Source organism: Neolamprologus brichardi, chromosome 13, assembly GCF_056152115.1.
Source record: "Neolamprologus brichardi isolate AB-2024 chromosome 13, ASM5615211v1, whole genome shotgun sequence".
NCBI classification, from domain to species: Eukaryota; Metazoa; Chordata; class Actinopteri; order Cichliformes; family Cichlidae; genus Neolamprologus; species Neolamprologus brichardi.
This window is the reverse complement of record NC_142116.1, coordinates 4,828,152-4,969,986: the sequence shown is the minus strand read 5'-3', so window position 1 is coordinate 4,969,986 and position 141,835 is coordinate 4,828,152. Positions and strand designations below refer to the sequence as shown.

General features: G+C 39.1%; 9 protein-coding genes across 18 annotated transcripts; 7 read left to right on the top strand and 2 right to left on the bottom strand.

The window, feature by feature from the left end:
• The first annotated feature begins 309 nt into the window (after positions 1-309).
• Positions 310-10,818, top strand: mcm8 (minichromosome maintenance 8 homologous recombination repair factor). Of its 6 annotated transcripts, XM_087850019.1 has the most exons (22): positions 312-451; positions 812-918; positions 961-1,077; positions 1,838-1,903; positions 2,030-2,112; positions 2,303-2,452; positions 2,579-2,676; positions 2,773-2,971; positions 3,111-3,196; positions 4,140-4,285; positions 4,486-4,566; positions 4,652-4,790; positions 4,973-5,003; positions 5,677-5,814; positions 6,314-6,374; positions 6,476-6,556; positions 6,870-7,065; positions 7,145-7,358; positions 7,440-7,649; positions 7,788-7,864; positions 9,301-9,490; positions 10,085-10,818. In XM_087850019.1, the coding sequence occupies exons 2-22, from the start codon at positions 819-821 to the stop codon at positions 10,175-10,177; spliced, it is 2,556 nt and encodes an 851-aa protein (XP_087706145.1). In that variant the 5' UTR covers positions 312-451; positions 812-818; the 3' UTR covers positions 10,178-10,818. The 6 variants fall into 6 exon arrangements, with proteins under 6 accessions (XP_087706143.1, XP_087706145.1, XP_087706144.1 ...); XM_087850018.1 differs by having other exon boundaries at positions 812-1,077; XM_087850017.1 differs by lacking the exon at positions 10,085-10,818 and having other exon boundaries at positions 310-330; positions 812-1,077; positions 9,301-10,077.
• Positions 10,819-11,179: 361 nt separating this feature from the next.
• On the top strand, positions 11,180-18,351 carry crls1 (cardiolipin synthase 1). Its single transcript, XM_006783516.3, has 7 exons — positions 11,180-11,756; positions 13,250-13,387; positions 13,792-13,921; positions 14,004-14,089; positions 14,717-14,785; positions 16,374-16,465; positions 17,291-18,351. Exons 1-7 carry the CDS (start codon positions 11,304-11,306, stop codon positions 17,385-17,387), a joined length of 1,065 nt encoding a protein of 354 aa, XP_006783579.2. The 5' UTR covers positions 11,180-11,303; the 3' UTR covers positions 17,388-18,351.
• Positions 18,352-32,179: 13,828 nt separating this feature from the next.
• On the top strand, positions 32,180-67,540 carry LOC102797119 (1-phosphatidylinositol 4,5-bisphosphate phosphodiesterase beta-1-like). Its single transcript, XM_087850013.1, has 32 exons — positions 32,180-32,685; positions 37,312-37,389; positions 39,492-39,560; positions 42,052-42,192; positions 42,290-42,369; positions 42,649-42,702; positions 43,331-43,406; positions 43,835-43,935; positions 45,617-45,780; positions 47,500-47,646; positions 48,741-48,898; positions 49,968-50,050; positions 50,147-50,231; positions 50,346-50,511; positions 51,781-51,836; positions 53,615-53,711; positions 55,224-55,308; positions 55,555-55,679; positions 56,352-56,506; positions 56,613-56,780; positions 56,859-56,958; positions 57,673-57,777; positions 61,163-61,275; positions 61,358-61,508; positions 61,670-61,723; positions 62,633-62,810; positions 63,075-63,207; positions 63,487-63,563; positions 65,900-65,989; positions 66,152-66,209; positions 66,383-66,469; positions 66,956-67,540. Exons 1-32 carry the CDS (start codon positions 32,587-32,589, stop codon positions 67,106-67,108), a joined length of 3,486 nt encoding a protein of 1,161 aa, XP_087706139.1. The 5' UTR covers positions 32,180-32,586; the 3' UTR covers positions 67,109-67,540.
• Positions 67,541-74,039: 6,499 nt separating this feature from the next.
• On the top strand, positions 74,040-87,785 carry napba (N-ethylmaleimide-sensitive factor attachment protein, beta a). Its single transcript, XM_087850012.1, has 10 exons — positions 74,040-74,292; positions 78,612-78,691; positions 79,131-79,247; positions 81,875-81,921; positions 82,040-82,117; positions 82,217-82,272; positions 84,782-84,866; positions 85,756-85,860; positions 86,012-86,080; positions 86,720-87,785. The coding sequence occupies exons 1-10, from the start codon at positions 74,195-74,197 to the stop codon at positions 86,870-86,872; spliced, it is 888 nt and encodes a 295-aa protein (XP_087706138.1). The 5' UTR covers positions 74,040-74,194; the 3' UTR covers positions 86,873-87,785.
• A 1,476-nt stretch (positions 87,786-89,261) lies between these two features.
• cdc5l (CDC5 cell division cycle 5-like (S. pombe)) lies at positions 89,262-97,844 on the top strand. Its single transcript, XM_087850007.1, has 19 exons — positions 89,262-89,484; positions 89,952-90,055; positions 90,216-90,377; positions 90,514-90,641; positions 90,888-90,987; positions 91,129-91,255; positions 91,360-91,451; positions 91,663-91,807; positions 91,928-92,119; positions 94,093-94,241; positions 94,615-94,786; positions 95,059-95,223; positions 95,313-95,393; positions 95,562-95,813; positions 95,904-96,011; positions 96,617-96,706; positions 96,805-96,936; positions 97,070-97,150; positions 97,409-97,844. The coding sequence occupies exons 1-19, from the start codon at positions 89,440-89,442 to the stop codon at positions 97,520-97,522; spliced, it is 2,439 nt and encodes an 812-aa protein (XP_087706133.1). The 5' UTR covers positions 89,262-89,439; the 3' UTR covers positions 97,523-97,844.
• A 7-nt stretch (positions 97,845-97,851) lies between these two features.
• On the bottom strand, positions 97,852-109,000 carry supt3h (SPT3 homolog, SAGA and STAGA complex component). 3 transcript variants are annotated; one of them, XM_087850008.1, is made up of 12 exons: positions 108,944-109,000; positions 107,455-107,558; positions 103,781-103,865; positions 103,428-103,514; positions 103,174-103,270; positions 102,031-102,161; positions 101,732-101,807; positions 101,256-101,368; positions 100,152-100,256; positions 99,917-100,048; positions 98,915-99,004; positions 97,852-97,981 (listed from the first exon to the last, which is right to left on the bottom strand). In XM_087850008.1, exons 2-12 carry the CDS (start codon positions 107,544-107,546, stop codon positions 97,940-97,942), a joined length of 1,050 nt encoding a protein of 349 aa, XP_087706134.1. In that variant the 5' UTR covers positions 107,547-107,558; positions 108,944-109,000; the 3' UTR covers positions 97,852-97,939. The 3 variants fall into 3 exon arrangements, with proteins under 3 accessions (XP_087706134.1, XP_087706136.1, XP_087706135.1); XM_087850010.1 differs by having other exon boundaries at positions 99,917-100,045; XM_087850009.1 differs by lacking the exon at positions 108,944-109,000 and adding an exon at positions 108,732-108,850.
• Positions 107,149-111,556, top strand: runx2a (RUNX family transcription factor 2a). Its single transcript, XM_087850011.1, has 6 exons — positions 107,149-107,403; positions 109,571-109,761; positions 109,889-110,048; positions 110,635-110,739; positions 110,826-110,900; positions 111,123-111,556. Exons 1-6 carry the CDS (start codon positions 107,262-107,264, stop codon positions 111,467-111,469), a joined length of 1,020 nt encoding a protein of 339 aa, XP_087706137.1. The 5' UTR covers positions 107,149-107,261; the 3' UTR covers positions 111,470-111,556.
• Positions 111,557-111,658: 102 nt separating this feature from the next.
• LOC102776733 (follistatin-related protein 1-like) lies at positions 111,659-119,613 on the bottom strand. 3 transcript variants are annotated; one of them, XM_087849678.1, is made up of 11 exons: positions 119,542-119,613; positions 119,221-119,295; positions 116,913-117,002; positions 116,639-116,768; positions 116,531-116,560; positions 116,317-116,438; positions 114,420-114,538; positions 114,157-114,269; positions 113,136-113,246; positions 112,935-113,035; positions 111,659-112,222 (listed from the first exon to the last, which is right to left on the bottom strand). In XM_087849678.1, the coding sequence occupies exons 1-11, from the start codon at positions 119,545-119,547 to the stop codon at positions 112,199-112,201; spliced, it is 921 nt and encodes a 306-aa protein (XP_087705804.1). In that variant the 5' UTR covers positions 119,548-119,613; the 3' UTR covers positions 111,659-112,198. The 3 variants fall into 3 exon arrangements, with proteins under 3 accessions (XP_087705804.1, XP_087705805.1, XP_087705806.1); XM_087849679.1 differs by having other exon boundaries at positions 119,221-119,327; positions 119,542-119,586; XM_087849680.1 differs by lacking the exon at positions 119,542-119,613 and adding an exon at positions 119,424-119,478.
• Positions 119,614-126,444: 6,831 nt separating this feature from the next.
• LOC102776349 (gap junction alpha-5 protein-like) lies at positions 126,445-139,537 on the top strand. The gene is made up of 7 exons (XM_006783513.2): positions 126,445-126,846; positions 132,124-132,251; positions 134,609-134,773; positions 136,471-136,767; positions 137,041-137,106; positions 137,201-137,349; positions 138,220-139,537. Exons 2-7 carry the CDS (start codon positions 132,183-132,185, stop codon positions 138,686-138,688), a joined length of 1,215 nt encoding a protein of 404 aa, XP_006783576.2. The 5' UTR covers positions 126,445-126,846; positions 132,124-132,182; the 3' UTR covers positions 138,689-139,537.
• The last annotated feature ends 2,298 nt before the right edge of the window (positions 139,538-141,835 follow it).

Sequence of the window (141,835 nt, the reverse complement as noted above, 5' to 3'; positions counted from 1 at the left end):
GGACCAGTGTTGTTATTTTGGTTTTCCTCTTGTATCCATCCCCAATATTTGAATCCGTGACACTTGGATACAGCAGCATTAACCAAAATAAAAACAGGAAGCTAAGCTGGAGGTATAAAATCCCCAAAGCTGAAGATGTTTGGGTCTTCAGTGGAAATGAGCTCTATGGAAAAGATGAGAAATGAAAAATATGGACATAGACCTCTGAATAAGAATAAGAATTCTGTAGTAGTTTCGCTATCCTCTGGGGGGCAGTAGAGCGCCTTAAAGGCACATCTGACAAAATAACATTAAAAGAAGAAGCTTCTTCGTGGAGGGAATTTTTGTTTGGTAACATCAGTCTTCCTGAATTTTGAGACACCGAAACAGTTTTGGTTTATGGAGTAATATATTGTGCACTTTCTTAAACTGTAAGATTATTTTACTCATTCTGTTCAAGAAAAGGCAGACGGTGTGTTTTTACCTGTTGTCACTTTTTGAACGTAACATGTAGGAAAAAGTCGATGATTGTAAGTTGGCTAATAAGGATAACGTTACTAACTGTTGGAGAGAAAGAAATTAGACATGAAACATTAGCCCGAAGCTTTGTAAGCTGAAATGTGTAGTTAGATCTGTGGGGATTTCACGGTTTTTAAAACGGAAGGGCAGTTAAGTTACCCAACAGTATTTTAAAATGTTAAAGTTGATCTTAAATCTGCAGTGTTGACTTTGAAAAGTAGAGCCAATCAACATTTGTTGTAGTGCATAATTTTAGTGTTTTGTGTTTCGTTAATACTGTCACTTGTTTTTTTTCCTCCTTTCATTGTCTTAGGGAAGTAATGAGTGGACAGGATTCCAGGAGAGGCTCTTCTAGAGGAGGCAGGGGAGGATGGAGAGGAGGTAGTGGAAGTGGTGGCGGCGGTGGATGGAGAGGAGGAGGTAGTGGAAGTGGTGGTGGCGGCGGTGGATGGAGAGGAGGAGGTAGTAGTGGTGGTGGTGGATGGAGAGGACGAGGTAGTGGTGGAGGATGGAGAGGTAGACCATGGAGAGGAGGTTGGAGAGGTGGAGCAGGAAACCATGCCTACAGAGCGCAGAGAGGTGAGTTTCTGACACAAACAGTGTTTTTTCTTTTGTAAGAAACCATTAGTAGAACTATATTTTTCTTTTTCTATTGAAAAAAGACGAGGTGAATACATGCATCGCATCAAATTTAAAATATTGTTGCTCACCTTTAAAATTATAAATAATTTAGCCCCTCATTATCTTGCAGATCTTCTTAGTCTATATGTCCCTGGGCGAGCCCTCAGGTCTTCAGCCCAGTTACTCCTGGCTCAGCCTAGATCTAGACTTAAATCTAGGGGTGACCGTGCTTTTGCCCTGGTTGCACCGAATCTGTGGAACAACCTTCCTATCGCTATCCGTGCGTCAGACTCCGTTTTATCTTTTAAATCCCGTTTAAAAACTCATTTATTCAACATAGCTTTTCCATCTAGTTAGCGTCCCTGTTTTATATTTGGTTCAATTTCTTATTTATGTACTTCATCTTTTAGCTATATCTGTTCTTGGTAACTTTGTTCTTATATTCCCTTTTATTGCTGTATAATTAGTGCCCTTAACCTGATGACATATGTGGTACTTTGTTAATAGTCTTTTATTTATTGTCTTAATTTTCCTGTGTTTATTGTAAAGCACTTTGGTGTACCACTGGTCTTTTAAACGTGCTATACAAATAAAGTTGTATTGTATTGTATTGTATATATTAGTGTTACTGCTTTGTCTAAAAAAACCCACACATTTGTGGTTGTACAATGAATGAACAGCTGCAACAAAATAACCAACTGCTCAACTGTCTCTTCAGTCCTTTGTCAGACTACTCTTGATGCATTGTGTCCATACAAAGGATGGACACTCTACTTCACAGATGGTATGTGTGTGTTAATGGGTCCCTGTCACACTGTTACAATGGAAACTTTAGAAAGACGTCACATTTAATAGTCAGGATAATCTGTCTTTGTCTGTGTCTGTAATCTCCATGTCTTTTTATGTCCAGGATTTATAGAGAGTGGACCTAATGTGGAGAAGATCAAAGTGTTTGAGAAATATTTCACTTCCAGGATTCATCTGTTTGACAAGGTTTGTCAGATGAGCTCAGTGCACAACACACTGGCTCTTTAAGTTATCATTTGTCACAGCAATGGCACTACTTTGTGGCATCCTACTAAGAGAATTAGTATGTTTTTGTTCCTTTAATTTCTCATCCATCTATATTATTTTCTTTGTCTGTTTCCATGTCACTTAAAGTGAACTTTGTTTTTGTGTACAGGATGAAATTGAGCGTCAGGGAAGTGTCCTGGTTGATTATGCTGACTTGATTGCAGACAAAACTGTGCGTCAGGCACTTCCTGACATAGTCACACAACTGAAACAACAACCAGAGGTGATGCTGAACTGTTTGGGATTGGCTATTCACCAGGTACACACACAAAAGACCCTACCACACATTTTATGCTAGCGGGATGTTACAGTCTTAATGATGTTCATATTATAACAAATGCTCAAATTTGTTACCCTGACTGAAAACTGTCTACACATCATTCAGGTGTTGACTCTGGATTTGGAGAAGCAAGCTGCTGAGCTGCAAGAGGAAGAGTTTCCTGTTGCTACACCAGTCATCAATATTCCCCATATTAGTGCGAGGTATTTCATTCGGTGAAGAATAATGAGTTGTTTTCTTGACAGCCACTTTGAATGACAATAAATACGGATGACTGCATTTGTGTAAATTACCTGCAGGCTCTATAACTATGAGCCACTGACTCCACTGCGAATGTTACGTGCCAGTGTGTTTGGCCGGCTAGTTTGTGTGAAGGGAACAGTGGTGAGAGTGAGCAGTATTAGACCGCTATGCACCAGGCTGGCCTTCAGGTGTCGGACCTGCTCGACCTCACTGTCTCTGGCTCTGCAGCACGGGAAATACACTACACCTACCAAAGTATGTACACGCACACTTATATGCTAACTTTTTTCTGCAACTGTATTCCTGTACTTAAAGGTTGTAAGTTATATTGCATACATGCATATGGCTTTCTGGTCAGCATTCACACATCTCTTGTTTGCGTTTTATCACCTAGTGCGGAAAGCCAGACTGTCGCAGTCATACCTTCATCCCCATCCGCAATTCTCCTCTTACACAGACTGTAGACTGGCAGATCATCAAGTGAGTATATCATCCATCCATCCATCCCTTCACTTCCACTTATCCTTTTCAGGGTCGCGGGGGGCGCTGGAGCCTAGGCTCTGGGATAGGCTGGGACAGGCTGGGATAGGCTCCAGCGCCTATCCCAGCTGTCATAGGGCGAAAGGCGGGGTACACCCTGGACAGGTCGCCAGTCTGTCGCAGGGCCAACACACAGGGACAGACAACCATTCGCACTCACATTCACTCACACATTCACACCTAGTGACAATTTGGATTATCCAATTAACCTATCCCCACAAGCTGCATGTCTTTGGACGGTGGGAGGAAGCCGGAACCCGGAGAGAACCAACGCAAACACGGGGAGAACATGCAAACTCCACACAGAAAGACCCCGGCCTGATGTTGGAATTGAACTCAGGACCTTCTTGCTGTGCGGCAACAGTGCTAACCACTGTGCCGCCGTACATATCATGTACAGTGGAAAACTACAGTAAGACATAGCAAACAAAAATGGTTGTTGCAGTTGTTATTTGAGAGCGGGAAAGGATGCCATGTACTGGTATCTAAATGTACATGTAAAAATGCATGAACCCTGTTTCATGAATTTTTGAGGTATATACAGCATGTCCGTAAACTACTCTGTTGCTGGTCTATATTATAATCACCCTAACCCCATGTCACTTACATTTAATTTTAAGTTGATTCATGAAGAATCTTTGTATGTAAGTTATCATTCATTTATTCATTTAAGGGACTTTACCTTTTGTTTTTTTGCTTGTATTATTTAGTGTGTACCATTTACTGTGCATATGTGTGTAGTTTTTATGTGTCACTCTGGACATTGTGCTTTATCAGCAGTTCACAGATACGAAGTATTGTCTTTAAAGGTCACATCTCGCGTAAATAACCTTTGTCATGACTCCCTGATCAATTGAATTTGAATGATTTTGTGCCACTTCAGGGTGCAGGAGTTGATAAGTGGAGAGCAGAGGGAGACTGGACGAATCCCACGGACAGTGGAGTGTCACCTGACCTCTGACCTCTGTGACAGCTGTGTGCCTGGAGACACTGTTACTGTGACAGGGATAGTGAGAGTTAGCAATGATGGTACAAAAACACACATTCTGATCATTGTGAAAAGTTAAGCCAAAGAAATACCGGTGCAGTCTCTAATTCTAAATATGTAGTGAATTATAAAAAATGTCTCAACTAAATCAAGCATTTACTCTAAGCCTTTGAAGTTGGAGTTTGCTGGAAGAAGTGCCCTCCTACTTAGACATCAAACATAGTTTGACTGTGCTTTTTAGGTCCAGGCAGTTCTAGAGGAAATAAGGATCAGTGTATGTTCCTCCTCTACATTGAAGCTACTTCTGTCAGCAATACAAAAGGTATTCTCTTTGAGACCTTCACATTTATATTAATAGGCTTTAGTCTTAAGTATTTAATGAACTGGAACTTTTTCTAAATATTTAGGCAAGCAGTCCAAGATGGGAGGTCAAGGTTCAAGCGGGGCAGTTGAAGATCGCTGTGGTGGGGAAGAGTTCAGTCTGAAGGAACTGTATGCTATTCAGGAGATCCAGTCACAGCCTGACTTGCTGCGACTTATAGTGCAGTAAGATGATTACTTACTGCATTAGTTATCTATGAAGTTAACTTGATTATTTATTTTATTTTTGTCAGGATTTAGAAATATAAAATTCTTCAGTCATCTAAAAATGTACTTTTTGATGATGATGGCATGCTACTACTGCACATCAACATATTTTAACTAATTGCGTCCACTTGTTTTTACAGCTCTTTGTGTCCTGTCATCTACGGCCATCTGGTGAGTTCCGCAAGACTGAGTACGCTAACAAGCTTTTCATTAGAAATTACTACTTCTTCCCCGTCAGGGCTCACATCAGCGGATCGTTTAACTCCATCTCATCCTATCACTAATATCATCCTCTGTCATCCCATCTGTTTGTCCTCTTTTGCTATATTCATGATCTATCTCCATGATCTTCCTCCTTTGCTCCTGCCTGGCAGCTCCATATTCGGTATCCATCCAGTGTATCTACTCTCTCTTCTCTGTCCAAAAGATCTCAACCAAAGTGTTTGACCTGAGATGTGTCACTGATATATTCATTTCTACTCCTGTCCATACTGATCACTCCCAATGAAAACCCAAACCCCTTTGGCTCTGCCTTTCTCTGTCATAGTCTCCAAACCATACATTATAGTTCAAAGTAGTTTTCACTACAACTTGTAAACCTTGCCTTTCACTCTTGCTGCTATCCTTCTGTCACAAATCAGCCTTACTCCATCCACTCCACCCTGCCTGCACTCTCTTCTTCACCTCTCTTGTACTCTGTCCATTGCTTCAGATAGTTGATCCGAGGTATTTAAACTCATCTGCTTTAACTACCTCTACTTTTATCAGTTTCACTGCTGCTAATGAGGTCTTACTTGCAATGCTAAAGTTTAGTCTAACATCTTGTGTCTTTATGTATCTGCAGCTGGTGAAAGCTGCCCTTGCTTTGGTTTTGTTTGGAGGCACACAGAAACAAACGGGCAAGAATAGCATTCCAGTGAGAGCAGACCCCCACATCCTAATAGTGGGAGACCCCGGACTGGGAAAGAGTCAGATGTTACAGGTAACTTAGAGCAGCGGTCTCCAACCTTTTTTGCGCCACGGACCAGTTTATGCCCGACAATATTTTCACAGACCAGCCTTTAATGTGACGCGGATAAATACAACAAAATAAAACTAGTACCGGTACCGAAAAAAAGATTTATTCATAACACACGTGAAAAGACCAAGGAAAACCGAGTTAACGATAAAAACGATAACAAAATAACGCTGAAAACCAATAAAAACCCTGAAAACCATACATTTCACACCTGAGCCTCAACTCTCGCGGCCCGGTACCAAACGACTCACGGACCGGTACCGTTCCGAGGCCCGGGGGTTGGGGACGGCTGACTTAGAGGACTTTGCGTAGAGAAATGAATACTAAAGTCATGTCAACAGCGCTATGTTGATGACTCATAAGCTGAGACTGTGTATTGTGCTGTGGATTTCCTTTTTGAAACTGTGATATGTTCTTCTTCAACCTAGTACTATGCTCTACGATTGTCTTTTACTCTGCATAGGCAGTGTGTAACGTGGCTCCCAGGGGTATCTATGTTTGTGGCAACAGTACCAGCACCACAGGTAACTTCTTAACTGATTTGTTATGCAGTAGTCAATAAGTATTTGGTTAAATATAGTCAAATTAGCAATGTGATCTTTACAGTTTTTCGGTTTTTCTTTAGGACTCACAGTAAGTTTATCTCGAGATGCAGGAACAGGGGATTATGCTCTGGAGGCCGGTGCTTTGGTTTTGGCAGACCAAGGTGGGAAATTTGTTTTTAAGCATATTTTAATGTGCTGTGAACATAAAACATTGCAACCTGTTCTAGTGGCTTTGAGGTAATTGCACTTTGGTCTCTAGCCACATTGCTTAAAAAAACATGTATAAAGTATTATTTATATATTTCTTTAACTTCACAGCATCTTCCACAAAGTATTCCTCCACTGCTTTGACTACTTTCACTTAGTTTGCCAGGCTCAAATTATCAGACAAGCCTTTCAGCCTGCAGGGGAATCTTTTTGCTTCACATGTGTCACAGTTAGTTGCTTGCGTTTGTTTTTTACTTGTTTATTTAGGTCTTTGCTGCATTGATGAGTTTGACAAGATGGGCAACCAGCAGCAGGCTCTGCTAGAAGCAATGGAGCAACAATCTGTGAGTCTGGCCAAGGCTGGTATAGTTTCCTCTCTGCCTGCTAGAACCTCAGTTGTGGCTGCTGCAAACCCAGTTGGAGGACATTACAACAGAGGCAAAACCGTCTCTGAAAATCTGAAGTAAGTTAAAGATGGAGGATACAGCAGATTGTATAGTATGTGACTTGTATTTACATTTGTGTACTCTTGTTCTGTATAGAATGGGATCAGCTCTCCTCTCTCGTTTTGATGTTGTCTTCCTGCTCCTGGACATCCCAGACGAGTCACATGACCGCCAGCTGTCGGAGCATGTCATGGCGAATAGGTCAGGGAGAGGCAGAACCAGCAGTGCCACAGTTACCAGAAATAACACTGAATTACAGACCTCAATCCTATTAGAGCCCTCTGACATGCCACTGTCCGAACGTTTGCAGGTAAAGATGCGCTGTCTGCTCTCAGCGCACACGATCACAAAAAAACGATTGTTTTCAGGCATTAATTGTATATTTTTCTAGATCCCCGCAGGTGAAAGTATAGACCCCATTCCAACGTGCCTTTTAAGAAAGTACATCAGCTACGCTCGTCAGTATGTCCGTCCCAAACTCTCTCCTGAAGCAGCACAAACCCTTCAGGAGTTCTACCTGTCACTGAGAGCTCAGGCAAACCCTACTGACGCCACACCAATCACCACACGACAGCTGGAGTCTTTAATTAGACTAACTGAGGCAGGTTTGGATAGCGGTGCATTCTCTCAACACACCTGGCAAAATGTGATGGATGAATACACAAAGTAAAAATACAGTTTTGGGGAACAGAAGGGATCAGTTTCCTGCTGGTGTCTCATGGTAGCTGTTTTTGTGTAGGCAAGAGTCAAGTTGGAGCTGAGAGAAACAGCCACTAAGAGTGATGCTGAGGATGTTGTTGAGATCATGAAACACAGGTAAGCCGAACAATCGATGCTCACAGCTTGTAGGCGATAGCATTTATAAATGTAGGAAAATGAAATGCATTTTCTGTCCTTTCAGGCTACGTCCACAGGTACACGGGTATTTTTGAAAACTGAGATTTCCCGTTTTCGTTTTAAAAAATAATCCCGTCCACATGTAAACGCAGAAATGAAGGAAAACACTGCTAGGAACATGCCAAAGCAACAGGTGGCGCTATATTCCTAACCGTGTAGAAATGTTAGCCAATCAGAAGTCTAGAAGCCTCGGTGGGAAAAAGTAAACAAAGCTGGGGCATAGAAGCAGAACCGAGTCGTATGTGTGGAGGGACAGTAACTGTGTGTGTATATGTAAGCATTTAAACACTGCAGAGAGAACAATTAACAGTAACAGTATTGTAGAAATTCATTTCACCGAAACAATAACGTGGCGCACAGTGTGACGTCAAAAAAGGCGCACAGCTTTGACACTGCGTTTTCTCCGTTTTCTTGTCCACACGTAAATGCAAAAATGGAGTTTTCAAAAATATCCACCCTGGCTGGAGTTTTTAAAAATCTCAGTTTTCAGTGACCAAAAACGCCGTTTACGTGTGGACGAAAGGTGCAAACGCATAGAAAAATCTGCGTTTTCAAAAATACCCGGGTACGTGTGGATGTAGCCTCAGTTAGCTGCTGCCTTTGATGACACATTACCTAATTTGAAGTATTGATCAATTGCTCCAAGGTGCCAGGAGCAACACCCTTATAGCGCAAAAGTTGTGAGGGCGCTAAGCATAAAAGTAAAAATAAAAATCATTGCTCAACACTTGAACCTCTTATGTCGTGGTTTGCGCTTGTTAACCAGCTGATTAAAGCCAAGCTTTTCCACCATGTTACTGCATCAGTAATTTGCATCGACCATTTGCTTATTGTCATATGGACAATATTGGACTAATGTAACCCTCTCCATCCATAATAGTGGATGTGGAGCGGAGCTAGCAATGCTCAGTTGAGTCATCTGTTTGCTCGTGAGTTCCACATCGCCAGCTGCTCCTCCTCCTTTGCAGTCTGGTTGTTCTCTGGTGTTTTTGCCTCAAACACATTTGTTGTTTCCATCTTTAGCAGGAACAGTTTTCTTGCATATTTTGCAAAGTGCTGTGCTTTGTTGGAGGCTGTTGAAGTAGCTCCCTTTCAAGGAACTAAATTGTAATAGAAGACTGAAACAGCTCTTACAGTCAGACATGCTTGGACTTGTTTCACTGGGGAACATAAATACATGGTGTTGCTATTGCAGGGATACCGACACTTTAATATCACATAAAATACATACTAGTAATAATGTGCATAGTATGGTAGGCCAAAGCCAACTCTAAGATGATAAGTGTTAATATTTTTGTTAAATAATAATGCATGTAAATTTCTCTCTCCTTCGTTTTGTGGTTCTTGTTTTTCAGTCTGGCCAACACGTATTCAGATGGTCTCGGCAATCTGGACTTTGAGCGCTCTCAGCTCGGGTCTGGTATGAGTCAGCGCAGTGCTGCAAAACGACTGGTCAATGCACTGCACCAGCACGCTCAGAGGACCGGTCAGAAGCAGTTCGACGTACAGACGCTTCGATCCATTGCCAACAGAGTGAACGTTAAGGTGAAAGCACTGAAATATAAAATAATTAGAGTCAAGTTAACACTCTGTCTGATTTACAGTATAAAGGTAAAGACACAAACATTAATAGCGTTCTCTCACCATTTGTGAGCAATTACTTCGGATGTCTTAATGATACAAAAACTTTATTAAAGGAAAATAGGAAAAAGGTATCGACTTTTTTAAGCTCTTTGTGAATAAAAATGCAAAAACAAACATTAGAAAAGCATGTGGAAGATTTAAAGATATACAGACACTGCTTTAGCCAACATGTAGACCACATCAGCAAGGGTTAGAACTCTTGATTATCCCAAAATGAAATAAAACTCCAACTATAAATGTTTTATCAAACACAGCACATCTTACTGAATGAAATCGGTCAGTACTTTTGATTTTTACACAAAGCTTTGTACCTATATAGAGAAGATTTTCCAAAACCTTTATATTTTGCCTTTTGTAACTATACACAGGTGGGCTTCCCTCTCCTCACCACAAACCTTGGTGATTTCATACTTAAACATGAATGAAAACTATATGATTAATTGCATTAAATGTATAATTCTTAATTATATTAAGTCAATCATTAACTCTTTCTAGGTGATGGATTTCGAAGGCCTCTTGAGTTCCCTGAATGAACAAGGTTTTCTGCTGAAGAAAGGGCCCAAGCTGTACCAGCTGCAAACAATCTAACTTCTTACAGCTTTCACAGGCTCAAACTTGCAGACTTTACCAAAAGGTCGATTATTGGACCATGTTCTGTATAAAGCAAAAGAAATGGAGACTGCAATTTAAACATTTGAAGAGATGGCAACAACCACAAACAACAAAAACAAGGCTGATTTAAAAAAGAAAAGAAAACTACTGAAACCTGATCTTTACCGCTACCACAGCTTCTTGTAAAGACGATATCCCACTAACCAGAGAAATGTTAGACTTGAGATTGATATATTGTCTTAACATTTCATTCATAATCCAGATAAAAATAGATTTTCAGAACTGGGCAACCCTTAGTTTAAGCAAAGCTGGAAATTTTGCCTTTAAGTTACACAACTTTGTCTAAACTGAATATGAAAGAAAACTGATTACTTGCTGTTTGTTCTACAAATACTTAAAGAATACTTCAGAAGAATGTACACAATATGTATATGATGTTTATGTAAGCTTGTTTGTGGTTACATTTTAGAGAAGGCACTAATATAACCCTGTCAACCCATAATAGTGTCATAATAAGCTTCCCTTGTATTATAAAATTTCTTATTTTTCTGAAGGATTGACTTCAGTATTGGGTGTCATGTTGGATGTATAGTATTTGCTTTTCATTTTTGTCTTAAACATAATTACCTTCATGGTTACATTCTGTCTCTGCTGTGCACTTTATTAAATGATGTGGAACACTCAGCCTTTTGTTTGTTGTTTTTTTTTTTTTTGTTTGTTTGGTTTTTTTTGGGTTTTTTTTTACAAAAAGGGAGGTAGTGAAAATGCTTTTAATTTGTAATTCAAAAGACTAATACGCTAAATATTTACATATTATTTAAGAAATTGTTACAATTTATTAACGACAAGTCCGACTATTATCTGATTTTTCTATCTCTTGTTACACCACTTATTTAAATAAGCGATTCTCTTTTTAAATTAAAAGCGCTGAAGGAAAGTAGGTTTTACGACATCATGTACCGTATCGATTTACGGCAACATGGCAGCCTGCTGGCTCGATGAGGGTACCCGTCGGCTCTGACCATCGGGGTCTTTAACTTCATGATGAACTCGCGGGGAGACGGCACGAGGCCAGCAGGTCGGTAACGTAAGTCTCGTGAAGATGATGACGCTGTGTTTTCGGGGGATTTCTGCACCGCTGTGCCGCAACACAAACGTTCGCTGTCTGGTGTCCGCGCGGAGTGCGCCCGTGTGCCTACTGGAGCCCGTATCATGGCGGCTCAGATACACACCTGTCACGGAGTTCGCTAGGTTGAAACGACCTCAGGTGAGCGGCTCGTACCTCGCGAGACTCAAAGGGACAGACAGCCGTGTCGCGTGTTGGAGTGGGGTCCTCCAGCAGGGAAAGCAGACTCCATGGCACGTGCAAGGACCTATACCCCTGACCCAGGGAGGTCGCGAGCGGTATGCGGCCAGTTTCCGGTCTCTGCTGTCCCCGACAGCTCGAGGACTGTGCAGTGGAAAGACCGACGAGAAGCCGGACAGTTCCACCGGAGAGGAGAGGGGTGACGCCGGCACGGTACCGGGACACGGACTGTTCAAGTTCAAAGAGCTGGTGAGTACAGAGGTGACAGGAGTATGAACTTCACAGAAGGGGGTAGGCACCGTAGATGCATGTTGTACAACAATTAATAAAGTGTAACTCATGTGTGTTCATCAGTTGCTGGCCAAAACGGTGCAATGGTTTATACTTTTAAAAGGAACTATGGTCGAATGACCATAACATGACTAAATGACCAAAACATGAAGAAACACACAGTTGCTTAAGTAGAATTTACAATAGTGTAATCATTGGTCACACTAGAAGAGCTTTGTGGGTAATTTTCCACTGAAGAGGGAGCACTGGGCTTTGTTCCAGAAAAAAGGTTTAGTGTAAACTCTTACATTTCTCAAGCATGAAGTAAGAGAAACAGCATTTTTGTGTTTGTGAGCTATCCCAAACCCTGGGTCATTTACTGGCCCAATGGACTCTGTGAACCCAGAAGTTTAAATGTCAAGATTTCTTACAGCGAGTTTCCTCGTAAAACAGCCTTATTAGGTTTAATGAATACAAGTCCACAAGTAAATAGTTTTTCCTGTACATAAAAATGGCATGTTTAAAATACCCATTAGTTCATTTTCTTCCACTTGTTGCGGTGGGCTGGAGCCCATCTCAGCGGTCACAAGATTGTTGCGGGGCTAACACAAAAAGAATGATAATCATTGATGCTCACACTCACACCTAGAGCCAGTTTATAGAATCACCAATGAACAACGTTTTTGAAGCCAGAGTACCTGGAGAAATCCCATGCAGACAAACAACATGTAAAGTCCACACATAAACTCTGCAGACTGGATTCAAACCCAGAATCTTCGTCCTATGACACAGCAGTGTTAGCCGCCATATGACCCAGCTTAACATAAGCTTTTGATTACTAAATACCACTGTGACTTGAATGGTGTGGAAGGTTGTGGTGTAGGGATAAAAGGCGTTTTCAGTTATGAAGTAGATCTCCTGCAGTCTTAAATTGAGCTTTACTTGTTTGTTTGTTTTGTCTTCTAGGAAAATTTAAGTTCTGTGACTGTAGAACAACAATAACACCAGCTATTTTCTCCCCTACTGTTTTAGATGAATCATAGTCATAAGTCACATTGGTACACGTTCATATTCCTTGGACCTGATAAAAAAAATGGAGTCTTATTTTTATTTAACTGTCACCATCTTGTATCCTGTTGTAGGTCCTCTACTCATAAGGGAAACAAATAAATCATTATTTAAAAAACTGTTTTAAAGCTAACTATTGCATTTGCCAACATAAAATTGATTTGAGTCATTAGAGAAAATATAAATTCCTGCCATTGGTAAATGTCATCTTATTTGTTAATAAGGCCAATGCATGATCGATATATATTGCACACATTACTGAGAACAGCTGCTAGAAAAGATTTAGGCTGACAGATCTGAAGCAAGTTCTCTGATTTTTTTATTTTATCCATTTATTTATTTATTTATTTTTTAATAGCTCTAGCTGTAAACTCTGTCGTAATATTTCCTTATTTTTTCTTCAGTATGAGAATCCATGGACAATCCCCAACCTGTTATGTGTGTGTCGGATTTTGCTGGCTCCATTCCTCGGTCATCTGATCATCCAGCAGAAATTTCACCTCAGTTTGGCTCTGTTTGCGCTGGCCGGAGCTACTGACCTGGTAATCTACACATAAACGGACATTTACGCTAAAGCACTTCCCGCACAGGTGTGTGGTTCCAGTCTGGAGTTGCACACCTGTACAAGGAAATCTTGTAAACTCATTTTCAGCTTTTGAGGATTGCGAACAGTTTTGGACATTTAACACATGTCAATGATGCACCTGTAAAAATGTTTTTAAAAACGTGGTAGTTGGAATATTTACTATTTGTGTATCAAGTCAAGATCAAGATGCATGAGATGCAAATAAAGTTAATTAGGCTTTTAAATTGGGACTCACTGCATACTGATCTGCCCCAAACCTTTTAAAACTAGTTGTCTTGCTTAGCTCAGCTTAGAAACTTGTACCACACTGAATTTACATCTTTATTTATTCATTTTTCTGTCTCATTCTCTCTTACTCAGTTGGATGGTTACATTGCCAGAACGTGGCCCACTCAAAAGTCGGCACTGGGCAGTGCTCTCGACCCACTGGCTGACAAGATTCTCATCAGTATTTTATATGTCAGTCTCACCTATGCGGAACTTATACCAGGTATAATACTCAGTGTATTTCTGTGTTTTCTTCCTGTCTCAAACAAGGATATGAGATTTTTAACTGTGGGCTTCTGTTTCAGCTCCACTGACAGCTCTAGTGATTTTCAGAGACATTGGTTTGATAGCTGCTGTCTTCTGGGTCAGATACAAGACGGTACCTCCACCGGTGAGACATATCATTCTAAAAAACTCAACTTTAACTGAGGATCTTGTATTTAAATGCCATGTAGACACTCAAATTTCAAGATATTTTCATGTGCATCCCACTGTACAGAAGTTTGCTGCAGCTAAACTGTGGGTGCAGCAGAGGGTGCTTGCAATGTAGTCCTCACTGCCAAAAATGGCACAGTTGATTTTAGTAATTATATTATTTATATCCATCCGTCCCTGTATTTATAATGCATTTTAATTGAAAGGAAGCACTTCGAGAGTGCAACCCTCTGTCAAGGCAGCACTCTTGCTGAGTATATTTACGTTCAAACAATAATATTTTATTTTGTATATATTTATTGTGGTTTCTTTGTTCTTTTTAAGCATACTTTAAGAGGTTTATAGTGCAGTAAACGGAGGTTTACTTTGATTACTCAGCCATTATGTAAGAATAGAAAATATGTATTGATTTGTGAGTAAGTTGAAAAACATGTATAAATAAATCTATATACAATTTATGTTGTCTTCTACCAAAAACGTGATGAATATTACTAAAGTAAATCTTCACGGCCACAGTGATTCTGGACTGCATTGTGAGCGTCTGTAATACTGAATCTACAGTTTCCTCCTCTTATTTCTGCAGGTGACCCTCACCAAGTTTTTTAACCCCTGCTATACTACTGCCCAGCTCAAGCCCACACTCATCAGCAAGGTGAGATGTACAACCGTGCACTCTGCTCTTTACCGATTGGAAAACTGTAGAAGACCTTTAAATAATAAATAATAAATTTTTATTTATATAGCACCTTTCAAGACAGAATCACAAAGTGCTGCACATAAGATTACAAGTCATAAAAAGATTTAAAAAGAGAAAATAAACAGGCATAAAATTAACCAAAAGCAGTTTTTAAAAGGTGAGTTTTGAGTTGTTTTTTAAAAACAGCTACTGAGTCCACAGTTCTTAATATTTGGGGGAGAGAGTTCCACAGTCTCGGGGCCACAGTGGCAAAAGCTCTGTCACCCTTAGTCCTCCTCTTAGTATTTTTTATAGCAAGTAAGCCCTGATCAGATGACCTCAAAGACCTGCTAGGGACATCGGGCTGTAGCAGATCAAAGATGTAGGCAGGTGCCAGTCCGTGCACAGCTCTGTAGCTCAAGACCAGGATCTTAAAATCAACTCTAAATTTAACAGGAAGCCAGTGTAACTGAGATAATAACGGTGTCACATGTGAGTACTTGGAGGATTTTGTCAAAAGCCTAGCTGCAGCGTTTTGCACAACCTGCAGACGATCCAGAGAACCTTTGCTTAGACATATAAACAGCGAATTACAATAATCCAAGCGTGACGAAATAAAAGCATGTATAGCAATCTCCAGTTCAGAGCGAGATAAAACCGGGCTTAGCCTAGCCACATTTCTTAAATGATAAAAACAAGACCGAACCAGAGATTTCACATGCCCATCCAATGTGAGACTCGAGTCAAAGGTGACACCTAAATTCCTGATAGAGGATTTAACATAAAGTGAGAGAGGACCAAGGGCTTTCACTATCTGCGATAGAAACCTATCAGGGGCGCATACGAGGACTTTGGTTTTCCCCTCGTTGAGTTGGAGGAAATTAACTGTGCAAAACAACCTTTCACCATGAAGTGTTTGTAATGTAGTTTTACCTCTACACGTGTTAGGAGCACCGCTAGTGTAGTTTTACAGAGTTTACTAATCTTTACACTTAATAAGCAAAAGTTACTAAACAATAAATGATTAATGTCTTTAGGCTACTCATCAGCACCTTTACACAGCCTGTTGTGCAACTTGCCGGAAACATCGGCACATTTCCTCATGCTTGGCATCAAATTGGATGTCAGTTAAACTCTGTAAACATTAGACATTCAATGTGATGAGGATATGAACAAAGCTAGTTTACTAGTTTGTGCCTGTTGTGTCTGCACCCTATCAACACCCAGATAATTCGAAAATGGTTTCATTTTTGTATAAAAGACCTGTGCTTCAGTATTTCCCAATTTTGCACAGTTTATTTATCCAGGGTTTAATATTCATAACTTCAGCCAACATTCTCAAGTTATATGGTTTATTACTGCAGTACTGTAGCCTATGTAAAATATGTAACTTCTCTTAAATACACCTGACACTGATCCATTCTGTGTTTGAATCCACAAATAGCCTTTAAACAGTCTGAAATACTAGCATAATCTCATTTCAAATACGTGCAAAATTTTATCATGCTTTCATCTTTCTTTTCTGACTTTTATTTTATTCATGATTCATGTTTTTTTTCGATAGATTAACACGGCCATTCAGCTCTGTCTGGTTGCAGCTTCTTTGGCTGCGCCGGTCTTCCAGTATACAGACAGCATCCTGCTGCAGTGCTTATGGTAAACCACACGCTCCACATTACTTATGCAATCGCAGTTTCATCCACTTAGCTTTAATATCCAAAATGTCCTTTTCCTTTCAGTCTGGTGGTACAACCAAAAAAAAAAAAATTGTACAATGGATGCAAATGGTCTCATCTCAGTCAAGCACATAAATGCTGTTTGTTGCAGCACATTGTTCAGGTTAAGTGTACTGACTCATTTCAGTCTGCACCTCAGAGTGAGCTTGAGTAGGAATCAGACCAATGACAAACATGTTGTGCCATAGTAACCTACATTTTTACAAATCTACTTCAGTGGACTGTTGAACTGAGCATTGTAATTGAATTACAAGCCTTACAGTTTGGATTACTGATATGAAACTATGGGCTTTTATTTAGTTAGATTTTAGAGTTGTGAGTCAAATCTTAAATGCTTTTGTTTGCTGTGGTTGATCAAACGGACTATATCAAATATCTAAAGATAATATATACAGTTAAAATTAATTTTTCCAATTAAATCGAGTTTTAAGTTAAACGGTTAAGAAATGAATGAGGGTAAATTAAAGTTAAAGCTCATCATACTCTTTGTTTAGCCAATGTGTCTTTCTTCATAAGACCACTGGGGGCAGCATAGTCACATTTTCAAATTCAACACATTTAATGTTTATAACAAACTGGAGATTGATTCATTCCTCACCACAATAAGATAACAAATTCTATTATTCTTTTAATGTTAATATAAAAATGATTAATCTTTTTTCTAACTTTGCACTTAAAAATAATTTGACCAAATACTTTCAAAGTTTGGTGTGTATTACAGCACATGTCATTTATTATGTTGCAGGTATATTACAGCAGTGACTACAACTGCATCAGGTTATAGCTACTGGCACTATGGCCGCAAGACTGTTCAGGTGTTGAACACCAGATCACCGTCATAAACGCACCGAAAGCAGAACAAAAGCAGCCGCCCCAGAGACACTGAGCCCCGGTAAAAGGATGGACAGACAGGCAGACAGATGGACGATCGCCAGGAGCTCTAAGACCAAGTGGATGTGACAACCATACACGTGTCGCCATGGAAATGACACACGGAAACCAACCGAGGCCGCAGATGGTTTACTGCAACACTACAGAAACGCCTAACAGCAGTGGAGCCAGCAGACAGCATTCAGAGACAGGATAAAAACAGCAAACGCAAATATAGACCGTCCACCCTCAACACGAAACGCACACGTCAACTGTTATCTGGCAAGAGCTTCTGTTTATTTTTTCTTAGGTTTTCAATCAAGGGGTTGCAATGTGAACCTAATTATTGTCACATGATTGTCATTTTTACACAACGGTGATTTATAATTAAAAAGGAAATCTGCTTTCGTGTCCACGAGAATCTTTCGGATGCAGGGGATTTTTTTTTTTTCCTCAGGGAGGGGTAATCTTATGGGACACACATGTGACAGCTGATCTATTTAAAACCAACAATTGAGGGATTAAAATTTGGGTGCGCGGTGAAATGACATCCTAGCTGGGCTCCACGGGCCCAGCAGATTCTCAGTCCTGATTCATTTAGTGCTGCTTTGAGCTTAAATTTGTCAAGGCCAATGCCGAGCTGCAGATTAGTATCCTTATTAAGCAACGTGGAGTCAATGATCCTATTATTACTTGAATAATTAATAAAAAGCATCAACTTTTAAATTGCTGCTATTAATCCAAACCTTCAAATTATCAGCTGTTGTGAGAACAAAACACCTCAGCTTTGGGAAAGGTGAGGATCCCATTTTATTATTTTCCTCATGTATTGTAGACAAGAAAATAAATAATAGGGACTGGTTGCACACATTTCCTTTGCTTTTATGTATGTGTATCATTAAAAACCACAACAACGCCAGTGCTGTTTTCAAGTTCTTCCAGTCTTGGGATCAATATGCCTGATAAGCCAGAGGTTATGCAGAGGCCCGGGGAGAACACGAGCCATTGCGGATGAACTCCTCAGGCGGTCGTATCTTACTCCACTGCGCATTTTTTCTCCCTCAAGAAGAAAACTAGTGTGATGAGGGGAAACGAGAAAGCATAACCTTTTCATCTCCACCATTTATTTCCCAGCAATTTTCTGCACCACTTGGGTAATGCAGCTTCCTCGCCGAGCGCATGCTGATGACTGCCAGGCTTTTGCAAGTTGTTTTCATGGCCTTGAGTGGGATGTCTCCTCATTATATCTTCAGTGAATAAATTTAAACGATCCCATTTTAATATGAGACATCCGTCACCGAGAACAAATTGATACCTACGCTTATTAAAACACTGCTTAAAGAAGTTCTGCTGCTTTATATTATTTTTTCCCCCAAAGTCTATATTTGATAAGACTAATTGGATGGGTACAGTATAATTTGGAAGTTGTTTGGTGCCCCACAGTCTTTTCATATAGTGTTTGGGAGAAGCTTTAATTAGTTATGCCTTTGAGATTAAAGATGGGGAAAACATACCTTCAAGCCCTCAGTGATGGACTTCAGTGAGATGCGTGTCATCGTGACTGACAGATATTGACAGCTGTTATTTACACGATGATGGTTCTGTCAGTAAAGTGAGTCAGAATTTAGATTACAAAGAGCTAAAGATGAAAACTGTCTTCAGGATTTATTCTCACTATAACAGCACCTCCGAGATGCCTTTAAAACATTTCTCAGGTTAAAAAAAAAGGCAAAATCTTCCATCCAGCAATTATTTAGTGCTTTTACCCAAGGCTTGTCTTTCTTTCTTACTTTCTCTTTTTCAAATATGATCTTCCCTTTGGAAACCCATCTCTTATCCCTTCAAATTCTTCCATCTCATTCATTCACGGTTACTGGAGTCTAAATGACTCCTGGTCTGTTGCAATTAATCTTCTTGTCTTGTCACATTTACAAAGAAATCAGTGTTCTTGTCTCAGAAAATGACTCTCTCACTTATTAAAGTAGAATCCACGGATTTGTATTTTCTGGCCTTGAGTGAAGGATCTTCCATTTACATTTTATGCAAAAATGAGTTTTTAAATAAAGTGAAAATAATAAGATTATTTAAGAACTATCAGGAGGTCATCTTCTGCAAGAACACAAACCAAATTATATAAAAAACACATAGTGGGGATTATTTTTCTTTATATGCAATGGCTGACGCCACTAATAAACAAAACTTTAGTCTGGCTACTGAACTCATTCACCTTGATCGAGAATAGTTTAAGTAAGCTACTGTAAGGCCTTTCTCAGCCACTAGATGGAGAAATGGCAAAGAAACGCCGAAGGTGATTTTACATTAGTGTCAGTAGAGGCCTTGTTTGTATCATTAATGTGCAGTCAATAAATATTTAAAGACCTCAGCAATCAACTGTACAGTGATGTGATTATTTTAACAGATAAGCATTTATAATTAAAGGATTTAAGATAAGGTGCAAAAATAAGTTGACAATTTAGGTGTTTATATGTTATATATTTAACAAATACTGCAAAAGTCATATTCCTTAACTAGTGACTTTAAAGAGGAAATGTTTAAAGTCACAGAAAGGATTTAGAAACTGGAAGCACAAAAAATAAACATTTTTTTTCTATAGCAAAAGTGGAAACTGGTGCACAGTTTGTTACGCTGCAGCTATGAGCTCTAGTGTAACAAACAGACTTTTCCACTGTGAGACTCGAGAGAAAAGAGGGTCAGCTAAAAGTAGAAATTATGTTAAATTATGTTAGATTAACCAGATTACTCAGTTTTCTAAACAATAGAGCAGAACCTGACGGTTATTGCTAGTTAGGAATGGTGTGTTATTTTCTTTATTTTCTACCTGGTGCCACATTTTCTCCTTACTGCTCATCTATTAGTTGATGCCGAAACAAACCTGTTCTTCAAAACTTAACAGGACACATTTGATTAACTGTCACCTGGGACTATCTATGCTTAGTGAAGCCAGGTTCAAAACCTGCTGGAAAAACCAACCAGAAACCCTCCAACACTCATACAGATGATTTAGTGATGGAGGCGAAACAAGCCAAATGTGCCTTCACACTTCACGGCCCAGCTCTCCAAAACCCACAGACAGGCTGAATCACACTAACAAGGACAAACTTTGGATCTGTATGCTTGTGTCAGCACGGCCCTGTGGCTACCGCTCACTGTTTCAGTCAGCCAGCCCTGCATCAAGTGAGAAGTGAGAGGTATCCTCTGTCCTCCAGAGCTAAAGAAAGCTTAGCTTTGCCCAACAACATATCAACAGAGACTCCTTGTTTCCTGATGATTTTACTAGGTTAGTTTAAAAACTGGTGAAATGGAAGGATATATATATATATAGGTATTTAAACCCTAGTGGAGGAGGGCCGGTGACCCACTATTAATCATCCCATCCCATGAGCCAAGCTGCGAAGAAAGGCATGAGTCATTACTACTAGAGGTTGTGGGTAAAACCACTGTGAGACTTTGCATAAGTTGAGTAGGGGTTGAGGTGCCTGCAAAGGGATCTCAGGACTGCTCTGTAGGTGGCTGACAGCTGCTGTCATAAGCCACCCTCTGTTCAATGACGGTCATTCACAGTGGACATAGGTGGCCTCTTTTGCTCCTCTTTCAAACCATCTGTGCTCTCGATCCAAAATGTGAACACTGGCATCCTCGAAAGAGTGACCTTTATTTTTTTCAGTGTAAATGTAACATCTTTAGGAAATTTAAAGAAATCCAGTTGCTTTCTTTCCAAGCTCCTTAGACTACCATGACCTGGATGACTGAGAGCTTATACAGACATATCCTATACAGACATGTCTTTGAAATCTTGTTTTGCCTGCTTTGCTTTTATATTTGTCTGTCGGGTAATGTTATAGTGGTGGATGCTCATATTAAACATGGCTAAAGTGTCACATGATCAGGTCAGTTTTTGTCCTGTGAGTCAAAAACATAGGATTCAGATTTTCTATTATTTTTTCAACTATTGATATACGATATTAGCGAGAGAAAATATCCCTAATAGCTACATATTGGTCACACATCTGTGGTTGTGAGCATAGAAGCCCCAACCATTGCCTATCTGGTCATTTTGTTTTTAAGGTGAAGCCAATTAGAAACTATTAGGATTAAAGCACTCCTATTCAAACTGTAGGACAGGGATGAGCCACTGAAGGTAGGAAAAACACAAAGTGAAACTAAGCTGAGTGAATAAGACTGTCAAAGAGAAAGCAAAGACAGGTTTATTGATGCTATTATGCTCACATTTATTAAAGTAAAATTCAACTTTAATCCTTTAATTGATTTTTTTTAAAGAATTAAAATAATTTACAGCATGCAAGGAAAAACTTGGGAGCATAAACAGAGGGCAGGGTGTTCCAGGGAGAGGAACTAAATAGCCTTGTTTTATTAAAGCAGCTCTAATAAAATCCAAGGACATGGAGTATGAAGAGGTACTCTGAATTGAATAAGTCACCTTTCAAATGGCTAACAGTAGTCAGTGTTGGGAAGGTTACTTTTAATGTATTCCATTACAGAATACAGAATACATGCCCCAAAATGTATTCTGTAACGTATTCCGTTACGTTACTCAATGAGAGTAACGTATTCTGAATACTTTGGGTTACTTAATATATTATCATGCTGTTTACAACTACATGAATGTACTATTGCTGTGATTTATTACTGTTACTGAAGGTCCGCGGCTCCGAACCGTAGTAAAGGGACCTCTGGCTAATACCGTGGGTTCTGTGTCAGCTCCTAGCCGAAAACTAGCTTTACTTTGTTGTCTGGGTCAATTTTGCCAGCGAGAGACAGAGAGAGGCGTTGAAAGGCTGCTCCAACGGAACTTATTGTTTTTGGAGGAAAACACGAACACAGTGTACAGTCGAGTCTTAATAGCTTACTTACAACTGGGCTCGTCAGGCTCTCTTCTTGGCTGCAGTGGTTATTATTATATTTACATGCTTCCAGCTCCCGTTTTTGCTCGATGACAGCTCGTACTTTTCCTTTTTCTCCTCCCTCGCTCACAGACACATCACGTGTATGGCAGTCCATTCTCCCTGCAGCACGGACTACACTGCCCATGATGCTACATTCTTTAGAGCTATACCGGTAGCATTCTGCCTATTAGCTTAGCACAACAACAACAAAAAGGCCTCTCTCACCCAGGAAACACGCAGAGAGAGAGCGTCATCCTGTAACCATGGCAACCGTAACGCTGCCACCTGGAACAACAGAACGTAGCTGTCAAACAAAACCCAAACAGGCCTGACCCGCCACAATATGAAACAGGGAAGTACCGCCGTGTAATCCATTTATTTCAACAAAGTAACTGTATTCTAAATACCACCTTTTTAAACGGTAACTGTAACGGAATACAGTTACTCATATTTTGTATTTTAAATACGTGTATTCCGTTACTCCCCAACACTGACAGTAGTTTAGTAGAAGATTGTATTTGACACCACTCCTCCCTGGTCACTGCTATTCCACTTCTGTGTTTTTTGACACAAACCACCACCTGTGTGTAATATCTGGCCTTTGCTGTTTAGGTTATCAACAGCATCCTCTGAGGAGTCTGACACCATGGTTGTTGTCATTCCTGATCCTGTTTCTGTGCTTGTGTGAAATTTCATGCGAGTCCATGCAAAATCTGACGAGACATTTCAGCAATGTGGTGGACTGAACTCCTGACATCTCCGTCCATCCCCGTAACCACTCTGCCAGCATGAACATATTTTCTCACGGTAGTCATATCGTTTCACTGGATCAGGTTCAGTTGAACTGCATTTAATTTGTGGTGCTCACGGCCATAAATAATTACAGTTACAAGACGGGCAGCGATGTGTTTCCCGTTATTCTGTATAATCCACAAAACATGTTGCAGTCAGTTTTGCTGGCACTCGTTCTTAAGTACAAAGTTGTGAACAGACTCTTTTATAATCCTTTTTAGAGACTTGAGGCAATTTAGAGAGGATTTTCAGGGAGAAGACTGCAATTAAAAGGTTTTCAAAAGGCTCTTATCAGAGCTGCGAAGGCAAGGATGTGGCTGCCACAACATCCGGGTGCACTTGATTTGTCTGTGGCTACGACAAGTAAACAGGCATTTTCCAGTTGCACAGCTCCGTGGGAGTGCTGCCTTTCGAGTGTGTGTGTTCGTGAAGCTCCGTGGTGTGACTGGACACGTCGTAGGCACAGAGACTTTGAGCTGCCAGAGGTTCTGAGCCAAACTTCACTTCAAACTTGACTGCTTATGAAACCCACTGAATCAGAGTCCTTATAGTGCTTACACCAGGCCTACACTCACAAAGCCGTACCAACACAAATCCATATGGGTACTATAGCTCCGCACACACACAAACACACATGCTCCTGCACACTTACATCTTTTCTGGTCCTGAAATAGCTCTCAGCCTCCCACTCTCCCTTATATAAGCTCCCAGCACGGAGATCTGCTGGTGAAGATTGGGGTGTGTGCAAATGTGTGTGTGTGTTAATGCATCTGTCTGTTGATGTGTGTGCACATGTGCACTTGTGTCTGCGTGAGTGCCAGTGTGTGGGCAGTAGGAGTGTCTTAAGTTGTGTGTTTTTGTGCAGCATTTATGATTTGAGATTCCTGTTGATAATGCAGTGCGCAGCAAAGTACAGGCAATTTCTTGAAGGAAAGAAATGTTCTTAAATTCATAATTGCTGCCTTTTTTCTGTAGTTTTTGGCCATCGTATGGTTATAAAAGACCTGGGCAAGGGCAAAGAACACATTTAGTATGACGGCATAGTATACAAACTCTAGCATTTAGGATTCAAAAGGAAAGAATTTCTATACCGTAGCACTGTAATTGTCCTTCATAGTGGAAAATTTAATTTAAAAGTATTCTGAAATGTTATTTTAACAAAGGTTTTTACGTATACTTAATAATTTTTTAATAACCTGTGAGCCAGATACAGTAAAATGTGACTCAGTATTAGAAATCTAGACAACAAAGAAAAAGTGTTTGCATCATTATTATCTGTTTGCTACTTTTGCTTCTGCAGAGGGATTCTGGTGCATAACAAGGAGTCCCATTACCAGAAACTCTGAGCAGTCTCTGCTTTTAAATGGGCTTGTATTCTGTAAGCAATGTTTCCTTCTATCTGGACACTGAGGCAGGACACATTTACGAGTGGGTGACTGAGTGTAATACGCCGATCAGCCACGACATTATAACCACTGACAGGTGGCATGAGTAACATTGATTATCTTGTTACAAATAGCACCTATGACACGATGGACTGCATTTAGCACAGCAATTTGCTTCAGATTTGATGTGTTGGAATTAAGAAAAATGGGCAAAAGTAAGGCTGTGAGCAGCTGTGTTGTCTATTTTAGTGGCTCGGACATCTTCAGAATGTCAAGTCTTATCAGGTGTTCCTGGTATGCAGAAGTGATCCAATGAAGGGGGGGGCATGACTCACTGAAACGCTTCTGCAGCACAAATTACTGAAACTCTTGATGTTGCTTAAGATAAAAGTGTCACAACAAATTTGAACTGCAGCTTTCTGGAGCTGTTCCCATTGTAGATATACTATATAAGGGAGATGTGAAAAGTAAAGAATCTAGAATAGAAATCTATGGGAAGATCAAGAGCCAGTCTGTGGCTAAAATGGGAACAATAGACTCACTGGCTACTTTGTTAACTGCTTGTTAACTAAATATCTAATCAGCCAATCACATGCAGCAGCTAAATAAATTATGTGAATGTGGTGAAGACGACCTGCTGAAATTCACAGCAACAGAATGGGAAATTAAGTGATTTTGAACACGGTGTGATTTTTTTCGTGCCAGAGCATTTAGAAACTACAAATCTAAAGAAAATATCCAGTGAGCGGCAGCTTTTTGGGTGAAAAGACTTTGTTGATGTCAGAGGACAGAGGAGAATGGCCAGACTGCTTCAGCCTGATAGGCAACAGAAACTCAAATAACCACTTGCTACAGGTGTGCAGAACATGTCTGAATGCACAATACGTTGAACCTTGAACTGAAGGACTGACACTGAGACTAGTATTCACAAAGATGTTAGGGGAAAAATTCTATTGCAACATTCGAAAGTGTCAGAATTTGACATAAATAACATCAAAGCATGGATCCATCCTGTCAGTGGTTCAGGCTGGTGCTGGTACTGTAATATAATGGTGTATGGAATTTTTTTATGGCCCACTTTGGTGTATAGGGTATATCCGAAAACTGCCCACATTCATTCTGATTTTCTTCTAGAAGGGCTTTGCTCCTGCTGATGCCTGTTCATCCCTGAAGGGGTCTACAGTGGGCACATGGTTTGGCAGAAGATGAACTGGGGGGACCTGGTTTAATGTATCTCCTTTTCTTTTATGTTGGCAGCAACATGTGCAATTACCTGGGAAGATGTGGCAGCAGGATACACTGTGAGAACAAGGCGAGCCTGTGGAGGTGGCGTGAAGCTCAGAGCAGTGTTTTGCTGAGAAGCATAGAAGTAGGTGTTAGTTTCAAACATAACCCCCTACTTAAGCCTGGCAACGGTATTCCCTGATTGAAAGGGCCAATTTTCAACAGGAAAATACAGCCTGCCACCCTCCAGAAATGGTTCAAGGACGGTTTGAGGGACAAAACAAAGATTTCAGCTTGATTTTGGACACCTCGTTTCCCATATCTGAATCTAATCAAGAATCTAATAAAGAAGGGATACATTGCTGCCAAGATTTTATTGTGACAAGACATCATCAGGGGTGTTGTAGAAGCCATTCGGGAACGAGTGTTTTGTAGCGATAAGAGGGAACTAAACAATATCAGAGAGTGGGTTTGATGTTCCTGCTTGTCATTGTAAATTCTAATAAAAACTGTTTAAACAGACATTTTTAAAACTGCCAAAAACTTCAGTTGATCATAATTTTATAATTTAAATGGGTCTTAGTTTTTTTATGTGTCTTTTTTTTTTTAAAACTTAATCCTCAAAGACTTGCAACGTGCTTCATGTTGCTTGAATTATAAATGCAGAAAAGAAATTCACTGGAGAACTCTGCACCCGCAGAAATGCTACTAAAAGGCAGCACTTAGCTACCGATTACAGTCTGTGTTCGCTGCGCTCGCTGTATGAAAATTTAACAGGAAGATTCTGAACTGAAGCCATCCGTGACAAAAACTCAGAATCTGGCTGTGGGAGTTTCTCAGTTGCTCTGTGTCATCTCACCATAGTGCAAAACCTACCTGCTCTTTTTCACTTTTGACTTATTTCAACTTCTTTTCCTGCTGTTTTTTGTCGCATCTCAGTGCTCAAGAAGCCAGAAGATTTTACTGCAAAGCTTTTAAAATATACAGATACGTCCACACTATTTGTAAGTGTGTCTTTTATTTTAAACAACAAGCATATATTATTGCAGACATCAGAGCTAGTTTCCACAAAAAAGTTCAGGGAGGAAACTGGAGAGTCAAAATAATCATTTATGGCATCTTGACAAACATAGACACTCTCATCAGCTAATAGTTAAAAACATTGTCCCTGGGACATAAGTGAAAAGGTTATTTGATGAGCAATTGGCCATATTTATGTATCTATATCATCTGCTGTGCTCAAGTGTGAAAAGTTGCCTTAATATATGCAGATGTGCATAACTTTCTTCTTAGCCTGCAATTCCCTGCATGATTGTCCTGGTCAGTCACTGTAAATTAACTTCATATATAGAATTCTTGTCATGTTGATATAATTTTCTGCCTTTTAATGTCAACGCATTTAGATTATTTAGTTATACTGAATCTCGAAGGAAGATTTTAACTTTAACTTTGAGGTTAAATTCAGTAGGTAAAGCCACAAAGATAGATGCTTTAACCATTTCAGGCATTTCTGCTGCTGGCTCAAATAGAGTTACACAATGCCTCTTTAATCCTCATTTTCATCAGTGTTGGTTCTGATTTCATATAAAAATCTGTCGGCTCTTAGAGCTTGGTGCCTGTGTGTTCAAAAATGCCTCGCTTAGATATTTGATGAGCGAGCACAGACTTCAGATGTGTTCTCTCACATCTTTTCTTTTCAAGACTAAATGGCATTTTTGGTAAAAGTTAAATTCATGTTAAATTTATGTAGCTCATCGTTTCAATACAGTCATATTTTTGTTTTTTCAGCTTGTCAACAAAATGTTAATTTTGTATATTTACAGATAATTTTGGCTCTGGCGCTGACGAACAGTATCACACAGTATCATGGCAACATGAGTCTCTGCACGTGTCTTTTCAAGCACTGAAGTGTGAGTGTGTAGGAGGCTGCATAGCTGGTAAAGTGGGCCCTGAAATAGTGCATCGCATGAGTGTGTAAGACCCTGTCGAGGTTATGGGGTCACACTGCTGCATTGCAACGAGCTCTGTGTTTTTGTGACTTATGTAATGGCATATGGAAATAAATATTTTCATATATAAGAGTACATAGGAGGTACATGTGTTAAGGTAAACAGCAATGGGTGGGCAGTGTTCCCTGTCTTGCTATCTTAAATCCTCGCCATTAATGACACTTGAAAATACTACAACAATCTCAAAATATGAATGTCATTAAAATATGATGTCGTCAGCATCTTGTTGCTTTGAGCCTGGCTATTGCAAGTGAGGGGCAGATCTGACTGACAATCTAGGGCACAAAAAACGCTTAACTGGAAGTGATTTACTCAGATCAGAAGGTCCACCTTATTTTATACTCCTTTCTTTTCTCTATTTGGGGCCAAAATGATCTGAAAAAGACCTGAAGCTAGTGACTGAGATTATAAACCCTTTAACCCTTTAAGACCTACCATAGAACCAAGTCCGCCAGAGCTTATATTATATTTTTACATGCTGTGGAGCCATTTTTGGGAGCATTTCAAGTTGATATACATCAATACAACCATTATAGCCCAAATTTGAATAATATGTATGCATTGAGTGCATAGTAATTACATACATTGCAAAAAAGTGCAATAAACTACAAAAAAATGAAAATCGTTTTGTTTTTTTAACATATATTTCTAGTTAGAGAAATTTAAGAGGCTTATCCCTAAAAACTGTAAATACAAAAAAGTTGCACAAAATAGTTTCCCACCACAGGAAATTTATTTTAAGTGTCTTCATAGTTTTATTTTTGAAATACACCAATTTTCATATACTACAGGAAAAATGAAAATAAATATTATAATGCAAATTTGCAAAATAACAGCATATGCATCAAAATAAACTATTTCCAGCAGTGCAATATGAGTTCTAAGCATCCCAGAAACAACACAGAAAGTCAAAGATAACTTTTAAAAACACCAGTATAGGCTCATGAGGCCCCGATGGTAAAAAAAAAACGACATTTCCGCAAAATGACGTCACTTCCGGTTTCGGGCAGGTCACGGTGGACATGCGATAGTTCGCGCTGATGGACGTAGGAAGTGTTACAAACAGCTGATCGGATCGGCAAAGCTGTTTCTGGAATATTATGTTTTTGTTGCTGCAAGTGCTTTTTATGCAGTTTTTGCAAAGCTATATGTGGAAGGAAACCGTGACCTAGATCAAGCTGATGGCATAAGATGTAAGTACAACTCCTCCGGTTTCATATGCAAAAAAATTTATTGCGCTAGCTTACGTGATTGCAGTGCTACCAGGATTTAAAAATAGCTACGCAAAATGGAGCGTGTCTGCTCCGACCGGCTTTAAAGGGTTAAGAAGTGTTTACCGAGGTCATAAAGTAAGGGAGAAATAGAGTAATTTTCCCACAGACTTGCATACAATCAGTCTCCTTCTTGCAACCAGAGTTGTTGCCCCCTGCTGGCAATTACAAATAATGCAGGTTTAAGGCACTTTATTGGGGTCACTTTTCTCTTTCCTTGGAGAAGAAAAAAGCAAAGCCAACTCTTTTATATACGGCTTACAGATACAACACACAAGCTATTCTGAATGCTTTTAGTTTTGTTGCTCTATAGCTGTTTTGTAGTTACATATGACTGATTCACATTTCAAAACTAATAAAGCCATAGCCATCTTTTACATACAGTCTATGTGATCAATTCATCAAAAACGTATTTAGATACATGATATTTAACCATACAAACTGTGTTGTTTAGTTTTGGTTTTATTTACCCAGTTTCCATCTGGGAGATTCTTGGATCCATATTAATATGGTGGAAGTTTATTTATTTATTTATTAATTCTGCAATAAAAACGACAGCCAAATCACTCTGCCTATAATAATGATTGTAAGTTCTAGAGCATAAGGGATAACATTCTTCTCCTTTTTATTATTTTTGTTTGTTTCTTACTGAAATGGGCAATCACTCCTCAGAGTAAGCACTGTACGCAGCTACTTATTGCAAAAACGGTTCCAATAGCACATTGTGTGAATAATTATTTTTTTCATCCCTCCAAAGACAGATAAATGTGTGAGCTCACCTTTTTGTGCCACCGCTTTGCCAGTGAAATCACCGCAGATGCATTTTTATGAGCATTTTATTGTATTTATGTATCTCTTTTGTCTCCCTCTCTGTAAGCACTTAGTGACATGTTTTACTGAGATTGCTTTTCAGAAAACAGAACTGGATTTAGATCTACCGCTTATTGTTAAACACAGCACGCAGGAGCAGATATTGCAGACATTCACAAGGTTATGTCCTTAAATGTCCTTATAGGTCTCTTGTTCCACTGAGTGATTACACTCCCACTAACACTTTGGTAATTATTTTTTGGCTGCATCAAACCTGCCAATTTCAGATTTTGCATTTAGAGGAAGGAACGCATTGTCGGTGATTTGTGCTTGTTTGTCCTCAATTGTTCTGTTTTTTTCCTTCATATCATCCAATATTCAGTTCTTCAACATTCGCCATCTCGCCCACTCTCTTTCTTCCTCTGTTATAATTAGCTGTGTTTGTAAACATAAAAATCACAGCCATAAAAATACAAAGAAAGTAATGCTGTGTATTTTGTGTCTGTGGAAACTCGTTCATTCTAGATACTTTTGCTGTTTAACTGTTTTGGCCACAATCCTGTGGTCTCTGTTAAGGAAAACCTAAATTCTACAGCACACAGTGATATAATATAGCTTTTTCCAGCTTCGTGACAACAGCTTGGGGATTTCTGTTTCTGCTTTTACCTTCACCGTTCCCCTAAGCACAAAGCTGGCTTGTATTAAATGTATTAAATCTCTAAAATGTAAGTTTAAAAATTATATAAATCACATTGGAAATGTTTGTTTAAACCAAAGACTACATTTAAAAGATATGTAATTTTTAAATGGGGTGATATGCTTGAACCAAGAATGCAGAGGGGGGAGGGTGTATGTGTAGAAAACTGGTGTACACACCAAATTTATAAAGCTCATCTGCAACCCTGTTTGTATTAGATTTATTAAAGCAAAGTAGAAAAAAGTATTTAGACTTTTTACTTTTTCAGTTATGTACAAATTATAGTAGCTAATAGTTCACTCAAAATTACACTTTTCAGAATCCTATTTATGATATTATTGGATTAAAATGAGCAGTTTATTGATGTGTGTATATCTTTAATGTTATAGCTGTTGGTGTTTTTAATTAGCTATGTATAGCACTATAGCTTTATCTAAAATGATCCAATGAATCTGAAAAATACCCAAGTAACTAGTAGTTACTACTACTACTAGTTACTACTACTAGTTAGTAGTAGTAGTAGTAACTAGTAACTGGTCGCAGCAGATGGCCCCGCCCCTCCCTGAGCCTGGTTCTGCCGGAGGTTTCTTCCTGTTAAAAGGGAGTTTTTCCTTCCCACTGTCGCCAAAGTGCTTGCTCATAGGGGGTCATATGATTGTTGGGTTTTTCTCTGTATCTATGAAGCGCCTTGAGGCGACTTTTGTTGTGATTTGGCGCTATATAAATAAAATTGAATTGAATTGAATTGAATTGAATTAACTACAGCAATACTAATAAGTATGTGCAATTAGTAGCAAGTGCAATAAGTATATTAAGAATATAGTTGAATACATTCAGAAAGCAGCACAATACTAGTACAAGCACCGAAGTAAATGTACTCAGTTACATTCCCATTGGTACTGATCCGTGCTCTCATCCAATGTGGACTGTAAGATGAACAGTACTGTACCTCAATGTCTTTGGTGGGGTGGCGCTTGGGGGGGGAATCATTGCTCAGGAGGGCTGATCCTACTCCTACTCCTACTCTTTTTTAGATCCGCTGTTGTGCAAGCCTGAATAAAATTGAAACAGTTGAGTAATCAAACTAACAAAAGAAACCAAAAATTTAAAGCTGGCTGTAAACAAGCTGACTCGTTACCAGCACGTCGCCAAACCTTCAACCAAACCTTGTCTAAGTAAAAGCCTCATGACACAGTATCAGCACCAAACCTGACTGATGTTCAAATCCCTGCACCGTAGCTTCAAAGCATGATGGCGAACCCAGCCATACGAGCAGAGGCTGTTATAATAGATTAATGCCTTTGGTATAGGAAGCACATAATATAGCTGTTAATATAGTGTGTATTCAAAACTGGCCTCATTTGACTATAATCCTGGTTTGGTTTGATTCACCCTCCACTAAAACGCCCACTCTCTTTTTCTTTTCTCCCTCTAGCTCTTTATTCTCTCTCTCCTCTTCTTTCTCCCTCCTTCCTCTTCTTCTCTCCTCATTTCTCTCCATCTCTCCCACTCTCTTTCTTTCTTTCTATCTCCCTCGCTCTCCCTGTCGCTCCAGCTCTCCCTCTCTTACCCCTCCCCCATCTGTGGGAAGCTGCCGTTGTGCGCATGTCGCCGATGAGTCAAATTGTGGAGGCAGTGCATGCACACACACATACACACACACACATATCCTGTCTCCCACGAAGGCATCTGTTTCAGTCTGTCTCTCTGTGAGATGCAGCACCAACAGAGAGAGGGGGAGACAAGAAGAGGGAGAGAAGGATAAGAAAAAAGAGGTGTGAGAACAGAGGCACAGAGCAGAAAGAAAGGAGAAAGAGAAGAAGGGCTCAAATTAAAAAAAATTAAGAGTGAACAAAGATAAAGCAAAGACAAAATACAAAATACAAGACTCTTCTTCAGAAGAGGAGAGGATGCTGCTGCAGCTGAGCATCTATGCCTGACTTCTGAGGAGTTCTCAGCTCGGACATGACTGACATGCAGCATTCCTGCATCTGAGCATCTCTAGTCCGTGCATGTGTGTGAGAGAGAGAAAGTGAGGGTTAATGTGTGTGTGAAGCCATGGCGAGTGCTCAGCCGGGGGTCCACGCGTTGAAACTCCAACCTCCTTCCGTCTCTCACACGCTGAGGAACGGAAGCAACTTCATTAAATGGGATGAGGTAAGGACTGATTTTCCTCAAGCACAAGCAAATAGTTTGATTTAATTCTGCTACTTGAAAAAAAAAAATAAGGAGGCTGAGAAAACAGTCGAAGAATTGAAACTAGCTGAATTAATGTGGAGCGTGAGAAATTGAGGAGGACGAGGAGGAAATGAGCCATGTTGTCAGATGTGTTTACTATTCATTTGCTGATTGAGCTTTGGCAGTAAGTACCTGTGGATCTTAGCAGTGAGGCAGATAGTGTGTGTGTGTGTGTGTGTATGTAGGTGTGTGTCTGAAATGTGTTTCTGATCAGTCTTCTATTGGCACCTGTTGGCATCCACCAGTATTCATGTCCTGTGTGTGTATGAAGCCCACACATACTTACTCCTGTGCCCTTCATGAGCACAGTCAAACACAAGGTATTTGCAGAGCTGTGTGTGTTCCTCTGTGTGCATGTGTGTGTGTTGGTATGCTGAAGTACAGAGCGCTGACAATGAGGAGGGAAAAAAATGCTGTCCGGTTGCCATGGTAACTGACATGGTTACCAGCACCTAAACAGATCAGGTGTGTGTGTGTGTGTTTATTATCACCGCCTTGAGCTTTATAATGTCATGGATCATACTTATGGAGAAGTACTTAAGAACTAATCCAATGCAGAGCTGAATCCATTCACAATAGCTTAAAGTAGTGTGTGTGTGTGTGTGTGTGTGTGCGTGCATGTGTGTGTTTTGATATTTCTCTCCAACATGTAGAGCCGGGCTTTATGAAAAATAGAATCAGTTGCTATGGCAACAGGTGACAACCAGGGAGCTAGTTAACCAGCTTCTGAGCTTCTTCTTCTGGTTTTTCTTCCTCCAAATGTAGGCTGTGTTAACACTTTCAAGAAAGCAAAAATCCTGCAAAAGAATGTGAAGAACTTTATAAGTACGGACATCTAATGTTTAGAAGACTGAGCTCAAGCTGGTTCCTGTACCTTCTGAGAAATAGGGATGGAGTAGAAAGTCCCTCCAAGGGTTAAATATATGCCCTTTTGAATAGCTATATTAATTATACCACAGCAGGTAAGAAGTATAGCTTTGACAGATTTTATTGACTAGTATTATGAAACGATCAAGTGTGTACGATCAAGAAAACAAAGAGAAAAAGAAGTACTATAGAAATATAGTGTTGCCGAGGTTAGCAATTGTGCCACATGGAAAGCAGATGCTGATGTGTGACAGACAAACCGTTGAGTCTTAGTAAGTTTTAATGCTAGTCATTTTCCATGCATGCAAACAATTAATTATTTAAATTATTGTGTACCCCTGTATATAATTTTGCACCATTAAATTAAGGTGCAACATCATGAGCTGGGACTAAAGACAAGTTATAATGATAGTACTGACGAGGATGCCTTTCTTTTCTCCCTGTGACATCTGGAAGAGTCCAGCTTAAATCTTAAATCAATAAATTCTATTATTCTCACTCACAAGTCACAGCTTTTTACGTATGAGGAGAACATGTGTTCTTTTCTAAAGATTCTGAAGAAATGTGGCAAATTTTAGAATTCAGTGACTAATTTAGCGTTGGTTCAGTTACTGTATTTGGTTACTGTAAAAGGTGATATTAGTTAGTTTATTAGGTGGTATTCCTTCCTTGTGGTGGACTTTTGGCCACTAGTGGATGTTCCAGGCTCTTTTTTGCATTTGTATCCCTAAAATATATTTCATACCTTTTCATATTATTATTTTTTGTCCATTATTCAGTGGTTAATAGACAGATTTTTTAAATCTAGTTCTGTTTTATTGTGATTTTTCTGTGCTTGTAAGTTTGTTCAGCAATGCACTTGTGATGTATTGACTGAATGACAATAAAGGAATCTGAATCAGTCATCAGTGCCCTTAGCTCCTGTTGGTATTGATTTCAGCTGCTTTCCTCAAAGAGGGGATTAGTTTATTTCAGTAGCCTATACCCTTTTACTTTGCTAACGGATATTTTGCCTGTCATGGCTACAAGCTGCCAAACTACATTAACCTTTCCAGTTGTCCCTGGGGCATCATTTCAGGCGGGTGTATGGGTCGATTATACGCAAGTTAGCCCACATGTCCTTTTTTCAATAATATGAGCTACTTTTTTCAAGTGGGTGTGTTTTACTTATACTCTTTTCCTAACCCTAACCATGTACTGGTTTTCTGGCAGTGTATAGTATAAGCCAGCAGCCCACTTAACCTATCTGCCAGGCATTTTTTATGGTTTTCATTTAACTAATACCTAAATAGATCTCTGTTCCTGTTAATACTTTTTACACATTAACAAACCAGCTTGAGCAGTTTTGAAGCAGTACAAAACTGATATCCATTCACAGTAACTGAGTCCAGAAACCTTGTTAGGCTAAAGCCTTCACCACTGTGTGCAGCTGTGAAGGATGCAAAAGATTCACGCTGGAAGTGTGAAACTGTCACTGTTTCACACCTCCCTGCTCTTGTTCTGCACACAGATAATGCAGCTGTTGGGTTTGAGCATCAAATTGATTAAGGTTTAGTTTATAAGAAGGTGGACGGCACTATATTAATTAGATGTAACATTAAATTGTATTGGAACATCTTATTCCTGCGCCTCAGACAAGATTGTTGTCAAGTCCGTGTCAAGGTACCAACAACAAAGGACACATTACGCATCGCACGGAGGCATCCAGTAAAATGTAGCATTACAAACCCCGGGATGAGAAGGCACTGGCATGCCATAGGCTTTGTTTGTGTGTGGCCTTTTAGGAAGATTCAGTGTGCTAGGACAATGAGAACAAAAGATTTGAAAGTGGAGAAAAATCGGTCCAATCCGTGCTGGTATGGAATAGGAAGAAGCAAAGCCGGTGAGCTAGTTTAAGCAGATGAGTTGAGCTGCATGGTATCATGCTTCCCTCTGCTCAGATCATACATTAATGACATGCAGTTTGGTGGTTTATTTAAGCAGCAACGTTTCCCATCTCTCTCATTTCTGACATGTTGATATTTATAACTCGAGAGGTCGAAAGCAGCCGATGTTATAACTATAATCTTTAACAGCGTTAGTCAACTTAACAATCAAAGGAGCTTGCAAAGAAAAGCGTCTGGACTTCTTTAAGTTACTTGAAGACGTTTCACCTCTCATCCGAGAAGCTTCTTCAGTTCTAAGGTCAAATGGTGGAGAGTCCCAGATTTAAACCTAGTGGGAGTTTCCCCCCACAGAGGGACAAAAGGACCCCCTGATGATCCTCTAATCGCCTGAGCCAAGGTGTGAAACTGGGTGTGGGTCCCAATCAGCCAGAGTTTCAGGTGAGCTCTTTGTGAAACCTGGCCCCACCTTATCATGCGAATTCCTGAGGTCAGATGGCCCAGGATGTGAGTGGGCGTTAAGGCGTCTGGGGAAGGAACTCAAAACTGGATTATAGATGGCAGACAGTTGGCTTCACAGTCAACTTAACAATATTATTATTATTTTATTATACAATAATCCTTTCCTAGCTTTCATTATTTCATTGAATCTCTTATTACTGAACCAGCAGAAATATTGGATTCAATTTAACAAGTAAATATGATGTGATGTCTAAAACTTTTTGGTTGAATTGTCTTGTTGTAACTATAACTATAAGTCACAGCTCCCCGGTTACAAAAGCTGCAGGTTAATCAACTTTATAAAGAAGTCTTAAGTTTGCTTCACCAAGTTTGCAAAAATGACAAATGTCAGCTTTAATTTTTGATGCCATGCTGTCTTCTTCTGGCGTCACTGTTTGTGTTGTTCGATATTTAGACTATTTTTGCAGGTATTATTGATTTTGTACAGCTTAAGTTGCTTTATTTTTGATTATTAAGTTATTTTTGATCTGTCACATTAAATCTTTTGAACCTTTTTGTTTGATTCGTGGCAACTGAAACTGTTAAAAGATTCCATCAGTACCTGTAATAAAGTCACTCCAATCCTATCTCTGTTTTGCAGAAAAGCAACTGAAACCACTCTGATTAAACTTTTATTAAACTGTATACACTCAAAGCTTTACATAGTCACAAATCTTTGCACTCCCTCGAAGCATATTCAATTCGGCTGCAAGCTTCAAAACATCAGTTTATCAAATAATTTGGGGATTCAAACTGCTTAACCCCATATAAAAAATACTTAGTATTATTTTTGTCCATTCAATACCAGATATTTACACCAGGCTTCAAGATGCTTTTATTTTTAACCAGTAATTAGCCACAGAAACCGGTCCTCTGAGACACCTGCTGCGTATAAAATGCTGTGACTTTTCAAACAGCAAAACATCAGAAGAGCTGCTCTGTCTGAATCCACCTGGAGCCAATTAGGAAGTGTCATGGTGGGTTAATATGGATAGATAGTTAGTGTTATGACAGCTGAGAAGAACTTCTGTAACATGAAAATGAAATCGCTTAGTGTTCCCAGGTTACAAGAGGTCACGCTGTGGTGAGTAGTAAAATAAGATTCTGGACACTTACAGTATGAATCATTATCACTTCATGCCACCACAGATAAATGTATTCTTACGTAATTTTCTCGCCCTACCAAGTAGAAAGTAGAACATTTTTATGAGTGCATTAGATACGTAAATGATTTTTCTGTTGAGTTTTTATGATGTTTTACGGTTATTTTCATTCTCTCCACCTGTCTCCCTAGGATTTGTCCACTGTGAATCCAGTGACTCTGCATGTGGATCCACATGGATTTTACCTCTACTGGACCGACCAAAACAAGGTTAAGCACAAAAATCAGCTGTCTTAGATATAACTCTCTTAGACTGGCTGTAGATATTAAATGATGAGGAACACATTTAGCTTGATACCTCAAAAAGTGACATTAATTGATTTGGTGACTCATCAATATTCAGTATTTCAGTCATTAAAACTGGAACTTTTTTCAGACTAGATTCTGAATCAAAGATGAATCATTAAATGTTTCATTACCTTCTTATTTTATGCACATTTGACTAAATTAATTTGCTAATGAAGATTGGTTTTTTAAATTAATTTTCCATTTTAAGTTTGATTAAATGTTGTCTGAATTATTTTTGTGCACCTGTGAAGCAATTTTATTATTTTTTTATTCTAATCTTACAAACACAAAAATATAACCAATACAGTCTAGCTGTTACTCTGATCTGTTGCTATGTTTTGTTTTGCTATAAGATGCTAAATATCTTGCTTCCACATAGTCTTGTCTGTGACCTTTATCTACTACATAAACTGCATACATATTTACAACATTCAGGTTCACTGTGCTAACAATAACCAGTTATGTTTTTGGAATGCAGAGAAAAAGATATACTAAACTGTGTTATACTGCAGTTGGAGATCATAGCAGAGCCAAAATGATTCCCACCATGTGCAATGATTTTACAGTTTTCTTACCTTTCAAATGGTTGCTTTGAAGTTTGTGACCACTATTAAACCCCGATTCTTTTGTCCCCATGACAGAACAGAGAAAACCGACTCATAGTGTGTTCAAATATTGATATTTCTTTTATTCAATCATCTTCCGGAAGAGAGAGAGACCTCTGCACAGCTCAAACGTCAGTTGCAAGAGCTCTCTAACATTAGAATCATAAACTGTGCCTCATATAGGTGTTATTTTGGTAGTAAACATTGCTTATATGGCAAGTTCCTCATTTCAGTGTCTTATCTATTAATATGGCTGTGCACTAAAACTTCCTGTTTTTCAGTCTGGCTGAGCACTTAGTTTGTGAGTTAAAAGTGGCCTTGCTCTACAAGCCTTTATTAAAGTACATAAAACAATATAATGAGCAGATACACATTAAAAATATTTATCTTATTCCTAACACCACTCACAGCCAGTTCCTGTCTTCAAATGGTAGTTACACTGACTTGGTCAGATATCAGTCTGAGTTAGCTTACAGTTAAATAGCAACAGGTTGGTAATTACATGCAAACGTTTTGTGATAATATGATGATTTATTGTGATAAAGCAGTGAAAATAGCAACTCTGTTGCCATCTACATACAGAGAAATTTGCGTTACACAGAAAAGTACAGTAAATACTTACATTCAAAGTCAGTCAAATCAGAACCACATAGATTTGAAACAAATATTAATAAAGGCCTCCACAAATAGTTGCTGCAAGATGGTGATTTAACTGATATAACCAGAATACAGCTAGTTTGTCAACCAGCTGAGTCGAGTCAGCTGCTGCAACGACATGAACAGCAGACAAGTTGCACTCAGCAGCACAGACTGATTCAGATTGGTTGCAACACATTGGCAAACTGTCAGTGTTCATAAATTAGACATCAATTACTTGCAAAGCCTCCCCAACCTGTTTGAGAGTGAGTCAGTCTGAGTTGGACCGTGATTATTTGGAGACAGATTGCCTCCCATCAGGTGACTCGTGCAATCGCCTTGCGATCATAAGTGGCAACCCAGATGTTCAAAAACCCCAGAGGTTAGCTTTGTCACCTGAAAGTATGAAAATACATGAGAAGCACAAACTGTGTGCCATTCAGGGATTAGCTGTTTTTATTTTTCACAGACTATTCCAAGAATGTTGGAATTTATTTATTTTTTTTAGCTTTGTTAATCAAGAGGCTTGTTAATGTTAAGGTTATGTATTCATATACAAGAACTGTAGAGATACAATGTGTAGTCAAAGGCTGGGCAGATACCTTTAAAAGGTATGCAAAAAGCATATAAGACAGCGTACCATTGCACACACATACATGCATGCACACGTTCTTTCCAGGTCGGCTTAAATCCTTAACAGGAAACAGCAGGAGGCCTTTAGCTCCCAGATAACAGCTGACTGTGTGTGTGTGTGTGCTCTATGTGTGGGTGTGTTGTCATTAGGACACAGAGCTGTTGGACCTGACCCTGGTAAAAGATGTCAGAACAGGCAGAAGCACGAAAACACCCAAGGTACTGTCATCTCTCTGCTTATATTCACCTCTACTTGACCCTGCACGTGTGAAATGTATGCTGTGTCCTTCCTGCATTGCAATTTTCAATCCTCCTACTGCATCTCTGTAGCCGGTGACCTCTCACCTAACAGTTGCTCCTCTTATGCAGCAGAATGTGATGTTTTATTTATGAAATTTTTAATATTTAACTTAACGTTTGCATTACTTTTTGTAGCTGACATTACGGCATTCGTGCTTTAATAATAAGTTGATGTTTTTTATTGCCTCTTCTTTCTTTCTGTACTACCATGAAATACTTTAGATTTTATTTCTGTTACCTACTATCGTTTATGTTATATTTATTGCTTTGCTTCCTACTTCAATAGAAGACTTGTGCTTTGCTTTCATAAATAGCAAAGTATCTGATGTATTGTGTTCGAGGGCAGCCATAATATTTGCCCGACTGGGTTTCTTAATGATTTTAATCCTTGATTGTTACTATGACTGCCTCATAAGTCTCTAATAATCTCCTCCCTCTGGTCCTCCTCTACCCCTGCTTTTACTTTGTCATCCTGAAAATGATGTGCCGCCATGGGAGGAGGCAATTTAACTGGATAATCACAAGATTGAACATTAAACCAAAGCAAAAAAAAAACAAAACATTTAACACACTGAAACCCTGGAAAACCTTTTTTTAAAAATCAGTGATTTCACATCTTTCCTCAATAAGTACGCAAAAGGAGACATGGCTGGTGTGCCATCAACTCGTGGCATACACACACTGGGCAGATCGCCTGCCATCAGGGCTAAGAGACAGACAACCATTCACAATTACTTTGAAGCCTACAGGCAATGTTGATTCACTAGTTAACCTAAAATGCATGTAGTGGGGTGCCAGAATACCCAGAGAGAACCCACACAGGCACACAGAAAAGCACCAGTCTGGTTGATGGATTTGAAACTCCTTTATGGAAATGTGAATGATGTGCTTTAAATCACTGGTGGACATGTAAAATCAACTTTCCTGACATCTACACATGCGGCAGCACTATTTAAGCATAACGTTTAACCCACAAGACCATGGTACTAACAGAATGCAAGACTATACTGATCTCCCAAACTGGCCTCTCATTTCTTACATTTTGCTTCCAAGGCACCAGACTTTTTAGTACTTTTTAAAATGGTCTTGAGCAATAATTCTCCAGCAACTGCTGTACATAGTGTAACGTGTATCCGTAAAATATTGGAGGAAACTGAACAAATGAAGGGCAAAAGAAAAAACGTCAGGTCAAAAAACTATTTACAACAGATAAACAGTATCTGAAAGTCATGTCCTTAAGAAATGAAAACAAAAATGTAGAAGACTTGACACCTGACAGTTGATCGGTTCCCCAAAGTCTCATAGAAATAGTATTAATTGAATGGTGGCTGTCAAGAAAAAAACCAAAGAAAGGAACCAGGAGAAAAGTCTGAGATGAGCCAAATTACACAAACCAAATTTGAAATGTCTGTGAAGGTTCTCAGTCATCCAGGTCATGGTAGTCTAAGGAGCTTGGAAAGAAAAGCGTTTCCTTGAAGACGTTTTACCTCTCATCAGAGAAGCTTCTTCAGTTCTAAGAGTAACTGGTGGAGAGTCCCAGATTTTAAGCCCTATGGGAGTTTCCCCAAGAGGGTCATGGAACCAGTGGAGAATCCATCGTGTCCTGGGACTGCATTTCAGTCACAAACCAGACAGTAGCATCTAAAAAGCATCTGGCAGCAGCGTTCACAAACACACTTTCAGTCTTAGACACTATCAGTAAGATGGCATATAGTAGGAATGGCCTCTCCAGAGCCCGCACCTCAACATTATTGAAACACCATGTATCATCTTGACTGGAACAAGAGGAATCTCCCTCAAGAAGCCCGGAGAACTATTCCTGAAGACTACTTGAAAGCTTGCCTCGGAGAATTCAGGCTGCGCTGAAGAATAGAGGTTGCTGTGTATACCCAGTGTTGGCTTTCAGCCTCGTTAGGATTGTACAGACTCTGATTTCCCCTTATATACTGTATTTCCATATATATCTGCACAAGTTTCAATGAGTCGCTGTGCCTATTTCCCATTTTACTAGAAAATAAAAAAATAAGTGGAAACTCAAGACTTGCATGAGGGATGATGAGACTCTCTTCAGTCAGAAAAACTGGAGAAAATGTGGAGCCCCTCTTGAGGAAGGTGACAAACATTAAATTATTTTTATTTCCTTACTTTCCACAAAAACATCTTTCTCTGTTTGATCGCCTGATTTACTATCAGGTTCAGCCTGCACTCTCTTTACACATATAACACACTGTATGTTACAAACAACATGTCACGCTGGGTAAAAATAGATGCAAATAAACTGCCTCAAATGGTCTCAGCCATCCCCGCATCCCTCCAGGTCCCCTCACTTTCATCCGTCTCCTCTCTACAGTGCACGCCTCCCTCGTGGCTCTGATTCCACTGACAGCTTTCACTCTGTGTCATCCAATAGGAGGCTAAGCTGCGGGAGCTGCTCGACGTGGGAAACCTGGTCGGCAGGCTGGAGAACCGCATGGTTACCGTGGTTACGGCTTCAGACCTTGTAAACGTCAACCAGCTTAACTTCATCGCTTCGCAGGAGGACGAAGCCAAGGTGCTGAGCTCATTAAAGCGACCGTGACCATGACTAATTGCGATGATAATGATGATGCAGTGTGTGACTGTTTTTGTGTTTCGTTTTTTTTTTGTAGGCGTGGTGTGAGGAACTGTTTTCTCTGTCTTCCAACCTGCTGAGCCACAATCTCAACAGAGACCAGAGTCTGCTGAAAGCGTGAGTACGCACAAATGCATCACTGCACGCACCTGTTTGTTTTATTAAACAGTATATGTCTTAAAGGGAAGCACAGATGTGGATTTGTGGGGTTTGGAGGTTAATAAAATGTGATAACCCCTTCTGCTTCCTGACACCTTTTTGAAACCTATTTTCTGCACATCTTTTAATCTTAATGGTTTTACAAAATGCTTCATTCACACACACCATTGACCCATTTGCCCGACCACTTTTGCTACTTCACCCTTTGATTTTGACCCTCTAATTTTTCTGCTTCAGGTACATCAAGTTAACTCTTCAGCCGAATGCAGAGGGGAGAATTCCCGTCAAGAAGTGAGTTCCCGATGATTATTAGGTCCCCAAGCCTCACTCAGTGGTTTTACCCAAGCATTCACTTTGAGGCACATGTTACAGTATATGGTTGGGAACGTGAGGAATTAGCCTGAAGAAATCTTCAGAGACACGCACAAACTTTAACTTTGCTCTTTCCTGTCCCTTGCTTCCAAAAATAAACTTAATTCCATGTGCACTTGGGGAAGCAAAAACAGGGACAGGATTCATGAAGGTGCTTAATTCAGCACTGACCTGGTAATCAACCACTGCCAGAGCATGAGATGGATAATACAGTTATGACAGGAAGCTGTATTTTAGAAGCAAACCGAGAGCCGAATTAAGGTCAGCTGATATCTAAGAAGCCGAGGGAGTAGAGTTTTACGAAAGCCCGCACGGTTTGACAGTTTGCACAGTCGAAGCTTTGGGCTCCAGTGAAGAGGGTGAGATTTAGTGAAATTGCGTACACGGGGAATAGTTGCATTTCAAGAACCGTTATGGAGGATTAGCACTGTAAATGTCGGCCCATTAGTTGGAGAGAAGAATACGTAGAGGTTCTTACGGAAAGTTCAAAAATGAGTTTTGGGTCGGTGGAATGATCATAATATTGTTGCACCACTGTCTGTTTCAGTATTGTTCGGCTGTTTTCATCGGACAGAAAAAGAGTCGAGAATGCCCTGGAGAGCTGCAAACTGCCCTATGGACGGGTAAATACTTCAGTTAGTTTGGATTATTATAGGTGGCAGGGAATGAAAGACACATGAAAAGCTGGTCTCTTTTCATGGATAACTACATATTAGACTCACAAAGTATTTTGTTTTTTTCTCTCTTTTTCTCTTTATTCTTTCTTCTCAGTTTTCTGTTTGCTGTTGAAGCTTTTGTCTGTTGGTTTTGTCCAGAATGACTCATAGTGCATGGATGGGTGAAATAAGCTCAGATATCTGGGTCATCAAGTTTTCAAGCAGCCACTTCCAATTCAAAACAAAGTCGTGTTGATTTTACATGAATTACACATCGAATATTCCTGTGAGCGCAGAAAGATTGTTTTTGAAGAAGACATGTTGGAGGAAAACAGAACTATATTCTGCAGTTGGCATTATCAATAATTAATGCCCATTTTCTTTGTGTTTGACAGGGTGACAGCATCAAACTGGAAGACTTAACACTTGAAGTTTACCGGAACTTTTTGGACAGTCTGTGCCCTCGTCCTGAGCTTGGGAACATCTTCAAACTGCAGTAAGTAAACAGAAAATAACTTGAGCTGGAGCTCTTGCTGCAGCTACTGACCTCTACTCTGCTAACAGATGTATTAAAGATGAAGAAGCTACTTTACAAAATGAAAAGTTGTTATTTGCTTCAGGCCAATTTTTTTGATGTCAGAAAAATCGTGATTCATCGTCTGTCCCACTTGTACAGACAGACAGGGATTGAAGAAACTGGTTGATCTTTAGCTTTGCAGCAGTAATCATATTCTTAAAACTATCCCCTCTTCCAGCGATGTTATGCAACTGGACCAGTTTGTTAGAAGTAATTAGCTTTCTGGAGTCTTTTATCCTGTCTTCCTTCTCTCACCCCAACCGGTCGCAGCAGATGGCCCCGCCCCTCCCTGAGCCTGGTTCTGCCGGAGGTTTCTTCCTGTTAAAAGGGAGTTTTTCCTTCCCACTGTCGCTCATAGGGGGTCATATGATTGTTGGGTTTTTCTCTGTATCTATGAAGCGCCTTGAGGCGACTTTTGTTGTGATTTGGCGCTATATAAATAAAATTGAATTGAATTGAATTGAATTGAATTGAATTGAATTGAATTGAATTGAATTGGAGCCCATCGAAATCCTGATCCTGGAGTTTTTTTAATGTAATTGTGTCTAAATTGAAATCTATTTGTATTAATTTCTTGAACAACAAGACAATACGTCACAATTTCTTTTTATTTCAAGTTGATATGCAGTTGGAAATATATGATGATTAAGACCTCATTAAGACCAGTCAACAACCCCCTGGCAACCACTGATCACTAGGAAAAAAAATGTCTATTCTGCAAAATAGACATTCTACCTTTTTCTCTCTGAGCTGCAGTGAAACTGCAAACATCTATGCAAACTACTTGTAGCCTAGTAATGACGACAGCAATCACAAGGAGCTTTTCAGTGCTTCATCGTATACCTCTTTACTACCAGTTTGTTATGCAAGAGACTGTCAGGAACCTCCAGCAACCACTCGCTTACTAGTCACAGAATACACACTTTTCCCGCATGACTGGTGGTTGCTAGATAAGTGCCAACAGGTCTCTAGGTCTGTGAGACTGAGACCTGAACCATTGTGAGATAGGCCCAATCTGAAATTTCACATCGTATCTTCACACTTAGAATGACAACTTGATATTTTAAAAAAAATGAAGCGTATCATCTAGTTGTTCTCAAATATTATCACAGGGCATTTCTGCATCGAAGAAATTGGAATCAATAAAGGATGATAATAATAAAATTATTTAAATGTTTAGCTATAATTTTTGTAGTACTTGTACTACACTTGTACTTGTAGTAGTAATTCTCTGGGGGGGTTTCTAGCATTGGAAAGCAGTAGATAAATCTGTACAATGTGAAAACTGGCAGATTTATGCAGCATACCACTTGTACATTTGTTCTAGTGGTTTCTCATCACACATGAAAACATGTTGACGTATTCCAGTTTCTACAAACGTTCTAAACCCTTGCAAATTGATTTAACTTAAATGATTTAATCAATTGATAAAACCAACACAATAGCACTCTTCCCATTTTAAAAACTGTTTTTCAAGAGTATGAGGTTAAGCAGCGCTCCAGCAGTGGTTTCACAAAAATACACAAACAGCATACAAATCTCTGAGAAGGTTTATCCTCTAATGCTCTCACTTTCAACCCGACTCTTCTCTGCTCTGCAGAGGAGCCAATGATGGGATGCTGTCAGTCGATCAGATGACAGAGTTCATCAACAATAAGCAGAGAGACCCAAGGCTCAATGAAATCCTCTACCCACCTCTTCGTCCTGCACAGACGCACACTGCGATGGAGAGGTATCAACATGACCAGGCACAACTGAAGCAAGGTACACACTTAGACAAGCAGATTTTGCTGGAGGTTTTATGTGTTTGTTTGTTGTTGTTGTTTTTTTTACTTTAACCTCCTAGGACCTGGCGTCCACATATGTGGACATCACATTTTGGGTTATTTAGACCAAAATACTCAATTTTGCTCTACAAGGGCCTGATATCCACTTACGAGGACATTATGCTGCTACAGTTCTATCAAAATTTTAAACAAATATCCTCATATGTGGCTCTTATTTTTCATAAAAACAAAAATAAGGTAAAAAAAAAAATCTGGTAATTCTTTCTTTTTACATTCATCGGGCCCCAATATGCTCGAATATCAAAGAGAAATTAAAAATGCATGCTGTGGAAGAGTTCAGGTCTTAGGAGGTTAAAAAAACCCACACAAGTTGATCCAAAAATACCTTTCTAACCCACCTATATACTTACTCTGTAATTTGTGTAGATCCTACTAGAAAAAATTTAGGTATCTACTTTGTATCAAACATAAACTACAGTTTTTTTCACCCATAAGATAACAGTGCTGCTATCTAAGAAATAAAATGATTATGTTCATATTATATTATATTTCCTTATCAGAAATTAAAAAATCCTTATAGAGGAGGGTTGAGAAATTAAAAAGGAAAAACCTGAAGCTTTATTCTAGGATGGCGACAAGTCACTAAAGGGTTTAATGAGTATGACAATGATGCTATGACGCTAGATCTCAGCCCAACTGAACACCAAACAGCATTGTGGACAGTCGTGTCAGCCTGTGCGCTCCATCATTATCATCACCAAATGACAGGATGTTTTATAGAAAAATGGCGTTCATTCCCAAGGTCCCAAAGGTGCTCTACTGGTCTGAAATCTGGTGACTGTGGAGGCCACTTGATTACAGTAAACTCATTGTCTTGTTGGCGAAACCAATTTGCGATGATTAGAGCTTTGTGAGCTATCACAAGATGGGCACATTGTGGTCATAAAGGGATGGACATGTTCAGCAACAAAACTCGTCTGGCATTTAAATGTTGATAACTTAATAGTAAAGGGATCAAAGTGTGCCAAGAAAATATCCCACATGCAATTACACCACCGACAGCAGCTGTTGATACAAAGCAAGATGATTCCATCTTTTAATGTTTTTTTCTCCAAACCCAATCATCTGAATATTACAGCAGAAATTGAGACTTCCCAGACCTGGCAAAGTTTTCCAATATTCTGTTGTCTACCTTTGGTGAGCCTGTATGAACTGTAGCATCCTTTGCTGTTTTTTAGATGTGGTGTGGTTTTCTGTTGCAGTAGCCAATGCGCTTCAAGGTTCAACATGTGTTGCATTCAGAGATGTACCGTAGTTGTATCGAGCTGTTATTTGAGTTCTGCTGTTTTCCTTTCAGCTCAAAGCAGTCTGGTCATTCTCCTTTGACCTCTGGCATTTACAAAGCATTTTTTTTTCATAAAGGGCTGACGCTCACTGGCTATTTTCTCTTTTTCTGTCTGTAAATACTAGAGATGGTTGTGTGGGAAAAAAGAGTAGCAGCTTCTGAAATACCAGCCTGTGTGCCACCAAACTCTACGGCACTTTCAAATCACTTTCCCAACTTAATTAGATTGTCTTGATCATGCCTAAATGAAGTAAGAGTCAAAGTGACCAGTTTTTATTGTCCTGAACTGATTTTTGTTGGAATAGGGTTCTCACTTTTGGTCTTTTGTGTTTGTGTGAACAATATTTTTAGGCAAGATCTCCCTCCAGGCGTTCTCCAGTTATCTGTCTAGTGATGAGAATGGAGTCATTCCACCAGAAAAGCTGGATCAGTCTGAAGACATGAGCTTCCCGATATCTCACTATTTCATCAACTCATCGCATAACACCTACCTGACAGGTACGCATGCACAAGTCCTAAAAGCTCAGCAATAAATCCATTACTTTCCATCACCGGTCTGATCCAAATACATTCTCTTTGATAGGTATTGGCAACTTCTTGGGAGAGAACAAATGAGTTGATTTAAATGTGTGAGCGTGACGAAAATAAAATATTTGTCTGTTCAATTAACAACTGATGCAAACAGGAGAAAAGGTGAATTGCCCAACTTTTTTATTAGTTGCGACTCAAATACGTCCAAAGTCTTCTTCAAGTTGACAGTTTAATTCTGCCAACAAAGCAGAGTATCGGGGGAACACACAGCTCTACTAAGAGAGCCATTATAGTTTTTCAGAGTGACACTGAGCTAAACAACATCCCAGAAAAATGCCTCTGCTAAACAACAAGTATGCATTTGCAGCAACAAGAGCACTTTAATGGCATGTAAATGAGGCAAATGCAGATCTCATCCAGATTTTTCCAAATAGGCTGAGCATTAATGAAGACATAAAGGATATGGGACACAAAGCGACTTAGCACGCACATAACATTTTTCAGTTTCATCAAAATTATGCACAGACCTGAGGCCTGTTGCACCTGAGTCTAAAACGAGATGGCCTAAAAAGAGAGCTTGGAATCGTGGCCTGATGGGATTCAAGTGTCTCCTGCTCCTTCTGCTTCTATAAGCATGCAAACTCCCTGCTTGTCCAACAGTTCGAAAAAAAAGGAAAATATTTGATGGAACTGGTTATCTATTACACAAGGAGACAAGGTGTGACACTAATAATCCATGCATTATTTCACATCTTGGTTTATGTGACTATTCATACGATAAATGGACGAACAACCTTCGGGATCACATCCTAAGGGGCAATCCTGCTATGTTTTAAATACCTGGGACTCTTCGTGAGTTGTTTTAGAACCAAAGAAGACTCTTGGATGAGAGATGAAACATTCTAACAAAGCAAAAAGAAGTAATTTCCTTCTTCTCAAGTCCTCGAGTCTACCATGACATCAGTGACTGAGAGCCTACACAGACTTACTTCCAGGAAGTAGCTTTGTATTTAAATCTATAGCCTTGTTTTGCATCATTTGTTCTTGACCTTGTGTTTCAGCGGGCCAGCTGGCCGGGAGTTCCTCAGTAGAAATGTACAGGCAAGTTCTGTTGGCCGGGTGCCGCTGTGTGGAATTGGATGTGTGGAAAGGACGGACTGCTGAGGAGGAACCTGTCATCACTCATGGATTCACCATGACTTCAGAAATCTCCTTTAAGGTGTGTCTAAGTGGGAATTAAATCATGCAAGTTAAGAGTGCGCATTTAGGAAGCCATTTAAGCAAATGTTTGGTACAATTTTGTGTTTTCTCTCCAGAAGGTTCGTCTTAATCCTCTTGGTTGTTTGGTCTATATGCTCTTCTTTTCTCTCTTTGCTTCCCAGTCACCCAAAGCGGTCATAGCAGATGGCCGCCCCTCCCTCAAGCAGTTTCTGCTGGACATCTTCCTGTTTAAAGGATTTTTTTTTTCTCCATACTCTCACCAAGCATTTGCTCATAGGGCAGTTATTGTTTTTTTTTTGTGTATAATGTTGTAACGTGTACAATAATTGTCTTGGTGCTGTTGAAATATAAATAGAACTGGATTAAACCTTCTGAATTTGATTGCTCACATTGTTTTTGTGGCTGAATGAAAATGCCAAGCCATCTGCAATGATTCTGGACTGTTTAAGAGCTAATTGCAACCTCTTAGTCATCTGGCTTAGATCTTCTGCTTGTTAAAGAGGCCAACTTGTGTTTGTTTTGAATGGTCCTGATTGCTAGAATACATCAAATGTGTCAACCATTAACTTTTAAAAGCAGGCTAAAAACATTCATTTTCTCTGAGGGATTGTTTCTACTTTTGGTGTGCATGATTATCATGGCCCTAAGAATTCACAGTAACTATAGCATTGCAGACACCCCATATTTTATTCACAATACTACATAGAAAACATGTCAAATGAAACTGACAAAACGTACTGTTGTAAGAAGAGGCAGAATCGTGTCTCAATAAAGTGGTAATCTGCACGTCCAGACCATTGCTGGACTTTTGTCTCACATAGGATGTTCAACAGTCCTGACTCTGTAATTTTTGTTTTATGATGTGCCAAATGATTTCAGCCGTTCACGGTCTGGACTGTGGGATGGCCAGTTTAACAGGGCTCTTCTACTACGAAGCCATGCTGTTGTAATTGATGCATTACAACACTGTCTTACTTAAATATGTAAGGTCTTCCCTAAAAAACCTGCCTTGACTTTCTGAATATCTGCAAGCCACTTTGCAATGTGTTTTGTTTTTCATTTTCTAGGAGGTGATTGAAGCTATTGCAGAATGCGCCTTCAAGACCTCACCCTTCCCTGTGATCCTGTCTTTTGAAAACCACGTGGACTCGTGAGAAAATCTCATTATTTATGTTTTTTAATATCCTGATTGAATCATAAGATCTTTTTGTTTATATCTGTAATTTTCCATTTACCCATCTGTCAGGTTGAAGCAGCAGGCTAAAATGGCTGAATACTGTCGATCCATTTTTGGAGAAGCTCTTCTGATTGACCCTCTGGACAAATACCCTGTAAATACTGACACGTGAAAGTGTTCAAAGTGTCTATTTTGTGATCAGACTGCAGTTTAAATTAATTTCTCTCTTTTCTGTCTTTGTTTTCTCTTCTATTGTGTTTATTTGCAGCTGGAGCCAGGTGTCCCTCTGCCCAGTCCTCAGGAGCTAATGGGCAAAATTCTCATCAAGAACAAGAAATCCCACAAACCTTCCAATAACACAGACACAAAGAGACTGACGGACCAACCTGCCAATCAGAGCAATGAACCAGTGTCTCCTAGCAACAACACAGGAGGTAAGACACAAAGACAAAAGGACTTTTTTTCAGCCCAGAAATCCAAGTGAAATGTATTCAACTGCGACAGCCTTTGTGTAAAAAAAATACGACAGACAGTAAATTCTTCTGTGGTTTCGACAGCTGCACGTGGCTGGAGAAATGTTAAAAACCCAGGCAGATTCCGGCTGTAACTTAAGGGCATCAGATGTCCAAAAAAACGCTTTCACTGTGTGTCTTTCAAAGTGTTTTCACATTCAGCAGGCGTATGTCCTCACAAACATGAGTCATCGGGTAATCAGCATCATTGGAAAAAGGCGCAGTGGCTGGAGCTTCAGCACTGTCCCTGACAAATTTGCTTTAAAGACCCAGGAAAAATAATGTGATTACTGCCCCAAATCATTTTGTAGTGTTTCGTTTTCTGAAAGGTCACTATCAGAGGACAGCACATTTCTTTAAACCACAATTTCCATCATGACTTTTTGTAAAATCCTTTGGCCCAAAGTATTATCTACTCCACCTCATCAGGGATGCTTAATGAGCAGGACATCCCAGATGAGGTCTGAAGCTCTTTTCAGCAATTAAATAGCAGAGCAGAGGGAAATAAGGGAGCCTTATTGACATGTTTGACATGCAGATTCTGAAAACAGGACAGCAATTGAGAGCACAACCGTGAATGAAGATCAGACCAGCATCTTTACTGAAGTCCATGCTCATACAGTGGCCGTGACCCTTGACAACGACTGCCTGTGTGGGCTGAATAATCAGCACCAGAGAAGTTAAAGCACAGGGCTGTTTAAACTCCTTCCACTATCTGCTTGGTTTATATTCTGCTCTTTGGTGCACAAATTTGCCTTTGTCATGTGTTTCTCAGATGCTGTGCATGATTATCTATCATTAGTTTATTTGTGCACAGATTTTATTGTACAGCTCAGGAGAAAATCTGTAGTCCTTGCTCTCAGGCATATGCTAAATTGCTACCAAACAGTCATGTTAATGGATAATTCCTGGATGATTATATCAATCACACCTGATTAGCAGTTCACAGGCTAAGTTTCCTCCAGTGAATACTTTTATCAGTCTCTAGCTCTTTTCACCAGCTTTAGGACACATCTCATTAAACTGAAGTATTTATGTGAGGTTATTTTATTTGCATTCTGCTTGAAAAGCAGAATGCAAATCCTGTTCTTGTGTCAGCTGAATAACTGTGTTATTCTGGCCGTTTATATCTGAAAAAAAAAAAAAGACAAAGAGATGAAGAGATGATGAAGACTTGTTTAATTTTAACAGAGATGGAAGCTGAGAGTGAGGAAGATGATGATGATGAAGATGATGATGGTAAAAAGGTCAGTGGTGACATCGAACAGAGCTGACAGAGGGTCACCCTCACTGCTGTCGCCATTCGTTAATGTTTACAAGTGCTGTTTATTTCCATGGTTTTGCTGTTTATTCTTTAAGCCATTGTCATTGTTAATCTTGTTCTGAACCCTGAATATTGTTGTTGTTGTGGGTTGTTGTGAACACTTGCTTTTTTTTTGCTTTTTTTTTGCTGTTGCTTGTGCTTTATTTTTGCTGTTGTCTCTCCAGCGGTGTATTCCGTATCTGTACCATTCGTGCATTTTCCTCTGTTTTCACAGTTTTTGTTAATAAGGTGACTGCACTTATGTAGCATTACTTTACTATCATTTTATCTGACTGTCTGATACCAGGATGTTGGTTTTGCTAGAGCATCATACTAATGTTGCTCCCACAAAATCACTGCAGTTGACCAGCCATTGTATTGTGATATCATAGTGCAACTGTAGTTGCTTCAGCCTGCCCACAATTTCTGCATATCTGCAAGCCCCTTTGCAACCCACTTTCATCCCAGACAGATTCATATCTGTTGCTGTTAATGCCCACTCTGTGATAGGTTCTTAGTGCTGCTCTCTCAGCTTTTATTCTTTCTGTGTATCTGCATTAAATTATAACAAAGTACAGCACAGAGGAAATAGATTTAGGAAACATCCTGCTTTCCAGTAAAACAAACCATTTAACGGCATTAAATATGCATTTAAAAGCCTTTTTAGTTGCGCTTTCCTCCAAGCTTTGGCATCACAAAAAGGTTTTGTTGCAGTAATTATTAATTTTTATAGAAGACGAGATCGTGCTGTGCACACACAGCACCTCACTGCAAAAGAAAATACAAAATCACCTGTTTGATATTGTTTTAGTACCCCTAATGTACCCTTTAGTACCATTAATGAGGAGCTTTGACAGCTCTATATATGTTATAGATTATAACATATATCTAAATATATGCATCTAAATATACTTTGTTCTACCTCTATCTTTGCTACTGGGGAATTTATTGCACTGCATGTATCAAAAGTTAATGTAGCCTTGAGCAATGGTGATCAGCTGGCTTCAGAGGTCTGGTAAGCTCCCTTCTTTCTAACTTTTAAACTCGCTGTCTTGAGTGAAATCACCTAAGGCCATTTATCAGATTTTATGCAACTCTTTTTAGAGCCACCAGAGGTTTTATATAACGTGTGTGTTTTTCACTTTGTTTTAAACTACTCCCCAGGAGCTGTAAACAGTCTTTGATATGCGTTTGATGTCAGAGTTCCCCTTTAAGTTTCAGATGATGCTGAATGTAAATGAATAAAAGTAGAAGAGACATAATGTGGCAAGAGATATCAAATACACAAGTGCGTTAGGTGTTGAGACAGAAAGACAGAATCCATTACACAGACGAGAGTGAAAGGTTGAAACAAATAAAAAAGCACAACAAAAAGCAGCAGGATAATAAACAAAAAATGAAATGAAAAGCAGGTCGGACATAGAGTGCGTGCACAAGTGTTTGTGTATTTGTGTTTAAAAAGTCGATGGATTTCACTTTGCTGTATATTTTTATTGTTGTGTTGGTATTAATGTTTGCTGTCAGATTCTGTTGCTGCTGCCATTCTTTTTGTTACTAAGTGCTGTGTAGAGAAATGCAGGACTGCAAACAATGAAAATGTCTGCTTGAAATGACAGCTGCTGTTCCCTCCAGATGTTATGGAAAAAGATGTATCTCATCTCTTTGAAACTAGGCTTTGGATGTGTGACGCTTATACTTTATTCCTTCTGTCGTTTATTGCAGGGCTCAGCTGAGCGGGAAGCAGTGGCAACAGAGGAAATGTCAACTCTGGTTAACTACGTCCAGCCCACCAAGTTCAACTCCTTTGAAGCCTCCAAGAGTAAGAAAAGCTCACTAGAGATCTGTTATTTTGTGGTGATATCCACTGTAAGTCAATATAAATGATATAATGCATAAGTTTGGCCTTCACTGTGTTCACGAAATAGGGTGTGAGATTAACTGAGAGATTTTTTTTTTTTATTAAAAGTGGTATCTAAAGTAAAGTCAGGTGACAAATGAAAGGAAAACTCAACACAAAGTGACTTAATCAGTTTTAATAGATGATAACGTGTGAAGAGGGGATCAGATCAATGTTTTACACACAGCAGGAGATATTCAGGGCCAAATGTGTTTTGACTGCTTGAATTCAACCTAATTAGAGCTTTCAATAGGCAGGTCACATGATCCCAGCCCATAGTTACCTGCACTATGCTCATGTTATGAGTTTGGCATAGGGAGCTAGCAAATTGAAAACCCCTGAATATCTGATCCAACTGGGTTGTAGATCTTTGAAGTCTCTGAAACTCTACTGGAAGAATGGAACAACATAATTCCCAGAAGATAGATCCTCATTTGGTGTTTAGGCGATGGTGGTGGAGAGAGTTGTGTAAATCAGGATTCACTGTCCCATGTTGTTGTTTATGCGTGTGGGTCTGTGGCTGTGCAGAGAGAGTGATTGTGCGACTTCTTCCTTCTCTTCTCTTTGTCTGTCTCCTCTTTTCATTCTTTCTATTTTATCTCTTTTCTCGCCTCCCTGAGCTGGGTTCTGCCACAGGTTTCTTCCTGTTAAAAAGGACTTTTTCCCTCCCACTGTTGCCAGGTGCTTGCTCACAGGGGGCCATCTAATTGTAGGCTTTTCTTGTAGATACTGATGTTTTTCTTTACAATATAAAATGTAACTGCTGTGTGAATAAAACTGAGCTACCAGTGCGTAGCTTGATGCCAGTAATAAAACACATGGATGAATCTGTTGAAAACAGTCCCTCAAAGGGAGAAACAAATTGCCATAATATAATATAAAAACTTTTTTAAAAAAATCAAACAAAACGTCTTTCTCTCGGTGAACTAGCCAGCCAGTCATAAGCAAAAGTAGGCAATATTTATGGTTGTGCCACATATTTTGACACTGCCCTACAGACCTGCAGCTCATATCTGCAAAGCTCTGCAATCGCATCTATACACAGTCATGTTGAGCACTTAACACCTCAGTCCTCCTATAATTTATCAGTTTGGTTAAGATCTGGTGACTGTGAAGCTCATAGCACAGGATTTACATCATATTAATTCTCATCAAACCATTCAGTGAACACTTTGTCCTCTTGGAAGAGGCACCTTTAATTGCAGGATAAAGGTAATTACTCAGACACTTACACTGACACGTCCCTCTAAAAGAGCAAAAACGTGTCAGTAAAGTGGCCCCCACAAAATAACTGAGCCACCAGATCCCCACATAGAGACCAATGGCTTCATCCAATCCCTTCAATTTGTTAACTTTCTGTAGATGCAGGAAGTTTGAAACCAAACTAATTGCTCAGAAATGCGTGTGTTCTCGTTTTTGTGCGTGTTTGTGTAGAGGCAGCCCGCTGTTACCACATGTCGTCTTTTGTGGAGACCAAAGCGTTGGAGCATCTCACAAAGTCACCAGTGGAGTTTGTAGAGTATCCTTGGCAACAGTTACCGCAGTTACATCACACCAAGGCACCATCACTTTATTTTTCATTGATTTCTCACTTTTGCTTCCTTTTTTTCTGTTAACCTCCAGAAATCTTTGTAACTCAGTAAGTCCTGATAAAGTTTTCACTTCATCAGCTTCTATACCAGCAGTTTCAGTACAATACATTTTACATGAATGTATATGTTAGCACTACTAATGAAATAATGGTCCTTAACCTTCTGTTAACCAGATATAATAAATCTCAGCTGAGTCGTATCTACCCAAAAGGAACCAGAGTGGATTCATCAAATTTTATGCCTCAACTCTTCTGGAACGCAGGATGTCAACTGGTGGCTCTAAACTACCAAACTATTGGTAAACTATTTTTTCTTTTTCTTATTTTTTTTGTAAAAGGTGCATTTAAGGACCTTTAATAAAAGTCCTCCCACAAGCAAGTCTCCTATCATGGAAAGCCCATTGGCCAATTCCATGTTAAAAGACTAATCTGAATAAATGGAGCCACGAACATAACGGTTAATCTCTGACTCATCCCTACAGAGATCTTGAACAATTGCTGTGCTAATCCACATTAAACCTCTACTGTGCACTGGAAGATTGCGACTTTTATGTGCCACCGTTGACTGTCATGAAGAAATGTCATTATTGACTTTTTAGAGGAAATGCCATTTTTGGAATTGCAGAATTCTCCCATTTAGGTTTCTTTTGAGTGCCATGTCTCTGCCTTATAATGCTTCTGCCTTAGTAAAAGAAAGCACTCAAGATTTCCCCCACTTTTTAGTGCATTTTAAATTAAGGGAGATAGTCTTTCCAAGGCTATCCAGGCTTTGCATGTACTCATTTGTTAACCACTTACCCTTGTTTAGAGTCAGATCAGCTGGAAATGTACTTCAGAAGCCACTGATTCCCCAAAATAACACATTCCACTTTGCTGCTCTTTTGTGCAACAACCAGAGTGCAGCTGTACAGCTCAAACTCAAACTGGTGCTTTAAGCCTTTGTGATGCTAAACTTCAATTTTCTGTTGCAGATTTGTCCATGCAGCTGAATCTCTTTATGTTCGAGTACAACGGTCGGAGCGGCTACAGGTTGAAGCCTGAGTTCATGAGGCGCCCAGACAAACACTTTGACCCTTTTACGGAAAACACAGTAGATGGCATTGTAGCTAACACCCTCTCTGTGAAGGTATATTCACAGTGCTTTCTTATTTAAACAGTCTCTATTGGTATAACTCTTGTTGTATCTTCCTGTATATGTTTAAACAAATGCAAGTGAATCCTCTGTGTTTCAGGTCATTTCAGGCCAGTTCCTGACTGAGCGGAGAGTGGGGGTGTATGTGGAGGTGGAGATGTTCGGACTCCCTGCAGACACTCGGCGGAAAGCTCTGAAGACCAAAACGTCTCAGAACAACAATGCCGTCAATCCAGTGTGGGACGAAGAGCCGATTGTATTCAAAAAGGTGCGTTACAGGGAGATGTCTTACCTGTGCATACTAATTAGCCTATCAACAGTGTGACTGTGACAAATCTTTTCACAGGTGATTCTTCCTACCCTGGCCTCACTGAGAATTGGTGCCTTTGAAGAAGGAGGGAAGTTTATTGGTCATCGAATTATTCCGGTGTCTGCCATTAGGCCAGGTATTCATTTCAACCTTTGATTCTCACCCTGGTGTTAAATGTTAAAGTATTTATCTATCAGATACGGACCTTTTTGTATCTTTAGTGCTGACTGCTATTACTAACTACACCTCTTAGAGATTTCTTTGAGTGTGCTTGAGTTTCTATGGGTTCACTAGTTTGTATTGAAGTTTTTCTTCTCCATGTTTCTTATGGAGTTTATTGTGTTTTCCTTGTACAAAGACAGCAATATGTCATAAAGCTTAGCAGACAATAACTGTCCAAACTCCCAGGAAATGAACTGATGATAAAATAAAAGTCACAGAGAATAAAAATCAGCATTTTTTATACGTGTAGATGTTTTACGGCACCTATCACGAAAGATTCATACATAAATATTTCTTTGGCTTTTCGTGCTTGTGGAGACTGTACAGACGTTGATGTTTGTGTCATTGATCATATTTTGGGGCTCTAGATTTTTCTACTTACCTTACCTCCCGGGAAACATCCTGACTTTTATGTTCAGACTTCATGTTGTGTGATCAGATTGCAGAGGCACAAACAATGTGAACTAAATAAGTTTTTTTCTGTGTAGTTTGACTTCACTCATGCTTGGTCTGAAAACACTTAGCTTTTCTTACTGCCAACTAACTTTATTGCCGGGGTTTTGTGCATTGCATTAAATATTTATCTGTCTACATGAACCAGATGACTGTTGCATCTGTTACTCTGCAGGTTATCGTTACATCGGCTTGAGGAATGAGAAAAACCAGTCTCTGATTCTGCCAGCTGTGTTCGTCTACATTGAAGTCAAAGACTACGTCCCAGATACATTTGCTGGTACAAACTTCTGGACTGTTTAATGGCATCACAGAACCAAATAGCCACACTAACTGATTTTTCTCATGTTTTTTTGTTTTCATAACAAAGCCAAGTATCACATAAAAGAACATGGGGGAAAGGGCAGTGTCTTTATTTATGCAAGGTGGCTTACAGCAAAGGTATCCACTGTTGTGACAGTTTTTCAACACATGTAGGATTCCAAGCTCTGTAGTGCCACCTACAGGACATATCATGACCAATCATGGTCGAAGTGGGCTCCTGTTTTTGCGTCTATTTGGCTCGTCCATTAGCAGAAACACACTCCTTGCAGTAAATCTCTTGAGCATATTCATTGGCTCAATAGAATAAAGGTTTTATTATTTTAATGTCTCACCCACATGATTGAGCACAAGTGTCTTAAACGGCTAAAATATTTTTATTTGATCATCAGCTGAAGAGCTTTCAGAACATTGTTTATGCATTTAAAGTCCAGAGTGCAGTGAGGAAGCTTTGTTTGTTTGTTTGTTTGTTTAATGACAAAATCACAGATCACATCACATAAATACAAATCACATAAATAAACATTAGTACTGCTATTCTTCTGATACCGTAAAGAAAGAAAGGACCCCATTACATATGCTCTTCATCCACTTACTCATAATTTGCATAATTTGGCAAATGGAAAGAAATACAGTAACAAAAAATCAACATAAATCCATGTAAATTGCCAAAATTATTAAATAAAAATGGTGAAAAAAATGAAAATTACACAAGGATGTAAATAAATAGGGGAATTAATACAAAGTTAAATATTTTTATAAATTAATTCATGTTTGCGTGTATTTTTTTTTATCATAAATTTTTTTTTTATTTATTTCATTTTAAACTTCAATAACAGAACTTAAAGATAAATACATAAATAAATAATTTAAAAAACAAAACAAAACAAACAAAAAAATAACCCCAAAAAACACACCAATCCCCACACCACCACTCTGTCATTACTCCTCTGTTCTTCAAGTTAGAGAAAGCCAGCTTGTAAAGGGGGACCAAATACAATCGTATTGATGCAATTTGTCTAATAAACCATAAGTCACTTTTTCATAAGACGCCAACTTAGCCATTGCCATTAGCCACTCTTCATAGGGAGGGGGGTTCTTTTTCCGCCAATGTCTTAGCAGGACCCGTTTGGCCGTAGTAAGAGCCAGAATAATCCATCTTTTTGTATACCTGGAAAAATCTCCATCAGAAAGTTCTGTGGTTATACCAAGTATGGACAGTTTTGGTGAGATACCAAATCTCCTTTTTAAAACACTGAAAATTACCTCCATTATGTTTTCCCACCAATCCCAAAGTGCCGAACAGCTCCATAAGATATGTAAAATCGAAGCATTTTGATTATCACATCTCCAACATTCGTCCGTAGAGGCCACGTTCCATTTATACAATTGTTGCGGTGTTCGATGTCACTTATGGATTATCTTAAGTTGAATAAATCTACTGCCTGTTTCTTTATACATAGTATTAACATTTTGAAAACATGAATCCCATTCAACTGAAGATATGTCCAATGCCACGTCCTGGGCCCAGTAGCCCTTAACTTTAAGGAGAGGGTCAGCTGACCGTTCTTGCAATAAATGATAAATCTTAGAGGTAATACCTTTACCCAAGGATGATCTTGAGAGCAGGACTTCCACAGGGCTGCCCACAGGACAACTCAAGGGGGTTCCCAGCCACTTCGATAATGAACTATGTATTTGGACATATAAATGGTAAATGGTCTGCATTTGTATAGTGCTTTTACTCAGTCCCTAAGGACCCCAAAGCGCTTTACACTACATTCAGTCATACACACATTCACACACTGGCAATGGCAAGCTATGTTGTAGCCACAGCTGCCCTGGGGCGCACTGACAGAGGCGAGACTGCCGGACATTGGCGCCACCGGGCCCTCTGACCACCACCACATATCTCCAGAATTGATTACGCTGCAACTTATATAACTCCACAATTTTATCAAAGCTTAAAAAGCATTTAGTCCCACAGTCAAATAAATCTGATACATAAAGGATGCCTGCCTTACGTCCAATTAAAATTAAAAATGTTTGCGTGTATTTTTAATATTTCTGGTGCATTCAGTGGAAAATGTATTTATTTATTTTGGTCTTTTATTTATTCACTTGATTTTGGTTTTAGCATTTCAATTTTTATCTTCATATGTGTACACAAAAACTATGACTTCTTCCTGTTTTAAATAACTGCTACATGTTAGTCAAACTGATATGGTCACATGCACATAACCATATTCATGATGTCCACATAGTCCTCAATAGGGATGGGTATTGATAAGATTTTCTCGATTCCGATTCCATTTTCGATTCTGTTTAACGATTCGATTCTTTATCGATTCTCTTATCGATTATTTTTTTTTTAAAAAGGAGAACACTAAGGTCAATTAGCTTAGATCTTTGTTTTATATCTTCTCTTTGAACAAGATAGAAATTTAGGAGTAACATGGCCTTACAAACCCAACAGTGAGATCTTAACAGATCCAACCTACGGCTCTTCAATGGGGTGTCACAGGGACCCCAGGAAAAAAAAATTGTGAATGTAAAATAATAAAATAAATATTCTTTTGTAGCAATTACACAAGAATATCCAATAATGTCCCTGCCTACAATTAAACACATTCACTTACCGAAAATCGGGGCATCTGCCGTGGCAAATGGGTGCAAGCCTTTTACCACAAACTTAGTCACTGCTCGGTGACGTTCGTCTATCCTGGCCTGAAAGGAGACGCTACCGGTAGACTGTAGCAAGAACTGCCAGCATCTGAGCCAGACTCTGTCTCTCATCATGGTCACCTAAACACACAGTAATGGCAGGTTTTGTAATAAGACAGATCGCGCTAACATAATATGCACTGTTAGTTGATTATTTACCTGCCGCATTAACGGGAGAGGACGTGCAAACGTTACCGCTGCTGCTGGGTTGAGATTCACGAGTCCGGAGCGGAATTAAAAACACGACATTCATTTAAGGTCATCGTGTGTTTTGTGAGCAAATGCTTTTGCATATTCGTAGTGTTTGCTCCCTTAAATTAAATATCTACTTTGCAAGTATTGCAAGTTGCCCTGTTGTCATCCGTTCTCGTAAAGTAGAACCAAACTTTTTAGCGTTTGAGCCGCCATGTTTCCTGCCAGGTAAATGACGCTCCGCAACGTGGTGACGTCATTCGGGGCGACTGGAATCGATAAGGGAATCGTTTGCAAAAATGGCAAACGATTCCAAGGAATTGAAACAGTGGGAACCGGTTCTCAACAAGAACCGGTTTTCGATACCCATCCCTAGTCCTCAATGCAATGCCATCAGCTCTGTATGTGTTTGTTCATATTTCTTCTAGATGTAATCGAGGCTCTATCGAACCCTATTCGCTATGTCAACCTTCTGGAGCAAAGATCTAAACAGCTGGCAGCTCTGACTCTGGAGGATGGCGAGGAGGACACGCAGACTGAGGTCAGACCTGCTTCGATCCTATTCATTCTTTGTCTCGTGAGCTAAAAGTTTGGCTGTAAAAGGTCTTGGTATTGATTTCCAGGAGGAGACTGAAAGCTGTGCAGAGCGTAAGACTGATCTGAAATCAGCTCCACTAGAAAACGGGCTTAGCCCGGCCTCTGGCCCACCGGGCCACACCCCCATCGCCACCACACCCAAAGCTTCTGCAGCCAATCAACAGGCAGCCACGACAGGTAGTTTGTACTTGCAAGTGAAGATGCACACACTAATTCAAATATTAAACAACTGATAAAAGTGAACTGAAGATATTCTAATGGTAATACGTTTAACAAAACAAATACTAAATTTACTTTTTTATTGAGTTAGTGTGGATTTTCTCTTTTCTATATTTTAGATGCAGCCAAACCAGCAGCCAAGACTGAAGACCTGGTTTTAAGTGTTTTGATAGGTCAGTATTTACATAATTACACATTAAGATTTCTTATTTTAATTCTCTGGGTTGGTCTGAAAGTGTGATTCAATGATAGCAAATTTAAAAAATAATTAAGAGCAAAATTTGCACTGAGTGTATCTTAAATAAATATCGTGTATTATATATGTTTATATAAAGGTGAGTCTAGGACTAGGTCTGAAAAGTGAAGCCAATCCATGCGTGTCTTAAACCTGTGATTTTTCTAAAGGCTTGCAGAAGAAGTCTGTTTTCATAGAAGCAGGGAAAATTAACTTTATTGATTTATGATCTCAGGAAATACATTCCTACTAAGTATATGATCACAGTCATTAACATGAATGGCATCATTTTTTATTTTGTTTATTTATTTATTTATTTATTCGTTTTATTTATAAAGTGTGGTGTACTTTAAGGTGTGATTTCCTTTTGGTTGACAACATGAAGTGTTACTTGGTTTCTCAGTCACTCATCGTGGTTTTCATGTTTACACAGAGCCTTTACAGAGACGGTGTACTGGAGTATTTGTATTTTGCGAGTATAATCATCAGTGTGTGCTTATAGCTAATAAACTTTAGGGTTTTTGTATTAAAAGAAATTCTGTATCCTTTTTGTAGCAGCAAGGCTTGGAAATCTTTTTGTACATGACTAAAAATGTGTGCATTGTGTACTTTGAATGACATTATGAAATACTTCAGTTGTCACGGTCTGTGCGGCAGACCGTGGGAAGTGGGGAATGAGGACCCAGTTGCAGGACTCTTAATGATGAGCGGTGCGTTTATTTAACAATAGAGGCAGCCTTTGACTTAATTCCAGCAGGCATACACTCACTGAACTGAATTACAAAAAACAATGTTTTAACACAAACTAATCATACACTGTATGATCTGTGATCACATATGGTAACAGATGTCCCAGTGTGCACTTTGGAGAATCTGCAGCAGTCCAAAGTTTACCAGAAGGAGCAGAGACGCCAGTTTAAAGAGCTGAAGGAGTTAGTGAGGAGACACCAGAAGAAAACGTCAGAGCTGCTCCGAGAGTTCAACAATAAGTACAAGAAGACAGCAAGACAATGCAGCAAGAACAGGTACGCACACCAACGTTATTATAGTGAATAAAATAAAACTAACAAAAACTAAACTGAATTGAAAATTACAAAGTCAAAATGAAAAAAAAGAGAAAAATAATTATACATTTTAAAGTTGTAATAACTCTGACACACACAGACACGTTATGTTTGTGTTTTTTTATAACATTTTTTCTCTTATCATATTGAAATAACACCTGTTATTTTACCGTGAAAGAGAGGGGAAAGTGTTTCATTTTAAAATCTTCGATTTGCCCTCGTCAGGAGTTCAAACTCGGACAGCGAGAAGGACGACCGTCTGCAGCAGCTGAGAGAAGAGCAGCATCAGCAGCTCCTGGCTCTGAGGCAGGAACAGTACTATAGTCAGAAATATCTGCAGAGAGAACACATTAAAACGGTAAAATCTAACAAAACAAACTTTTAAAACAAAAAAAAATAGTTTCTTCACTTTTGATTGAAGTATTATTGACAAGGGAAACTCATAATAACATCTTCCCCCAAAAGACAAATTGCTAATAAGTATCACGCTATGATTGGCATGACAGAAAGTCTCTCCCCCCCAGGTTGTATAGCAATAAGAATGATGTTTGACAGGCTCTGTGTTAAGTTAGCGCCTTCAGTTTTGAGCATGTCTGTAAAATGTATTTGTGTGAACCAGTGTCTTTGTTCCCTCCAGCTGACGGAGCGGCTGACCAGTCTGGCTGAGGAGAGTCACAACACCCAGATGAAGAAGCTCAAAGACATCTGTGACAAGTGAGATAAAAATCTGTGACTGAAGTCTCACGGGTCTTTAAGCTCAGAGGAATTCCACATGGTGTTAGAGTTATTTTCATAACAGCAGTAGCTTGCAGAGCATTCCCTCTGAGCTGCTTCGGGCAACAGCAGGTTGGATTTTTGCAGGGCATGGTGCCATTCTTTATGGTCTTTATACCATAAAGACAAAATTTGACAACCTCCCCTTTACACTTAATGACAAGTTTGGATGCGTCGGTATATACGAATAAAGATGTGGTTTGACAACCGCTAGAAACCGTCCTCCCTCTGATGCAAACAACTCGGCTCAGAAAAGAGCTGCACGGATAACTACTAGTAGGCTTTCAGGGGGCTAAGAGTTCATTTTGAAAAAAATGGGGTGTGTTTACTACTGTGTAGCATCTCCTACTTTTTTTAACAATGGTCTGTTTTCTTATTTTTTAAAACAAGGTCTGGACTGCAGTTCAGCTTTGGATTCTTCCAGCACAAAGCCAGGCTGTCACAATAGTTGCATTTGCATTCTCTTGCTGAAATCAGCAAGGCTTTCCCTGAAAAACAGCATCATCTGCATGGGAATGTATATTTCCATAAAAATCTGTATATACCTTTCAGCACTGATGGTGCCCTTCCAGATGTGCAAACTGCCAAGTCCAGACTTCTAAATGAGTGCTGATAACAAGCCAGATGGTTCCACTCCATTTTAGTTTCCATGTTTTCCAAAAGAAAATCTCAAATTGTTCTCAAACAGGTTTCCAGTTTGCCTAAATGAGTTTTGGCAGCAACATTTCTGGATTATGTTCACATATGGATTCTCCATTGTGTGATAGAGCTTTAACCTGCATTTGTGGATGGCACAGCAACTCCACAGTGTTCACAGACACTGATTTCTGGAAGTGTTCCTGTTTGGATGTATTTGCATATTCCAGTAAATAAAACATGTCATTTATTTATTTATCAGGCACATTTTCACATAAGCATATTTTATTTTTCAAATGAAATCATAATCACTGTTTTGACACCTAATTATGACAACATATATCTACTGCCAGCATTTTGAGAAATATTTATATTGTAAAACATGAAACTAATGATCTGCAATATTATTTTTTTTTTTATATTGAAATTAATGTAGAAATTCTCCTAGTGTTATCATATTAAATGTTGGAAGAAAAACAGACAAAGCATGCATTTAACAGCTTAAAATTATAGGCAGTTACCTTGAAATGCTTAAATGGCTCCTAGAGCTAATTGAAGGTGATTTAATAATTCAGTTCAATTCAGTTTTATTTATACAGCACCAATCACAACAACAGTCGCCTCAAGGCACTTTAGATTGTAAGTGGGAAGGAAAAACTCCCTTTTAACAGGAAGAAACCAGGCTCAGGGAGGGGCGGGGCCATCTGCTGCGACCGGTTGGGGTGAGAGAAGGAAAACAGGATAAAGACATGCTGTGGAAGAGAGACAGAGGTTAATAACAGATATGATTCAATGCAGAGAGGTCTATTAACACATAGTGAGTGAGAAAGGTGACTGGAAAGGAAAAACTCAATGCATCATGGGAATCCCCGGCAGCCTACGTCTATTGCAGCATAACTAAGGGAGGATTCAGGGTCACCTGGTCCAGCCCTAACTATATGCTTTAGCAAAAAGGAAAACCTAGCTAAGATTAGCTAAGGCTTAATCTTAGGTATTTATCTAGTTAAGATTAAGCCTAATCTTAAAAGTAGAGATAGTGTCTGTCTCCAAAAACCAAATTAGAAGCTGGTTCCACTGAGGAGGGGAAATGAAGGCTCTCCCTCCCATTCTACTTTTAAATACTCTGCAACAAGTAAGCCTGCAGTGTGAGGCATGAAAGATCGTTTTGACCTCCACATTTTCTATTGGCAACTCCACTGGAAGCAAAAATTAGACGTGAATTCCACAACAGAAGCCATGATGGTAAAACCATGGCTTCTGTTATATAAAAAATATAAAGAAAAAAAGCTTTTAGTTTGAATCAGATTCAAGTGGTAATTCTATGCTTTCAGTTTTTACATTGTAGTGACAATTAAAATAAGGTTAACAATAGAGAACAACACATTGGAGAGCATCATCTGGGCAATTCTTCAAATACCGGCCCAAATAATTGCCAGGGAGAGTTACCAAGATGGCTCTGGATTTTTAGCCTCGCTAAAGATGTCTTTTTAAAGTACGTGATACTTTATATATACCCTATCTTATTTCAGCTGTTCTTCAAAAGATACTATGAGCCAGACTTTTACCCAGTGCACTTCTAAAAACGTAATACCATGTTTTTCCCCAAACATTTGCTCTAATCTTTCTTTCTGCTTCTGTAGGGAGAAAAAAGAGCTGAAGAAGCAGATGGATCGAAGGAGAACAGAGAAGATCAACCAAGCAAAGACCAAAGAGAAACATCTGGCTGAGGAGTACGATCTATAAGCACACGCGCACACATTTCACTATTTATCTAGCTGCTGTAGCTTGCTCATCTGCTTCATGCACTGATCCACTGATCTAGTCTCATTAGAAGAGAAAAATATTTATCTCAGAGCCAATCAATGTCAATCCATCTGTCTCTATGTTCCCAGGGAGAAGATTGAGATCAATAAGTCCTACGTCAATGAAGTCGTCCAGAACATTAAAAGGGTGAGCAGCAGATGAGGTTAAAGGAATTTTTATGGGCCTTTCCATAAAGTGAATTCCAAAGAGACAATTATGAAAATTTTATGGCTGCAACACTCTCCCCATTTAGTGCAACTCTGTCTTTCTGCAATCATAAAATGCTCCATAAAACTGTGTGTCTGTGTGTTTATCCTCAGCTTGAGGAGACTCAGGCAAAGCGCCACGAGCAGCTGGTGGAGCAACACAATGATCTCCTGCAAGAGATACAAGACCAGAAGCCAAAGGTAAATACGAGTTTCTCTTTCTGTCCCCAATTAAGTTCATTTATTTTTAGCCAAAGTCGGTGAAATCTGCCACCGACCACTTTGCAAGCTTCATGCTCAAATGCACTGCTTGGCAAGAACATTTCTTGTACACGAGGCTCCAAACTGGTGCTGCTGTCTGCCCACACCCACGCACTTTAGAGGCAGCGCTGACGTCAATGTGGGGCATTTAAAGGATGCAATGTGGCCTCTGGCAGCCATATTGGAGCTGTTCGAGTGTTGGCAGAAACGGCTGACAACAGCTGGTTGCGTTTCTGAATGTACAACCCATCTGTCTCAACTGTAGGACATAACTTAACAAACTTGTGTGGTGTTTCTGACTGGGACCTGACTCATCATGGTTATATTTCGCTACATCTGCCGTTACATAATCCCACCTTAGCCACAAAATATCTTTAAAAGCAATCTATCCTCAGTGAGCAAGCGAATGTGTGTGGTGTTTTCCAGCTGCAGGGCTCTGTGGAGGCAGAGTTTCAAGAGAAGTTCCAATGTTTGCCTGGAGAGATTCACGACTTCCTGCAGGACAGGAAGTTGGAGGTTCGAGGCCACAGCAAGTCACGACCTTCCACCCCACACGAAGCTCTTTCAGAGGAGGACTGAAGAGGGGGAAAAAGGATGAAGGAGCGATGGGGAATGAGGAACGAGAACAATTGGATCAATGGAAGCAGCGTGGAGTAGATCAATGAAATGCAAAGCATGAGAATAAAAGATAACAAGAAGTATTGATGAAGAGGACGCGAAAGAGTAAATAATCAAGTTTATATAGACTGTTACTTCTTTTTAATGGAAGAATGCTTTAACAATTTATTTTTTATTCCATTCTAGCATGAACTTTGTGTGTTTAATACAAGTGTTTAATCAGACCCGGTTTAGTCTTGCATTAAGTCTTCTATTCTGTCATCTGTTATTTTAGACCTCAACAGTTTGTACTGCATGACTGCATATCTATCTATCTATCTATCTATCTATCAATCTATCAATCTATCTATCTATCTATCAATCTATCAATCTATCAATCTATCTATCTATCTATCTATCATCGATCTATCTATCTCTATCTATCTATTGATCTATCTATCATTTGAAGATCACTGAACATACATCAGGCTCTGTCTTATTGGAGATAAATCTTTACAAATGTAGTTTTCAACAAAGTTTCAACAAATTCTAAGCAGCTGTTTGCCCTTTTTACTTGTCCAGTCTGCTATAACAATGTCAAAAATGTTAAAAACTACAAAGCTAGAACAATTCCATCCTGGAGTCCTCGGCGCCATGCTTTTACAAACACAATCAGCACACTTGGTCTGGTGCTGCCAAGAATAAAATGCACTGTAGCATTTGTTTGAGCTGAGAGTTTTTAAAACAGAAGCACTAACGTCTGGGTTTTGTTAAATCTCTCAAGGACAGAAAAAGACATTTTGCAATTCACAATTCAAGTATCTCCACTCCAAGGCTGGCTGAACTCACAGTTGGAAGCTGTTACTCACTAAATCTGGATCAAACTCTTTTATTTAGAAAGACAGAAAGATTAGAATTTAAGGGGTTAATACATGACAACAGTTAATGCTGTATTTTTTTATGCATTTATTTATCACTGTTATTATAAACGCTTTCTTTTCTTTCTTTTTTGGTTAGCATCACTGATATAGCAACAGGCTACATGCCTGACTTCCGAGCAGCTTTGCAGCTGGGATGTTGGTGATTTTGTCAGGGACAAATGCAAGAGAGGCAAATGTTTTACTTTTTCTGCCTACATCCTGATATTAATGCATTTAATTTTATTTATTTTAAATCGGATTTTTTTCCCTGTTTACTGTCATACAGATGAGGTGTGATTTTTTTTTTTAAAGTAGATGACAATAACTCCATAATATAAAAAACCTTTACCTGCTGTAAGTTTATCTGATCTCCCTTAAAAGTCTTCTGGTGCACATCTGGACAATTTTTAATAGAGATGCTTTTATTTAGATCTCCCAGTGGAAGTCCCGCTTTGTCCTCTTGCACTTGTGCCTCTGTGACAGACGCTGGATCTCCTCTCATGTGTCACAACTGCAATCCTTCAATTTGATTTTCATTTCTATAACTGTTGCAGGGAGACAAATCTGGTGACTGGTCTAAAGCAGTGTGCAAAGGTTGTTTTAGTGGCTTAAGAAGTCCTGCATGTTCAGTTCAATTCAATTTTATTTATATAGCGCCAAATCACAACAAAAGTCGCCTCAAGGCGCTTCATAGATACAGAGAAAAACCCAACAATCATATGACCCCCTATGAGCAAGCACTTTGGCGACAGTGGGAAGGAAAAACTCCCTTTTAACAGGAAGAAACCTCCGGCAGAACCAGGCTCAGGGAGGGGAGGGGCCATCTGCTGCGACCGGTTGGGGTGAGAGAAGGAAGACAGGATAAAGACATGCTGTGGAAGAGAGACAGAGGTTAATAACAGATATGATTCAATACAGAGAGGTCTGTTAATACATAGTGAGTGAGAAAGGTGACTGGAAAAGAAAAACTCAATGCATCATGGGAATCCCCCGGCAGCCTACATCTATTGCAGCATAACTAAGGGAGGATTCAGGGTCACCTGGTCCAGCCCTAACTATATGCTTTAGCAAAAAGGAAAGTTTTAAGCCTAATCTTAAAAGTAGAGATGGTGTCTGTCTCCCGAATCCAAACTGGAAGCTGGTTCCACAGAAGAGGGGCCTGAAAACTGAAGGCTCTCCCTCCCATTGTACTTTGTTCAGTTCTGTTCTGAATGTTCTCCTTTAAATATCCTTCCACTGACTCAAGTTGCTACAATTACATTCAGTCTTGACAGTCTCTCACTGAGAGGTGAATTTATAATTTAAAGCCATATGTAGTTTGAAAGAAAATGACAAGCATTCTGTCACGGCCACTTCTCGTCTGAAGAGATGCCTTTACAAGTGGAAACTGTGAAGTCTTCAACTGGAAAGAGACCCTGCTCACATTACAATTAATGACCATCCACACAAAACTCAGGTCAGTTTGAAGCAGAGGTTGATGTTTTCTCTCTGTACAAGTTTGGAGTGTGTAGGGAAATCACAGACCAAAGGTGCAAGGGGTCACAATGGGACTTCAGATAATTTTTTTGTGCTCTTCGCTCCGTTTCAGGCAAGTCCCAACTGCTTTTCCATCCTTTGGTTAGGAAGGCCAGACAATCAGAAGGCTTAAAGCAAGAGAAGTCTTAAAGGATGATGAATGAATCAACAGTGCTTCAACAGTGCCCAGTATAAGATAAATAAGGCTTATTTTCAGCTGTGAGTTGTGCAAAGCTACTTTAGCTTTGCACAACTCACAGCTGAAAATAAGCTACTTTAGCTACTTTAATAATAAGCTACTTTAGCTTTGCACAAGAACAAAAATATGAGCATAGTAGGTCCTCTGTCAGTAATTCTTATCCTAAACCTTTGCCTCATGCAGTTGCATAAACATCTAGTTTCATATTTGTGGTTTCAGGATTCTGTTATATAAACATATTGCCATGTGTCATATTTCAAGAAGGTAATATCCAGCTCTTTGTATGTGTGTGGGTGTGTAACACTCATCCATATACTGCATTATCTGAACATTAATAAGGATTTTGACACAACTCTGTGTTTTATTCTAGCAGAAATTATGCTAGTTCCCAGTAAGTGTGTATCATTATCTGCTTTATGTATTTATTCATGAGATTTTGGCAGAAAATGTAAAACTGATATGTTTTTTCATTGTTTTTTTTTATTTTTAAAAGACTGTTAGTAGAAGATATGTTTATACGAGTGAGAAGGATTTGTACTGAAAGATAAAGTAAGTACAAAGTTTTATGATCGGCCTATTTTGGATTTTTTCTGACTACTGTAGTAGCAGCAATCACCCCCTCGACTTCCCCCAGATGCTGCTGCAGAGCTGATTTGGTGGCCAGGTGTCTTTGTCAAATGTGAACGTCTGCTGCCACTGCATGATTTATTTGTTCTAATGTGAAAGATGTACATAACGTAGTCCTCATTCTGATGACGTATGGGTTTATCGGTTGCTATTTTCATGATATTTAACAGCATAATTTGTAAAGTTTTACTTTGCTGTAAAAATGTAAAATGATTGGAGCTTGTTCCTCTTTGTATAGTGATCTTCCAGAACAATATTTGTTGGAACATTTTCCATGATGGTTTTTTTTCCTCTAAGGCCTCAGCTGCTTTCAACAACCTTTTTTTGCCGTGAACCTTTACTTCAAATTTAAGCCACACATGATTGAGCTGAACAATCTGGGGTCACTGTCTGTTCCTGACCTCATAAAGGTAGCTTACACTTGCAGTCTTCATGGCAATATAGAGACTCAGTTTATAACTTTTCACACTAACATCAGAGTGCCTCATCGTTCACTAAATTGTCTATTAAAGGATGTTCATGTTTGCAAAGTGGCTGAGGTTCTACTGCAAAAATGTGTTGTTGAACATGCCTCGTGCTTTAGCACATATACTGAGCATGCTTTATTGTATTAGATTTCTCCACCAGTTGAATTGTTTCTTGGGTTAATTGAATGCTATTTTAAGACCAGACTATTAAATATTTGATCTAAAAAAACCAAAGTGTTCTTGGAATGTTTTTTCTACCGTTACAGTCGAAGACTTACAGTGTTGCGAGAAGATGCACTGTTCAGGCACTGTGTGAGAGGAGGTAATTGCTGTTGTCAGCCTCGTCAAAGGCAAGCCCACTGAATCGTGCCTGTTCACAAAACTTTGCTGTTGCTGTAATTGCGTGCACAGCCGGGATAACGTGAGCTTTCGGGCGCCGTACTGAAGGTGTGGGGGAGGAAAGTGGAGGAGCTGAGCGGCAGTCTGTCACAGCAGATTAATGTGACTATGATGACCTTTCTGCTTCCTAAATAACAAAACATGTAGTGAACTGAATCAAGCCGTACATGAACTGTTAATTAAACACAACATATGTTACGAAAATCTTTTTAATTATCTGTTTCCTTAATATACGCAACATATTTATAAATAAATAAATTTTTTATTTATATAGCACCTTTCAAGACAGAATCACAAAGTGCTGCACATAAGATTACAAGTCATAAAAAGATTTAAAAAGAAAAAACTAAAACAGGCAAAAAATTAACCAAAAGCAGTTTTAAAAAGGTGAGTTTTGAGTTGTTTTTTAAAAACAGCTACTGAGTCCACAGTTCTTAAGGTTTGTGGGAGTTCCACAGTCTCGGGGCCACAGTGGCAAAAGCTCTGTCACCCTTAGTCCTCCTCTTAGTATTTTTTATAGCAAGTAAGCCCTGATCAGATGACCTCAAAGACCTGCTAGGGACATCGGGCTGTAGCAGATCAAAGATGTAGGCAGGTGTCAGTCCGTGCACAGCTCTGTAGGTCAAGACCAAGATTTGTCAATAGAACTTTCCTCTTGTATGTTTTCATTTGCCCTGATGTCATTTGCGTTGTTTTTATGCTTTTGTGATTCAACCAAACACCTGAAATATATAATTTTATTACCATGGAAACATTTTCATTTGTATTCACTTAAATCCAACAGTTTTTTTGTTGTTTTGTTTTTCGTTTGCTTCGGAAAAGCAGTCGGAAAATATCAAAATTAGCCATCAAACAGCAAACACTGACGCTGAGCATACAGCTAACCTACACTGAACCCTAATCAAACCGTGATTCCAAATGGATGTCTCACATGAGCTAACATTTAATAACCTTATAAGATGATTTTCTGACAGATGTTTTCTGCATGACTCTGCTGCCCTCTAGTGAGCAAGAACAATAACGCAGGTGTAAACTCAAACCAGAATTCAAATCTTTTTTTTGTTGTTGCTGTTGCTGTTTGTGTCTTTATAGTTGTTGTTGCACTGAATTTTGTGAGATCTGTAATAAGACATTTATTGCCAAATTTATCAGTTAACCAAATTTACAACTTTTGAAATGCACAAATATTTACAATAGTCTCTTAACTGGTGCCCTTAACTTGTTTTATTTTACTGTCTTAAGTAAAAGTCATAATCTCCCTGTAGCAATCGAGCAACAGTTGTCCTAAAATCATCCCTAAAGTATTTAAGTTGAAATACTCAATATGCAGAATGGAACATTTGTGAACTGTATTTTATTATTGGATCATAATTGCTGAATTTTTTTTAATCTCACAGCTCGATATGAATTTATTATTTAGCTTAATTAAGCTTTGACAGTAGTGATACAGTATAATATATGGCCATTTTATTGTGTACATCTTGCTAGTACTGTGTTGGACGCCTTTTTGCCTTAAGAACTGCCTTAATTCTTCATGTCGCAGATTAAAAAAGGGTTCTGCGAGCATACTTCAGATATTTTTGGTCCATGTTAACAGGATAGCATAACATACTTGCTGGAGATTTGTCGGCTGCACATTCACGATGAGACACTCCTGCTATACCAGATCCCAGAAGTGCTCTATCATTGAAATCTGGTAACTGTGGAGGCCATCTGAGCACAGTTAAGAAATCATATAAGATGATATGACACATTTCCCTGTAGGAAGCAGCCATCAGAAGATGGGTACTCTGGTCACAAAAGGATGGACATGGTCAGCAACAGTAGTCAAGTCAGCTGCGAAGCTTACATGATGCTAAATTGATACTAAGGTGTCCAAAGAGTGCCAAGAAAATATCCCCACACCATGACACTACCGCCGGCCTGAATAATGTTGTTTATACCACATTGTGACTATCTGAATGTTGCATCAGAATCAGTTTTACAATCTTGTCTTTTCCAGTTTTGATCAGCAGTAACTGTATCCTCAGTTTGTATTCTTAGCTGAGGAACGTAGCACACCGTGTGGTTTTCTGCTGATTCTTCTGCTTCAAGGTCCAACATGTTGTGCACTGAGTGGTGCTGTTCTACAACTCGGTTGTGTTTATTTGAGTTACTGTTGCCTTCAGCTCCAAGCAGTCTTGCTATTCTGCGCTGGCATGAACAAGACCTTTTCACGCAAAGCTCGCTGGATATTTTGTCTTTTTGTACCACTCTCTATAAACCTGAGGTATTTGTGCAGGAAACTCCCAGTAGATCATCGGTCTCTAAACTAACTCTATTCTGATTTTCACTTTGAAGGTCACCAGCAGGTTGTCTTCACATTTTTTCAAATCTAAATACACCAAGGTGCTGCCATTTGACTGGATAATTAGATATTTGCATTGATGAGCAGTTTTCCAATGAAGTGGCAGTATAAGAAGGTTTATGTTTTAAAGTCCACAAAATAAAGAGTAAAGTTTTTAAATAAAACAGCACAATGCTGGCATAAAGAAATAACAGGTTAGAGGCAGATCATCACCTTCAGTAATTACTTGATTAACTCTAATAATTAAATTCCTCAACAGGTGCTATCCATGCTCATCACAGGTGTTGGGCACCATTAGATTACTAGGGGTCAACCCACACTTCTCCTAATTTTTTAGTTTTTAGTTTTAAGTTTAGTTTCAACCTTGCGCCAGTTAGTTGCACTTCCGCTTCCTTCCAGCAGATGGTGCCATTGACTCACAACTGACGCTCCACTCTCGACGTCGAAGAAGAGCTGCAGCCTCTCAGCAACCAGCAGAGACGTCTCTCTCTCCTCTCTCCTCTCCTCTGCTCAGCTCTCCTCTTCTCCATCCACTGCGGAACATCGGCCTGTTTTCTTCCCGTCCCTCCTCCAGCGGCAGACACCCAGCTCGTCATGGACAACTCCGGGAAAGAGAAGGAGGCCATGCAGCTGATGGCTGAAGCCGACAAGAAGGTCAAAGCGTCCGGATCCTTCCTCGGAGGGATGTTCGGGTAAAGGATGCTCTGATTCTCTGCCTCTGTTTACCAGCTCGTCGTGGTGGTGGTGGGGAGGGGAGGGGGCTCTCTGCACACAGGGCCCATCTTCTCCACGGACAGACCGCTTTATTATGTCTATATTAGGCCTGTGATATACAAATAACGCGCCTGACGCTCAGAAGCGAACGGCACATGAGCCTGCATTGCACGCTTTTGTATTTTATCGTCACCCTTTAATTTATTCCTTATAAATCCCACCAGGTGCGCCTAACTTTCACTATGACATTGTGTCCCTTTTTTTTAACGTTTATAAACGAATCATGGAGTCGGCTTCATGCCAGAAACACTGGCTGGCACCGCAGATTGTGCATCTTGGCAAATGTAAATGTGGCACATCTCTGGATGGTGCTGATGCTGAGGATGCTGGAGGTGAGCGAGTTTGGATGAAGCGTGAGGCCGAGGCAAAGATGCAGGGAGGCGGGGAGAGCAGCGCAGGCAGGCCGGTGGTGATGCGGTGTTTGCGGGGGATGGTTTTCTTTTTGGTTTTTTATTTGCTTCGTGTGTGTGTGTGTGTGTGTGTGTGTGTGGGAATGGGAGTGAGTTCGCTTATTTCACGCGTGTGGGAGGGGCGGATGTTTAGCCATCATTTTTGATATGATGTAACCATTGATAACAAACAGCCGGTTTGCTTGAGGCAACTTATTAACTGAGGGCTCTTTGTGTAATAAAGAAAAAAAAATAGAAAAACATGTATTCTGTGCAAAGCAGATCTCTCCAAATTCAAACCAGCCCGATGGTCTCTGAGATTAGTCTCTCCAAATCTGACTGTTTACTATCTCAATCTGATAAATTTGGGTCAGATGATTGCAGCCAGCTTCAACTCAAACAGACATGTAAAAGGTTGGTATAAGGAAACACTGTGAACATGTGCATTTACCCTAATTATCTTTAAGGTTTAGATGCTAAAATCAATTAATCTGCATGTCCTGAGTGTCTGTTAGTCAGTTTTATAAAGTTATACATAAAGTGATATTTACGAATTTATCGTTATTTAAGAAATAAGAAAAGAAAAATAATGCAGGCTAATATAACTAACACAAACTGGTAACTTAAAAGAGAAATCATCTGAGTTGTTTTGAACAGGATCCCTGAAAAACCTTTCTTACTACACAACAGAGACGGATAATAATTTTATTTGTTTGGGGGTTTTTTTGTTTTATGTTTTTTCAATTAATGGACTACTCTGAATATTTCAATTTTTGGTCCATTCAACTGACAGCTTGCATATTTAGAGATATAACATGGGGTTTTATGATTTTATGATTTATGATCAGCCATTTTTTTAAGGAACATCTAATTAACTAAAATCAAACATAAGATTAAGCAAGTAATATGAACCTAGAAGCCATTAAAGTAGATCACACGACAATAAGTGAGCTGGCCAACAAAGCAGAACTGGTTATGGTAAATAACCATGAAAGAATAAGGAGGAGTAGCCACGATCAGACACTAAATCCCATATAGTCTTTTATGGTAAATGTTTATGGTTAATACCAGAGTACCAAGTCTGGCATACAGTATCAGAAAATACAGTTATATTATAGGTCCTAAATCTTTGTTTATATATTAGGGCTGCCACGATTAGTCGACTAGTCACGATTACGTCGACTATCAAAATCGTAGACAACTGATTTAATAGTCAACACGTCGTTTGAAGCTTTGTAAGATCACAAAAGACGCAGGAATAAGTAGTAGGATTTAAGAGTGTAATAACAGACTGAAACAGAAGATGGCAGCACTGCATGTACAAGGATGTCAGCTGCCGTTAAACCCCGAAGAAGAAGAAGCAGCGTCCAAGAATTCATAGCGCAGCCCAGCTCAGTTTACAACAATGGCGGCAGCTAGTTAGTTTTAATATTACTCTTATTATTCTTTCTGGGTCACAAAATAAACGTTTAACATATTTTCAGGCGAGAATGTAGCTGTGTAAACCTCAAATATCTGCTCAGTTTATCAAGACACCACATATTTTCAAAAGCGCTCCGACGTTTTCGGAGACGTCTGTTACCCACTAGCTCGATAGCTAGCCCGGAGCAAGGCTCACTAGAGCCCGTGAGAACACCGGACTCCAGCAAATCGTTTTCAAACCCACCGCTGTCTTTCGCTACTCAGGTTAAATATATATAAGTCACTTAGATAGCTTAAAAATATTATTGTTTGGCTTTTTTTGGTATTTTATTTGTTCCTGAGTAAATCAGTTTGGCTGAGATTAAAGTTATAGTTTTTACACAGCTGAATAAATGTCAAGCAGACAACTGATTATCAGAAGTGTGAGATGCTCGAGAATATACTCCAGTGTCCAGCAAGGAGTTTATTAAACTTCACCGAAACAATCTGCAAATTTCATTAAATTTAATAAACTATCATCTTGTCTTTATTTTTAGCACATACCTTAAACACTTAAAGCTGTAAGCTAATGATAGTTATATAAGAGCAGATGCTGCTGGTGCAATAAGCTGTAGGTTTTACGTCCAATGGATGCATGATCTGATTAGTTGACTATCAAAATAATCGTTTGTGGCAGCCCTATTATATATGCATATTTATAAAAGAATAGGTAGGTAGATAGATAGATAGTCATTGTGACGCAGTTTTAATAATTTTACTTCTAACTCTACAACAGTTGTGTCCACACCTCATTGGACTATAAACTGAGCCAAAGCTCTTCTAAAGGCACTTTTTCGGGCAACTATTTTGAAGCATTATCATAATTAACTTTAATTTTATTGACCACTAGGACATTAAAAACTGCATGTCAGAGATCAAAGTTTTCTCACCTCTCCCGAAATAAGGTTTTAAAATGTGTGTTTTTTTCTGACACCATCTTTACTTTTAAAAAAGCTTCCCATAGTTTCTGTTTCAGGATACTTTGAGTGTCATGTACCTCTCTAATAGTGTCTCTGATTGAGTTTGATTTGTCATGTAGTAACGGTTAAACCCATCAGTCCTTTTTGAACCTAACAGTTTTTGAGTCATTAAAATGAAGAAACCATATAAAAATGTGAGCAATTTCTAGATAGTTAATGCACGAACACTTCAGACACATACAGATTGCTTCATTTCAAATTCATTTTGGTATTGTACAGTGACAAAATGTCCAAAATTACATTGCTGACAAAAAACTGAGGACTTGACACAGAGCTACTTATTTGGTGTCCTAGAATTGAGAACTAGGTCACTCAATAAGCTATACCATGATTATTTGATGAGTTTCTCCCCTGCGTTGAAAGATGAGACGAGTTAAGCTGTGGCTGTTTTGTGACCAGAGGTAGGTTGTAGATTTGTGATGCCATATCATATCATATTGATATATAATTTAAAAGCTGCATTTATTTTCCTACAGAAAGGTGCAGATGCTGTTGCTGAACAAAGCCCCTTCTTTTTTTCATGATTTAGAGCTACTTGCCTTTTATTTGAAATCTTTTATGAAAGATTTTCTTCAAGACTCTTGTATAAATATTGAGGGAAGCCACGAAATGCCAAATGCTGAACAAAATCTACAGTTTTTATTTATCATTAAGCTTGAGAAGGATCCTTGTTGGGTTTTAACTTTGTCTGTTTGTTGTGGTTCGCACGCAAAGAACACCGTGCAATATCGCTGTCATTTTTGCTCCCTAACACTGTTTTCCACATTTGTTTTTACAGAAAATAAATCATTGAGTTGTTTTTTTAAGATAAAAATGTGTGCAATATTGAGGAAATGGTCCTTCTCATATTTAAATCACATTTAACAGATTACATTTCTCATTGCAAGAGAAATACGCATCTTTTATCCATATCTAATCAGCAAATCAGCAGCCTGCCTCTCTCGTTTTTTTGGCTGCTTGGTTTATTGTCCTCCTTTTTTTCTAGATGCAAACCAGTCCTCTGTCCTGAGGAGTGTGACGTAAATACTTTGTGACCTAATTCAGGCTTCATGTAGTAAAACCAGAAAGAAATATGATGCACAGATGAGCACGGTTATCAAACAGGAACGAAAAATATAGTTTGAGTTGTGCAGCAAGTATCTGTGTGCACAGCAATATAATATGCAAGAGAAAAATGATTTGATTTGAGACTTGAGAGTGTGTCAGCTGGAGGCGTTTCTGTCCTCTCAGCACGTATGTCCTTAAACTGGAAGAGCTGTAGTAATAACTTGTAGTGTTGAAGTAAATTTACATTAAAAAAATAACATTTATGTCAGGTTCAAAAATGAGGTTGATGAAAACAATTTAAAAAAATTATACATTTTGTTTGACTTTGCTTTTTATGTGCATCCTTGTTGTGTGTTTTAGGGGGAACCATAAGGTGGAGGACGCCTGCGAAATGTACGCCAGAGCAGCCAACATGTTTAAGATGGCAAAGAACTGGAGTGGTGGGTGACACACACTTATCTACACACACACAAACACACAATCTACACACAAGTACATGCGTCACATTCGTTAGACAGTAAAAAAAAAATGCTTTACAAAAAAAAGATGAACTCCCACACAAACACCCACATGCAGACACGCACATGTATCTGAATGCTTTTACCCTCTGCTTTTTAGTAGCATATGAATGATTCAACAGCCTGTAGAAAACATCATGTTACCACATGCAGCAATGAGATCTTCAAACATGGACTGATCAGTGAGATTTTGTCTGCAGGAGCCACCCTGTGCTCTACATATGCCAGATGTGCCAATAATAGCTCACGCTGTGCAGAATTTAGCTGTTCGGATGTGTGTTTTGATGCAGCCTGATGTGTGTCCGTCCACACAGTCAGTCGTGAGCGTGGTCGTGTAATGCATGTGTGTGTGTGTGTGTAGCTGCTGGGAACGCGTTCTGTCAGGCCGCTCGGCTCCACATGCAGCTTCAGAACAAACTGGATTCTGCCACCAGCTTCGTCGATGCAGGAAACGCCTACAAGAAGGCCGACCCACAGGGTGAGTGCTTCTGTCACACAGACACACACATCTGGCTGAGTGACCTCTACAAACGTACATTTAGGCCGTGCATGATGTCTCCTTTTAGTGTTGCACCACAGATTTACACATTTGCCTAAGAACAGGACGATGGTTGGTTGCTGAGAGGAGACACAGGTCTGTTTGGGGCTGTGTCGAAAAGGTCTGCTGACATAAAACATGACTTTTGTTATGTAAGAACAACATCGTGGTGCACCCATGTTTGGCTAGAAGCTACTTGGTTGATATGCAGATAATTGCCTTGATTTTAATCAGACCAAACTCACTCCTCTGAGATGAGCCGAGTGAGATTCAATTTTAATAGGTGCTGTTGACGTTCAGGAGATAAAACCATCCATTTATGTCAGCCCGGAGATAAAATCAGTGTGTTGTTGTTGTTTTTGTTCAAGGACTCTTATCATTTACCTCCTGATGCTTACTCTGTTATCTGGCTTTATTCAGATTTCTGTACTTCAAACCTGTCGCTTTAACAAGTGGAGAAGGGAGGAGCAACAGAACAGGCACTAGAATTAAACTGACCATCTAAACTGTCCTCCTCTAGCCACAATTATACCCAAATTCGACAATTTTCTTGGATTTCTTCACCCTTTATTCACAAAGTGCAACGTAAAGTAAAATGTTTAATGAGAAGTATCCAAATGTGCCTCAAGTTGCTTTATGTTTGTGAGGTAAAGACCCTACAGTAATACAGAGAAAACCCTAACAATCACATGACCCCCTATGAGCAAACACTTGGTGACAGTGGGGAGGAAAAACTCCCTTTTAGAGGGAAGAAAGTTCCAGTAGAACCAGGCTTAGGCAGACGGGACTGAATCTGGGTGTGTCAGAGCTTTAATCTACGTTCATTATGCTGATTTTCTTAAGCTGGTTGTAGAATATGTGGTGTAAATGCTGTTAAAATGTTCTGTGTAGTTTTCATGATGTAGATGACTGATTTATAATAAGTTACATAATTTCATGAATATATATAGTTTGTGTTGAAATGTCTTTATTTGAAATGTACATGTGTAAAGTGTAAGAGCTAGTGTCTCATGAGAATACCCCTAACGAGAGTACACGAGACTTTGCATGGACTGCGAGGGAGCAGATGTCTCTCATGAAGCGATTTTAAGCTAAAAGTTTGCTAAAAGAAAAGGCAATACAAGGACTTAAGGACCTCTTTTCAGGACAAGCAGCCAACGAGGTATTTGTCATTTGAGAAATGTTTTTTATTTGTGTTTGGACTTAATATGTGTACTGTAAAGTTGCTAATTGGTTTGTACTGTTCGCTCGTAACCAGTTCTCACGGCGTACTGGCGTAATGGCGTATCAGCGTACTGGTGATGGTGAAGCTGAGGAGAGAAGCCCCAAGTAATAAACGCCCGTTTCAAAGAACCGACCTGTGTCTGTGTTGTCGTGAAGAGAGCTACATGTGGTAATCAGCGTTTGTGCTGGAAACCAACATTTGATTAGATTAGAAAAGCATTGTATAAATGTCGGTGCTCTGTTGTTGTGCAGAAAAAACTTTCCACATCCCGTCAGAGGAGTGAGTTTGGAGTTTTAGAGAAGGTTGAAAGTGCATCATTGTAATGGAAAGACATTACAGTGACATTACAACAAGATATGCTTGTTTTTATAATCAGTGGAATCCATAATGGTAGTTAGATTAAAATTGGATTAGCTGAGCTGCCCTAACTCTGTTTACCGTCTTTATCCATTTTTTTTTTATTTGTTCTTGTTTGTGGCTTTACACGTTTAAAGCTTCTCTAAACATTGGGCAGCAAATTCTGCTGTTTAAACATATCACAGGGTCCATTTAAACCAGCCTGGCTCCATAAAAACATTCATTCAACACTTTTTAAAGTAGTAAAAAGAAGATTTTAAAGAGTTTAAAGAAACAGGAAAAACAGGAGCCTGTGAACACTGGAGCTGACTGGGCTCTACAATGGAGCTCAATGAGGCAGGATGCATAAAATGTCTTGACAATTTAACCAAAAGAATAGTGTTTGCTGTGTTTAGGTAAAGAAAAACACATGTAAAAACTGGTTAAACAGTTACTATTTGACAGCACTGGTTCATTTCTTTGCCTCTATGTAAAATGTTCAAAGCAGGAAAGTCCTGTTTCTGGTGGAGCTGCTTCCCATTCCCCCCAAAATGCAGTAACAGTTTTAGCAAATTGCAACAGTTTTAACTGAGATATTAAAGAGGTTAAAGCAGACCCCACAGATGTGCTAAACGAATGTGCTGTGTTTACACTTCCTCAGTTTCCTCAGAACAACTACAAAAAAGTGTAAAGCTACGTGGTGACAGGGGAAGCCTCTGCATCACTGCATTTCACCGACAGGTTCGGGCCCAGCGGTGGGATTGTTGGAAGATTAAAATGGGTCCCTGGTTTGCTCGAGGAAAATTAATATCTGGGTTGTGTTGTGACAGACTTCCTGCTTCCTGGTGATGAGCTTAATAAAATACAGCGGGTTATCAGGTTAACAGTCACATAGGGAGGAAACTGAAATTGGAGATTATTAATTTGACTTCGGGCGTTCAGCACACTTTCCATCTTCTTTGTATTTATAAAAGCCCTCCTTACCCTCTCATCTGTCTCTTTCCAGAGGCTATCAACTGTTTAAATCAGGCCATTGACATCTACACTGACATGGTAAGACCTCTGCCAGCCATTACATCTCACTCTCTGACAATGATCTCAGTCTTTCCTTTGATTAATGTCCTGTACTGCCTCTTCTATCTATGTGTGTGTGTGTGTGTGCTGACTACAGGGTCGGTTTACCATTGCAGCCAAACATCACATCACTATAGCAGAGATTTATGAGTCAGAGCTGGTGGACATTGAGAAGGTAAAGTGGGGAGTAAAAGGACTTCCTCCGTTTCTTTGGGATGCAAAGATTTTGGATCTATGTGCGACGCTCTGAATGTCCTCGTCTGTGTGTTTTCAGGCCATTGCCCACTACGAGCAGGCAGCAGACTACTACAAGGGAGAGGAATCTAACAGGTAAACGAGCTATTTAGCTAAAAGCTAAATAACTATATAGTATATACATAATGGGGCAATTTAAAAACCAGATATAAGAGCAAAACATTTACGATTATTGGATGTTGCTGAGCTGTGACTCGGCATTGAAAATGGCCACTAGAGATTTGTCTCGCATCTTTCAATCTTAGACACATTTTTCATGAACTCAAGTCAATTTTAAACATATTTGAGAAACTAAACAATTCACAAATTATTTTTTTATTTGAAGTAAAATCAAGTTGTGATTTAAAGCTGATCTGAGGACAGTAAATGATCGAGTACACAGAAACAGCAGAAAGTCTCTGTGTGGGTATGATTACACAAATCTTCTGACTTGGTAGATCACAATTACTGGAATTTTTGACATAATAATGGGTTAAAAACAACACATTACCATTTGCAGGTTGATAAATTAGAATATTAATAAAAAAAAAACAGTTCTAATAAACAATTATTTCTATTACTAAAAGTAGAAAGACTATTTTTGTCAGGTTACTCAAATGGATTCAGGCGCAGACCAGGAATCCTTTGCAAAGCAGTGATTTTATTTACAGTAAACACCAACTGCAAATATGTACAGCTTGCAGGGGTTGGGGGGGGCAGGGGGACCAGGGCTCCAGGGTCCGTGGGAAAGGGAGAGATCCACACACACGTCACACTCTTCGGAATTCCACTCTCTTCTGTAGGCGCTCGCGCTTCTAAGCACTTTGCCACTCAAACGCTCTCAGGTCCCTTGGGTTTACAGGGACGGGTCCAGGAAGATCTATTCACACAGAGGACTCGGTTATAAACAGACAGACAAATACACAGGTTCAGATCAGAAATTGCCAGCCAGACTAACATAGATTACTCAACGATCCAGTGACAAGTAGCACAGAACCGCCATCTTAAATAGTGCCCAGGATTGCAGGAGATGAGCAGCAGGTGTTGTGGTTAGAGACAGGTGCGTGGGCCAGAGGCAGGAGCCTGTGATGAGCTCTGCCCAGACTGAGGAGAGAGAGCGAAAGACAGAGAGCATAAAACAACAAAAAAACATGTTGCCTAGCACAGAGGCTGTATCCCAATTCAGGGTCTGCAGCCTTAAAGGCCGCATTTTAAGTCCGATTACGTCACCGCGACGCGACGAAGGCTGTCCCAATTCGAAGGCTGCTCGAAATGCGGCCCTCAAATGCGTCCTTCATTTCCCTGAATTTTAAGGACGTGGCGGTGTAGACTTCGTGGCCCAACATATCCCAGAATGCATAGCGCAGCGGTGGGTGTGGGTAATTTTGCCGCAAAAAACGGCGGATGAGGGGCGGCCGAAGAGTAAACTTTAAGTAAGTACTGAATATTATGTTACTTATTTATGTGCAAATGTTTAATAACGAAGAACATGAAAACATTACTGTTGGCCACATGTCGGCAAAGTTATGTGACATTAGTGACGTTTGTACTAACTTGGTTTTAAAGCCTTTACTTTAAAATATACGCCGTTCAATAGCTGAGCTTAATCAGAGAATGATCAAAGCTCATGTAGAAACAAACAAACAAATGAACAAAAGATTTTCTCCTTCATTTCTGTCAAACAAAGCTGTATGAAACGTTTCCAGCTGTTAGTATCATGGTTGCTAGGCAACCTGGGCAGCGCAACGGAGGCTACACCGTCCCATTTCACAAGCCTCGCACTTCCGGCCTTAGCGGTCTTTAAGTACGCGGCCTTTGAGGATCGTTGAGGCTGCGTACTTTAAGCCTGCAGACCCTGAATTGGGATACAGCCCGAGCCAGCCAGCGAGACACGGGGACCATGACAGTTTCTGTCTTCTCTGCCCCTGTTTGTTGTTTCCTGGAGTTGCTCTCTCTTAAACTAACTGTGGATGTTAATGCTGTCTTTATACATTTTTTTTGCAGACCTATTGTGTTCAACTACTAAATTTACCCCATATTCATCAGCACACTTATGAAACTAGTTTATCATTTTGTGAAAACTTGGAAGGAACCAACCAGAGTATGATTACAGACAACTGAACAAAGGACAAAGGAAAACATAAGAGTTTACACAGAGGGTTAATCTGGAAGTGGGGTTGCTGATTTTATTGCTTATTTGGTATTTATGTGTCTTATTTCTTTTGATTTGGCGAAAATTGTGTTTCTTGGAGTTTGACGGACCACACTTTAGTCTGATTAGTGAGAAAAAACTGAGAACCTGATCTGTGATTAAAATATAATCAGTGGTTATAGCCCTTAGGGGAAAATGTATAACTATACATGTATTAATGTGACTGTGATATTGTTGACACTGGTGGAGTGTTTCATGCTAAAGGTGCCACTCGTACTATGATGAAGTGGTCATTGAGTGATGCTCACTCAGCCAAGCCTGATGGTCTTTACAGCTGGATAATACGCTTTGTATACAGTCTGTGGGTAAAAAACTGTCAGTCATCTGTAGGAAGATTCAGTATGAAAGAAACAGCAGATATCAAAGTAAAATTTCTTGTTTGTGTCTTTTCAGCTCAGCTAACAAATGTCTTCTGAAGGTCGGACACTACAGCGCTCAGCTGGAGCAGTACCAGAAAGCGATTGAAATCTATGAGCAGGTGACAACTGATTGTTATACCCATTTTGCTTTTATAAATGCAATAATGTTAAGTTATTATTGTATTTGAAAAGAACCCTTTTTTATAATGTTTCATCCCATTTCAAAATTTATTACTAATAGGGGTGGGGGAAAATCGATACTGTGTAGTATCGTGATATTTTGTTTGCTAATAATGTATCGATACAGGGACAGCAGAAATTGATATTTTGTTACAAAAAAGGTTTTTGTGCTCTGACTTCAGAGCATGTTGATCCTTTTTCTGAGCAAGAATCCTGACATTCCTTCACTGTCCAAATGTGTTTAACTTGTTTTTGGCAGCAATAAACATGACAGTTTACTTATTTTAATTTAAGACATGTTTTATTTTAATTAAGTTTAAAACTTTTTTATTTAATGTAAAATTATATTTTGTTTTAATTTACTTTCAAATTCTTCAGTTGCTGAAGGGTCTGCATAGTTTTCATAAATTGCATAGTTCAGAATAGCTATAATTGTACTAGATGGTTGATTCAGTTAAGTTGGACTAGACTGTAATACAAACCGTTCAGTTTGTCAACAATAAAACTGAAATGAGAGAAAGACTGAGTGTGAGACTTTGATATTAGATAAAATGAATATTGATAAAGTTTACCTTTATGGACAGAATCTGAATATCGCAAAATATTTTAAAAAATTGCAATAATATCGTATCGTGCGGTAAGTATTGTGATAATATCGTATCGTGGGATGTATGGTGATTCCCACCTCTAGTTACTAATAGTAACAAAAGAGAGCATAAGTGACCAAAAATGTAAAAATGTATCAAGTTAAAGAGAGGGTTCTAAAAACTGGTTGTTTATGACATTTGCCCACTTTGGTTAATGTTTGTGCCTCCGTGTGTGTTTTAGGTTGCAATGAGCACCATGGACAATCCCCTACTCAAGTACAACGCAAAAGAGTATTTCTTTAAGGCATCGCTCTGTCATTTCATTGTGGATGAGCTCAATGCCAAGGTAACACAACAAACAACAACTATAGGCAGCCACTGAGTCCGCACAGACACATGCACACTGAATCTGATGTATTTGTGGGTCGGGTTTCATGCTTAATTGTTGCAGAAATCAGTTTACACGTACCCTTAGCACTAACGCCCGTGTGTTTCAGTTGGCCATCGAGAAGTATGAAGAGATGTTTCCAGCCTTCTCAGACTCCAGAGAGCTCAAACTGTTAAAGGTTAATTACCTTTTCTTGTTTTTTTTTTTCAACGTAACTTTCTAAGTTTGCATAAATATTTTATTAAAGGTTTTAACGGTTTATAAAATCTGTTACGCTGTGAAAGAATAATTTTATGGAAAATAATATAAACTCTCTTTACAACAAGCAGACAATGATTTATGAAAGAAATTCCTGGAAAATTTAAACGTAATTTTTTATTTTTAACCTCTGCAAAGGTTTGGACTAAACTTTGTTTACTAGTGGATGCATTGAAATGTTTTCAAGTATTTGTTGTATATTTTTGTAGCTCTCCATCTTTGACTTACGTGATTAAATAGAAATTGCACTGACTTGGTGCACCATCTTGTGGTTCAAACTGGCATTACACAAAGGTACAGCCCAGCCTTACTCCAACTTCAGTTGATATGTCTTCAGATATCGCACCTTTAGTTAAGTTTAGACACTGAAATCGAACATGTAGATTTCTTTCAATATTATTTAATGTAAATAGTCATAAGAACATTATGATGTGAAGGAAAGCCCACAGAATATGATCATTAAAAACACTGCTGCTACTAATCAGAGCTTAATTGTGCCATTTGTGTGTTTTTTTTTCCCCATGAACATTCGCCTCTTCGCCACTCCTCTGTGCAACAGAAACTGCTAGAAGCCCACGAGGAGCAGAACAGCGAGGCGTTCACGGAGGCCGTGAAGGAGTTTGATTCTGTGTCTCGCCTGGACCAGTGGCTGACCACGATGTTGCTACGCATCAAGAAAACCATCCAGGGGGACGCTGGGGACCTGAAATAGACACACTTAGAAGAGGGGAGAGAACAAAGGGGGGGGAATAGGGAAAGGGGGCATTGAAGAGAGAAGGAAGATGAGAGTGGAGGGGATTAAATGATGGGACAAGAGACAGGCATGTATCTTAATGGATGTGTAAAAGTAGAATAAAGTAAAGGTAGAAAGATGAAAGAGGGTGGGAGGTGAAGGAGTTTACAGTTGTACATATCAGTCTGCATGTGACCTGCCCCCCAATGAGCTAAGCATCACCTTTAAATCACCTTAAGATCACCCCGTGTCTCCCGGTCCTGCAGTATTGCTCTCGTAACACTGGACAGAATTGTACTTAAAAAGTAAGAGTGGAAAGAAAACGTGTGTGTGTGCGTGTGTGTGTGTGTGAAAGAGAAAGAGTGTGTGTCCACACCAGAAAGGTAAATGATGGGAAAGTTTGCAGCTTACATGAGATTTAAGGAAATATGATATTAAAAAAAATATTGAGAAATATTATTTATGAGATTTCTGATATTTATTGTCAATACTGAACATATGTATTGTTTATTATGGTGCTCAGTGTTATGACTTGTCTTACTATTTTAGGTATTAGCCCCTCAGCTCTCTCTCCTTCTCCTTTCTCCTTTACTTCTTCTCTTCCTCCTCCTCTGTCTCACTGTCCTCTCCGCATCCCCACACCCTGTCAAATCGGTGAACTCACCCATTGTGATTGGTTTGTGTTCAGGCCAGTGGTGGTTCGGCACAGTGAGCCACCAGTGCTGACTCCTGTCACTGCCTTGTTTTGTGCATGTCTACTGTCATGTTGTTGTAAGTGTTTTCCGTGTTGTGCTAATGTGTGAAGAACATACATGTAGCCTGGTATCATTCGTGTGAAATCGGTAAATATGTACTTCAGAGACCGAGTTGAATAAAAACATCAGCGCTCCAAGTATCTGGGTGTTTATTTAGAATATGGAAACAGACCACAGGCCAGAAGACGAGAACACTGAGAAAGTAGAATATCTCATGAAAATAAATATAAATAAAGGAAAATAAATACACTACATTCACTTTAATAACATAACCGAGACGCATTCCTAAATAGAGCTGGTGTCTCTGTGGTAGGTATTGCTGCAGTTACAGATTTTGGAAGCTAGGATCTGAAATGGATTTTAGTCATAGGTGAGAGTGAGTCAATCAGGTTTCTCCCAAAGGCAGGTGGATACACCAAGATGAATTTTGCAACACTCAGCACAGCTCAACAAGGAATGGTGAGGAGGTTCATATTTAGCTTTTGTGCTCAGAGAATATTTGTTTCATGTATATATGCAGAACAGGAAAAGGAACTGCCATAGAAGACCAAGCTTTTACATGTGATGTGCTGTTGACTGATAGAGGAAATGCCTGAAGCCAAGAAGTTGCTTTAAAAAGGCCTGCTTAAAGGACAGCACAGAAATCAGATCATGGCAGCAGAAGAAGAGGCCATAAGTACTGCTTCCAAAGAGGCATGAGTCTACCATACATGACAGGACCCAAGTTGCAGACTGAGCAAAGGTGCCCTGCAGACTATCAAACACATGTTGCCAGACTGTAAGATGCAAACTGAGACCGCATGCACTGAGAGGCACAACCAAGTGGTGAGGAACATCTGTGCCTTTGTGACTATGGGAGACACCACCACACGTGACTGACAACAACAGAGGTAAGGTCCTGTGGGACTTTGAGTTCCAGACAGACTGCTTGCTGTCTGGAACAGCAAGCAGCTCTGTATTTATTCATCCACTCACCTAGTCAGCAGGACACTGCATCAGACCTTGTGTCTCAGCTGTACTCTGCTGACCATCCTGCACATTTCTTTTGATTGCCTGATAACCTTGAATGACATAATGGCATATGCTAGTCTTGTCAGAATGACAGATGCCATCTGGTGTTGGTGTTTTAAAGTTAAAATGGTTAAAACCCTTCCTTAATAGTAGATCATTATTTTTGGTTTAACAAACCTGATTTGTTTTTTTTATTTCAAAATTTAGGAGGAATAGACTTTTTTTTATTATGATTTGAATTCAAGAACTTACATATCAATGGTTCCTATATATTCGAAACTGGTTGAGAAACATATTTTTACGCTACACATAACACCAATATGGAATAATAGATATGCTCTCATTAAATGAAAATGTGTATACACAGAGGATGTGTTTTCCAACGGTGTTTTTTAAAATGAATTATTTTTCATACAAGTAATTTATGTTTAAATGTTCAGATGTATCTAATGTTATTTTTTTTAACATGTATTAATGCTATGGTGTGTGCTTTTCATAGACTTGTCTGTTTAATCAAGTTCCGAAGGAGGGGGGCGGGGTAGGAGGGGTAAAGGAAACCGTCATCGATTTTCGTCATTACTCGTCGACCACATTACCCACAATTCAGTTGGTGGACCCGTTCTGAGTTTCCGGTATGGTGCATGTCGCCTTTTCCCTCGCAGCGCTTGTTCTGTAGTTGGATTTTTGTTTTGTTTGAATCTTAAGCTACAAAACACCACAACTGGATAAGAATCACTTATAGCATTTCACTGAAGGAGGAGATACAACGAAGCCGCCAAGATGCCGCGAATTATGATTAAAGGAGGCGTCTGGCGCAACACTGAGGTACGTGTTTACATGGCTAGCTTGGTTAGCATGATGCTAACCTCCGAAAGCAAACCTATGGTCTCGAGTTAGCATGAAGCTAGCTACTCGCTTAACGAATTTATCCCGTGTGACAATTTAAGTTCATTTAAATTATCACCAGCTGTGTTTAAGACTTTATTTCGTGCTTGTGTTGAGTTGCATGAACGCAGCTTTTTAATTTGCACTTAAACATATATGTTTACAGTTAGCGAATATTTGGCAGTCTAGATGGCCAAAATAATAAACCACAAGACTTCATAAGTTTATAAGTGAGCAAAAGATAGGGGATAATATAATTGTATTTCAGCACTGGGGTGAAAATTAATCAGCCCACTGCGGATTGAGGATAAACTTTTTTGACATGTTTAGTCTTTATAAATCATTTGTCATTCAGTACATCCATTTAATTTATGGACGTCTGTTCCTTTTTAATTTTTTTTATTCAGGATGAGATCCTCAAGGCAGCTGTAATGAAATATGGGAAAAACCAGTGGTCCCGTATCGCCTCCCTGCTGCACCGAAAGTCTGCCAAACAGTGTAAAGCCCGATGGTGAGTTTTGAGTCAGAGATGTGTCAAAAACATGAGATTAATTAAACATCTACATGCATTGATGGTTGTTTCTTCTCTCTGTGATTTGTTTTAGCTTTCAAACTCTCTTTATGAAGAGTGAAATAAAGACCTTCTCCTCTGGCTTTGTTTCTGTCTGTAGGTACGAGTGGTTGGACCCCAGTATCAAGAAAACAGAATGGTCCAGAGAAGAGGAGGAGAAGCTGCTTCACTTGGCCAAGCTGATGCCCACCCAGTGGAGGACCATTGCTCCTATTATAGGAAGGACTGCTGCTCAGTGTCTGGAACACTACGAATACCTGCTGTATGTTTATCTCTAAGGACACATTTATTCACTATGATTTGTAATTCTGTGGCTTTTCACCTTGTATGTCCAGGAGCATTCATTGTTGCTAATCATTGCTGATTTGTAATTGAGATGTATTTTGTGTTTTATTCAGGGACAAAGCAGCTCAAAGAGACAATGAGGAGGAAGTGGGAGATGACCCCAGAAAGTTGAAACCAGGAGAAATTGATCCCAATCCTGAAACAAAACCTGCCAGACCTGATCCTGTGGATATGGATGAAGGTACAAAAACACACTGTCAGATGCTGTCCGATTTATTTGAGCCAACAAAAGAATATATCCCGATGTTAAGAATGGATTTGCTTCCTAGTTATCTTGTACATTTTTATATTTAATTATTTAAAAAAAAATCCTTTCTACTTTGTACTTTCAGTCGAGTCATGTGAGAGTTTAATCATAACACAGTCATATGTGGTAACTAACTAATGTGTTTTGTGTGTGTGTCTGTCTGTCTTCATCGGTCTTTAGATGAGTTGGAGATGCTTTCAGAGGCCAGGGCTCGTTTGGCCAACACCCAGGGCAAGAAAGCCAAGAGGAAGGCCAGAGAGAAACAGCTGGAGGAAGCCAGGTTCAGCTAATTTAATGTTTTTACAATTGCTCTAAAACAAGCTGTCTTAGAAGTCCATAACTGGACCTCTTACAGAGCAGTTGACATGTAATAATAAAATGATCATATTTGACTATTTTTTTCTCCGATGTCATACTGTAGACGGCTGGCTGCTCTGCAGAAACGCAGAGAGCTGAGAGCAGCAGGAATCGATGTTCAGAAGAAGAGAAAGAAGAAGAGAGGAGTAGACTATAATGCTGAAATCCCTTTTGAAAAGAAACCTGCATCGGTAACCACAGCTTTATGTGTTGTATACTTAAAATAACCCACAACATCAGCAGTGAGATTAACTTAATCTTACAGTACTAATTCTTGTCTTTTGTTAACTTTAAGGGTTTCTATGACACCAGCATGGAGCAGTATGATGCTCAGGAGCCTAATTTCAAGAGGCTCAGACAGCAGCACCTGGATGGGGAATTACGCAAGTTAGTATAACTTTAAACTACTGGTGTTTTTCTGTATGCTAACATGGCTCCTTGTTTATGTCACTGGAATATTTTCCTTGCTTCTTTGCTTCTCCCAGTGAAGACGTGAGAATGTCACGCTATTGTTATATAATATAAATAATAAGGATCAAAATGTGTTCCACATTTTTTTGTCTTCATCCATTCATAAGCCCTATTGTGTTTTTTATAGTGAGACTGAAGAGAGGGAGAGGAAGAAAGATAAACAAAAGATAAAGAAGAAGAAGGAGAGTGACTTGCCGTCTGCCATCCTGCAGACCAGCGGAGTGGCTGAGTTTACCAAAAAACGTTCCAAACTAGTGTTACCCGCACCACAGGTAACCACTTTTTTAAAAATTATTATTATTACTTCTTGATTTTATATATATCAATATAATGTACTTGTTATATTGATAACAGGTAGTACATTCAGTTTTTTAATTCGCCGTTCTTCACAGATCAGTGATGCCGAGTTGGAGGAAGTTGTCAAATTGGGTGTCGCCAGTGAGGTCGCCCGTCAAGCTGCCGAGGAGAGTGAAAGCGCTAACTCCGCCTCCTCCACCCTCCTCTCAGAATACAGTGTCACCAATACCATGGCAACAGGCCTACGGACCCCACGAACCCCTGCTGCTCAGGACAGAATCATGCAGGTAATAAAGACACTCAAAAGCAAAATGTCTCACACATGTTTTGTTTAATCTCATATGGGTGATTTCTGCATATCTGTGATATTTTATATTAATTGATCCATGTAATTACAGAGATGCTAAGCTAAGTTGTCCCTCATGAATAAAGAATAAAGTCAGTCAAAATTAGAGAGCCAATGTGAAATCACAGTCCTGTCTGCACATTTGAATATCATACAGGTTACATCAGAAAAATACCTTATAGTCTGCTGTTTGATCAGTTATTGCCAATCCAGATAATAATAAACTTAAGTTAGTAGAGACAGGATAGTGCTTAAAAACGCATGTACCGTATTTCCCGGACTACAAAGCGCACCCGAATATTAGCCGCACGAGCTAAAATCAGGGGAAAATCCTGTTTTGTGCATACATTAGCCGCACCTGACTAAAAGCTGCAGGTGTTTCAATGTTGACTTATCATATGTAAGAGAATATGCACAAAGCAAATTGTCAGGAAAGAGACGGCTGTTTGGAGACACACCCCTTTTATTAATATTTTGAAAAACAAGTTATGGGGACATATTTGCATAACTTTTTAGGTATATGTACAAGTAGCGGTAATTACAAGTACCAAACATGTACTGTGCTTCATAAATGAGTAACAAATGTAGTACATAACAATAACCTACAGCACACCAGAAAAATAGATTCGGACTACCTTTTAGGCTCAGGTGCAGTGACACGGCTTTAACAAGAAGAAAAGTCAGTCATTCACCACCAACTTTCTCTTCTTCCTGCGCACTAAATCCACCAAAGTCATCTTCTCCAGTGTCGGATACGAACAGGCTCAGGATGGCTTCGTCATCCACTCTCAGCTTCTCTCCTTCGTTGTCACTTTCGAACACCCTCAGAAGGGCCGTGGCGGTGTCTTCATCATGCAGCAGTTCAGCCCTTCGAAATCCGTTGGTGATCGTGGATGTTTTCACTCTTTTCCACGCTGTCAGATTCCACCGGTGGAGTTGGGCATAACTTGCTTTTTGCAAGTTTATCGCCGCTCATCATCCACGCCTCCCACTGAACGCGTAGCGCTACTTTGAAGTTTGTTTTTCGCGCTACTTGTACGGCACTATGTTGCCTGGCGGATGGACATGTGACCAACATACCACTCTTGAACCCCGATACTGTGTATCTGATCACATGCCCTTCCGCCAGGCAACGTAGTGCCGTACAACAGCGGAACAAACAAAACAAATCCTCTTGCAATATCACAAAAATCATGGACAATCCATAGAAAAGCCGCACCTGACTAAAAGCCGCAGGGTTCAAAGCTTGTGCAAAAAGTAGCGGCTTATAGCCCGACAATTACGGTACATATTGTGTGTTGATCACTTGGCCAACAATCTGTTTGCATCATTTATGTATTTGCATTTATGTATACATTAAGGAGTATCGTTGTCAGTAAAAATGTAACTTTACAAAGTTGATACTAATTTCCTGCTTCTAAATTCAGATGAAAGAGGTAATTGTACTCGGCCCTAAAAATCTAGAAATATGGTGGGTGACCAGATTCTTACTCTGGATGGCACAGCAACACTGTGAGGAACCTTGAAGTCATTTTTTACCAGGAAATGTCCTTCAATGCACATATTACACAAATATGTAGGACTGCTTTCTTCCACTTGCCTAATGTGTTTAAATTTAGAAATGTCCTGTCTCAGAGTGACGCTGAATAACTAGTTCATGCATTTATTACTTCCAGGCTGGACGACTGTGATTCATTATTATCAGGATGTCCTAAAAACTCCCTGAAAAGCCTTCAGTTAATCCAAAATGCTGCAGCAAAAGCACTGACTAGAAAGAGAGAGCATGTTTCTCCTATACTAATGTTAAATTAAATTAAATTGAAATTATACTAAATTCCTTTCTTTTTGTTTTTTAGTATTTATCTGTAAATTAATTTGTACCATCTGTGTGTGTGTGTGTGTGTGTATTTTCAGGAAGCTCAGAACCTGATGGCTCTGACTAACATCGACACCCCTCTGAAGGGAGGCCTCAACACCCCGCTGCATGAGAGCGACTTCAGTGGAGTGACGCCTCAGCGCCAACAGATACAAACGCCCAACACTGTTCTCAGTACACCATTCAGGTAAGAAACCTTTAATCCGTCACATAGCATAAGGTTTACACTCTGTCACGTAAATAGTTCTGAATTCTGCATCAAGTTAAGATGTAATAAACACAAAAGTGTCCTTTGTCAAGGCTCTAACAAAAAACCAGATGCTATTATCCTTTTACATTTTGTAAACAGTGTGAACAAAGAATCTTAAAGACACATGTGTTACTATTTAGTACTCAAGCCTCAAATGCTGTGTCAGATTTGTTGAGCTGCATTTGTTGAATGTGTGGTGAATTATTCCATGTCACAACTCAACCATTTTCACCAAAGAGAAAGGATTTCCTAGACTTGTTCCTATACAGTTTACTAATTTCAATAATTTTGTGTATTTCAACTACAACAGAACTCCTGGTCCAGGTCAGGGGTCAGATGGCATGACACCTCAAGTCGGAGGTGCGATGACTCCACGTGTGGGAGGGACTCCAGGTTTAACTCCCGGCCGTACACCACTGAGAGACAAACTGAATATTAACACAGAGGAACAACTGGCTGACCCTGCATATGCTAAACACACGGTAAAATAAAAAACACACTAATACATATGTGTGAATGCACAACAAACAGATTTGTAATGATCGGTTAAGAATCTGTGTAACGTGCCACAAATCCTGAATGTTGCAGAAAAGTTCCAAGTTTTCTGTTTTTGTGTCTTGAATAAAAATTAAATACAATGAAAAAAATCACAACTTTAAACAATTAGTTTTATGTTTTGGCAGCAGATGCACAGTTTGTGTGTTAAGAAAAAAAAACACACCACAGAATGAATCTGCTGTTCTTCTCTTCACAGCAAAGGGAAAGCTTGCAGCACCTGCGACAGGGTCTGATGTCACTTCCTGTCCCTAAGAACGACTTTGAGATCGTTCTTCCTGAAAATGCTGAGAAAGAACTCGAAGAAACTGAGACTGAGACGGGATTCATAGAAGACTCTGCAGATGTAGAAGCACGCAAGCAGGTGTGTGTACACACACACACACACACACACACACACACGCGTAGTTTGAATAAGATATATCCAACGGTTCACTTTATGCCATTTTCCAGGCCCAACGAGACGCTGAAAGAGAGAAGGAGTTGAAATTGCGGCACACTGCTGTTCAGAGGAGTCTCCCCAGACCTACTGAGGTAAAATCACAACATTAAAATAATTTAAATAAAATGCAGGAAAATGTGTATTTGAATATAATCACCAAATCTTTCAGAAATCAAAGCGATCAAAGAAAAAACGAATTTCGTCTACTTTAGCTGGCATTAAATGGATCCAGTTGTGCTTATGATCCTCCGTGTCTGCAGGTAAACGAGTCTGTTCTCCGTCCCACCTCCATGGAGCCACTCTCTGACCTCCAGCAGGCCGAAGAGCTCATCAAACAGGAAATGATCACCATGCTGCATTTTGACTGCTTGCATCACCCTTCAGCCAACGCTGCCAATCAGCTGCAGCGCGGCAAAATCCGAGGCCCCACGTCTACGTCTAACAACGCATCACATATTGCTTACCTGGAAAAAACCTCCTACAAGCCAATTAACACAGAGGAGATGGAACAGGTAACCCGGCAGCACTGATGTCTCTGCTTTAAAAAGTCCCTTACACTGTTTACTCTCAGTAATTCTGTTTACCTGTGTGTCAACAAACAGGCAAAGTTAGTCCTGGCAGGAGAAATGGAGGTGGTGAAGGGAGGTATGGGCCACGGTGACCTCAGCATGGAGGCTTACAGCCAGGTGTGGGAGGAATGCTACGGACAGGTGAGCACCCATGGACCCAAAATGAGAAGTCAGAGAAGCATAAATAGGTGTAGAGATTTGTTACCACCTTTTGGTCAGTGTATTTGTCATATTTCTAAATTAGAAGCTTCTAGTGTGTAGAAATACACATGGATGGAGTAGAGTGTAGTGCACTAACCCAACTAGTTATTACGCACCCAGTCTGCCTTTGATGGCACACAGCTGAGGTCTCGATCAATCATTCTCCCCAAGCTTAAGTGTTTTGTAGTGAGTTTCCTGAGGTGTGCAAGTCCAAAGTGATCTAAAACACTAGTCTGGGCCTTGTGTGTTTTTCACCCCCATCTCCCCACTGGAATAATATGCATTTCAGCAAATTGGAGTAATAACAATTTTCTCATGCTGTACTTGAGCAGTCCATGCTCTACTAAAGTAACACCCTCACCTAAACCAAAGGACGAATATACAGCAGTGAGGATGCATCTAAAGCAGAAGGCTTGCTGTGTGCCACCTTTATACACTTCTTTACGGCATGTGGGGAAACTGTTGTACTCGTGATCTCACGATATTGGTACCAATTAAATTTTTTTGTCTGTTGTTGAAACTTAATATTATCTGCGTCTGCACAGGTGCTGTATCTGCCTACTCAGAACAGGTACACCAGAGCAAACCTGGCATCAAAGAAAGACCGTATTGAAAGCCTGGAGAAAAAGCTGGATGTGAGAATGCACACAAAAAAAATCTCTCAAACTTGACTCTTTCATCTTTTTGAGCTCTGGTCTAAACACTGACATCTCTGTATTTGTGGGCCTTATAGGTGAACCGTGGTCACATGACAGCGGAGGCCAGGAGAGCAGCTAAACTGGAGAAGAAACTGAAAATCCTGCTCGGAGGATTTCAGTCCAGAGCACTGGGTCTCCTGAAGCAGCACAGCGAACTCTGGGAACAGGTACTGAACACATTTGCATTGGACTGACAGGTTGTGTTGTCACAGGCTGTAAATTATTATGGCGCCTGAAACGGTGTGCAAGTCAGTGTCATAGTTTCTATAACAATCGTGTTATTCATAATGTGTCCACCAGGTGGAGCAGGCAGCCACAGAGCTCCAGACCTTCACTCAACTGAAGAAACAAGAAGATACGGCCATTCCCAGGCGCCAAGAGGTAAGACATTACACACACACAAACCTGTGTATCACAGTGTCTCCTCTGCTTTTGTTCCATTGGTCACACAAAATTAGTAACTTTAAGTCTTTGAATGTTAGAAATTAAATCACAGACCACTTAGAGCACTGCACGCCCACCCAAATAAAAAGTGGGGTTAAAATGATCCAGTTTAAAAGCAGCGTGTAACTGAGGTTATTAAAAAAAGGTAGTTAACACATCTCGCTGGTGTTTAAAAGTCTTCAACTTGTGTTTCAGGCTCTGCGGGAGGACGTGGAGAGGCAGATGGAGAGAGAGAAAGAACTTCAGCAGAGATACGGAGAGCTGCTGATGGAGAGGGAGTCGCTGCTCAACAGTGCTCAGAAATACTGAGCAAACTCATCACAGAGACATCGACGTCGAACTGACCGCTGCCGCGAGTGTTGAACCTTTTAATTTTTCCGCAGCAAATCCTACAGATAAGCCCTCCTCCATGTGCTCATGTTGTTAAGATGTCACAGGCTGAGTTTTCAGCATGCTCAGTGGTCCTTTGTGTTTCTGTATTAGTGACCAATAAAGTTTCTTTTCAACATAACTTAGTATCACTGGGTATTTGCCTGAGGTAGATTTTTATCAAGTGCAGCAAACAGTAAAGTTTAATGTATTTTAAGAAAACTACCTTGGGTCTGTAAAAATCAATAAACCATGAATCTGACACCGGCTTACTGAAAAGTTTTTATTACAATAGAAATTGGAAAAAAAATGTATAGTACAAAATCCAAGAATGTGCCTAAAATAATTGATGCGTCCTCAGCAGGTGAGGAAGGTCATCCCACTCCTGGAATAGGCACTCTGCCAGAGAGAGAAGATGGACAGCATGTTGTTCAGTAGGGAAAACACATTTAAATTCCTGTCCAGAGTGAATTTCTGACACAAGGTAGAGATTTGCTTCAAATAACTTGTTTTTTCTGCGGGGCGTCTGGTAATAACTAGTTTGTTTAGCAGAGTAATTGTTCTTTTCCTGTAACAAAACAGCAGTTCACAGACGCTTTCTTGTGACAACCAAAATCACAAACATGACTAGTTACTCAGTACCAAAAAAGACCTAATGGTTTGTTTAAAATAATATAAAAATACCTCCCAACAACCCACATTTGTGCACAAAAAACAATGGCTGTGGGAAAATCCTACCTTTGTTTTGACAACAAAGTATGCTGACATTTCAAACAATTACCTTTTTTAAATGTCACATTTGCATTCAACTGAACTTTGAATCCTATTTCACAAAAAGCAAGGAATGCTCGTTTTGACTCCGATCTGGATCGGTGAGCATGAAGGACAAATTAAAGTTATTGATTCAGCAATCAATAACTTTAATCTTACAGGTTAAGACATGTACAGAAAAAGTAAAACATCTAAACCAGTGGTTCTTAACCTGGGTTCGAGCGAACCCTAGGGGTTCGGTGAGTCGGTCTCAAGGGTTCGGCAGAGCCTCCACCGTGACATGCACGGCTCATTTTGTGCACTAATAAAAAACATATATATGTCTTAAATTTGAAAAAAATCATATTTTATTTTTCACTAAAGAGGGGTTCAGTGAATGCGCATATGAAACTGGTGGGGTTCGGTACCTCCAACAAGGTTAAGAACCACTGATCTAAACCAACCCTTTAAATTAAGAGTATAGTATGCAGTAGTTAAACGACGTTTAACCCATGAATTTAAAAAAAAGAAGAAGAAAATCAGCTGTGGAAAGGTTGTGCAAGTTTCTCTTTGTGTACATACCGTGTGTCTGTAGTTGTATCTTCTAATAGCCTCTCGGATGTGACAGGGCTGGATCGCTCCGCTGGGAGGCTCCACTGTAGCCGGACAGCTCTGAAACACAATCATGAGTAATAAGTATTAATACAAATACAACAAATGGAATGTTTTGGATGTTTCCTTTAGGAACGTGGGGTTTTCCATGAGCTGAAAATGGTCACCTTTGTCTTGTGTGTTCAGAGACTTACATTTTGCAATTAACAATAACATCAGTTATTATGTACATTAAGAAAATTAACAGAGGAGTTCATACTCTACATCTGCTCAGAAGACTTTCTCCTAAACATTTGCTTAAAGTCTGACTCAAAATTAGTACAATCAAGGGATTAATACAGCAAAATGTTTGTTATTGTCAGAGCGTTTATTCATTATTCATCATAAGTCCTTCTACAAATATGATCAAGCAAATAAATGTACAATAAATCACAACAATTACTGGCTACTTTAGTTGTACCTGAGGTCCAAACTTTAGACCCATTTAACCCAGACACTCTTGCTTAGATTCAGGACTATTAACATGTGTTTTAATCTCTAGAGTTACACTGAATCTCAGTTAGTTTCATTTAAAATGAAAACCAGTGGTTTGGGATCATACCTGCAGTGACGCTAGTGACTTCTCTGACAACATCCATCATATAAAACAAACATTTATGCACCAGATACTTAATAATAATTTACAAGTTAAAAAGGATGTTTTACAGGGTGTATTTGTGCAGCCAAAAGACCCTTAATCCCCCTACTCTGCGGCATCCTTTATTTCACGGTCGTGTCGATGACGATCTTTTGTTAAGCACACTATAGATCTCATGTAAGGTTATGATACCATTGTGTTGACAAAACCTATCCAGGCAGACAAACACCTTTGCTGAAACCTGCCGCCATAACTAAACTGCCTTTGTAATTTCTCCTGTGCCTTCATGATACACACAGACATTAAACTCATAAGAAACTGCAGCTGGGACTCACCTTTTTACGTTTCCTCTGCCTCGCCCTGCCATCCACACTGCCGTTACCTTGTAGGACGGGCTTTGACGAGTGTGAGGACCCTGGGGTGGAGGGAGGGGTGGCTTCAGGTGAGTCTGGATCCTTCTTCACCTGCTGGGGAGGAAGACGAAAGACAGATGATATTTACTCAGTAATATTATGACGGTAGATTTAGCGATTGATAGGTCTCAATGTGTGATGAAGTGTGTGTATGCACCTCAGCATGTGTGTTGTAGTGGATGTAGCTGGCAGAGATCACATGACTGACTGGATTCGTCTTTGCTGTCATTTCCTGCTTCACCAAGAGCGACAAATCCACGATCTGAACGAAGGAAAAGCATTTTAAAACAGGAGAAAGCTTTTAAATTACACGCACATATGCAGTGTTGGGAAGGTTACTTTTAAAATGTATTCCATTACAGATTACAGAATACATGCCCCAAAATGTATTCTGTAACGTATTCCGTTACGTTACTCAATGAGAGTAACGTATTCTGAATACTTTGGATTACTTAACATATTATCATGCTGTTTACAACTACATGAATGTACTATTGCTGTGATTTATTACTGTTACTGAAGGTCCGCGGCTCCGAACCGTAGTCGGGCTCGTAGCCGAAAACTAGCTTTACTTTGTTGTCTGGGTCAACTTTGCTAGCAAGAGACAAAGAGAGGCGTTGAAAGGCTGCTCCAACGGGACTTATTGTTCCAGAGGAAAACACGAACACGGTGTACAGTCGAGTCTTAATAGCTTACTTACAACTGGGCTCGTCAGGCTCTCTTCTTGGCTGCAGTGGTTATTATTATATTTACATGCTTCCAGCTCCCGTTTTTGCTCGATGACAGCTCGTACTTTTCCTTTTTCTCCCTCCCTCGCTCACAGACACATAACGTGTATGGCAGTCCATTCTCCCTGCAGCACGGACTACACTGCCTATGATGCTACATTCTTCAGAGCTATACCTGTAGCATTCTGCCTATTAGCTTAGCACAACAACAACAACAGGCGCTCTCTCACCCAGGAAACACGCAGAGACCCTGTAACCATGGCAACCGTAACGTTGCCGCCTGGAACAACAGAACGTAGCTGTCAAACAAAACCCAAACAGGCCTGACCCGCCACAATATGAAACAGGAAAGTACCGCCGTGTAATCCATTTATTTCAACAAAGTAACTGTATTCTAAATACCACCTTTTTAAACGGTAACTGTAACGGAATACAGTTACTCATATTTTGTATTTTAAATACGTAACGGCGGTACATGTATTCCGTTACTCCCCAACACTGGACCTATGTGAAGTAATGACTTAACAAGTTACCTGGGCAACAGTCTCATATGCCAGGTATGACAGGATCTCCATGGCCATGCTGTTGGGTTTCAGCTCCAGGCTGCTGCAGTCGAGCCAGTCCCGAAACTTTGAAGCTTTCTTAGCTTGGAGCGAAGACGGGCAAAGTAAGCGCACACGACAAGAGGTCAGACGGGCTTAAAATGCTGAAACTGATCCTGAATCAGGTTTTTACCGTACGTTTTTAAATTTAGAACTGAAATATGATTATTCAATTGGTGAACTAACAGGATAAAAACACAGTCCACAGCTTTATTTGCTTATTTATAAGATGCCCATAAATCATGACTTAGAGCACAGGTAGAGTCCGCATTAAAAAAATATATGCAACATCAAACCGACATGAAAACAAACATTAGCAATAAAATGTAATCCTTTACTCCTTTTGTACCTATGACAGAATCAACTTCCTGAGAGACAGATACTAAATGGGCCGTTTAAAATCTTACCAAAGCTGAGCTGTCGACTCTCACAGAACTCAGCGTACTGAGCCGGGTCCATATTCCGAGTCTGACGCTCCAAACGCTGAAGATTCAAATACACATAAAAACACTTAAATCTATAATCCCAAAAAGTTTCTCCCACTGAAAACGTCCAGATGAGCAGAATCAACTTTTTGGGAAATTTTATCCGGATGATTGAGCATGCGTCAAGGCGTTTTAAATCTATAAGGTCATATATGTGTCATTTACTTTCAAAACAGCCCTACTAATCAATCATTTTCCTGCAGACATCGATGGACTCTGACCTCCATCCTCTCCTGTTTGATGGGGTCTATTTCCTGACGTTCTGCTAATGACAGGAGTTCACCGGTCTGATCCATCCACACCAGGAAGTCCTGGGCCAATCGCTGCCTCCGCTGGTTAGCACCAGCAGTACCTACAGCACCCCATTTGTCACAAAAGACAAAAAAAGAAACACTTAAGATGAAAACCAGAGCTCAGTATTCACTTGGGTTTTGACTGTAGCATTTGAAGCTTTTTTTGTACAAAGTGGTTTCTGAAAAAGTTTGGATGCTGTAAAAATATATATTTTTAAAGATCTGCAAATTATTTAAAACCTATATGTAATTTAAGGTATTGCAAAAACAACATATCAAATGTGGGAACTAAGGTGAATTTTGTATTGTGCAATGTGTAATATGATAATGTTAAATTTCGCCTCTGTCAGTGCGCCCCAGGGCGGCAGTGGCTACAATGTAGCTTTCCATCACCAGTGTGTGAATGTGTGTGTGAATGGGTGCATGACTGGTTGTGTAAAGCGCTTTGGGGTCCTTAGGGACCAGTAAAAGCGCTATACAGATACAGGCCATTTACCATTTAAGCCAACAAGATGGGACAGAACCATGTTTTCCAGTGTGTTGCGTCACTTTTTTAAGCATAAACGTTTGGGAGCTGAAGTTCTTCAACTTAAAATTGGCTTTTTTTGTTCCATAATGTGACACAAGTGTACACAAGCTTAACTTTTTAACTATAGTGCAATGCTGATACGATTTGACATCGCCTTGCAAATGTTAGTAGCAGCAAATGTTAAGCATCAATGGTGCCACTACAGATGTGAAGCCATCACATATATCACTCAGCCTGTGTAAGAGGAGAGCGATCACATCCATAATGAGCTTTAAATTTTAACCAATCAGGCCACAGCACAATTCTGCATCAGTCCATCTGAAAGAAGTGTGAGCCAAGGGGAAAAAAAACAAGTTTTTTCTTATTTAAACTATTTAAATGCTCTTTTCAAAAGTTTTAAATTCTATTTGTGGATGCAGCAACAAGCTGAATGACTCAGAAGTGCTCTTGAGCCCACGCATTGATTTCCACTCCAAAACAGGGTCAAAGGGTTATAATAACATTTAAAAGGCCACTGTGTGTGTGTGAGGCTCCGTGTATACCTGATTCTGCCTGTGTGTCTTCATCGTCAAGAGTCTTGAGTATTTTGGATTTATAATCTCTAAACTGGAGATATTTTAATAATCTCGCCAACTTCCTCTGGTAGTAGATTTTGAGGCGTGAAGATAAAGAACAGAAGAAGGGAAAGGAATTAGTTATTTCAAACCTTAAAAAAAAACATAAAGGAAGAAAAGATTCATGGACATATAGTTTTGAATATTTAATGTTTTTTTTTATTCACGTGTGCATTTTGTACCTTGTCTCGCCTCATCAGGAATAAGATGTCCTCAGGTGAAATAACCCTCGAGCCACGCAGAGCCGCTCCCTCGCAGGCCTGATGCAGCTGAGAAATAAACCAATTGCATCAGTAAAGTCAGAATTAAATTGCACTTATGCTTTAATATAATTACATTTTTTGTGCCATTCAGAGGCTCCGAAATGAGACAGAATCGTGGATTTTTACAGCCACATCAGTTATACATGTAAGGGTTTTATTTGTCTTATGTACTATTATTCAGCCTGTAATTAACTCTTCAGGTGGTTTAGGCTTTGATCTTGAAGTTTGACAGATAATTGTTTCAGCGTTATATTTGTTACGTTGTATGTTACCATAGTAATGAGTTGTGTGTGTACAATATCCTCCACCAGCGCTGCAGTCTCTTGCAAAGGCCTGCGAGCGTCTCCCAGAGCAAACCTGAAAATCAAACACAGCTATAATCATAGTTATGCAGAGCCTTGCAGAGCTTCCAGTGCGTCAGTCGAATCTAATTACACTGCCACGTGTTAAAGAGCTGCTAACTGTTAAAGTCTAAAGTCATAACTCATTAACGTTTCTTAAACTTAGCGCCGGTTGTGCTAACAGCACTCATTTTACACTGCCGCTCTGAAAGATCACTTCTATCTAACTGGTTACTTCTATCATTTTGCATTAATGAAGCCTGCCTCTTACTACCTTCACAAAATTAAAATTACTGTATTTATACACTGTTATTTAAAAGGTAAATATATTACATAATTAATCATAATAAGTAACAAAAAAGCTAAATATATGGTATGGATTTTTTTGAAGAGTAGATTTTCTGCAGAGACAGTATTGAATATAATTGTTTTAACATATCTTTATATTGTAAGTATATATTTTGTACATTATAACACCTGTAAGAATAGTTTTACAGCAATTATATTTATTCTATCATCCATCCCTTTTCAAAAACCATTTATTCACCAAAGGTTTCAGGGAGGCTGAAGCCTCTTCCAGTTGGACAAGAAGCAAAGTACTTTATTTACCAAACAAGAAAAATGCCTTATAAAAACACAGAAATTTACCCAAAATAAATAAATTATGAATAACACATCGTTACTAACTATACAACAGCTAAAACCTGTGAATGGAGAGATATTTTATTAGTAATTTAAAGAGGCATACAAAGCTAAGGAGTTCAGTGAGCTATCTGCAAAGGCCTGGTTAGTCTACCAGCTGTATAAGGTATTTGCTATTTGCCATAACTGTATTGTAATATTGTGAAAATTTGTAATGTATGGTGTTCTAATTATTTTATGTTTTAATTTAGAATGAACAAGACTGTAAAGGTATTCTTCTAGGACCTCCGAAGTGGCAGGCGGCCACGAGGTAATTTTTTGTTGTTAAAGCACAAGTGTTACTTTTGATAGACTGAAGCGCTTAAAGCCTTTGTGTTTTATGTTTGTAGTTTTCATGGCGTTCAATAAATGCAGCGAAGCGCCCGTCTTGAAGAAGCTGTGCCTGTGTTGTCATTTCGGAGTTACAGTCATGTCAGATGGATAAAACCCGACTGAAACTGGGTCACGCAACAGGACGATGACTCCAAGCACAGCAGCAAAACTACAGCACAATGGCTGAAAGAGACGAGAATCAAACTGCTGTAATGGATCAGACCTCAACTCAAGTGAAATGGTGTGAAGAATATGACAGACGGATGAAGTCATACAGAAATCAATTAAATCAAGTTATTGCTGCTAAAAGTGGGGCGTACTTACTTTTTTACAGGTACTGTAAAACGCGCTTTCTCAGATGACTTCAGTCCTTTAAAGCAGCGGTCTTTTTTGCGCCACGGACCGGTTTATGCCCGACAATATTTTCACGGACTGGCCTTTAAGGTGTCGCGGATAAATACAACAAAATAAAACTAGTACCGGTACCGAAAAAAAAAAAGATTTATTCATAACACACGAGAAAAGACCCAGGAAAACCGAGTTAACAATAAAAACGATAACAAAATAACGCTGAAAACCGATAAAACCCTGAAAACTATACATTTCGTACCTGAGCCTCAACTCTCGTGGCCCGGTACCAAACGACTCATGGACCGGTACTGGTCCGAGGCCCGGGGGTTGGGGACCTCTGCTTTAAAGGATGCGTCTCTCACGTTACTTTAAATGGCTTTAATTGCATCCAAATTAAATGTAGCTGGATATTAAAACTTGTTTTGGTACTAACTGAAACATAGCAGGAGAAAAATTAGCAGATACTTTAAGTTGGTAGTGAGATTCAATTCAGCTCAGATTTGTTAAAAATCTGGTGTGACTGCTTGTTTATAAACATTTTACATAAGTAAAGGAATCATCATAAGATGAAAAGCAGTTCTTAATCTGTACGGTATTAAAGAAACTTATTTTTTTAACTATCAACTGTTACTAAACTAAACAAAAACATGATTTATGGTCTAAAAACAAGGCAGAGCTGAAGTTTTGGTTACTTTCCAAATAAACATGCAGCCAGTAAATGTGTCTGTGAATGCCTCTGTTTCTCTCTCACACACACACTAAGGTCAACAGGCCACACATACACCTTGACCACAATTTGGTCAAAACCTCAATTTGCATCCAGAAAGCCACTTCCATGATGGCAGACTAACGTAAACCCACATCCTGGAGCGCTTTCCTTCTCTCATTTCTTCTCTTTCCCACTCTCTCCTTTTATTTCTCTATGAAATACAAACACCACCATTCCCCTTGCTTAATCTCTGCCCCCCAGCCCTTTAACCTGCTCCCTGATTGGTTGTTTGTTGCTCTGTCATACAGGTGAGAGAGGTTTTGGTTTGGGGTTGTGGGCAGGTTGGCCTCAGGTTCGGAGGTTGGCTTCAGACTTTAGGTTGATTTTAGGTTTTGGGGTTTAGTCTGGTTTTAGCCTCTCTGACCACCAGCATCACCTCTCTGCAGCCCACACAAGGTGAGTACAGCAAAAGACACACAACACAAAGGAGGCTGCAGCAGGCATGTGGCTTCTTTAGAAAAAAAATCCTTCAGTAAGAATTTAAATATGACAGTTTTACGTGTAGTACTTCTAAAAAACCCAAGCAGAAAAAGTGACTTCATATTAGAAACTAAGTCAAAAAGTAATTTGTTTACCGGAGTTGTCCAGTTGTTTTTAACTTTAACTTTAACTAACAGTTTTTTTTTTTAACAGTTGTTTTTAACTACATTTTTATTTTTAAAAATCATTTTCCACTTTCACTGATTTATCCACTAATTATTTCCTCGACAACGATGATTTCAGAAAATGGTGAAAAATGCAGATTATTTATTAATGCTGAACCTTCCTGATTATTTCTTCTTTTCTAACTAAAAGGTCCAAAATCTAAATATATGGAGTTTCTTGTCACTTAATACAACAGAATGTGATTATTTTAACCTAGAAGAAAACTAATAATGAAAGAGTTGCTAATAAAAACTGATAAAACATTACATTCTGTATATACTGACCTACTGTCACTTACTGTGAATTTGTAGGAATGTTAATTAGATTTCTTTTTTTTTCTTTTGTGCAGAGCAGTACTTTTGTCCATCAGTCATATTGACTGGTTGTGAATGTAAAGGTTAACTAAATGTCTAGAGACTTCAAGTCTGAACTGATTATCACTCGTGGCTCATGTCTCTGGATACGAGCCATTTAATTTCATACTTTTATGTTTTTGTTTTTCGTTTGTTTTGCTTGACATAAAACCAAATGTTACTTAAAGTTATACTTTAGCAATTAAAAAATAATAATTTCTTGAAATTCTTCTGAACTCTTTGTACAAATGTGTTATATAAAATATTGAAATGAAGGGCTATGTGCTGTTTTCAGGCATCTGTTTTGGATTTGCAAAGTGTCATTAACCACAATGCTAATATTGTGACTCTCTCCTTTAAAAAACAGGTTTCCATGGCTTCAAACAGTCTGTTCAGCAGCCCCAGCCCAATGCTGTACTGGGGTGAGACTCCTTCTCTTTGTTTGTTTGCATGTGTGTGTGTGTGTGTCTTACATCATGCTCTGTAGCTCTGGGATAAAATTGATCCTGGAAGCTGGACGGTCTTTAGAGCTGGAGGGGGCAGAGCCAGCCATGGGACTGCTCATAACCACACCCACCTGATGACAAAACCAAGACAACCACATTAAACTAGAGAGAAAAATTAATTTACAATCTTTTGAGTGAAGAAAAGATCTAACAATATTTTAACTTTTGTTCTCTTTAAATATACTTTATTTACTATAAGGTATACTTTGACTATATATAGTCAAAATATACTATATCTTCTTGTATATATTGACTGTACAAGAAGAGAACACCCCCAATATAAATGTCTGTGTAGGTTCTCAGTCATCAACGTCATCGTAGAAGGCAGCTGGACCTCTTTAGGATTTTAAAGCAGTTTCGCCTCTCAGCCTCCAGAATGATTTCTGATAGCAGTGTTGAATATTCTACTAAAAATCAGAGCGTGTTATAGTTTTCTTCTTTTTTCCCCTCCTTATTAAGGAATGAAATAAGGAATCTCGGTTAATTCTGAAAGCCTGCTTTGGGTCATTACTGCAGACTGAAAAGTCATTCTGTAAGTTAGTGTTCTGGTGTATCCACAGGCATGCTAACATTCATGCAGTTCCAAACACTCTGTCTGTTAATGCCGGCCAAGTTAATGCCAATAAAGTCCCAAGCTGAACAAAGTAACATTCATCTCATCTGCTTGAAAAGTTTCATCTTCAAGTTTAGTGCCAACAACCATAACTTCATTCACACATGTGGATGTTATGTGCCGTCCTTTTCACTGTCTGAATAGAGACAGAAACTCAGCTACCCTGTATATCTGTATAGAACAACTAAAGCAGCTCCAATTAGAAATACTGCAGCTTTTTTAGCTTATTTTTTCATCCTGATCACTGCTGCATCTGAGATTGATCCTCCTGCATCATGTTTTTAATCTATGTGAAGGAACCTGCTGGTTCATGTTACGGCTTTGTTGCACTTGGTCTCTACTTGACAGATGTGTGTGTGTGTCTGCTTTATACAGTGTATGTGTGTGTGTGTGTGTGTGTGTGTGTGTGTGTGTGTGTGTGTTTTAAATTATATAAATAACAATGCTACACTTGTTGTTCACTTTCATGTGGTTTTAGTATTTTGGGATCACTTCATCTAAACAAATCAGAGCACAACAGAAGCCGAGCCAAGAGCCTAAAACAACAAAATAGCAGAACAGAGCTTGGGATAATAAACACAACGTCCTAACACATGTTCACACACATACATAAATATAAAAACACACATACACACTCCTACAGTTGGACAGGTGGTGTGACCGCAGTAACTTCCCCTCCGGCAGTAAAATATGAATAATAATACAGCGCAGTTCCCTCATATTCAAACACTGCGGTGGCTGAAACACAATACAGAAAAGAAAGAAAGGAGAGGCAAGAGGAGGGGAGGCGAAGAGGAGAACCAAAGACACATAGAAAAGCATAAAACAAGTAAAAACTCTCACCAGAGTCTGTCAGAGAGACGCTATTACTGTTAATGTTCTGGTTTTCTTCTGTTTTCGGCGCGATTTGATGACGCAAGGGAGCGCGAGGGTGTGGTAGTTGTAGTTTTCTACACGTCCTGGTCGAAAGGCGCTACACTCCAGCTATGAGCTGTTAAATACAAGGTTAGCAGCTGAGATTAGAGTTGAAGAAGATACACAGCTTAAAGGGGAAGTGTTTATACTCGAATCAGTACTCAGAATTTTAACATATCCACCATAGCGACACAGCTTTAGCAAAATATGCTGTATATCTTTGAGCGCTCTCCTGCGGCAATCTCACTTGTGTGGAGGACCAAACGGTCCAAAATTAAAAAGTAAATAAATTTATATAATTAGTAATGGTTTTACGATATACATTTATGTATACAAATATAACTGGTGTCGGAGTGCTTTAGATTGAGGCAGTAGCTACAATAGCTAACCCTTTATTTAAATTGCCATCTAATATGACTCTGATGTCTGAATCCAAGACTGACTTCAGGAAATAAAAATATATTCAAGTCTAAAATGCATGTAATCTCAGAGAAAAGAACAAAAAATGAAAGACAAAATGGGATAAAAATTGACTTCTTTATTCCTATCATTAAGATCCTGTGGTGAAGTGCCGCCTGTCACCATCAGCCAGCACTCGTCAACTGGATGAACAGGAGCTGAGGTGTCTCCACCAGTGCAGTACAGCTCCACCCAGAGGACTGGTCCCGACCGACAGCCCAAATTTCCTCTGCAGCAGCCTGCCTCAGCACTGGAGGTGTAATAAAACACTACCAAGAGCCTTTACTGTGAGTAATCTACATATACACTGGTGCTATTTTTAAACCAAAATACAGTTTATTCATACTGAAAGAGTAAAAATCCTCTGTTCACAAAGATAAAAGACCTGTTACAATGTTTTTTTTAATTTCTCAGGTTGTTGCCCTGGGGAACGATGTGCCTGATGGCGTGGTTGTGACAGTGATGGCTGGCAATGATGAAAATGTTAGCGCCGAGCTACGTAATGCCACAGCCACCATGAAGCAAGGCTGTGCCCACTTCAACGACCTCCGCTTCATCGGCCGCAGCGGCAGAGGTATACAAACAGATACATGCAGCACTGTTACAAGTTATTCATACTCGTTTGTCAATAAACAAGAGGAAAGACTGTAGCCTGCCATCTTTACCACCTCTGTCTACGCTGTTTACACTATTTGCAATTGCAGTGCCCTGCAATCACACAGTTAAAACATTTAGTTGTTGTTATATGTTTATTTTAAATATTTGAATACCCGTAAAGTTAGATCAATAATCAAGCTATGGAGCCAGAATTAATTAACTCTAGTTAATTAATTTGTTTCTTAATCAATAACATCAGAGCAAAACTGAGTAAAAGAAAGCAAATCATGTGTAATCATGAGCACATTTAAATAAATTAAAAAGCCATAAGATTTAAAAGAAATAAAGAACACACTAAATACAATTAAGAGTATTAAAAATAAATTAAAATACAATAGAAATAACGCTGGATAAAGTACATTAATAAGTGAAAAGTTTTGAGCAGTCAAAAAAAACAGTGAATAAGACAAAAAATTTGATTCAGTTAAGTAAATAAAAACAAAGTAGGCAAAAGTATACTCAACTAGTTTCATGTGTGCATATGTTTTATTATCGTTTTAAAGGTAAGAGCTTCGCCTTGACGATAAACGTGCTGACATCACCTCCTCAGATCGCCACCCTACACAGGGCCATCAAGATTACCGTGGACGGACCACGGCTGCCCAGACGTTAGTAAATACGAGCGAAAACAGTATGATTGGATCAATTCTGAGGTGATCCGGGCAGGTTTTAACTTTATTTCTTCTGATCTCAGGTCAGAGGCAGAAGGAGATGAAGGCTGGAGTTTTTAGGCCCACCAGCAGCATCAGTAGCAGCACGGCTTCATCAGGTAAGACAGAAAATGTCACAGCAAGAATGACACAGCAAGGCCACTTAAAATCAAAAACTATGTTGTTCATTTGTAATTTTAGTTTTTAGAAAGAAAACTTAATCTTATGAAACAGTAGTGGGGCGTGGTCATGCTCATGTCACATGACAGCTGAGCAAACAACAAAAGAAGACAACGAGTTCTGGAGAAACACTGATGTTGATGCTTCTTGTCTCGCTTCAGAATGCAGATCCTTTCCTTCCACCTCTCTGTGGATGAATGAGTCCTTTCTGGGCCCAGTGACCTCTTTGGCATCTTCATTCGCTCCTACGCCCAGAATGCACCACCTGCCTGCTCTCCCTTACTCTACCCAACCTCCTCCATACAGTTCCTATCTGTCTTCTCCTCCTCCTCCCCCCGCTCCGCTCAGCCACAGTGGTCCATTCCAGGCTGGCAGCTTCCACTACGGGCCCAACCAACCATTCCAAACCACAGGGGAGGACCGCAATGTTGTCACAGCACTGACCAATTACATTGAAGGGGCATGTCTTTCCATGAGAGGGGAGGAGCCTGTTTGGAGACCTTATTGATGATTGGATGTATTATTTTAGCATAATGTAAGCATTTAACCAGTTTTAATGTTTTTCTATCTTTTTTCTTTCTTTTTTTCTCAGAATAAATCCTTAAACCTTGATATTTTGTAAACTGTTATTTATTAAAACAACATTTGTATATATTGTGTTGAACAATGAATAATAATAAAAAATTCGATAGTTGCTTCTCACGCTCATTTTTATTAGATAAAAAATGATACAAAAAATAGCTTTCACTATCAAAACAGTTAAAGTAGTATCTCATTACAAACCCCAAGAAAACAAACAGCATTGGGATCAGTTTGTTTGTTTCACTGATCATAAGAAATTAGATTTCATAAATACTTGTTCATTAATACAGAGGGAAATCAAAGTTTAGACAGAGTTATCAATCAAAAAATGAAAAAACAAAACAAAAACGTGCTCATGTGCTCTTCAAAAGCCAGAAAATATAATTCCATTCTTTAAAAGTATAAAGCAATCAATAACAAATTAAAAACATTTTTTAAAAACGGGTTGTGTATTAGCAACCAACTTGAGCGTATTAAATTCAGGAAACAAAATAAGAGGTAGAATAATGTTTAGAAGTGATTTAACAGTTCACACAAATAAAATGTGTTGAATCATTCATAAGAATCATAACAACAGCTATTTAAACTAAACCTGTTCCTCATGTTTGGAGCGGAAGGCCGCTCAGCTGATGACTGGCTGTTGTGACTCAGGACCTCAGTTCTGCATGGTGACAGATGCCTGAAACAGGTAAAAGAGACGTTCATTGGTATAAGTTTAAACACTATCTACAGGTAGTGTTTAACCCTTCGGGCAGGTCATGGCGGACATGCGATAGTTCACGCTAACGTCTATTCCAACGTAGGAAGTGTTATGAACAGCTGATCGGATCGGCAAAGCGTGTTTCTGGAATATTATGTTTTTGTTGCTGCAAGTGCTTTTTATGCAGTTTTTGCAAAGCTATACGTGGAAGGAAACTGTGACCTAGATCAAGCTGATGGCATAAGATGTAAGTAAAACTCCTCCGGTTTCATATGCAAAAAAAATTATTGCGCTAGCTTATGTGGTTGCAGTGCTACCGGGATTTAAAAGTAGTTGCGCAAAACGGAGCGTGCCCGCTCTGACCGGTTTTAAAGGGTTAAACTTATACCAATCATGTGTGCATCACATTACTACAGAAGATTTTTGTAGTTGTACATTTAAATGACTTATTTAAGTTAATAGTTTTAATTAATAAAAAATATTCAATCAACAATTATTGAAAACCAGGCAGTGGTTGTGCCTTTCTGTTAAACTCCCTTATTCTGCATTTTAATGCATTTATTTATTCAGAAGAAATAAATGTATTTTTGCCACTCTGGTCTAAATTTGAGTAACTTTTATGTTGAGATTAAACATCTCTGTGAATAACAATTTAAAGGTTAATAATATTGTTTCAGGAGAGACTGTCGACCTGTAAAGCATTGAGTTCAGCCACCCTCCTGCTCCACTCTTCCTCGGTCATTTCTTCATCTTCTCCTCCTTCATCAGTATCTTCATCAACCTGATGCTCTCCTGAAATACATGTTGCAAAGATAAACACAGCAGCGGGCAGAAACGGAACAAATGCAGCAGTCATACAATACGACTACAGTGTTTTTATGTGAACTCGCACCATTGCAGGTCAGAGCGGTGCACACCCAGTTTCCGCAGGCGCACACACACTTGTTGCACTCCATCTGAGTTTCAGCTCCATCCTCAAAGACCTCGTCGTCCAGAGCGCACTCTACACACATAAAACACAATGTAATAAACACAAGAACAGCTGACTTTCTTGTCCTTAAAAAATATAAAAAGTTTCAGTTTTCAGTTTTTAATAAAAATTCTTGTAAAAGGATCAGATGCTGTAAAATGTGTGAAAATACATTAAAATAGTCCAAAATATGTGCTCTTCTTCACATTATCCAAAACTTTGCTTGGCTGATTCTAGTCCGTGAGTCTTGTGTTCGACACTCCTGATGTAGATCATACATTGAGTTAAACATACTGTAGTGGCGGCACTCCGTCTCTATTTCACTCTTCTGTACCACCTTTAGGAGTCAGTCCAGCAACATGCATTTGAAACGCGAGCAAGTCCAGGTACTTTTCTTGCAAAAACGATATTTATTGAAGCTTTTAGTTTACATGGCAAGACTCGGTCAAAAAACTGTGTTGCTTCCAGCTTATCCGACTCCCCAACTACGTAATTACAGTGTGCTGGAAGCCCAAAATACTAAAAAGCGCATTAGAATGTCGCACTTCTATATTCTATACCTTTAACAAAACAGTATTTTGAAATTAACTAGAAACCGTATTCTTAACATCAAACATGTATATTTCTCCTCTAATCATTTTACAAGTACCAATAAAATTAACCTTTAATTGGCTCTTACACATACTTTGCCACTAAGTATGTGTTTGTGTAATTATATGTTCCTTTTTTAGAATCAAGAGGGTTTATACATACATCCCTAAGTAGTAAACTCTTTGTTCGAGTAAATAATAGTCTTCAAATATTAAACAGTGTTAGGATAAATCCAAAGTTGAATACAATGGAGAAAAGCAAATAGAAGTCTTATAAAAATGTCAATCACACAAACACAAAAAGTGTCCAGTTTCATACTCTTATGTTGCTGCTTGTGTGTATGCATGTTTACTTCTCTCAGTTGGGTGGTAGGTGGGCGTAAGACAGTTGATAAACTCAGTCAAACTCAGCTTCCAGTCAGCATTTTCATCCGACAGCTCGATCAAAGCATCGACACACAGAGATCTAAGAAAAAGAAAGAAGTAAGAGACAAAAGACTGGAGAAGTCTGGATATGGAGTTTTAACAGCCATTTAATTTCTAAAATGATGTGCAAAATGTGTGCTGCAATATACAAACAAAACAACAAAACAAAACAATTAGAAAAAACTAATACCTCAGCAGCAGGTTAGTCTGCAGAATGTCTGAGTATGTGATGTTGAGTGCCGTCTCATTGTGCTTCAGGAATCGCAGAAATTCATTCGAATCAAGCTGTGAATCCCCATCATCATACGCCTGTGACACAAAAACACCATCAACAACTGCATTCAAAATCTTTTACCTCCTTTAGTTATTCACAGATATTCTCATATATTACTTCTTCTCTAACTAGGAAGTGAATATATTAAGAATGACTACGCAAGCAGTCAGTGTCAGAATCCATGTAAGTTAATAAATGGTTATAATTAGGGATGCACCGATACCGGTATCGGCCTCGATACCACATTTTCTAAAGTACTCGTACTCATTAAAAGTCCCCCGATACCAGGGACCGATACCACGGTCTGAGACCTGTCTATGTTTGAGCGGCATGTAAGGGGTTAATCACAGGCCCCGAGTGCCCGCCCCCAGGCCCCGAGTGCCCGCCCCCAGGCCCCGGCTGCAGCCAGTGTTGCCAACTTAGCGACTTTGTCGCTATATTTAGCAAGTTTTCAGACCCCCTAGCGACTTTTCTAGAAAAAGAAAGACTTTTCTAGAAAAAGTCGCTAAAAAAAGACGTGAAAGCGCATATCGCTTTTACTCTCAACAAGCAGCGGGTGCTGTAACACAGTCAGTTCTTCTTTTACTCTTATGCTGTTTTGTGAATCAGGTTTAAAACTACTTATAAACACACAGCCACAAAGTAACTCTACCAGAGTGCCTATTTCGGGTCACTTTTGCCGGTCCAAGCCCGGGTAAAGGAGCAGGGTTGGAATTGTGACATTACAAAAAACAATAATTGCTAAAAGAAATTTAATTTGTAGTTCTAAATAAATTCTAAATGCATTTAGGACGTTTTTTGCTCACTTTATGTCTCTTCCACGATGTTATTTCTCTCTCCAGCAGCGTAGGTTACAATTACATTAGCATGACCAATTATGCAAATTAGGTGATGACTCATTTAGCGACTTCTAGCGACTTTTAGGACAACCAATAGCGATTTTCCTTACTGAGGAGTTGGCAACACTGGCTGCAGCTCAGAGCTGGGAGAAGGCGAGGCGAGACATATCAGCCGTGTGGAACTATTTCAAAGTGAACGAAGACGCGAAAACAAAGGCGGACTGCAAATTGTGCTCAGCGAAATTGTCCAGAGGAGGCTCTAAAGGTAGCGCATTTAACACAAGCAATTTAATCAAGCACCAAAATCCCAACACGAGTACAAAGAGTTTACCCACGCTTATTTACCCGTGCTTATTAGCACAGAGGAGCATAGCTGATGCTATAGCAGTGGGACGGAAAATAGTTGGGCATTTTAAACAATCCGCCTTAGCCTACTCCCGCCTCGAGGACATTCAGGGACAGCTCAACCAGCCAATAAAGAGACTGCAGCAGGACGTACAGACGCGCTGGAACAGCACGTATTACATGCTCCAGTCCCATGTCATCCCAGCTGTGACTGTGCTAGTGAGACTTCTAAACAGAGAAACAGACGAACAAATTTAAAATTAAATTTTGTTTTTTTATAATTATTTATTCTGTAATATGTTGCATACAACATGCTTTTCATTTTAAATAAATGTTCTTAATTACAAACTAGTCCCTTGTTTGTTTGTTTTTTGTTAAATTATAGGACTAAAGCTGTTACCTGCAAATTTAAATCATGTTTTTATTAAGTACTCGGTATCGGCGAGTACTGAAATGCAAGTACTCGTACTTGTTTCCAAAAAAGTGGTATCGGTGCATGCCTAGTTACAATAATGGTATATCATAAGGCTGAAGCGATGCAAGATAATAAGCTAAAATGTATCATTTCTTCCTACAAGTGACTAACAGATACATTTGTAATTATTATACAGTGTATGAAGTATTCACACCTGAAAATATGTCTGAAGGATGTCACCGGCTGATGTGTTTGAGGCCAGATCTTCAGCTTCTTTCTGAATCCACTGGATCACTCTCTGTCTCATCCAGTCACGATCAGATAGGAAACACACGACTGCAAGCGCGAAGCGTGAAAAAGAGACCGGCTTTAGACAGCCACTCAAATTTGCTGATTTGTGTATAAATGTGAAATATTTCGTGACTTACTGGGGCTCACATCGGCCTTTGTTGGTTTCTCTGCAAATAGAAACACACACAAATCCTTCATGACTGCACAAGCTTCACTCAAAGCTTGAAGAGTTTGTGGATACTGACCCAGACAGTGTCCTCTGTGCTCCACGTGTATCTTGGTCTGGGTGATGCAGGCGTCTCTGTGCAGTTCACAGTGATTCCTGTAGGATTTTCCGTTGCTGCCACACACCCAGTGCTCTGACACGTCACACTGCTGCAAAGGAAACAAAAGAGGCTTGTCAATAGAAGATTACCAAAAAATGGTAGCTGCAGAAATATTACCTGCAGTCTTTCCCTAAACTAATACAGATGTACACATTTACAAGTACGCATGTTTGCTAGTAGTCAGTACCTTTACCTGTAAACAGCGACAGACTGGTTCTCCTCGGTCAGTCGATACACACTCTCTACCTGCACCGCAGAAAGTCCTGGCACACACCGACTCATCCTAACACAGAAGAACACACACAGGGACAAAGACATTGTCATCGCAGTGAAGAGAATTGGGAAGAGTGGAGGAATAATTTGGGGTGGGTGTGCTCCACATTCCAGATGGTGACCTTTGACCTTCGTCTGAAAGGCCACATGGCACGTTGAATGACCATGACTTTCTCCCTCTCTCGCACGCACAAACACACACAGACAAAATGTATTGGAGCAGCTGCGCAGCGATGCATCTCATTTTAAATTCTGTCTTCTTCAGGACTTTTTCATTGTTTAGAATTTAAAATTTAATTTCACCACCTCCATTTCTGAGTGAGACAAAAGCTGATTTATCAACAAATGTCCATTTAAACCCAGTTACATATTAAAGGAACTGAAAGAATTAAATGTGAATGTATAGAAAATAATATATTAAACACCAAATTAAGATGCAGATGATAAGTAAAATGTTGTTATAACCAATGTAAATATAGGCAAAGCACTGTTATAATATATTGTAATATCATTAAATATTTATATAAATATTATTTTAGGCAATTTTAATAAACTTATTCAAAAGCCAACATTTTGGAGGCAAATGAGAAATGCTGAACAAAAATGATTATAATGATAAAAATAAAATAAAATAAAATAAAATAATAATAATAATAATAATAATAATAATAATTATTATTATTATTATTATTATTATTATTATTATTATTATTATTATTACCTACCTGTCGGTAGGTAATCAGTACAACATAAACTTACTAAAAGTTCATAAAGCTGAAAAACAGACGAGATTCAAATGATAATTCTCAGTAAGTTCATCATGTTTATGATATGACAAGCCAAGATTTCCTTTTCAAAGTGTTCTTAAAGAGACAGTGAATTATATAAAGCAGCAATAAATACTCAATACACAGAAGAACAAAATTACACTCTGATTTCTGACATTCCTCTTTATTAACAGGATGGAAAACCTGAAAACTTTTGTATGAAAACATTTTTGAAATCATGTATTCCCAAAGCTCTACCATAAGGACATCTGAACTCAGGCTCCAGCAGTAATCTTCACTTTGATCTGAGGACAGTCTTTGAAATGAAAGAGGACTGCACAAACTCGTCACTTTAAAAAAATGTTCTCTGTCTTCACTCCCAGATTGTTCTACACAAAGACACAGAAGGGTGCACACACACACACACACACACACACACACACACACACACACACACACACACACACAATAGGTACATCTGTCGCCTGTGGCTGTCCAGCTGACACCTGCTGCACTGAAAACCTGCTGTTAGCAACCAGCTGACGGTACGGAACACACACACACACACAAACACCGCAGTAATGTTTTCGGTGTAATTATGAGTATATGTCTTATTTACTTTGTTTGGCTGCAAAACAAGCTTCTGGATTTGTTCTCTCTTTTATATTTTCTCTTCTCTTTCCTTCCCTTAGTCAACCTCATTATTCTCTTCTCTAACAATCCTGTGCTTCTTCTGCATGAATATTGTGTAGATTTTCAATTCTGCAGTAATCCATTTTTCCCTTAAAAGTCCTTTTGGATTCTGTTCTGTCTTTTTTGTAACATTTTTGCATTAAAGTTCTGATTTATTGTATTTTTTCATTTTTTTCCTGATGTATTTTCAGTAATTGGCTGTCGTGTACGACATATACATTTAAAAAGACATGTTGGAGTTACTCTATTCACATTTTTCAAAAAGTGTTTTTATCTCATGATTGTTGAAACCTTTGAATTAAAGTAAATTTTAATGTGTGTCACCATATTTTTTTAATCTTCTTTCAAAGGAAACTTAAAAAAAGTTGCCATGGAAACTTCTTTTGAAACAAGCTTACTCATAGCAGAGTGTGTTTTCACCAAAATTACAGGTGGAGGGAGTGCGAGACACACCTGAGGACCTGTTCTATATTTCTGTGGGTTTCTATGTTACCTTAAAAAACATTTGCACAAAACACATGCAGACACGTTCCTAAATCATGATTACCTCAACATATGCAAGCACACACCTGCCCGTAAACATCAGCTACTAACTAGTGAGTATTAGCAACAACAACAGTAACAACAAAAGCTTTTTTAGTGTAATATTAAACATGTTCTCATTAGTACTTAAACATAATAGAGCACTATAATTATCCCGTACACTTCTCTCAATTTCCATTTTATCAAAATAAAAACAAAACGACATATTTTCAGCAGTGAGTTTACCTTGGAAAGGGGAGAGGAGGACACAGAATGAAAGAAGAGGAGGAACTGCAGCAGGAGCACAGAGATGGTCAACATCTGAAGTGGACAGGAGTGGAACAATCATGATGCTGTCCAACAATAACAGAAGTAAAGCTGCACTGTAATGCATGATACCATCAGTAATGCTACTGTATAATAGCAGTGAAGACTGAGTCTGATCATACTTTGTTCAGAAATTGCTGCAATCAGCCTGTAAGAACCAACTTGCCTGTATCCAAATTTCACTTTATAGCGAGTCTGTTCAAAGCTAAACACCCAAACTTCCAAAATATCCTCATGTACCTGCATAGATGATGAGTTTATATCCAGCAGTGATCGGTGAAGACTCCTGCTTTGTTCTGCTTTGTTCTGCTTTGTTCTGCTGAAAAATGACAGCATGGTATGAGGAGAGAGAGAGAGAAAGGGAGCAGAGGAGGAGGAGTGATGCAGGAACAGAAAGAAGACCAGCTGTCCAGAGTCACCCCCACCCTTCTACACCCCCAAGCCTCAGAAACACATAAAAACCCCACTTGTCTTCTGTGGTAGGAATGATGAGTTAAAGGCACGCAACATGTTCAGACAACTTTAAACAGTGACTGACAGATGCAGGAAAAAAAGAGTCACTGCCGACAATTTTCAGTAAAAAAAAAAAAAAGTGCCACTGTTTTTTTTCACAAATTATATTTATATGTATTTATGAATATAGATTTATGTTTTATATAATCTAGTTTTAAATGTTTATTTATATTTATTATATTTTTATGTATTATATTCTTTATTATATTTTATTTATTTATTTATTATTAGATAATTAAACAATTTCTCTGGACTTAAGATACAAGGTTTTTGTGTACAATCTCGATTCTAATTATTCAAATTAATAAAGAAAATATTCTCCAGCTGTTACTTTTTACTATCACTGACTTTTCTGCCCTGTTTGGCCTCTGTACCCTTCAGTTTCTCAGTACCACCAAGTGAAGTAAAGCATTTGCATTTTTTAGTGCTTCTGTATCTAAATGCCATCAATAACAACACAGGTACTGCATGCTGGCGCAGCTTTTCAAACCACTATCAGTAGTTACATTAGTAACACCTCTGCCCTCACTTTTACAACAGGCAAAAATGTTTATAACACAACAGGAAGACATAAAATGTAGCCTGTGCGTGATGAGGTAGTACCACACTGTGACCAGCAGAGGGCAGGCTGTGTGTCTTTCACTTGTCAGGCAAATGTGTAAAGCAGTTCACTAGGCATCCACATATTACTTAAAAAACAGGATGGTGAATGAAACAAACAGTCCCACACAGACTATTTCTACCAACCTGCCCTCATAGATAAGTGTAAACCCTACGACTCTTACCAGCACACTGAGCGATAATGAATGGGATTCGGGAGGCAGATGTGCTAATCTTTAATCTTAAACGTAAGCATGCAGAAAAACTGTGCCCAGGAGGCCATAACTGTAACTGGGGGAGAGTCATGAGACCATAGATGGATCCATTCTTCTTTATGAAGTAGGTGTCATCATTAGTTCCAAATGTTAATCACAAAATATCAATCATAAAAACCATAAAAATGTCATATAAATCTTCAAGATAAAGATAAGATATTTAGTGTGTGCTTTTAGCTAAGAACAGTATCATGTGAACAAAACTGGAACAAACTTGGATCATCTTGGTCTGATCAGCCCATATAACAGCGGCAACAGTCACATGTGTTTCTAGACTAAGATAAGGACACAAGGAGACAGTAGGCAGCACCTGTTTTAGTGGATAAGTGTTTGAAATTAAATATTAATTCATCTGAAAAGTCTGGCCATATTAGAAAAAAAAGTATTTTTAGTTGAATTGCACTTAGTTTTTTTAAATATTTGATTTTGGAAATGATTGTTGTAGGCTTCTGTTCACAGTGTGACCTTTCCCATAACAAAAGTCTGTAGCTCCAGCACTGTGTTAACATTTTGCTCGACTTTGTCATCCCTCTTGGAGCTTCCTCTCTCTCGGGTGTGACAGTCAGCTGTTTGTCACAGGAGGTGCTGAGGTTCAGATAAACCCAACCTCCCGGTGTGCGCTGCCACACCACTGGAGTGCTTCTTAAAAATAGCCGGGAGCAGTCAGCCAGAGTGTTAACATCATTTTTCTGTGTGCGTGTGTTCTTTTAATGGAAGGTATGTTATCGTTGTTCCCATTAGCTAAGAGATAGCAGAGGTGTGATGCATCCAAAACACTCCGAAATGGATACACACCAATATGCAGTTCACACACAGCCACACATACAGACACAATTTAAAGAGGAGATGATGATAGGAAGTAAATGTTTGCCTGTACTCTTTCTGCATTTCATCACTGAGTCTCTGAGAGTTTATTGGTTCATTTTACAGTTTTAAACAGGCCTGCATTCATTATTCGGACCACTAATAACCAGTGTTGGTCAAGTTACTTGAAAAAAGTAATCAGTAACTAATTACTGATTACTTCCCCAAAAAATTAATCCCGTTACTTTACTGATTACTTATTTTCAAAAGTAATTAATTACTTAGTTACTTTTTAAAAACACGATTTACAACCTGAACAGGTAATAAAGCGATAGATCTTTCAGCCCAATTCTACTTTTTCTGCATAATCCATCATACAAAATGTAATCAAATGGAAAAGTCTCTTTTTAAAACTTGTTTTATTAGTTTTAATCTTTTAACTTTATGCATCAAGCAAAAATTTAATTATATGCAACATTCTCTGACTGGAAGAAATTTGTTTAATATTTAAACCTATTTTCTGCACATTCCAGCTCATAAAATATATATTTTTTTGTGTTTACACTCAGTCTTTCAAATAGATGCAAGTAAAACACAGCAGAAAATAAATAAAGTCAAAGACTAGCAGTCCTGTTGCTCTATTTTCACCTGTAAAGCAGGAGTAGGGTAGGCGGAGGTTTACCCTGGTGCAGGTGTGCCGCAGCGGTCAGTGGAAGAATCCGCGAGTTTCTCTGTGAGTTTCCCATTACGTCGTTGCGCACTCGGTGCTTGCTCGGAAGTTTAGGGGGTTTTTTCGCTGTAAAAAGAAGTTTTCTTCCCACGCACAACGGACACTAATGTTTTTGTCTCTTTTTATGGAATCAAACTCAAAGTAAGGTCAGTACTTCCAGGCTTTAAACGCTGCACGCTCATACTCTCTCCCGCACTTGATATATTATCCACTGTTGATCTGCACACAGCTGTTGTCACGAACGTCGCACTCGCTTACGTCACTGTCATGAGACATTCTCGCAAAAAAATCACGGTTTTAGTAACGCAGTAACGCAGCGTTCCTACGGGAAAGTAACGGTAATCTAATTACCGTTTTTGCAATAGTAATCCCTTACTTTACTCGTTACTTGAAAAAAGTAATTGGATTACAATTGGATTGCCCATCTCTGCTAATAACACCTATCTAGTTTTTATACCTTCTCAAATATTGACTATACAGGAATTAAATTTAAATTTTCTGCATCAGTGTCTTGATTTTTTTCATTTTATTTATTTTCTCTTCTTCATATGTCTACATATAATTTGACACTTTAGAGATATTCTTCTTTTTCTTAAATATATACATCTCCTTTTTCAAGCTAAGAGGAAATCCTTGTTTCTCTAGAGGCTAACGTGAGGTGATCACTTTTACTTGGTAAACTGTGATGACCTCACATTAGTCGACTTTCTGTGTGAGAAAGTTTAGGAAAACAACTGCTTGTTGGGTGAGTAATGACAAAGCACCAAAAGTGGAAAAGAGTGTAATTATGCTTGAAGTTGTCTTTTTAGTTAAATTCTTTTAATTGTCTTTTAATTCCTTTATGAATAAGGTGACACAAACATGTGTCAGCAAGTTTCTTACCAACACCATGTTTTTGGCCACATTTGCATGTATGTCATTTTGTCCTATGAACACAATAGCTAAAAAAGTTTTGAATGGATTCTGATAAAAGTTTATTGTGTAGAGTGGGGTCATGTTAATAATCCATTACAACTTGCCTTACATCCACTAAGGTCGTCAAGGCCAGCTTGATGACTTATTGGTTGAAAATTGACAGAAAACCTTTTAGAAACTTGGGAACTATGATTCATCTTAGATTTAACCTCTGACCTCTCTTTCAAGGTCAATAAACTTACCTCAAGGTCAAAGGGATACAGAGCTATTTAAAATGAAAACAGGTTTTCAGACTGAGGCAAACATGTTGGCATTGGATACTTTTTGTGTACATTACAGAAACAGGTTCCATCACCATTTAAATGCATTTAAATGCATAAAAATTTGCTGAAGGGATGATCTGATATCGTCGTGTTGGTGTTGTTCCCAGATTATCATGAAAATGTTGTTCCAGGTTCAACATCGCAAGTGACCAATCACATTATTGTGACGTTATTCTTTTGCGCGCCAAGCCATTCGTGCATTTATGAAATTCCAATGTTGCAAGGACAATATCAATTCTGCTTACCGTTTATTAAAGGGTTAGGGTCAGGGTCAGGGTCTGTTGATTGGCGGACAGAGGCGGTTTCTTGCAGCTTAAGTACAGTTTTTGGTTTTATGGCGGTTTTTCCCGAAGTCACAAAAGTATGACATCACAACAGTCTGATTGGTCACTTGCAATGTTGATCCTGGAACAACATTTAGTATGATGATCTGGGAACTACACCAACACGACGTTATCAGATCATGCAAATTTGAAGACATGTACGAAGTACTAATTTCTTTTGAAAAACAAAATAAACTTATACTATTTACTTAGCAAATCCATTTTCCCTACTATGTATCTATTGCTAAACATTTAAATTTGACTAAACACATAAATAAAACATAATAATGTAAAATAATAATTATGCTCAAATGTATTTGTTTCACTTCTTAAATGTATTAAATTACATTTAAAAAGAACAAAGAGGCCAAAATGAATATACAGAAAATACAAAACTATTTGCATAAAAGCAAATAGTGTGCAGAGAGTGAGCTGCCATGGTGGAGGTTTGTGTTCTCAGAGTGCTTCTTAATCTGATTTATGATGACACTTAAATGAATTATTCATACTTTTAACTGATGCAAAAAAAGGTGTAGGTTATAAGTTAAGGTATAAGTTAGTGCATAAATAAATCACAAAGAACACTAACATCGTGCAATTCATCTAGTTTACCCAATGCACGGAAAATCCATAACAATACCAAAGTATCAATATGGTATGAAATCTCAGTCACATGTGCATGATTGTATTCTAGATTAGTTAGATATGGTCACCTATTCAATAAACATGTGAGCAAAAAACAAGGAAATAAACAAAAAATCAACAAGTTCAAAAAGTTTTACAAGCAATTTCTTTATTTATTATTTTAAAAATCTGCAGAACTTTAATCTCCTGAAGCTATTTGGAACAAAATAAAGAGTTTTTGTATATCAAAGGGTGCGCATGCTTTGTGAAGCATTAAAAGTTGATCTTTGATTAAAAAGATCATGCGTTACAGGAAATTTTTGGGGGATCTGTTGTTTTGTCCCATGGAGATCATCATCTTTATTTTTTTAGGACAACTCAGAACTAAATGATCACTCTGCTTCATGTGACAAAAAGCCACAACTAGGTTTTTGGATTCCAGCTGAAAATGTGTCACAAGTTATTCCAACTTTTAGAATTTTTGAAGTGTAAATGCAATAAGGAAATAAAATATTCAATCGTTTAAGAATTAAAACGCTAGCAGTAGCCTTTAAGCAAACTACACTACAGTTATATTACATGTAATAACTTCCTCAGTTTCCTGTTCTTAGCTGACAGGCGTGGCTGCCACCCATTGGTTCAAAATTTGATGTGTTGTGCTTTCAGAGATGTTCTTCTGCATACCTTGGTTGTAACAAGTGATTACTAGAGGTACTGTTGCCTTCCTGTCGGTTCAAACAAGTCTGACTTTTCTCCTACGACTTCTAGAATCAACAAGAAATTCTAACCCAGATAACTGCTGATTTCCTCTTTTTCTAACCATTCTCTGCAGACTGTTTGAACAGAGGATCATCTGGACCATGTTCACACGCTTGATTGCTCTGAGTGGCTGTGTGGGTGTTTGCATCAACAAGCAGCTAAACAGGTGTACCTAATGAAGTGAGCAGTGAGCAGAGTTGCATGTTAGAACAATATCTGGTCATTTTAAAGCAAGAGACCTTATTTTATCTACCCACTCCATTCAAGAAAATCCCCTAACTGTGAAACTACACAATTAGTGTAGGATTTATGTGTTTGCATATCACACACTGCATTTAAGAAAACTTCAATGAATTCACTGAAATGAAGGGTTAGGGTATCCTCACTGAATTTTTTAATCGCAGTTCAGCTGGTTCAAAACAAGAAAATTACCTTGAAAATTTCTGACATTTGGTGTAATGTTTATATCCTCTGGCTGTGCAGTGTTGTTCGCCACATTGTTTAAAGTGTCACATGGTATAACCGCTGCTTTAGATATACTGAGGAAAAGACCCGCTGATAAGAGCCTGGAGGAAGTCATGGTGCTTTTTATTCTATCACAAGTTCTCTGAAAAGAAGACACAGCTGCTAGAAAAGTGTTTTCATGCTGATTAAAAAACCCCAAGCGAAATTCTGCCCAACATTTTAACCCTTCAGTCATTCTGGGGTCATGAACTGAAGTCACATGTTGCATCTTAACCTATTTTTTAAATTTTGAGCAAAGATGTTCACTTTTACTTTTTGATTATATTTGGAAAATTTCATTTTCCATTAAAAACAAATGAATGTAATTCACTGAAATCACAAAAAACAAAGACTTGAGAAACTGAAACCAGTTTGTGTTTATCTTCGGAAGAGTCTCAGTGCAGGAACTTAACCAGCGGTTTTCCAAAGAGATCCCATAATAAATCCAGTGGAATTATACTTTAAGCTTAAGTCACTTACAGGAGCTTAAGAGAAGCAGAGAGATGTCGAGAGAGTGACATGAAGGAATGCAGGACTGGGTCTTTTAGCTATTGTGTCTTAATACAATATGTGACTTCCTTCAGTGCCAAACACCACAAACAAACACATTCACCTATATTTGAGAGTTGAATAGCAGGCAGCGAGGCACCAGGCCCACTTCCTCTGGAGATGTAGAAGGAGGAGAGGGAGCGAGAGTGGGAGAGAGTGAGTGAGTGAGAGAGGGAGAGAGAGAGGGGGGTATAAACTACAGCTTCACACACATTTCATTTCAGTTCAGATCTCTCTGGACACAAATTGCTCCAAACTGCTGGATTGACTCCTTTTTCACTCCCCTGAATCAACTTGACTCTCTCCATCGATCCGTCTTTGTGTCAGTCTCAACCTGTCTGTCCCGAAGTTTGTCGGGTTCATCAAGTTCACGCTGACATTCAGCGACTGAGGCTGAGCAGGAACGCTCACACTCACAGCTGGAGAGTGTCATCACAGATCATCTGAATACGTGCATCTGTCAAATCTGCTGCTCCTACCTCCTGAGGATCAACTCTGAAGAGGAGGAGTGCCTGGCTTACTAGCACCTCACCAACAGGAAGAAAGCATCCATCAGTTTAACTTCAGTCTACAATCATCAGGCTATCACTGGATTAGAAGTTTCCTTTCTCTGTATCCTAAATCAGGTAAAGTATCTGTATGTGGCAGAGTTTTAGTTAATATCAGTTTAATATCAAAAGTGTAAGCATCTTTTTCTGTTTGTATGCATTCCAGTGTTAATAATGACCACATCAGTGCTAAAAATGACCACAAAACAGCATTTTCAGACCCCAAAACCTTAAATAAGATCACAAAGAAGTGCCACAAATAAAAGGTGTGTGTGTGCATGCCAGTGTGCATAAAGATAGAGAAATCTTTGAGTAAATTCTAAAATAATTAAGAAATTAAACTTCTTTTGTTACTTGAGTTTGGAATTTAGTTCGTCTCTAAATGAACGCCCATGATGTTGATGGATGTGGCAGAATATTATCACATTGACCTGTTAATATTTTCTATTCAGCTTATTATCGCATTGAAAACATCCTCATGTCTGACCGATGTCAATGATTCATTTATCATTGTAAACCAGCTCGAGAAAGAGGGGGCCTTTGTATTTGTGTGTGTGTGTGTGTGTGCCCATTATCAAGACAGGATGCAGAACAATACTGACTCCACATATACACACCCAGTCTCTCTCTCACACACACACAAAGAGAAACACACATGCATGCAAAGGTCAAGAGAAAGTCTATACAAGGAAGTAATATTGTTATTAATGATGCTGGGATCACTTGTGAAAGACATGAATGGGAGCACACAGACACACACAACACGGAGACACACACACATGATTTGTTCGAAGCTTCTGGGCTTTACAAAAACAGGAAGGGATGGGCATTTAATAAATAAGTTGCCAAAAAAGTTGTAATCTGATTTTAAACTTTTTTTTCTGGTCAGATTTTTAAGTTCATCTTCGTTTCTCATCTAAAATTAGTGCTTCTTGCATAACAAATGGACTTTTAATATAAGTTTAATATGAGTTCCAAGTTAGGGACAAAAACAGTCAGTGACATTTGCCCACTGGTTCGAGAAATTACATCAATCAAATGACAGAAGGGTGAGAAATTTGGCATGTAAAGCAGTCCCACTCCACCCAGAAATGCTCTTTATTGTTCCCCCTGTTTTGGAAGTCTGTACAGAGTCTGGTACTCATCAGAATCCATAATCCAAATACCTAGGTATGTCGTCATCAGTTACCTTGTCTGTGTTTCCTTTTTATTATCTTGTCATGTATGTATCTACACATACATGTATTTAAATAATAACGATAACTGCAAAATTCAATTCAATTCAATTTTATTTATATAGCGCCAAATCACAACAAAAGTCACCTCAAGGCGCTTCATAGATACAGAGAAAAACCCAACAATCATATGACCCCCTATGAGCAGCACTTTGGCGACAGTGGGAAGGAAAAACTCCCTTTTAACAGGAAGAAACCTCCGGCAGAACCAGGCTCAGGGAGGGGCGGGGCCATCTGCTGCGACCGGTTGGGGTGAGAGAAGGAAGACAGGATAAAAGACATGCTGTGGAAGAGAGACAGAGGTTAATAACAGATATGATTCAATACAGAGAGGTCCATTAATACATAGTGAGTGAGAAAGGTGACTGGAAAGGAAAAACTCAATGCATCATGGGAATCCCCCGGCAGCCTACATCTATTGCAGCATAACTAAGGGAGGATTCAGGGTCACCTGGTCCAGCCCTAACTATATGCTTTAGCAAAAAGGAAAGTTTTAAGCCTAATCTTAAAAGTAGAGATAGTGTCTGTCTCCCGAATCCAAACTGGAAGCTGGTTCCACAGAAGAGGGGCCTGAAAACTGAAGGCTCTGCCTCCCATTCTACTTTTAAATACTCTAGGAACAACAAGTAGGCCTGCAGAGCGAGAGCGAAGTGCTCTAATAGGGTGATATGGTACTACAAGGTCATTAAGATAAGATGGGGCCTGATTATTTCTCTAAAATCTCCGCAAACTTTAAAAATTGTGACACAAAATCTCATCCCAGGCAGTCAAATACTGCCACGTGTAATGCAAAAATAATTTAACAAATAATGAAATGAATTACTTTCTCAAGTAACTAAGTAATGTACTCTATGTTACATGTTACTTTTAAGAAAAGTAAAAAGTAATGTGAAATATTTTACTTTTTTTAACCCCAACACACCCAGTTGAGTCCCAAGTGGGATAAATCTAGTTTTGCTCTGCGCCCACACTGCCCCACAGTTCACCCACACCTGCCCACTGTGGGGTCAAACAGACATGTTTGCTAGCACATTCTTTATGATGAGGAAGATTAAATGAGGTTGAGAGAAGGTCACTGATTCAAAACCTCAGTAAAATAGAAGTTAAACGGGTTCTTATTGATATATCAGGTCATATTCCAAGGATTTGAGGGTTTTGGTTTTTGTCTTTAAGGGTAAGTGCCTCTATTACGTAGAGACTTGAGTATTTAACAAGCAAAAGATTCTTGGTTCAAGCACAAGAGACTTAAGACCTGATGGTTGTGTCAGGCCAGGTGCCTGGTGTGAAATCTCCAGCATTGTGCATTGATGCACATTGTAAACGAGGGAGTGCTTAAAGGAAGCACAGATTTTAATCAACACTCCATACCAACTGGTGACTGTAATGCAACATGGGGCATATGTGGGTATGGCTCCATACCATTCGGTCCAGATGCCTAGTCCCCTACAGGCATTGGCATGGTACTGGGGCCCATAGTGGACTGCCCACTGTGGGACATGCAGGTCTGCCCACTCTGGCCCCAAGGGGGCATGTTTGCTGGGAAGGAAGATTTATATTCATACTGGTACAGACACAACCAAACATAGGAACAGACTGGATGTGTGTGTGTGTGTGTGTGTGTGTGTGTGTGTGTGTGTGTGTGGTAGCAGTGTTTACAGTAGATCTCTAGTTTTCCTTCCCCAGCGACAGGCGGAGGGGGAGTGTGGGAACAGAGAGGAAGCTAAACTAAACCATGGGCACAGACATTTTTATTAATGGGGTCGTGGCCGGGCTGGAGAGAGGCTCAGAGGGTCAAGATAATAGAATAACACACACACATACACAGCCGTGTTCTCATATTTTAGTGGGGACATATAATTGACATAATGCTTTCCCTAGCTGCTTATCCTGACCCTAACCATCAAAAATGAATGGCTAACCCTAACCCTTTGCCTAAACTTAACCATTACCTAATTGTAACAACAAAACCACATTTTGAGTCTCAAAAATGCCTTCAAACTCTTGGGGATGGGCATTTTGTAGCCATAACAGCTGGTGGTCCCACAAGTACAGTGACATTCCAATGTTTGGTCCCAACAAAGATATGTAAACATGCCACACACACACACACACACACACACACACACACACACACACACACACACACACACACACAGCAATAGGCAGTCTATTCCTCAATAATTTATCCACTCATCAACTAAGGTTTTTTGAGCAAGAGCATGGAAAAAAGATAATAATTGCACCACATTTGGAATTTTAGAAGGTGCACTAATACTCCATGAATAGAAAACAAGGAGAAGCACACACAGTGAGATATTTTAAGTAACACAGTTTGCCCCAAGCCCCAAATGAAAGAAAATAATACCAGAAGAATAACTCCAGCTTTTTCTCCCCAGCCAACCATAAAACATTGTGCATTAAAGGCAGCATGCATACAGCATAATCATTGTAGCTGGAGAATATTTCTAAATGTTTTGTGGTTAATCACGAATTCATGAGAAGATCAAATGAATATCATACAAAGATATAAAACATTTTTTTAAAGATTGCCCCAAGTTATTCTCGAGATATGTGTTTAATTCAGCCCACCTGACCATAACACACATGACAAAACCTTCCACTGAAATATATCAAGTCTTTTAATAATAATAATAATGGATTGCATTTATATAGCGCTTTTTGGGAACCTCAAAGCGCTTTTAGCTCTCCAGATTAAAACACTACAAAGGGATATTCTATTCTCAGTATTTCTCCTGGATGAGTTATTTAAGTTGAAATATTTTGAAAAATATTTTAAATCCGCTTTATATACAGAACAAGGAAATGTATATATATATATATTGAATATAAGACTGTTATACTATAATTTTTGTCACGGCCGACCGTGTGGAGAGTGTGTTTGGTGGACCCAGGTGCAGACACAGACGCTGGAGGCAAAACTTGTGCTAAGCTCAAAGCGAGCCTTTAATCAGGGCTGATACAGAAGGCAAAATAACAAACCATAAACTATGGGAATGACTAAACTAAAAACCTAAACTGGGAGTAACTAAGGCTATGAACGAAGACCAGGACTGAACTATGACGAAGTACTGTGGACAGACTATGAACAAGACATGAAAAACTGCGAACAAGATCTCGGTACTGGCACATGAAGGTGCAGGGAAACATGACTGGAGAAAGTGACTATGAACATGTCCAATACCAAATCTTGCAGACTAGAATCATGACGTGCAGCTAGAAATAATAGGGTGCATGAACATACAATGCGACACTGACACGAAGACACACTGGGCTAAAATACACTGAGGAAGTCATCAAGGAATTAGAGACAGAAGGGGAACACAGCTGGGAGGAATAAGACCTAATGAGACAGGGGGGAACAAAGCTAGAAACACTGACATAAGACAGGAACATGAACCTTCAGAGTAAAACAGGAAACAAGACACCACTAAACAAAAACGCAGACACGACACAGAGACAGACTAGACACTGAACTAAACCTGCAATAAACATGAGAACAAAACCTACGAACTAATCCCTAAACAAGAATAACTGAAACACAGATTCATAATCATCATTATCATCATAATAAGAAAAGAATCCAAAATGCAAAAACACACCAAAACATAGCAACTCAAAATAGTGGGTCAAACTGACCAAGAACCGTGACAATTTTAGTCATTACATGGCATTCAGTTATGCGTTTCACATTTCTTCACATTCATAGCCCTAAAATCTATTTATAAACAAGATGAAAGGTTTTTTTAAAGGAAGATTAAAAAATCGTGCCAAACAAATGTTAACAGTTGATGTTAATTAAATAGATTTTCATGCTTTTTTTGAAGCTAAAGACATTTTCTCACTTGTACATTCCCTGCTTTTGTTGAAAAGCATTCTCATAAAGTAATAAAAAAGAAGCTACATCTCCATAAATGTAGGAAGTCCTAAAATCTATTGAAAACATAAAATTCCGTCTGATTCAGGGAGGATTATTCTTGGTACCTCATAGATTTTTATTAAACTTTGTTATAAAATTAGTTTGTAAGATGTGCCTGAATGCATCATGTGACCCACCTGTTACTCATGCAAACCTTCCCATGCTCTTTGTTGGTGTGTTCAGGTGGATATTGCCCAGCTCAAAGTTTAGCAGTGAGTAAGGAATCTGAGTTGTAATCAGTCATGGCAGACTGGAGCCTACTGGGAAACTTCCTGGAGGAAGTACAGGAGCACTCTACCTCTGTTGGCAAGGTAACATGCAAACACAGACATGTATATGTACACACACATTGCGTACTAACACACAAGACTGGTCCGACATCCTCTGTTCATGACAGACAAACATATACACTCAAAATAGAACATTCATGTATTTCCAGTGTTGGGAAGGTTACTTTTAAAATGTATTCCATTACAGATTACAGAATACATGCCCTAAAATGTATTCTGTAACGTATTCCGTTACGTTACTCAATGAGAGTAACGTATTCTGAATACTTTGGATTACTTAACATATTATCATGCATTTTACAACTACATGAATGTGATTTATTACTATTACTGAAGGTCCGCGGCTCCGAACCGTAGTAAAGGGACCTCTGACTAATACGGGTTCCGTGTTGGGCTCGTTGCCGAAAACTAGCTTTACTTTGTTGTCTGGGTCAACTTTGCTTGCGAAAGACCGAGAGAGGCGTTGAAAGGCTGCTCCAACGGGACTTATTGTTTCGGAGGAAAACACGAACACAGCGTACAGTCGAGTCTTAATAGCTTACTTACAGCTGGGCTCGTCAGGCGCTCTTCTTGGCTGCAGTGGTTATTATTATATTTACATGCTTCCAGCTCCCGTTTTTGCTCGATGACAGCTCGTACTTTTCCTTTTTCTCCCTCCCTCGCTCACAGACACATAACGTGTATGGCAGTCCATTCTCCCTGCAGCACGGACTACACTGCCCATGATGCTACATTCTTTAGAGCTATGCCTGTAGCATTCTGCCTATTAGCTTAGCACAACAACAACAACAGGCGCTCTCTCACCCAGGAAACACGCAGAGAGAGCGTGTCACCCTGTAACCATGGCAACCGTAACGCTGCCGCCTGGAACAACAGAACGTAGCTGTCAAACAAAACCCAAACAGTCCTGACCCGCCACAATATGAAACAGGGAAGTACCGCCGTGTAATCCATTTATTTCAACAAAGTAACTGTATTCTAAATACCACCTTTTTAAACGGTAACTGTAACGGAATACAGTTACACATATTTTGTATTTTAAATACGTAACAGCGGTACATGTATTCCGTTACTCCCCATTACTGTGTATTTCTAAATCATCCTGTTAATTTTGTGTATCCCGACTCGTGGTTTCAGAGTCTTGTAACATTAGAATGAAACATCATACAAACATCTGTTAGTTTAACCATTCAAAAGTCAACTCAACAAGTCTTAAAATAAACCAAAAACAAATAACTTCACTTTCAGAGATTTTATGGAACTAATGTTACTTAAAACTGTAACGATAGTAGTAACCTCTGGTTTTCAATGCATGTCCATTGTTGTAAAATGTGTGCATGTACTGTCCTCTTTCTTCAGAGAAGCTAAGTAGTAGTAGTCCTCAAAGTACGTTGTTTACAGAACTGTTGGCAACGCTTAGGAATCCAGGAGCACAATTTATAAACCAAGATAACAAATTTAGACATGGCACAAGGTCAAGAGGACTGGAATTCACGTTCTTTGTGGGACTGTTTCTTTTAAATCTTTGTTTCACTCGCTTGGTTAGGTTTAGGAAATGATGACGCTTTTGGTTTTAAAAAAAAACCCAATAAACATTATATATCATTGAACTTGTGAGAAGGCTCAGTTTTCTAGTTTAGATTCTTTCTTAAATAACTAATTGTAATGGTAAATTCAATCAGTCAGCACTTTGTGTACTTTTTCTAAGGCATTTTTAAATCTGTTTAGACGTACTGCAAAGATAACCAGCTCCTAAAGTATGTAATAACTTTAGTTCAGGGTGGCCATGAAGTCAGTACTGGCAGACCAGCTATTCTCACTGCCAGCCAGCTGATGGCTCAGTTAGAAGTTGTCAAGGCATCCAACTGGCAAACCTCATACAGGGAAAACTATTTAAATGCCACTTTACAATCCAGCTAAACTCCGAGCCCTCCTTTCATGGTGCACCCGACCTAATCACTGACCTATTGTTCTCACTGCTCTGTGCAGGGTCTTGCTATTGCTTTCCCTGCTTTTCCATGGATGGAGGTGGAAATGAGTTCCCATAACATAAATATACTACCAAACACAAATAACTGCAGATGAAAACAACAATTTTCATTCATTATAGTGGCCCTCCCCTCCGGACTGGAGTAACCTTTAAGAGCTGTTTATACCTTTATTGTTTTAAAAAGGGTAAAAATGGGAATGTCCACAGTCTAGACTTTGATTAAAGGATATTTTATTGAAGCAATTCAGCAGAAACAAATAATTATAGTCACACTTAAATTACACTTATCCAATTAACCTACTCTGAGCTAATGCTGATTTTGTTCTAATCTTTGGAAGAAGAAGAAGAAGACTGGAGGTCATAATTGCTTCATGTTTTTTCTCCACAGGTGTGGCTGACCATCCTGTTTATCTTCCGAATCCTTGTCCTCGGGACAGCAGCTGAGTCATCGTGGGGAGATGAACAGGAAGATTTTAACTGTGACACTGAACAGCCAGGCTGTGAGAACGTCTGTTATGACCGAGCCTTCCCCATAGCACACATACGATACTGGGTAATGCATTGGCAGTCAAAGATTATCTTTTTGTCTTAACCAACTGAAATCAAAGATCATAAAGAAGTCAGCCAATCCATCTTAAAGCTTGACATTTTATTAGAAATATATTATAGTTACTCTATCACATCAACCAAAAGAACTTCTTTATACCTGTTGATGATTTTTAAACATTTTCTAAAACTGTAAACACAATATGAACTCTAATTAGTCAGTTGGAATGAATCTGTGTCTGTACATCCCTGTTCATTCATCAAACATTTCAGGCTACAGTATCCTGCAGTCATTGAAGAAAAAGAAGCATTTTAATTTTAAATCTATCAAGTGTAAAGATTGGTTTGCCACCTTCCTTGCAGCTATTTACATCCATTTATTTCAGTGCAGTGTGTAAAATAAATTGCAGTCACTTGATGTCCTCAAGGGATTAATTATAGTGAAATGTTTCCATTTCATACAGGCTATTCAATGAGATTATCTATGCTTGCAGCCGAGAGCAAGGGCTGCTTCAAAAATGCCTCTCTGCAAATGAATCCTCCCCCCCAAAACAACAACAGTTCAGATCAAACAATAAAACTCTTATCAAAATCTCAGAACCACAAAAAACGGAAACTCATTTTCCAAGAAATGTGGCAACACTTTGGGTTGATGCATACCATAAAGACTTGAATGGTATGAAAGGTTGAGTTTCCAATTACAACGTAGGTTAGGACATAGACTTCCAGGTCTATCAAGCTTAAATCTTTGCATTCTGCATTAGTCTGACCTAAATTTAACAGCTTCCTAGAAAATGAATAATCTTCAATGGTGGAATTTAAACTCTTGCAGATATCAGATTAGTGAGTTAATCTTTTAATTTTGAGTCACTATCCTTTGTGTAAACCTAAAAAAATAAATGTTCAAGTAATATGTTCAAGCAGGCTGCAAAGCCTGCAGTGGCAGCTGCCCCAGTTTGTCCCCCTGAGTACAGACTAATACTCAGGACTGAGCCATAGCTTCAGTTCAAAAGCCCTATTTAAAAAGGAGAGCGCCACCTGTTACTGTTCAAGCACTCAACTGCTAGTTGAGTCATTCTGTCAAAGACTGCAGGAAAATAGGATCCAAATGCATTCTCCAAATGAGACGGGTTTGAAGTGAGCAAAACCTTTATTGTGGCCGAGAATAAAACAGATCATAACATAACAAAGTCCAGAAACACAGCAGACAACAGAAGGGAACACACTAGAAACTATGTAGACATGGGGGACGTGGAAAATGGGTAAAAAGAGACAGCTGAAATGAATCAGGATGACTAGACACAAGGAAGTAAAATTAAAAGCAAGGAACAAGCAAGAACAGATTATCAGATAAAAGAAGATTTAAGAGGAAGAAAGAGAGAAACAAAGAACTAAGACACTAAGAAACATGGCAATCAATTATAACAGAGAACCAATTACAACATCAAATATGATTCTAAAATTCATGAAAACACATAACTGGGCTAATGGGCCAGAACAATGACACATCTCTTGTGTTTCATGCTTTCAATCACTGATGCCTGATCTGCTCTGGATGAGAGTTTCGTTGTTTCTCTCCCCACCTAAATTGTTTAAAGTTCAAAGTCCTGGGAGTCCATACTGAAGAATATCTCACACTGTTGCAGATGAAAATAACAACTTTTGTTTTACTTTTGATTTTAAATCGTATCCATGTCTTTCCAGGTGCTCCAAATTGTGTTTGTATCCACTCCCAGTCTGATCTACATGGGCCACGCTATGCACACTGTCCGCAGAGAGGAGAAAAGAAGGAACAGGGAGGAGGAGGGAAGAGAGGAGGGAGGGGGAGAAGAAGACCCAGGAGGAGGTGAAGGAGGAGGTGGAGGTGGAGAGAAACAAGAGAGGAAAGGGGAAGAAGATGGAAATGAAAAAAATGAAAGTCACTCAGCAGGTCGAATTCGCCTGAGGGGAGCACTGCTACAGACATATGTTCTGAGTATACTGATACGCAGCATCATGGAGGTAAATGTCACCATTTCTGCCTTTAACTTAAACATAGCACTTGATAGCAGGTCAAGATTTAAAGTCTGTCTAGTTCAAGCTCATGTCTGTCCTCCAAAGGCTGTCTGAAATGCCAAGAGAAGTAAATTGATGAAAAATTGTATTGCAGAGTTTGGACCAAATTGCTCATGAAAGTTTAGGATTTGTAAACATTAAAGACTCGTATTTGTATTGTGCCTAAAACATGATGTCCACACGTAAAAAAAACAACAAAAAAACTGTCCTTCCATCCAGGTGGTGTTTCTGTGTCTTCAGTACTTCCTGTATGGAATCTTTCTCAATCCTCTGTACGTCTGCAAGGTAAAAACCAGACATGATTTTGATTTCACTCTTTGCTGTTAACCACAATATTTGGGCCTATAACAGTAATTCTCTTGTTCCTTTGCTCTTTTAGGCATGGCCATGTCCACATCCAGTTAACTGCTATGTCTCCAGACCTACAGAAAAAAATGTCTTTATAGTGTTCATGTTGGTCGTGTCAGCTGTCTCGCTGGTCCTCAGTGTGCTTGAACTACATCACCTGGCATGGAAACATTGTTGCAGGTCAGAAATTCATTGTATAATTTTTTAGTTAGAAAAGCCATGATTGAGGTTTTTACATGACGACATAGACGAACGAATTCAGAATATTCCTTTGAACTATGATGATACTTTTTTAGTTAATTAATGATTTTATTTAATGATTGTTATGTTTATTTCCTATTTAAGAAGCTTAAAGTTGATAAAGTTACTAAGACCTATTTGAGCATTTAGCCATTAACAAAGATGTAATTTGTTGCCAGTTTGCACAAACAAAAATAGTGGTAAATTATGTAACAGTTTATTTCATATCAGGTACGACTGTGTTAATCTGTTGTTTTGTGACCCCCAAAGTGGCCAGAAAAAAGTGGAGTTTTAACTAGACAAAACTCCACTAACTCCACTAAAACTCCACTAAAAATGAAAAAATAAAGGTGGCTTTTTTTCTGAAGAGTAAGAGTAAATACTGCAATGTGGTAATAATATCCTAATATGTTACTAGACACAGGTTATTCTCCTGTATTCAGTCTAAACCTGATTAAAGAAAGAGATAAAGATAACGATTGTTGATGATTCAGATTTTTGGTCAACAGTGAGACGTATTCATAGGGATTGGATGGAAGTCTTGAAAAATTAAACAATGCAACTTTCTCACGAAATTTCATTTCCCTCAAGAGATTCGATTCCAATAACAATTTTAAGCCTTCAGTGATTCAGATGTACTTCCTGGAATTTACCATTAGAACAAGTGGAATGAGGAAAACAGGGATTGGTTTCCACTTTGTGGTAGTGAATTCTTAAAGAAGTGTTCACAGCGGGCAGCACGGTATGTTGTGGTTGGCAGCATAACTTGAAATCTTACATTTTCCCACTGGTTCACTCTGTTTATTGCAGGCGATTCTTGTGCTCTGCAAAAGCCAACAAAGCAGCCAACACCTCTCTGAGCCGACAGCTCTCTTTGTCTCCTCCACCACCATCAACACCACCTCCAGATTTCAACCAGTGCGTGACTGGCTCCACACACTTCCTACCCCTCCCCTTCCCCAACCACCGGCTAGCGAACCAACAAAACTCTGAAAACATGGCTACCGAGCAGAACAAAATGGCAGCCGCAGTGGAAGAGGTAAACTTCCTCCAAATGAGCTGCTATTCGCATGGATGGCAGAAGACCAATGACGGTCAGATCCAAGATGGGAGATACCTGAGACCCGATGCTAACTGCTATACCCCCGAGAGCAGGGACGTCGGCTGTGTTCAGATCCAAAATGGTGGCCCAGACGTGCTGCTGCATAAGGACAAGCGAAGATACAGCAAAGCCAGCGGAACGAGCAGCCGAACTAGAGCAGATGACCTCGCAGTTTAGAAAAAAAAGTAGATAATAGATTTACAAACCTGCTGAAAAAAACCAAACATGCATAAAAGACCTTAGCTTTCATAACATGATTCATTTTATCTAAGGAATCATGCAAATGATGACTAATTCCTTTTATCTTCTTCCTTACAACATTATACGGCTCCTAATGACTTAAACAATGGTTTTTACCCAACATCTGAGCAAACGCCCAGCAGGGATTGAAGAACTGGGCAACAATGTCTGGAGTTGCGGTGCTACACAGATCGCTAAATCCATCAAGAATAACTGGATTGTGGCTTCTTCTTGAACTGAAACAAACATGCACCTGAAGCTTGCACTGTTTATATGCTGAGACTAAAGTCACCAAAAAGGCTATAAAAGGTGAAAATAACACAGTTTGGGTGACACCATTGAGGGAGTCTGCACTGTATAGCATAGATGTCTTATTCTTTTCTTTATTTACTGGTGTGACTCAGTTGGGCACAAATTAATTCATGACTTTAGTCACAAGCATGCTGATAAAGCCTTTAGCAGTAGCAGTGACTGTATCGGAAAACTTTTCAAAAACATGCTCTTTGTGATTTTTATCTCCTGACTAGCAGCAGCTTGCGCAGGCTAGAAGAGATCTGGTCCAAGTCACAGCTGCCTTAATAGTACTAATGTGTTTCAGGACCTTAAAAGGCCCAAATGGAAAAGCCAAAAAATGCACTAAAATCCTGACTGTGACGTATTTGTTATATTTCAAAGCCCAAAGAAAAAGGCATGAGGAAGAGGCATGAGGCACATTCATTTAACGCTTTATTTTTAACATCGTGTAAAGGCAAACACCTCTTAAATATATATTTTTCTGAGATTTTATTCCCAAAATTTGTCGCCTATCATTGACGATAAACTTAAGATAGAGATGAAGATTTCCTCCAATGCTAGTGCATTTACCTGCTTGCCAGGTATTTCACTTAAACTTATAACAAACTTACACTGTGTTTATTTCACTGTCACTTCTTCACATTTTTTTTGCAGAAATGTTTATTCTAATTTACCTGCTCTATAATCAGTTGAATTTCGTTCTTACTTGGTACCATTTGAATTAAATGAGACTTTAAAACAATACATTTACATTTCAGTATCACATAAATATTGCATGAGCAGTATTTTTTATATCTTGCTGGTTTGCAGTCCTTGAGTGCGCCCAGGAAATACAAAATTGAGCCTCATGTCTTTGGAAGTACCAGCACTGGACACACTGGGGACTTCTACGTTACCTAGACTGAGCCTAAACTCTGTGGCTTATTGGCTGGACTTATGACTGACTTATTTAACATTTTGCACTGGAAATTTACAATGTGATTTTGTGAAACCGCTTAAAAAATTTTGCTAATTTTTTTCACGTTTGAAGTGCACTCTGTTTTCAGCCACATTTGATACCGTGTAGATTATCTTTTCACACCAGCACGTCTTTTATAATTTCTTCTCAAAGATTTCTTGCATTTCCTATAACATGACAGCCTGGATGATACTGATGGGTTTCTAGTACATTATATTATGGTCATTTTAGCTATGAACACACATAGAATTAAGCATGGACTGCTACTATGTCTAGCATAATGTATATGATGTGTTTTGTTTCAAATTGTTCGTAATGTCATTGGACACACACACACACAAAAGGTTGGGTATTAAGCAGTGAACAATGCTGTTAATGACAATTTAAATTTGTTTTATATTTATTATTACACTTGAATAATGTGAATGCTTTATACATTTTGAAAATAAATGCAACATATGCAAACCATTAGAGTTTGTGCTTGGAACCACAATAGCCAGAAATTGTTCGTGTTCATGCAGCAACTATGTGGACTAGTTCTGCAGGATATTATGTGGAAAGTTAAGACCTGTTTGCTACAAAGCATCATAGACTGTATATACAGGACACACATGATGCTTTCAGTCAGGAATGCAAATTGCAGCCTCAGAATCTTTGAAGACTCAGAGTTGCTTGACATGTTGATTTTTTTTCTCTTAGAGCCACAGGCGGCCATATTTGGAGCTGGGAACATCCTGCATTCATAAACTGTCCTGGTGCAACATGAAGACAGCAATATCTGCTGATTAGCGCTGAAATTAGAATTTCACTCACAGAATCTGAAGCACACACTTTTATCCCTCACAGCAGGCCATATTATTTGTCAGGTAATTCCATTGCATCTGCAAAAATGCTAACAAAAGTTACAATTAAAATATTAAGCCTTAAAAAACTTAGTGTTGTGAGTTGTAAAAGAAATCCAAGAAAGAAGGAGTTCTATGTAGAATGGTGGCTGTAAATATGTTTGTTTGTTTTTTCCGTTAATGTAAATTTGGTTATTTTAACATAGGCAATTTATTCATTTTTGAAGTCAGTCTCGAATAGACATTTAAGGAAATCGAGTTATTGGTACTTCCAGACCTGAAGCAACACATCACCACACATCTGCTGAGCTTCTGTAATAAAATTTAAATCAGCAGACAAGCAGAAAGAACAGAGTCATCTGAGCACCAATGATTTCTGAGTTGTGTTGTTACTATGCAGGAAAAGTTAAATGTATAAATACACAAGTAAAGTATTTTAATAGTATCTAATAGTATACTTAGACTAGTCTATGTGTTTCTAACTGTAACTGCACTTAATACTGCTAAGTTCACACAAATTGATAATATGTGCACACAGTTTGCTTGGTAGAGAAACGACCAGTCATTATGACAGTGTAATCTATTTGCCATCATTTTGGCACATGTTTTCACTTTGGGCCAGCTGACTTGATTTCTTCCCATGAAAGACAGAACAGTAACGATGGACAAAACAGGCATCAAGATACATGAGAAATGCTAGATAGTTTAAGGAAGGGGCACTTTTATACATTTGTCCTGATTCCCATGGCCAACTTCCAGTATGGACAGGAGATGATTGGAAAATTCCCATTAAGGTCATTTGAGGTCCAGGAATGTTTGGGAACTGCAAAAAAGAAGAGCTTCGTGTTTTCTTTTCCCCTCTCTTCTTTTGTCCCATCTGTTGTAGCCATGTTTGCGCTGTGATGAGTTGTTTAACGTCAAGATATCAAGAATCAACTTATTATTTAAATATTAGATAAATATATGTCCTTATTAATAGTATTATTAATA

Coding starts and splice junctions, on each gene's coding strand:
- mcm8 (XM_087850017.1), top strand. CDS start 819: ATGAGTGGACAGGATTCCAGGAGAGGCTCTTCTAGAGGAGGCAGGGGA. Junction 1,904..2,029: donor GACACTCTACTTCACAGATG/GTATGTGTGTGT, acceptor TTTTATGTCCAG/GATTTATAGAGAGTGGACCT. Junction 6,557..6,869: donor TTTGGTTTTGGCAGACCAAG/GTGGGAAATTTG, acceptor TTGTTTATTTAG/GTCTTTGCTGCATTGATGAG.
- crls1 (XM_006783516.3), top strand. CDS start 11,304: ATGATGACGCTGTGTTTTCGGGGGATTTCTGCACCGCTGTGCCGCAAC. Junction 13,388..13,791: donor TGGCCGGAGCTACTGACCTG/GTAATCTACACA, acceptor TCTCTTACTCAG/TTGGATGGTTACATTGCCAG. Junction 14,786..16,373: donor AGCCCACACTCATCAGCAAG/GTGAGATGTACA, acceptor TTTTTTCGATAG/ATTAACACGGCCATTCAGCT.
- LOC102797119 (XM_087850013.1), top strand. CDS start 32,587: ATGGCGAGTGCTCAGCCGGGGGTCCACGCGTTGAAACTCCAACCTCCT. Junction 51,837..53,614: donor AAGATGATGATGGTAAAAAG/GTCAGTGGTGAC, acceptor CGTTTATTGCAG/GGCTCAGCTGAGCGGGAAGC. Junction 61,276..61,357: donor AGGAGGACACGCAGACTGAG/GTCAGACCTGCT, acceptor ATTGATTTCCAG/GAGGAGACTGAAAGCTGTGC.
- napba (XM_087850012.1), top strand. CDS start 74,195: ATGGACAACTCCGGGAAAGAGAAGGAGGCCATGCAGCTGATGGCTGAA. Junction 74,293..78,611: donor TTCCTCGGAGGGATGTTCGG/GTAAAGGATGCT, acceptor TGTGTGTTTTAG/GGGGAACCATAAGGTGGAGG. Junction 82,118..82,216: donor AGCTGGTGGACATTGAGAAG/GTAAAGTGGGGA, acceptor GTGTGTTTTCAG/GCCATTGCCCACTACGAGCA.
- cdc5l (XM_087850007.1), top strand. CDS start 89,440: ATGCCGCGAATTATGATTAAAGGAGGCGTCTGGCGCAACACTGAG. Junction 90,642..90,887: donor TCCTGTGGATATGGATGAAG/GTACAAAAACAC, acceptor ATCGGTCTTTAG/ATGAGTTGGAGATGCTTTCA. Junction 97,151..97,408: donor CCATTCCCAGGCGCCAAGAG/GTAAGACATTAC, acceptor CTTGTGTTTCAG/GCTCTGCGGGAGGACGTGGA.
- runx2a (XM_087850011.1), top strand. CDS start 107,262: ATGTGCTGTTTTCAGGCATCTGTTTTGGATTTGCAAAGTGTCATTAAC. Junction 110,049..110,634: donor CATCGGCCGCAGCGGCAGAG/GTATACAAACAG, acceptor ATCGTTTTAAAG/GTAAGAGCTTCGCCTTGACG. Junction 110,740..110,825: donor CGGACCACGGCTGCCCAGAC/GTTAGTAAATAC, acceptor TTCTGATCTCAG/GTCAGAGGCAGAAGGAGATG.
- supt3h (XM_087850008.1), bottom strand. CDS start 107,546: ATGAGCAGTCCCATGGCTGGCTCTGCCCCCTCCAGCTCTAAAGACCGT. Junction 103,515..103,780: donor ACACACAACTCATTACTATG/GTAACATACAAC, acceptor TTTATTTCTCAG/CTGCATCAGGCCTGCGAGGG. Junction 97,982..98,914: donor GATACAACTACAGACACACG/GTATGTACACAA, acceptor TCTCTCTGGCAG/AGTGCCTATTCCAGGAGTGG.
- LOC102776733 (XM_087849678.1), bottom strand. Junction 114,270..114,419: donor CAGACTAACCTGCTGCTGAG/GTATTAGTTTTT, acceptor TCTTTTTCTTAG/ATCTCTGTGTGTCGATGCTT. Junction 113,247..114,156: donor CTACCACCCAACTGAGAGAA/GTAAACATGCAT, acceptor TTATGTGTGTAG/AGTGCGCTCTGGACGACGAG.
- LOC102776349 (XM_006783513.2), top strand. CDS start 132,183: ATGGCAGACTGGAGCCTACTGGGAAACTTCCTGGAGGAAGTACAGGAG. Junction 134,774..136,470: donor TAGCACACATACGATACTGG/GTAATGCATTGG, acceptor ATGTCTTTCCAG/GTGCTCCAAATTGTGTTTGT. Junction 137,107..137,200: donor ATCCTCTGTACGTCTGCAAG/GTAAAAACCAGA, acceptor TTGCTCTTTTAG/GCATGGCCATGTCCACATCC.